The sequence below is a fragment of the Onychomys torridus genome, chromosome 1, assembly GCF_903995425.1.
Source record: "Onychomys torridus chromosome 1, mOncTor1.1, whole genome shotgun sequence".
Taxonomy (NCBI): Eukaryota; Metazoa; Chordata; class Mammalia; order Rodentia; family Cricetidae; genus Onychomys; species Onychomys torridus.
The window spans coordinates 142,241,118-142,363,013 of NC_050443.1; the positions used below are offsets into that span (position 1 = coordinate 142,241,118).

Consider the following 121,896-nt stretch of genomic DNA (forward strand, 5'->3'; position numbering starts at 1 on the left):
AATTCTTAGGGTCTTTCCAATTTGGGTCATTTAAAGTTTATAGCCATGGTTCTCAACTTTCCTAATGCTGCAACCCTCTTTTTTTTTTTTTTTTTTTTTTGGTTTTTCAAGACAGGGTTTCTCTGTGTAGCTTTTGCACCTTTCCTGGAACTCGCTTTGGAGACCAGGCTGGCCTCGAACTCACAGAGATCTGTCTGCCTCTGCCTCCGGAGTGCTGGGATTAAAGGTGTGTGCCACCACCGCCCGGCTGTGACCCTTTTAATATAGTTCCTCATGTTGTGATGACCCACAACCATAAAATTATTTTCGTTACTTCTTCATAACTGTAATTTTGCTGCTGTTATGAATTGTAATAAAAATATCTGTGTTTTTCCCTGGTCTTAGGAGACCACTGTGAAAGGGTCATTTGATCCCTTAAAGAGGTCATTACCCATAGGCTAAGAACCATTGGTTTATAAGATAAGATAGACTTGAGAGCCATGTGAAAAAGTTCCAATTTGGCCGAGGGCTGCCAAGGGCCAGAGCAAAGCTTAGCAGAAGGCTTTGTGTGTTGTCTGATTTCTGTTTCTGTTCAAGAAAAACATTTCTTTCCAAATAAATAAACTAAATTGTGTAAATAGCCTAGTATAGTGATAGCAAGCACTAAGTAATTGTTTTTCTACAGTGTTCCTGTCTGTCAATACCATTTTGTTAGACTGGTTTTTAACTTTGATGTTTGTTTGTTTTTAATCGGTATTATAAAAGAACACTGTCATATATTTAAGTACGGAATTAAAATTTCTATTTGGGGGATTGAAGAGATGACTCAGCTGTTAAGGACACTGGCTGCTCTTCCAGAGGACCTGAGTTAGGTTCCAAGCTCCCACATGGCAGCTCATGATTATCTGTAACTCCAGTCCCAGGGCGTCTGATGCCCTCGTCCAACCTCCATAGACACTGCAAACACATGATACACATAAAAATAATAATAAGACAAATAATTTTTAAATTTCTATTTAGACAGATTTGGTTTGTTTTCTTCAAACAGACTAAGCATACTATTTGCAAATATACATACATATATGTGGATATGTGTGTTTGTCATCCTTATATAGATAGTTAACCTTTTGATTAGAGCAGAAATACAAGTAGAATCAGTAAAAATTAGTGTTTTGAAAGTACTGATAATATTTACAATAAAGAGTATAATCTTGCTGTGATTGAAATCTAATGTTTGATTTGATTTATAGGGACCAGCTAACTCCTCTTAAGTGTATATGGAAACTGTCCTCTGTATTTGGAGTGCAGCAAATAATTACAACTGATGCTTCTTGGGGAAAATAATGAATAATCTAACTTAGGAAAACGATCACCTTCCCTCACTTCTCTGTTAGATATCACATAGCAGAAATGATTGCTAAAGTAACCACAAGTCACCTATACCCCCGTCTCACAGACCCATAAATAGTACATTATAGGATGGGCAGAGCCACTGTAGCCCCAAATCAACCCCTATCAAGGCTCCAGTGAGGCTGTGAGGCTGTGGCAGATGATGATCTTTATTAGGTGGTCTTTGATGAGGTGGAGTGATCTGTTCTACTGCCCATCTGAAATTACTGCTTCTCTCAGGCCCTCAGCACCCAGGTCACATTGTATAGAATGGTGACATCAGCCTTACCGTAATATTGCTATTTTCCCTGAAACCACGGAGCCAAGGAACCTCACATCCAGCCAATGTGTCCTTTGTTATGGGCCTGCAGGAAGTCACACCCTCACAGAAGCCCACCACTGCAGAATACACTCTTTAGTGTGGTCCCTCATCTCCAGGCACTGAATCACACAGTAAAACAAGACCCTGCCTCACTGTGCATGTCTTGATATCTTAATTTTCTCCCTGACTTTAAGTGATTTCTCTAACCCTGAGGAAATCAAGACAAGAGGGTGGTCTTTGGTTGAGTAGAATTTGAAAAGAATTACTTTACAGAGAGTAGTTCCTCTTTCTTCACTCACCATGGTCTGAAAATAAGATGCAGTTCACTGAGGAATTAGCCTGTTTAGAGATAAAGAGAGATTTCATTTATATACATTACAGTACATTATTATAGGTCCATTTCATTATTAGTTATTGATAACCTCTAACTGTGTCTAATTGATAAGGCACACATTATCATAGTTTTTATGTGTAGAGGAAATAATAATATATATAATGCCATTGTCCAAAGTTTCAGGCATCCACTGCAGACTTATACAGTATCCCTGCATACAAGGGTTTGCCATTGTATCCAATGTATACAGAGTCTTTACTATTTTATTTAGTTATTCAATTTTATTCCTTTTCATGAAATACATCTTCCTTTGTGTCTGGAATATCAACTTATGCATTATCTGCTTCCTGGGTAGGCAAATTAACTAAATGAATTCACATGTTTAATAATATTAATGATTGAGGAGGTCTTACTGAGTGCCACCTCCTTTATATGCAGCCACATACTTTGTCTCTACAATAGTGCTCTAAAGTAAGAATTTTTATTATCTTTCTCTTGATGATGAGGAAACAAAGACTTGGAGATCTGGTATAAAATAGATAGTGGGAGGTAATGGGGCTGTCTGGAAATCAACAGTACTCTGACTACCCTCATTAAAATGCAACTTGCTTAGGACATAGAAATAACTGTTTAAAAAACAACCAGCTTTTTGCTGGGTCCAAGTCAAAGGTGTGAGTAGTACACTCGGTTTCCTGGGCATCATTGAGCCCTGACCACCAGTTACACAGATTATGCAATATTAGATCCAGCTCATTAGAAAGAGGTGGCACTCAGGCAGTGGTGGCATACACCTTTAATCCTAGCACTTGGGAGGCAGAGGTAGACAGATCTCTGTGAGTTCAAGGCCAGCCTGGACTACAGAGGGAGTTCCAGGACAGCCAGGGCAACATAAAGAAGCCTTGTCTTCAAAACAAAACAAAACAGCAGGCAGTTGCTCAAGTTGGCTGTGGTAGTAATGACCCAGGTTTAAGTCTCTACCTATGAAACCTGACTGTCAATCACTCACAATTCTATAGGTGTAAGGCAGAAAAGTAAGGGAAAAATGCCATTTCTAGCAGCATGGAAGCAAAGTCCATGCAGAGTTGTAAAAATTGGTTAAACCTTTTTTATTTATGTATTATTTTTAGTGTATGATAATTGAGATCAAAAGAAAGAAAAAGAAGGGCTGGAGAGAGGTTAAGAGCATTGACTGTTCTTGCAGAGGACTCAGGTTTGATTCCCAACACCCACACAGCAGCTCAAAACCATCTGCAATTCCAGTTCCAGGGCATTACCTGATGCCCTCTTCTGGTGATGCCCAAGAGTACCAGGCATGTACATGGTGCATAGACACGTATGCAGTCAAAACACCCATACATATAAAATATATTTTTAATAAAAAAGAAAGAAACCCATCAGGTAGGAGAAAGGAAGTGAAAATTCAGAGGATCCAGACAAGTAGTGGTGCTGGGGCTGCTAGCCCCAGAGATAGATGCCCACCTTAGTTCCCATGCCTACAAGGGGTGGAGATTAAGACTTGACCCATACATGCAAAGAGCCAACACACAATATAAACCCTATAGGCTGAAGAAGAAGAATGAAATCTCTCTCCATCACATTCTTCTATGAACTGGTACTCTGTGGGAGTCCACATCTTACCTCCTGGTCTGAGATGTCTGAGGTAGCTTCTGAACGAAAGGGTCATAAGGCCATAGACTGCTTTGACATTGACTTCTACCAATTCTTTAAGTATTTCCAAAAGAAAATTGGCACCACGATGTAACATGGAATTTTAGAACACGAAAGATGAAGGAAGCATTCAAGCCTAGAGGAGAGAGAATAAATAGCGACAGGAAATGGTCCTCAAAGGAAGAGCAGTTGCATCAGCAGGATAAAGCTTTTTGGCAATAACGAAGACTGAAAACCATTGGAATAATCTTTTCAAAATATGGGAAAATAATTATTGACCCAGAATTCTATACCCTCTTAAACTATCACTTCAGGGTGATAATGACATGGGATACACTGTGAGGAAGAAGAAAAAATTATAAACACAGCAATCTTCAAAAACATTGTTGAGTTCAAAAACGGTGTTGAGTGAAAGGGCCAGAAACAAGAGTGATTACTGTGTGATTCTATTTATATGAAATTTAAAATAGGAAAAAACTAATGGCTAGGAATAGCTGTCTGAGTGGCAGAGATGGGAACTGACAGGCAGGGGTATGAGAGCGCCATCTGGTGGAATGAAATGTTTTAATTGATCTGGGTGGTATTTGCATGGTTGTGTGCATACCCAAAGTTCATTGTCCTGAACAGCTTTTGCTCACATTCATATGCCACACCTCCCTAGTGTGTATCTCAAGCCTCCTCTACAAAAGAATATTGTTTACAATGAAGGAGTGTATAAGAAAAAAGATTTTTTTTTTTAAGTACTAAATAACTACAGAAGACACATTTCCTGAAAAATGAGATAGAGCTCAGAAGTCTGGAGTGGGTTTTAATAATGAACAATGAAGGGGATCAGTAGCAAATAAGTGTTTTCATTTAGGCAAACATTGACTAACAACAATATGAGTTTGATGGGAAGGCACTTTAAGCAAGATAAAATTGACACGCTAATAACCGCGGGAGGCGGAAGGTGGGAATTGGAGCCAGAAAAGTCAAAGATCCTTGTTTCACTCTAGAGAAAGCAGGGTGCTATTTAACTTTGAGATGATGTTAAAAACATTTTTAAAGTAGTCACAAAAACAGTAGCAACAGAATATCTGATTTTCGTGGACTGATGAGGCGAGAACTAAGAAGTCATTAATAAAATAGTAAATCTCTTTATCAATATAGTAAAGATCAGGAGAGGAGAAAATACAAGAAAGGAATAGGTAGTCAAGAGTAGAAAAGAGAGCCAGTTAAATTAATATTCATAAGACAGAGTAATTTATTAATGTATATAACACACATGTATGCATGCACACAAACATGTGCTCACATATACTCCACATACACCAAAAGGGTGGAGGGTGGGGAACACTTTCACACAGAAGCAGTGTCTTAGCAATCAATCACTAGGGAAGTATAGAAGTCCTGAGCCTGAATCCTCTAAATAAATGTGGCAAGGAGAAATCAGCAATTTTACAGTAACTTGGAAATAGTAATGTTATAGTAAACAGATGTGCAAGCATACATCCCTCACAAGAACATAATATCTCAGACAGAAGATAATCAGAGAATAATTCAAACAACACCTGAATATGAACTTGACTGTGTCAAGTTCAGGCACTGATATGGCTTGGGCATAAGACCACAAAAGAAGCATCTAGGAAGGGTAAGCCAGGTGTCTTCTTAAGGCAAAAGCCAGCTGGAGCAAAAGCAGCATGAGGCTTCTATTTTGAAACATCACAGTGAAGACGCATCATCTGCCGCTGTTACCATCCCACCTCATCACACTCTCTGATAGACTCCTAACTAGTTTTCTTCAAAGGAGTAATGGCATTGTCCATGGATATACCTCCCAACCAGTCATTTCCATGTTACAAACATTTCCTATTTGAAGAGGTGGAGGAAATCAGGAGACAGAGTATATATATATATATGTGTGTGTGTGTGTGTGTGTGTGTGTGTGTGTGTGTGTGTGTAATAAGTCCCTTGTCTAAAGTTTTATATATATATATTCTGTGATGGATTTGGATTTCTTTCTTTCTGGTCCTCAGAAGTTCTCTTGGAGAGGTTGGATGAAGTCTTTCTCTGAAAACATGAAAGAACAGATTAAATATCTTTCTTCTTGCGGTTACATTGTATTTACATCTAGTAAGAGCCCACACTGTTGGACTATAGATTCCCTGTGTGGAGTTGAATAAGCACATGGTTTACCATGGTAATTATGCAAATTCTACTTAACATTTATTCATCTCAGCTTTTTTCATGATGTGTGAATAACATTGTTCATTATCACAGCTGCAGTATTCAAGACTTAGGCACTCCTAATTTGTAAGCCTAGAGTATCTTTAACCACTTACAAAGGATGCAGGCTAGCCCCTCACTTTGTTAGGCTTCAGTGTCTCTCTTCTGCATCTCTTGTTGACCTCAGAATTCCACAGACCATTCCAGTTTTAGGCTGATGGAATGCAGTGATCTCAAAATAGCCCAGCAGTCTCCCACAGGTAGCTTTCTTCAAGTTTGAAATGATTCCATTTACTGCCATGGATCCCTGCCCCTGAGAATATTTAGTTGAATGTTCCCTGATTCCCCTCCTGTGCTCTGCATTTGCAAACTAGATATCTGACTGCATTCTGGAGTCTTTCCTAACCTCCTTCAGTTCAGGCTTTGATCACCAAATTGTGTGTCCCGTGTGGGTGTTTTGGTTGACACAGAAGGAATAAAACAATCTGTCAACATTTATTTTACACTATAATTGAAGAACTAAAGCAACTATTGAGGGCAAGCTCATCCACTCACTAGAGATTAAATACGGTGCACAGATCTGTGCTTTTCAAAACAAATGTCATTGGTTCCATCACAGAGCAATGCAACATAATTGCACTGGGTCACACATTCAGCCTGGGCATCAGAATTCTTCATCTGGTAGAAGCTGCCTCTTGTAGCATTTGTATAAACACTGACGGGTATCCATCTTAGTGGCTGTGTCCAGTATGTCCCTGATTTCCTATATCCGGCCCAAGATGTCAGACTTCAATATGTGAACAAAATAACTATTTGGCAGGCTGTGGCTCATTCTTAATGAGGAGAGGAAACTTCATTTTACTTCACATACAGGTATATTTGTATTGATTTCATATTTTCCACTTGATATACATTTGGAGACACATCATGATAGCGGCAAATCTGGGAGTTACGTTGAATAATTGCTGACTTTTCAGGCTTCCTATGAAAGACTCAGTTCACTGCACCGGAGTCCCGAGCTGAAGAATTAGCTTATGCTTTTCTCCAGTAGTAATTCATGTCATGTTATGAATACAAGAGTGGACTGTTCTGTTGTTGTTTTCTCTGTTCATGCCACATAGACTGTTTCTTTACTAAGTTCAACTTTAGCTTAGATTAATCAGGTGTCTAAATCATATACAAAATTTTACAGTTAAGTGGACAATAGCCTCATTATTTAACCAGATTTTATAATTTTTATGACTAACATCAAGGTCACACCACACAAGTGAGCAGAGAACTTGACAATTCCCTCAAGAGAAAATCAGATAGTTGGGGTGCATTGAGAAGCTGCCCAATCCACCAGAAACCACCCAAATGGAATTCAAGCAAGCATGATGCATCCTCTCTCATCTTTAGGTTACTTATTTCTAAAACTTCTGATAAAACCTGGGGAGTGACTCAATGGATAAGGTGCTTACTGTACAGGGATGGGGGCCTGTGTTCGGATCCTTAGTACTCAGACAAGACCCAGAATGTCTGTATAACACTAGTACTGGGAGTCGGGGAGTAGAGAGCCACGGATCCTTGGCTCATTGGCTGACCAGCCTAGCTGGAAAGGACAAGTTGAAAGTTCAGTGAGAAATCCTGTCTCAAAATAAGATGGAGAGCCAGTGAGATGGCCCAGTGGGTAAAGGCACACTTGTTAACATGCCTGACAGTCAAATTCTATCTCTAGAAAGCACATGGTAGAAGTGTAGAACCATTTCCCACAAGTAACCCCCTAACCTCCATTAAGGATTTTTGTAGTGTGGGTGCCCATGAATACATCACACATCACACACACACACACACACACACAGACACATGTGATGATGATGATGATGATGATGATGATGATGATGAAAAGGCATTCAATTTTTGAGATGTCTTATTAAAATGATAAATTTTCATGATTTGCTAAAAATTTGCTGAATTTATATCTATAGCAATTTATATTGCTAATTGTTCTACTATTTATACTTCCCAAGGATGTCAGTATTTGATGACAGATTCCTATATCTCTACATCTTTGTCTACATTAAGGTGATCATATTCTTGTTGTTAAAGCTTTTTTCTAGATTTTTAAATTTTTATTTTTTGGGTGCAGGTGCTTTCCTGCGTGTATATCTGTATACCAGTCACACAGTGCCCAGGGAGGCCAGAAGAGGGCGTCATATCCCTCAAAGCTGGTGTTCCAGATGGTTGTGAGCTGCCATCTGGGTGCTGGGAATAAAACCAGGGTCCTCTGGAAGAGCAACCTGTGCTTTTAACCACCGCGTCATCTCTTCAACCCTGAGGTGATAGTTTTTAAGTGTTGATAGTGAGTGAGCCAATTGTTGCACAACCATCAAATTTTTAAGGATCAAACATCCATGTATGGAGACGTTTCATAACTCAGAAAACATGCGTATGGAAAAGACAAACGCTATTTAGGTAGCCCCAGTCTCCACTGCTCACTTCTTCAGACAGGTGATTAGGAGGTATGTGGTGTCCCGCTCAGGGTGGACAGACATCCTTTAGTCCTCCCTTCACACAGCCTAAGGCAGCGGTTCTCAGCCTTTGACTGCTGACACCTTTGAACACAGTTCTTCGTGTTGTGGTGATCCCCCAACCATAAAATTATTTTGTTGCTACTTCATAACTATAATTTTGCTACTGTTATGAATCATAATGTAAATATCTGATATGAGATCCAAGGGGGATTGCAACCCACAGGTTGAGAAACATTGGTCTAAGTCCTGTTTCAATGCTGAGTGAACAATTCAGTGCTATGGCTTGGTTCCTCTCTGCACTGGAAAACAGTTATACAAATGTCATTAAAATTGGTCTCCATCGTTACATCATCCACTACTGTTTAGAAGAAACATAGACTGTCTCCAAGCAGAATGATTGTCCAGTGACAGAGTGTTCATGGCTGCTGTTGCCTTGTTTAGTTCTAAATACTTAAATTATGTAAATGGCACCTTCTCAGGGCATGTTCCAAACATTGGAAACACCAGCAGCTCTCTCAGCTGATTCTCCACACTATCACCTGCTGACATATGCAGTACATGCTGAAGATACATCATCTTATAAAGGGAGCTGATTTCTCCACAGATGTTCTTACTACAGAACCAGGATGAATCGAGAAAGCTCATATACAAAGGCTTGTCACTGGGATCTGATGTTGCCACTACATATGTTTTCAACCTAAAAACATCTGCCATTCCAAGCTATTTTTAAAGTATATGTCCCATTTGAAAGGCAATGACAAAAACCTCACAATCCAAATCATTCTATTTTAATGTAGCAAAGACAAAAAGATGTAATGTTTTGACTGGAGTGGCACAGAGCACTTTTGGTGTCTGTCCCTCTCAGTACATCAGACACATCTTTGTTGTCTATTTAAGCTTCCTGAAAGGGCTGTGTGCTGGTCTTTTGGAATAGAGATATTTGAGGCCTTCAACACCATGGGAGAGTCAGGTGCATTTACATGTCTTCTACAAGTGGGAACCATGTGATACCAACTTACTGGGGTCTTAGGGTAAAGCATGACTAGGTGTTGGGGTATGGCAATCTCAGTTCAAAGTCTGGCTTCACTAGATACTAAGAATATGACTTAGTTTACCTGAAGTCCCCAGTCCGATTCTTGCCCTGCAATGTGGGGAAATGTGCACTGATTTGGCAAAGTTAGGATTTAGGAAGACCTTTGTGATGTATAAGAATCAATATGTGGTTATTACTAGGTCATCGGCACAGGTGAATTGCATAGATCAAAGATAATCCATGTGACAGTCAAGAGTCAACATGTGGTAATATTTGAATATCATCTTGGCTAACAGTGCACACAGGAGGCCTTTGAATAACTCCACTCTTGAGTGACTTTAAAGCTGCACATTGTGAATGATGTTCATTGGTTAAATTTCTTGTCTGAACGAGGAGTTTTCATGGGTTACCCACACTTCCTCCATAGCTTTCTGCTCATTAGTGTGTCCTGGTGAGAAGGCTTGGAGGTCACTGTTCTTTTCAGAGACCAGGAGAGAAGCCTTTTTAGCAGACAAGCCAGCAAGCCCCTGAGGGACTCTATCCACACTTGGGCACTCATTAGCGTGGTGCTGAGCCAAATAGATTGAACTGGATACGTAATAATTCTGATTCAGACACTTTATAGAATGTAACAAAGATGTGTTCTATTTCTGCCAGAAATTTGCAATAAAGCATCTACAACAATTTGTAAAAATATCTGTGCTGATAACTTAGAATTCTCAGCTCATTTCTCTTTTTAAACTTTTTAAATAAGTTTTTGAGAATTTCCATACATGAATACACTGTATTTATATCACTTTTACCTTTCTTTCTCCGCTCTCCAACTCCTCCCCCCCCATTTCCTTCTCAGATTCATGACTTCTTCTTCTATAATTATTATATCTATATGTGTCCATATATATCTATAAATTGTGGAATATATATATATATATATATATCCTCCTGAGTACATTAAGTGTCTCTTACATACACTGATGCAACAATATAGGAAAATCTTTGAAATTACTTGTTGAGCTAATAGAGCCAGATACAAAAAAATACTTGCTGCAAGATTCCATTGTTATGACATTCAGGACTAAGTCAGTCTACAGTGGTAGGGATAGGAATGGGGACCACATGCAGGCTAAAGAGGGGGTATTGGCTGGAAAAGGACAACAAGGTTTCTGGGGTGATGGCAGCATCCCGTTAGTTATAGATAGAAGGATGCCAATCATGCACACACAAACTCACCAAACTCCATAGTCTCAGTCTGTGCATAGACAGTATGTAACACACACCTCCATTTACAACAGTGCCCACATAGGGAAGAACGCATGTGGTGATGGCAGGAGATCAGCTTCTAAAGGAGCCCCCCTGGTCTGGAGAGAGGCCCAGTGGTCAAGAGCACTGGTGCTCTTCTAGAGGACCTGGGATGGATCCCAGCATCCACATAGTGGCTTACAGCCATCTCTAACTCCAGTTCTAGGGGACCCAGTGCCCTCTTTTGGCCTCCTTGGACACTGCACACATGGGTGCACAGACGTGCATGCAGGCAAATCACTCATACACATAAAAACATTAAATTAAAAGTAAAAGACTACTCCTTACAAGGTTTGCATTTTTATAAATGCCAATACTGTAAAATGTGTTCTCTATTTTCCAGTTTATATTCCATAAATTCTATTATATTGATAGATTCTATAAAATTCTGTTATATTTATAGAATATAAACGCTGTAAAAATGGAAGCACCATTGAACCCTGGTCATAAAACCTGACAAGGTAGCTTCTACAGTATGAATAAATTATTTCATTAAATTTTAAAGTTTTTGCTCTGAAATAAGATGCAATATAATCAATACTCACTTTGACAGCTAGAGGGCGTATCTGCTTTCAATTCCAAAGTGACACTGATTTTTAAATGTCTCTTTGGATGCATTACTATTTTCGTCTGGAGAAAAAAACAGGTTATTTTGTAAATTCATCTTTGCAACTTGGGCTTGTTAAACTCTTCCCTGGGAGAAGTGGGAGGGATACATTGCCTAGAGCAGAACGGAAGTGTGTGTTTGAACTCCATGTAAATTGCTTTCATGCAGGACATCTTTGCTTTGTGTGTAAGAATGAGCCATCAACTGATTGCTCTCATTTGTTCTGTGGTGTGTATTTGCTGAAATTTGAAGAGAAAAGCATAATGTACCAGGCAGAGTGGAGGTGACATGTCAGTTAAGTGTAGACACACTCATCACCCAACTTATGAGGACCACCTGGAAGGGGGACGCTAATACTTTTCATTCGCTTTTCTCTTCAAAACCTTCATGATGGTTAAAAAGATCCATAGACCATTGCTGGAGTAACCAAAGTCATTGGTGCTGTCTTCTTCAAGCAATCATTCTAGCTCTGTCCCTCATCTGCAGGAACCTCGGCCCCCAACTCTTTGTGCACCTTGGGCCATGTGACAGGTCCTTAACCCCTCAGAAATAGTCCATTCAGCCTCTTGGTAGTGACAGTCATTTCTGCCCCCTGCCATGTGTCTCTACCTCTCTGCTGTAAGCCCAAACCCCACATCTCCAGCAGAGCAGCCACTGAGGCACCCACCTGAGGAAAACAGAGAGCCCACATCTGTCTCTACAGCAGATTCTTTTTCAAACTGAAGGGTTTCCAATTTGCCATTTCATGGTACACAGGATTTTGCACCGAAAGATTGCATGGAACCTCTCAGCCTTCAAAACTTCATAACACAGAGTAATTAGGATGTTTGTTCCAACAGCAACAACGAAAGGTCACTCAGACGCTTTCTGAGACCAATAAAAATGGTGGTAAAATAAGAAAGGAAGACACCGATTCTGCAAATATGAAAATGGGAAGGCAGAGACATCGCATTGTTAGCTCTGAATATAGAGATTAAGCTCTGAAGCCCCATATCGTCCCGTGAGCCCCAACTTGATGACGGCAATACAGAGCAGCCAGGACACATATCCGAAATCTGTCACTGAGACCTGGCAGCTGGTTAGAGGTGCTGATGTGTCTGTAAGCAGTTCATTATCTGGACGTTTAACACACCAACACTGATTTCTCCATGTTACTTTTGATAAGGTGTATTTATATACATTATTTCTTGTTGATATATACTACTTGTCCATATATATTTATACATACCATCAATACAGCATATACAAATGTCTGTGAGATGACATTAAATTGTAGATAATGGTAAACTGATAATCTTCTGTGAGTCTACCTCAGGACCTTTCACCTTTGAACTTGCTTTCCCTTCTATCTGGATGCTTCGATATTCATTCTTCCCTCTCCCACATCTCCACCTTGCTCAGTCCCTTCACAGCCCTCTTTTAGAACTCCAAGTATATATTTGTATTTTAAATTTCTCAGTCTATAGTCCATACAGGTAAAGACCTTGCCTGTTTTATTCAGCCCATGCTCCTAGTGTTTACCATGACGACATACATATCATAGAAACTCAATAAATGTATGCAAAATGGAAGACGCAGTGGATGGTTTAAAGGCTATCTGATCCTGTGCACTGTAATATATCAGTCATCATTCCCAGTAAAAACCTGCACACGTGAGCTAACTAGTTGGCACTCACAAGACAATAAGAAAATAAACTGAGGACAGAGGAGATTGGCGCGGAGGGTGGGGGGGTGGGGGGGTGGGCACGCAGATGATCCAAGTTGAGCTGAGAAAAAGGAAACTTTCCGAAGGCATTTTAGGAGGGTTGGAAGAAGGAGACATGGCTCTGACCACTGGTGAAGTGTGTCATGAACCAAACATTCAAGGTCCAACCCAGGCAACACTGTGTGTTGTAGTAGGAATCTTAAAAGTCTTATCAATAAAAACAAACCTGAGGCCAGTTATTGGGGTGACTGCTGGAAGATCAGAGAGACAGAACAAACCACAGCCACCTCACCTCGCCAGTTCCTCAGCTGGTCTTGTTTCCTCAGACTGAAAGCTTGAGTCTTCATCCAGAATGAATCTCAGCTGAACTGTGTTGTTCCAAAGCCTAAAAGCTTAACCAGCCAAAATGCTAAACCAGTCAAATGCTTCTAGTTTCTGGTCTTCAGGCCTTATATATCTTTCTGCTTTCTACCATCACTCCCTGGGATTAAAGGCTGGATTTCTGGGATTAAAGACGTGTGTTACCATGCCTAGCTGTTTCTAAAGTGGCCTTGAACTCAGAGACCCGGCTAGCTCTGCCTCCCAAGTGCTGGGATTAAAGGTGTGCACTACCACCACCCAACTTCTGCTATGGCTTGCTCGACCCATTTTCTAGCCACCATTTTTGGCTTTGTTCTAGTGGCTGTCTGTTCTCTGACCTCAGATAAATTTATTAGGGTGCACAATATTGTGGGGGACACAATACCACCACAGTGTGTACCTGGTCTCGTATGAAGGAACCTCCTGACAGAGAGCTAAGTGTGATATGGTATGCAGTCCCATTTCTCAGGTGCACAGACTGAGTCTGAGACTTTAAATGTGAAGGCCAATGCATACATCTTTCAGGTGTTCGGTTCTAGAGCTGATGCCTAGTCTTTGGAATCTGATACCTGAGATGCAACAAGATTTTTTTGCAACAATCCTGAGTTTTTAAAGCAATTGGAAAATTATTCCTTCTCTGCCTTAATATAGGCCTCAGTTCCAGGTTTATATTCATCCCACAATTCCTTTTTTCTTGTTTGGTGTTTTGTAATTTTGTTTTTACAAGTTTATTTTAGAAGCTGTCTTCCCTTTTTCTGTTTGGATACTGGCTTAACAGGAATCACATTCAACTTGAGGTTCTTCACTATGCAATTACACATGCTCACCACAAGAGGTCACTCACAACTCAGTGAGGGCAAAACCTTGGCACCTCTGAGGAGAGAACTTGAGAGTTAAAATGTATAGACCCCACCATGTGTCCTGACAGGATGTGAAGTGATGACTCACTGGATCCAAGCGGTGGGAAGTGAGATTTGTAGCTTTGAGGAGGACTTCGAGTGGAAGCGGATTGGGATTCAAGAAAACAAAAAGGCCTGAGACTCTTTGTTACCACTGTCCCTGCTGCTGTCTGGGGCACCTGCAGGGTTGCAGGTGGTGTGCTGAGGGAGTGAGAGCCGGGGGTGACTGACCTCCCCCAACCAGCCTCTCAGGGCACTGGCAGGCTGCTGAGACCCATACCCTGTCTTGCTTTAAGAACAATTGCAGACTGGGGGCAGCTGTGCAGAGGTGACTCCCTTTTCTTTCTACCTGCTTAGCCCCATGGACTTTTGAGGTTGTCCGTGGGGCTTCCCGTGGGCTACCTTTCACCTTGCCCTCCATGAAGGAAGACAAGCTTGTCTGTTTCTCTGCTCTTCCTTTAGGAGGCTTTGTGCCCACAGCCCCAGGCCTTTCGAGGCGTCCACAGCCTTTCTGTCTCACTAGCTGCTTCTGCAGCAAGCACTCATTCTTCTCCAGATAGAGCTGAAGTGGATGACCTTGTCTCCCTCAAAGGACTTTGTGGGGAAGAAGGGGCCCCGGGGATGAGCAGGATGTTCACACTGGGGCATCTCTGCATGGCAGGCCCTGTGGGCATCTGGGTCCAAATATCATTGGAATGAGGCAGCCTCCAACATCGTGAGGCCATGGCCTCTCTCCTGCAGTTTTGGTTCTCACCCGCCTCTTCCCCCTCCCCCCACCGCCCCGTGTGCACCTTGGGATACCTTCCCATGCTTCTCCCCTTTGCCCCCCATATTATCTCCTGGTTTCCTGTTCCCCCTGGTGGCTCCAGCAGAAATGAAGGGTGATCCTGCAGCTTCATTCAGCCTTTCGTTGGAACTGTTTGCTTTAACTCAAATTGTCTTGAAGGAAGAGCTTTGGGCATGTTGTTTTCTTTGGTCCCCACATGTAAGCCATCACAATCCCCCACTGGGTTCCTTTGAGTCTCTTGCCTGCCTAGGCCTGATACCCTTGTGACCCCAGAGGTTAGTTATTCAATGAACAGATATGTGTGGTGCTGATCTTATTCTGAAGACATGGCAGGCAGGAAATGCACTCAGCTGTTCTGGACACCCTACTTCCTGTTGTCTTGAGCACCCTACCTCCTGGTACCCTTTAAAAGCTTTCACCCCCATTAGCTTGTTCTGTGTTTCCTTAGCCCCTTGCCTTAAAACAGGAAAAGCTGCTTCTGTCTGCCCATGTGTATTCGTTTCTGATTGCTGCTGTAACAAATGACTCCATTCTTAAGGCTGAATGGGACAACTGTTTCAACTTACAGACCCAAACCCCAGAACCCGACCCAGGCTCCTCTGAATTGGAACTGGGAACTCTGCTCTTGCTGGAGGCTTCGGAAAGGATCCATTTCTTTGCTCATTCTGGACGTTCCTTGTGGGTTGTAGGGTTGGTGTCCCCATTTCCTAGTGTCTGCAGGCATAGGGCAATTCTCAACTTCTTACATTGTTTGACTTGAAATCTTTCTTCCATTATCCCCAAAGTCACCCGTGGGTCAAGCTGGCCTCAGCCACCAAGCTTCTGCTCTTTCTTTGATCTCTCACACTGACTCAGGTGGAAAACTTCTCCCTTGAAGGGCTCCTTGGTAGGTTGGGTCCAACCTGATAATCCAGGATAATCTCTTCGCGGCATCTCCTCCCGTCCCCCAAACTGCAGGATCCCTGCGTGATGCAGGGCGGCATGTGCTTGAGCCCCTGGTTTGGATGTGGACATCTGTGGTCGCTGTCATCCTGCCTAGCTCAGCACTTCATAGCCCTTTCCTTGGAAGGACTCCCACATGGTGTTTGTAGCTGAAAACGCACGTTGTGCATTTGTAATGCATATACAGGAGACGGGGAAGCCTGTCTTCAAACCTTGCATCTGTGAGCCTGGCCAAGACTATGTGGGCTCTGTTGTTTTAGGTCTGGATTTGAGGTATAATAAAGAAATTGAAAGTTTATCTTTTAAAAAAACAAGCTAGGCATGGTGGCTTACACCTGTGATTCCAGCGCATGCAAGCTTGTGCAGGAGGCTTGCTGCAAGTTCAAGATCAGACTAGGTTACAACTTGAAATCCTAGAGTGTGGGGGAGAAAGAGTTAATAAAATCTATTAACATTCTGTTTCTGACATTCATTCAACATCCGTTCTTCTTTCCAATTTCCCTTCTTTGGTAAAATAATCTCGGTTTTATTTGGGCTCAAGCCAGCTCAAAGAAGGAGGTCATGTTCAGGGGGAGCCTCCCATGGACATCTAGGCCATTAAGAGAGAGGCTCATGCACTCTGCCATCCCAAGTCTCCAACTCTAATTAAACCACAGCAGCCTGGGCGGAACGCCTCGCCTCGTGGGGCAATTCCTCAGGGAACGGAACTGTGGCCAGGAAAGGCGGCCTAGAGCATGAGTCAGGCCATTATGTCACAGCAGAGCGAATGGATGATCTGGTCAGAAAGGTTTCAGTTTTTCCAAGTCTCATGGATTTGTCTGAAAGGCAAAACACTGATTTTTATGATGATCAGATAGAATATAGGCCAAACAGTAACGTGATACCCCCAAATAGAAGTGACACTCTCTTATTGCTGAACTGAAGAATTCTCAGTTGAAACTGTGAACTTCTGAAGTAAATTTATCTCAGGGTTGGGATTTATCTCAGTGCTAGAGAGGTACTTAGCAAATTCGAGCAAGGCCCTGAGTTCTGTTTTCGGCACTGGGGGATGTGTGGGGAGAGTAAATTTGTCTTTATAATTTCAAAATTCATTATACATTAGAAAATGCATGTCACAGAAGAATAAAGACATTGTTTCCGCCGTGAAAGCTGAGATAACTCTCCACATGTTCCTTATTTCCACCGAAGAAGCGACTTCCACCTGGATCTTCCCTGACATTTAAAAGCCAATTTGTTGAAGGTCACCCAGCGGTAAGCTAATTGGCTTAAGCATCCTGTTTTCAAACTCTCTTTCTAGTATCTAAAAGTCATTTAAGGGATGAGCCCAAAACAGTGAGAGTCCGGAGGCTGGAGAATGATCACTGTGAATGTGAGCTTAGAGAGGTTACAAACTCCAGCAGGGGCTGGTCCCTGCCATCGCTGTGTTCTCTAAGTGGAGAGCCTAATCCAAGACAAAGATCGAGAAGGAGGAGATGCGAGAACGCTTTGTGTCTGACATCGTCTTTCAGGGCATCGGCGGCAGTTTCCCATGAGCCAAGACCCTGCGTTGTTCCTGTTTCTATTGCTTAGAATTATTGTTTGCAAACAATAGAGACCAGTTTAAAAAGGCAGCTTGGGGAAAGCAGCCGGCTGAGAGGAGATGTCTGAAGGGTAGGCACGTGTCTTATGGGGCCCAAGAGGCGAGTTGCAGCCTGGCCACCGGAGGAGCTGGACGAGACAGTTTGAGATTGGGGTTCAGATTTGGGATTGGTTTTGTTTTGCCACAGTTCCTCTCATCTCGCCTCTCTCTCTTTCCGTTTCTCTGCGCCTAGTAGCTCGCCCACCAAGCCCATTTTGTCTAATCTGGATAAGGTACAGCTCCTCATAGGTTTTGTTCTGCTCAGAAACTCAGCCCCCATGAGACTTGAATCTTAGTTCCCCTGCTAAATCTGGACATAAAGAACCATGACTTGCCATTGGTCAGGGACCCACCATGGATCAGTTGGCTAAGCCTAGTGGAATGAGTAAGGCAGGCAGGCAGGTGCCAGTCTTTAGAGACCTTGGGACGGCAGGGAGACAGCTCTAGAGAGAAGAGACTTGCATTAAGCTGTGGAGCCCCAAAGGGTGTCTTGGAGTCTGACTGAAGAATCTCACGTTGGTTTCTAGGCTGCGAACCCAGGCCTGAGTGAGAATGGACAGATGGGAAGATGGGCACTCATATTCACCATGAATCTTTTACTGTAGCAGCTACATGGGTACCATTCTCTGAAGACTGGGTCAGTACTATACCCTGAGAAGATGAGGACAGAAGCTTTCTAGATACGTATTGATGCTGGTGAATTCAGGCAGCTCAAATTCCTGTTCCAAAGTTAATTGTATCTTGTAGTCGTAATATACCTTTTCAATCACTAGGGTCTGAGCATAGGGCCGTTCTTATGGAGGAAGTCCTGCCATGCACAATATTTAAGGGTCAGTGTGTAAGGTGAGGCATAGGCCAGAACTCTGTGGACCTATGTTAGCTGATAGGAAGTTCTCGGTCGTGTGAATTTTGTTTTTATTTGTCCCCTCTTTGCTTGTGTTATTATGAACTTGCTATGTGGAAGCATATTAGCTGCATATGTATAACAAAGTGGTGGAATGTTCATTCTGAATCTTAGAGAATGTTTAAATCGACTACTTCTGTATTATTTTCAGCCACACTGAGTAGCAGGAACTCAGCCAACAAGCAGCTGATACGCAGAGAGCCTTTGCAGCCTGCCATAAGGAATATTTAGGCATGACTTGCAATTTGTATGGAGGTGGTTGAAATGTGAGCAAATGCTTTCAAAGTATTTCAAAAATATCCCTTAAAGGCCCCATAAGACCTAGAAGCACTGATGTCACTGTTTTACAAACTCTTTTCATAGATGTTGCAAGAGGGAACGGCCCAGTGCAGCTTAAAAACCAAAATCAAGGGACAGTGGGAGAAGCTCTGGCATCGGCACATGGTTTCTTGATACAGGGTGTTGACTCCTTAGAAACCTCTTTGTTTTATTCTTGGGACAGACATGGACACTATGTCTGTTTTATCCAGAAGGAAATTGAGTTTAAGATGCATGAAATTTATGTCAGATTATTTGGAGCTAAAATAATGTGCTTTACTGATGTTTGTAAAATACTCCTTTGGGTGAAAACTGTAATGAGAAAGATATCCAATTAGCACACTGGACTAAATAGGAAAGATGGAGACATTGTTGAGATGGCAGAGAAGCATATGGCTTCAGTATTCAGGAGCAAGCCAGACTATCCAAGTTCAAATCCCAGTCTCATCACTCAGCTGCTGTGTGTCTGGGAGTCAGTCAACCTACCTGTTTCTCAGTTTGCTCCTATTAAAGTCAAAGATGGGCAATAGCCACTTTATAGAGTTGCTGTAAGGATGACTATTATTTAAACATACAGTATGGCCCCTGGAACACAGGAAAGGACCCTCAGAGTCTGGAATATGTGTACATGTCAGCACAGCTGCAGAGAGTGTTAACCACAGTGGCCAGGCTGGGAAGGATGGAGGACACAAGATCATGCTTTTCCCATGTGTAATAAACTCTCCATTTCCTGATGTTTCTGGACTTCCTACCCCACCCCCGTGTGTTACACCTGCAGAAAGGGAGGCCAGCGAAATGGGGTAGGAAGGCAAAGGGGCCAGCAGCCTGCAGCTCTGCGTATGCTCACAACTGCCAGGTTCTCTGTGTTCATCAGATATCAGTCCCCACCCCAGGGCTACTATGGGCTGCTTAAAACCCACGGGGTGCCATTCATAGATGCCAAGGAAACGCTGATAATTGGGCACTAAAGGGAGAACTTGGGCCTTGAGAAAAGGTGAACACAATGTAGTTTGAGGCAATCGGCCTGCAGCCTGAGGTGCAATTGGCTGGCTGAGTGTTCCTGGAAAGAATGAGGCTCACTTGCCCTCTCTCTCCTCCCTAGTCATCCTCAGAAGACTAATTGCTATCCATGATTCATTTTGACTTGTCTCAAAGAAATACAACCACAGAAACACTGAAGTGAAATACTGAATTTCTGCAATCCGTGAGAAATTCCCTATCTTAAATACAGTGATGGTCTGACATAACACCTAAATTTGGATAGTTCTGAGACCCCAAGGAAGCACTCAACATAACTAAAACTAGGTGACTTTCCTTGGAAGATGGTTTGGCAGCTTCTGAGCAAAGCTAAAAATAGGCTTACTGTACATAGGATCCATCATTTAACCACTCGGTACTTGCCCAAATGTGTTGAAAGGAGTTTCCATAGAAATCACACAGAGAGATGCTTACAGCAGCATTGATCATAATTGACAAAACGTATCTGCAGCCAAGATGTCCTTCAGTTGGTACATGAATTTTAAAATTAGCATTCTGCACTAAAAAGAAATGAGCTGTCAAGGCACAAAAAGACATGGAAGACTCTCCAGTGTGTATTACTATGCAAAAGAAGCCATTCTGAAAACTCACATAGTTATTGGTCAGTTACATGTGTTCCTCAACTTATAATGAGGTTCAGTCCCAATGAACTAATCATAACTTGAAAATATCATTAAATCCACAGTGCACTTACTGCTCCTAGTCTGTTAAACATCCTTCTTGGCAACAGTGCACACTTCGAAATACTAGGCTTTCCCCGCAGATCCCCTGGCTTCCTGGGAACTGTAGTTCATGGGTGCTGCCCCAGCATCTCCAAAAGGATGTACCTTCTGTCGCTAAGCTGGGAATTTCTACGTCGTATGTATTGCTTTCGCACAACCAGAAAGTCAAAAAAGCGTAAGTCAGCCATGATAAGTGGAGAGAATTGTCTGCATATGATGTTCTGGAAAAGGCAGATAAAAGTCAGTGGTTCCCTGGGTAAAGGGGTGGATAGGAGGGAAGAACAGAGAATTTGAAGGGCAGTGCATGTGCTCTGTATGATGTTATGACATGGTACACGCTCTAACATCTATCAAAACTCATAGGACACACACCAAGCCTAAATCCCAGTGTAAGCCATGCTGTTGTGGTTCACAGACAGTAGCAAATGTGCCACTCTGGTGGAGATGACAGTGGCTGGGAAGGCTGAACACAGGTGTGGAGAAGGGGTCTGCGTGGGTCGAAGCTTTTCTAGCTCGGGTTTCCTGTAAACCTAGACTGCTCTAAGCAGTCCTTAATTTTTAAAACTGTGCTGTTTGTACATATTTGTTACCTCTGCCATAAATTGCCACACTCTAAAGCAATTTTCAAAAATATTTTTATCAAAGTGGGGTTATTTTAAATTAGAGAGAAGGAACATATGTTCACCTTGCTTCTAAGCAAGATGTTCTTAATTGAAGCTAAGAAGAAAATAAATGTCAGTGTACTTATTAATTCAAGGGGAAGAAAATTGCTTTTCTGCAGTGCGTTTGCACTTTGAGTGGAACCTGTACCGAAGTCTTTCCTAGCTCAACTATAGGGATTTTTTCTGTAATTCCCAGTGTACTGGTGCTGACAAGTGCTTTTTAATATGTTGATTTAGTCGTTCTTAACTGGAGACTTGTTTATTTATTCACTCAAAAATGTTTATTGACCTATAACTCAAAATCAAGAAAACAACAATTAAAAAAAAAAAAAACCATGAGGGAAGCCTTTGAGTAGACACTTCTCAAAAGATGTGGTACAAATGGCCTGTAGGTACATAAAGGATGTCGGCATCACTGAAAAATGCCAATCAAAATCACAATGAGGTGCCAGCTGACACATTTTAGAATGGCCGCCCTAAAAGTAAAGAAGTGTGTTTTAAGTTTCATTTATTCTTTTATGGGCATTGGCATTTTGCTTGAATATGTGTCTCTGTGAGGGTGCCAGATCCCCTGAAACTGTTGTTACATGAGAGCTGCCATGTAGCTTCTGGAAATTGAACCCAGGTCCTCTGGAAGAGGGGCCAGTGCTCTTAATTGCTGAGCCACCTCTTCAGCCCAGAGAGATCATTATTTATTTTTTTTAATGTGATGGACATAGCTTATTACCCAGCAATCTCATTTCTAGGTATTTATTTAAAAGAATTGAAATGAAGATCTCACAGAGATAATCACACTCATGTTCTCTATAGCACTATCCACAGCAGTCAGGATGCAGAAACAGCTCAAATACCCATTGATGGAGAAATGGAAAAAGTTTATGCATGCAGTGGAATAGTATTCCTGCCATTTGCAGCAACACAGTTGACTCTGGAGAACATTCTGCTAAGTGAAATAAGCCAGTCACAGAAAAACAAATACTACATGGCTCGCTTACATGAAGAATCTAATATAGTCAACTGACAGAAGGAGAGGGTGGAATGGCAGCTGCCAGGGCCTGGGGAGGAGTGGAGAGAAGCTGCCATTCAATGGGTAGAAGTTTCAACTATACAAAGTGAGTAATGCCCAGAGCTTGACTCTACATATTACTTATAGTTAAGAACCCCATATTATACTGTTTAAATCTGCTATGGTGTGCCCCATGCCCTGTGTTATACTGTCATAATAATAAGTCAATTAGCACTGGTTAAGCATCACCCACTACTCCTCTAGGGACACAGTGTGTGGAATGTAATAAAATATATGAGGGGGGAGATAAACAAACGTGTAATGTGTCAGGTGACAAGTTAAAGTAGCTATGGTACTGGGGACTGTGATTCAGGGAGCTTCTCTTATATGGTGACATTTGAGCAGACCCATAACAAGTTGTATTCTTGTCTGGGAGACGGTAAGTTCAGGCAGAGGAACAGAATGCAGAGGAAATGCTGGCATTTCATGAAAGGACAAGGGGGTCCCCATTGCTCGGAGTGTGTGTAGAAGTTGAAGTCAAAGGTCAGTGGGAGTAGAATGAGACATCGTTACATCATTAGAAGAGATATATGATCTAACTTCATTGAGGCATGCTTGCTGAAGCCGAGAAATCAATTGGCCATCCCCTGGTAAGAGATGGTAGGGATTGTAATGGAGGAATAAAAACAGTTTGGTTCATTCTTGGTCAAGTTTGAAGGTAGAAAAGACATGAGTTTCTCACAGATTTGCTAGAGTATGAAGGAAAGAACTTAAGGATGATGCCACAGTGTTTAGCAGTTGGAGTAGTCATGGAAACAATAGTAGAAAGAATAGGTTGGGGGGGTAAAGTCAGAAGTCAGAAGTCTGCTCTTACATGTCTTCCTTGCAGGCACTGCCTCCTTATCCAGAGAAACATGTTAGGAAGGCAGATTGCATCTATAGGAGTTCAGGGGAGGGGTCTCCACTGTCACTGTTAACTGAGATTTGTCACTACAGACGACACTCAAGCCTGTAAGAGATTACCTGAATGATCCTGGGTAGCCAGTCAACTGAAAGGTCTAAGAACCAAGCCTAGGTCCTGCAGTGGAGAGAGGCCTGGAAGAAAAGAGGAAGCAGCCTATGAGACAGGGGAGGGGCAGCTATGGAAGCCAAAAAGAACAAAGTAGTGTGGAACCCAAAAGAGAAGTCTGCTCCTAGAAAGGGGGTGATTGACTGTGTCCAATTGCTACCCAGCTGTCAAGTGCAGAAGTGTCACCAACTGCAGTGTGGGTCATTGCATCTGAGGAGAAACTGATTCCATGGAGCAATGGAGAGGAGAGCCCAACTTCATCTTGTCTGGGAGACGGTAAGTTCAGGCAGAGGAACAGAGAACGCAGAGGAAATGCTGGCATTTCATGAAAGGACAAGGGGGTCCCCATTGCTCGGAGTGTGTGTAGAAGTTGAAGTCAAAGGTCAGTGGGAGTATAATGGAACATCGCTACATGAGTTCCCTGAGTTTGCAAGAGTTTAAGGCAGAACCGAGGGCAAGGAGAGACCCAGAGACAGTGGACGATCAAGGATCCCACTTAAGGAGTGTATCTTGCAAGTGACAAAGCTAGAATTTAAACTCACATGGTCTTACTCCAGAGCCCAGGTAGTATGCTACAATGGGGAGTGCCAGACCAGGAGTCAGAGCAGTGCTGACACTTGCTAGTCATGTGACCTTGAGTCGTACTACTCAGAACTTCCCGGACAAAGCCCTATAATATTCCAGTAGGTGAAGAGCAAAGAGGCCCTGGTCCTGGCTTGGGGTAGAGAATGAAGGTGAGGCTAGCCCTTAGAGGGGAGGAACAGGCCTGTTCCCCTTCTCATCATCCCTTAAGTGGGGAGTGTGGAGCAGGAAAACTCTAAAGGTCTTTCTTGTCCTTTGATCCCATGGGTTTGGGAAGAGAATCCTCTCCCATCAGATGGACTAGGGTGAATAGCACAGATGCACTCTCCAGAGTGTTTTAACGGTGTCAGGGCTTAATTAGAATTTTTAATTGGAAGAAAAGTGTTCAGGCGCTTTAGGGACAATTAGTGCAGGAGATTAAAATCATTTAAGTGGCCTCATTCACTTCCCAAACTGTTTCGATTGATCTTATAATTCGGCCTGCATAAATGGCCAGGTGTCACATGGATAACTAGACCGCTAGTAGGTTTTAATGAGGTTTCTGTTGTCAACCACAGGGAACAGGGAGAAATTGTTGCAGCATTGGCTTTTTACTGCACCTGTTGGGGAGGAAGCCTCTAAATCTTTCAATAAACTTCCAGAGGACCTCCAATAAGCTTAGGGTTTCATTCCCAGGATAATCCTCAATCTTCTCAGTGACATTACAAAATAAGTTTTTCTAGAGGAAAAGAGACAACAGAGGCAGTCAACAGAGGATGACACATTGGGAGAAAATATTTGCAACCAGGTGACAGATAAAAAGTTAGTATCTCTGATGTCCAAAGACCTCCTTCAAGTGGCTACAAATTGAAAAGTCAATCGAAAAATCAGACCATTTAAGGAAAAGGAAATATAACAGCCACTCAGCCCGAGAAACAGAGGCCTCCTTATTACCAAGGAAACTCGCCCCTCACCAGAATAGCTAAGATTGAGTCTGTTCATAACATCTGTTAAGGGAGCTCCATTTTCCTGAGTCTGGGTTCATTGTGGACTAGTTCTCTCCCAACCCCTCATCCCCAGAAGGACTTATTGGTTGTAAGTTTAGGGAAAGAGACAAGGGGGCTTGGTACCAACCAGGCCCTCTTTTCCCATGAGGATGCTTGTCATATATTCCTAACCCTGTTCAAGACTTCTCCAGGGGTTCTCTGCCTGCATGATGACACAGGATGCCCATCTAATGCAGAGATAGAGAATAAGACCCTGTGACAAAACTGAAGACAGACTTCCAACCCAGCTACTCAAGTGAAAATTGAAATCCCTCTTTCTGTGGCTCCTGGCTTAGAACTTAGGGAATAAAGGAATTTATCCTGCCTTTTTCCTACCAAGGAAACAAAAAAAGAAAAGAAAAACATGCCCATGGCTATGTGCGTAGAAAGAGTAAATTTTCAGAGTTATCAGGGAATTGCTAAGAATTGAGGGAGTCAGTTGTCAATATGTGTTACAACATAAATACGTAGCATGACATTGAGGATTATGTAAGAATAAGAATGCCTTTAATGCCACTTAATTGTACATTTAAATGTGGTTAAAATGCTAAATTTTATGTATGTTTTACTACAACACAAAGTGTGTATTAGGGCCACCAAGATGGTTCAGCAGTAAGGACATTTGTCAATAAGCCTCACAACAAGAGTTCCTTTCCAAGGGTCTACATAGTGGAAGGAGAAAATTGACTCCAATAAGTTGTCCTCCTAATTTTCTGTGTGCATTGTGGCATGCTCACACACACCCTACACACACACACACACACACACATCTAATACAATGTTTATTAAATCAGATGGAATTATTGGGTTTCTTGCATTTACTTCAATATAATCCAAGAGGGGGCTTCAAGTGAGGAGGAGTATGAATGGACCACAACTAGCCTTCATCCTGTCTTCAACCCTCACAATCAAAGTGAGGGGATAATAGCACTGTTCTCTGTAGTTTCCCACATTTGAATTTTTCCATAATATACGTTTACTATTCTTAACCACTTTAACCTCACTCTCTGGACATTCTCTCATAAGAATAACCACACCCACACATAATGACATGTGTCTATGAGAACATTTTTCCAAACACCATGTAGACAACTGTGAAAAAGCCTAATGATTGTGAGTGACTAGCTCAACAACAGTTAGGCATTACTAAATACATTGAGGATAACCTACACCCACCTGATCATTTATTTCTGCATGAACAGATACCACGAATGATGGGACACACGGGACAAAGTAACAGCATGATAGTAAAAGTCTAAAACGCCAACAAAAGGAAATGCAAGCCAGGAGGCTCAGATAAATGAGAGTTCTTGTCCATATGTTCAGAGGGCTCCAAGAGCTCATAATATCTGTACAAGAAGCAATGTAGAGCAGACAGCAGAGAAAGGTGCAGCTCTTAGAGAGTTAGTGAACGTAGGCTCCAAACTTCAATAATTGGTTTGGGAAAAACAAGATAGAAAGTCTAACAGGATGTAAAGGTGGGGAAGAAGGAGGAGCAAGCTGGAAACAGAAAAAAACTAAGAAAATTCGAGGATCTCAGAGGCACTGATGTCTGGCCAGAAATGTAATCAGAACATTCTCAAAGCCCAGGAAAGACACGCTCTTCAGGTTGTAATGGCCTCTGCTGTACAGACAGCAGTCAAGGCCTAGACTCATTCTCTCGAGATTTCCAAACACTGAGAACAAGAGAAACATGTTAAAATATTCCAGAGGTGGGGGACTACCAAGGCATGTGCTAGTCTTGTCCAAGATGTCTTATCAGAACCATGGCATCCTGACATCTCATTGCTCAGCAGAGGATCTTCATCTGCAGGCTGACAAGACCAGACCCACGGGCAAAGCCTGCAGTGTACAGAGATCCCTGGGGGGTGTCCTTGTAAGCAAGTTGGAACAAAGCTGAGTGATGACGTCAAGCTATAAGGAAGTGGGGATATGACCTTGTAGTTATATGCTCCGTGTTCAGCTGGACATAAGGATGTGATCAAAGCCCTTTGAGACATTCATGAACTCAGAGCTTCATAGGAAGTTTGAGATGTACTCTAGAAAAAGGAAGGGACAGAGAGAGAGAGAGAGAGAGAGAGAGAGAGAGAGAGAGAGAGAGAGAGAGAGAAAGAAAGAAAGAAAGAAAGAAAAAGAAAGAAAGGTTGACAAGGAAACTGACTAGTGGCTGTGAGCTGACTCAGAGAGGCAGGACATTGACCATTGACATAGTAGAGAAAAGAAAACCTCTGTTAAGATGGAGGAAGACCCATTACCCACTTCTTTTGACTGAGACACCAGTGAAGTTGACATCATGGTGACTTTTTCTTTTCTTTTGGCCAATAAGATGAAATATTAGAAGAACAACCAAGGGATTTAAGATAAAAATTATTCATGTTAACCATGGCCTAACTGTTAAGTAAACTACACCGTGGCATATTAAAGCAGTCAGTGAAAGTTAAGGGATTCCATTTGAACTTGGTGCTAGGAAACCTCTTCTGATTGACACAGGAGTCATGACATTAAAAAGACCAAACTGTAGTGACACCAGTCTCGGTGCCACACAGACAGATATGATTTGCATTGCCAAAGCTGTGCATTGGTTTCCAACATTTTGAGTCCCCCTCTGTGTTGTTAAAAATGGCAGGCAAAAGCAGACAGACACACCATGCAACAGGGCTCATAGAGAGGGTTGAGGAGAGAAGAGAGAGGGAGGGAGGGAGGGAGGATTGGAAAGGAGATGCAGAGGCCTGCCTGCTTGCCTGCCTCTTGGAGGAGTGGTGGGAAAGAGAGCAAGGAATGGGTGGAGCTTGCCTTTAAAGGGGATCCTGACGCATGCACACAGAGGCTTACGTGGCCAGGAAGCTCATGCACATGGATTATGTGACATATGGCGGTAAGACCCTGGGCGCTGGGTAGGCAGTGACCTGAAATGCTAACACTCTGCACTTAAGTACAGAAGATTTGATTGTGGCTGCAGGGCAGAAGTGTTAGGCTGACAAGTACAAAGTATAAAATGATGATTGGTAGCAGATAGGAGGTCAGACAGTAAAAATAAAGCGGAAAGATGGGAGGATGTGTCAGCAAAAGAAGCCAAAACGCTAATTACGAAATATTTGAAGATTTCAAAGTAGCCAATAAAATATAATTATTAGGCATTAGGGGACAGAAGGAAAAAGAGGACTGGAACTAACGGTTCATCTTTCATGGCAGGAATTCAGGAGATAATGCCATATGTCTATGTATGTATCATGTATGTATAAGATATATATTATATGTATAATTATGTACTATATAGTATATACACATATATGGCAGGGATTCAGCAAATAGTGATGTGTGTATGTATTCATTCTAGGGCTGTGGAGATAGCACCTAGAAACAATAAAAGGGGCACTACATAAAATCAAGTTAGAAGCAATATAAAAGAGTTAGTTTTCTAAATATTTACGCTAGTCAGCTTTTCTTTGCTGTGGCAAAATACATGAGCAAACTCCACTTAAAGGAATGAAGGTTTATTTTGACCCACAGTTTTCCAGGTTATACTCCATGGGCACTCGCTCCTTTTGTTTCTGAGCTGTGGGTGAGGCAGAGCATCGTGGTAGGGAGTATATGGTAGAGTGAAGTGGTTCGCCACACGGTGGAGAGAAGCAGAAGGAAGTGAGGACAAGATATACCCTTCAAAGACGCACCCTTCGTGACCTACTTCCTCCAGCTGGACCCTACTTCCTAACCGTCCCCTTCAGTGCTGAACCACCCACTGTTAAGCTTAGCACGCTCACGAGTGAACCCCAAGTCCTCACCTCTGAACATGTTCTCCTAGGGACCAAGCCTTCACGGCTGAGCCTTTGGGGACACTTCATGCCCAATAATTTTCATTTCCTTTTTTTAAAACTGAGAGATAATGACTTCTTTCCTGGCCTCACTGAAATGTTCCTTGCAGTGATTTATTAGGCCAATATATAATACCTTCACATTTGTATTACTGTTGCACACTAAAAGTTAATTTCCTAACAGTGGCGTGATATCATTTTCTCCATATGGCTTATTAAGGATCCAGGGCTATTCCTCCTTGCAGTTCCACTATCTCTCAGGTCCCTGGGTCTTCTGCATTCGGCAAATGGGGAAAGAATATATAAAAAAAGGAAGTCCCTGCATAAATACATTGGCCCAGAAATGACATGCCAATTCTGCTCTCCTTCCTTTGATGAGAGCTAGTCATGGCCCATTCAGATGTAAAGAGAGCTTGTGTAGCAAGAATCTTAAGAGTCTTATTAATAAAATCAATCCTGAGGCCAGTTATTGGGGTGAATGCTGGAAGATCAGAGAAGCAGAACAAGCCACAGCTATCTCACCTTGCTAGTTCCTCAGGTGATCCTGTTTCCTCAGGCTGGAAGCTTCTGAGTCCTCATCCCAATGGTTCTCAGCTGAACTGTGCTGCTCCAAAGCCTGAATATTAAACCAGCCAAATGCTTAACTAGCTAAATGCTTAACTAACTCTGATGCCTGGTTTTCACACCTTATATATCTTTCTCTTTCTGCCCCCACTCCTTGGAATTAAAGGCTGGATTTCTGGGATTAAAGGCCTGTGTCACCAGGCCTAGCTGTTTCTAAAGTGGCATGGAACACACAGAGATCCACCTGGCTCTGCTTCCCAAGTGCTGGGATTAAAGGCGTGCACCACCACTGCCCAACTTCTGCTATGGCTTACTCTTCCCATTTTCTAGCCACCATTTGTGGCTCTGTATCTAGTGGCTGTCTGTTCTCTGACCCCAGATATGTTTATTTCGGGGAACACACAATATTTTGGGGGAACACAATACCACAAGTTTGCAATGTAGTTTTTTTTTATGACAGTTTTACATTTTGAAGTGGCTTATTCTGTTTTCTGCTACTATAACAGAGTACCTGAGACTGGGTGATTTCTAAAGAATAGAGGCTGATTTATTATGGTTCTGGAGTCTGGAAAGACCAACATGGTGGTAGCATCTGGTGCATGCTTCCTGCTGACTGGTATATGGCAAAAGGTACCCCATGGTGAAGAAGCATGCATAGAAGGCAGGAAGAAAAGTTAGCCTGAGCATCCTTGTATCAGGGCCTATCCCTGAGATACCTAACCCAATCCTGCAGAAACAAGGTTTAACAGATATGTGTGGGCGGAGCCCTCGCATCCTAATCACCTCTTAGAGACCCAGCTTCTTTTCCCTTTCCTTGCGTTATTGTTATTATTGTTGCTTTGTTTTGTTTTGTATGGGGGCTCACAGAGGCTCTCTAGTGAGACCTTACTCTCAGGGTCAGAGAATCTGAGTTTTCTTTACCCAGCAGGGCTGCAAAATGGGATGATTTGGCCATGGGAATGGTTACCAGGTGTTTTGAAGGGTCTACACTTGGCTATACATAGTGCTTTGATCTTGAAAGGGGGAGGTCTTTTGCTTCTCCCCTTGGCAGTGTATAAAAAGCCCTTTGGAATAAACCTCGAGGCGGCTGGATATTGACCCAGGGTCCTCTGGAAGCTATTCTGTGACTCTGTCTTTTCTCTCCCTCTCTGTTTATATTTCTATCTAATACTTCCTCATTCCTTTCTCCTCCCCCCAGGAACCCTTCAACAGGTTGGAGCTGGTCCTCTGACAGACTCCCAGAGTTTTGTTCTGTGTTGTTTTGTTTGAGACAGGATCTCCCAAAGGCTGGCTTTGAACTCATAATCCTCTCATCTTGGCCTGCTATGGCAATCACATTTCAACATGCTCATTAAAGGAGACATTCAAATCACAGACATGGGGATGAATTCAAGATTTTGGTGAGCAATAAGTCAGTCAGTTTCCAAATACCCATGTACAACTAGCATGTGTGTGCACCCTGGAAAGGTCAGGATTCTGGATATGGGAAGGATAAACTGCTTTGAGTTATGTACATGTTTTTAATTCCTGGTCCTGATACCTTTTATGATCACTTAGTAGGTCTGCCTCTTACTGAAAACATGCCCCGCTTTGTGGGTGACCACTTTGGCACTACGGTGAAAGAGGGGAAGAAAGTTCGGGAAGAGATCAAGCAACCAGCTGCTGCTTTCCAATAATCACGACTATGAACAACCTTTCCATTCCTGGGCTCATTGTTTATAAAATGAGATTCTTGTTGCCTTGGTAATACTTTCAATTCTACCACTTTATAGTTATGTCTGAGTGAATAGATAACATGTTTCTGGAGAGCAAACATGAATGATCCCAGCCTAGGCTGGAAATCTCCATCAATGTAGAACTTTTGAAGCCGTTTTTCCCAACCGCGCACTACCATCACCCCATAATCCGTCCACCGAGATCTTACTTTTGAACAGTGAGGCTCAAAGAAAAACAGATGTTGAATGCTAGAATGGCATTGAGAAGCCAGACAGATGGTGAGGAGGTTCAAAGCATAACAGAAAGTTTATAGGGATGCAGCCCTGCCTCAGCACCTTCCTAAATGGAGGAGGACACGCTCTTTACATTGAAAACAATAATGGCCATCCTTACAGGGCAGGCAGGATTTTCACTATGTATTGGGATTTTAAAATTGGTCCACTGTTCCAACATCAGGGAGTACTTATGCATGAGGACCTGCCCACTTCTCATTCTTGCCTCTGCACCCCAAAGGAAGCTACTGGCATTCCTTTCCCCATTCTGCTGTGGGGGAGGGGCATGCACTTGCATGCACTCACACACATGCACACACTTATAGCACTCATGGACCAATACAGAAGTGCCTCTTATCCCTGGTCTCAGTTATCACCAAGTCAGTCAGTCAACCAAGGTCCCCAAACACACTACAGTACAATAAGATCATTAGAGGGAGACCATATTCATGTGACTTTCATTATAGTATGCTGTTGCAATTATTCTATTTTATTATGGGTTATTGTTGATAACCTCATATTATACCTAGTTTATGACCCTCAGAGTTCATTACCATCCACAGTTTCCCACATCCCCGGTGAGGTTCCTGAAGCCCTTTGCCGAGGATAAGAAGAGGTGGCTGCATCCATTACATACTCTTCTGCCCTTGCTTTTAACTTAATGGGTTGGAAAGTTCCTTCTGTGTCTTTTGTTTATCTCTTCTGTCCCATGGGCAATCCATTATTACATGTGTGTGTCACCAATTTTCTCATGGCGGACACTGCTGTTGTTTCCCATATTTTGTGAGCAGAACTACAAATCGCTTGGTACTTGAGTCATTTCATACCCCTGTGAGTACATATGTAAATTCCTCCAAACGGTGATTTCAACAGACACTTTCAAGCTAATAGTCTTCCTCATCTCTTTGTAGATGAGGAAAGGTAAGAATAAGTGGCTGTGAATCAAGAGCTGGAGACAGTTAGCTTGCCAGGGGTAGGGTTTTTCTGATTTGGACATGGACAAGTGTCGTAAGGTAGACGAAGCTTGGTGTGTAAGCATGAGTGGAGCCACCCAGCGCTTCACTGAGGCGCAGGCTGGAATAATGAGACTTGGCTGCAGCAAGCTGGAAAGTCACAGTGGCAGCTGTGAGCAGACACTTTGTGAGCTGCAGTGTGGAGACCAGCTTGGTAGGAGGCTTCCAGAAATAGCAGACACATGGTGTGCAGGCATCTACACATATGCCCGCACGTGCACGTGCACGTGCACACACACACACCCTAGGACAAATGTTTGAGCCAGGCAGAGAAAGAGAACCCTTGGCCCAGGCAGGTTCCTGACACCCACATCCATACCCATCAGGCCTTAGAATCAGGACAGTGACAGACAATGACAGATAAGCTTCAATGTAAGGTAGCTTTGTTTCACACACATATGCATAGACATACCTTAATATAAATATACAGAGGTATGTTTATATACATGTTTAAGAGCAGATTAGGTTTGTGGCAACATTTAATGGGAAGTAGTGAGTCCTCATATACACATACACACAATCTCCCCTTCAATGAACATTCCAGAACATAGGTTACAATTGCAGAAGTATTGGCACATCCTCATCACCCAAAATCGTATTAGGGTTTACTCTTGGCGCTGAACAGTCTGTGAGTTGGCAAATGCATTTTTTTTCTTGTTCTTAGTTAGTGCTGCATTTACTCAGCTGATCTTTACAACATCTACTGGGAAGGGGCCTGTTGTCACTCCCACTTGGAAGAGGACACAAAGGAATAGGAAGGCTAAATGACTTGCCCAAGGTCGTGAGCCTAGCTTGCATTGAATACAAGTAGTTAAACTTGGACTTTTTCTCTATGCAGCTTTTGGAGCCTATCCTGGAACTCACTCTGTAGTCCAGGCTGGCCTCCAACTCACAGAGATCCGCCTGCCTCTGCCTCCTGAGTGCTGGGATTAAAGGCATGCGCCACCACCACCTAGCCTGAACTTGGACTTCTTAACTGTCCTCTATCCTGCCTCTGCCTTCATTCCCAGGCCCTGAAGTTTCTTTCCCTGTCCTTACCTACCATGACTGCAGGTAGATGTCCCTGCTTCTCGGGCCTCCCCAAAGTCTCACTGCAGCTTTGGAGAATCCTTGAGCAACTTGTTCTGCTGGTTTCTGCAGTGGAGCCTTGAGCCCTGAAAGGCGGGCACAGTGGGTTAGCTGTGACACCACTGAGGATTACCTTCTGAAGGTACACAGAACAGAAAGGGAGGGGACTCTGGGAGAGATGAAGGAAAGGGGAGAGTGGCAGCCACTGGATGAGAGGGCCCAAGGAGCTGAATTTAGCAGACAGCAGTGCAGAGTGAAGGAGGCAGCGTGGACCAGCCTCACTGAGAGACTGATGGCTGCTTATAGAATACTTGGTCCTGACACACAATGACAGCTGGACTTCACCCACTCATGTGCATTCCCAATCTTCTGTTACTTAGGAGGGAAAAGTCTGAGCTTTTGTTTGGAGAACAGGGTAATGGCCCTATAATCACAAAGTTATTTCCTAAGCCAATTCTTTTCCCAGTTCACGTTGTATGTTAAATATTGGTATGGATTAAGTTTGTTCTTTGACAGTTTCAGACATGTATTTAATGCATTCGGTTTACTCTCACCTCCTACCCTCTCTGATTCCGCCACCTCCGTCACCTTCTCTACAAATCATTTTTCCTACGGTCACGACTTCGGTTTGGTCTTGTGACCCTCCGAGTCTAACCAGGACCGTCTGTGTGACCGTGGGTTTGGACCTATCCACCGGAGCCTGGCGGGCTCACCAGTGGCTGTGAAACTGAAAACAATGACCCTACGTCTCCCAGAAGTCATCATCAGCCAGTAGTTGAGCAGGGAGCGGCGGGGCCCCACGAGCCCACTCCCATTCATACCTGACTCTCGACATGGCCAGTGTCGTCCAGACCCAAGGCACATTACTCAGTCGCTTTGAGCTCATGTGTGTGATACCTTTGCCATGCACAGAGGATGGCACTTCATAGCCCTTCTCTTTATCACCTGGCTCTTAGATTATTTCTATACCCCTTCTGTGTTGGTCCCTGAGCATTTAAGGAGGTGCTATACACGTCTTATTTAGGGCTGAACAGTCAATAGTCACTTATTCTTAGCCACAGTGAACAGCCATGAATTTCTGCATTCACCATTCACCACTGTTCCCAACAAAAGAGAGATTTTTTTTTTTCCATTAAGGCCAAGAATAGCATTTATCTATGGGATATTTAGATATTTAGAAGGCAACTTGATGCTATGTCAATATAGCTAAATAATACTAGTAACTTCCCCACTAGGGCCTATGACTTCCCCAGCCATACATATACATATACATATATACATGTACATGTTTATGTGTATATAAATATATACATACACACACACACACACACACACACACACACACACATATGCTGGTTTTACATTCTCAGGAATCTTGAACAAGTCTCAGATCCAATCAGAGAGCAGTTGGTTGCCACCATACTATCCATGGCACTGTTGTGCACATAAGCTCATCTTATGTAGTAGACTGCTATTGTACTTCTCACAGCTGGGTAAGAACATCTATGTCTTTTCTCTCATAGCAATTTCCATAGCACCTTCTGGTGCTATAATGCTAGCCAGTAGGGCAGAACTTTCTAACTCCACTTAAGCTTGATTTCTCTATATTTTGCAATCAAGATGTGTGGCGTCTTCAGCAATAAGATCATATCATCTAGTTCCAGTTGGAAGACAAGAAGAGTGTAAAAAGCTTGCAGTGTTTTAGGATCTCTGGAGACGCCCGTCAACAAGAGCTCATGTAGCGGTTTCACACACCTGGCACTGGAAGTTTTGTTTAGTAGCCCATGCCTTCTAAAACCAGCATTGCCCAACCATGTTGAGTACCTCCCTTCTAACTATTTTTTAAATTTCATTTTTGAAAACTTTAAAAAAAATTTAATTAGCTTACAAAGTATGGGTTTCCTTGTAGTATTTTCTAATATACAAAATTTGGTTTCCCTTCCCCACGCAACCCCTTTTCCCGTGTCCCTACCTTCCTCCCCTCTGACCCCCAGAGTCCCTCTCTTACTTTCACACCACACGTTCCATTGCCCCCCACTCCTCCCCCAGCTTCCGTTTCCCTGCGTACAGCCTCTTTCTGGTCCCCTGCCCTTCACTCACCACTTCTCTCACATGAATGCACACCTCTGAAAATGAGAAGCTTCGTCTGCATATGGAAGAGAAGATGAGGATAATTGTCTTTCTGAGCCTAAATTAACTCAGTGTGGCATTTTCTGGTTCCATCCCTTTTCCTATAAATGCCATAATTTCTCTTTCTTACAGCTGAATAAAAGTCCATTGTGTGTATACATGGCACTTTCCTAACCCATTCTTCTGTTGAAGGGGATCCAGGCTAGCTTCATTTCTTTGATATTGTGAGCAGAGCAGCAGTAACACATGGATGAGCAAGTATCTCTGAAGTAGGATATCGAGCCCTTTGGGTATATGCCAAGGGATGATGTATCTGGATCATATGATAGTTATTTTTTAAGCTTTGTGAGAAACTTGCACATTGATTTCCAAAGTGACTGCACCAATTGACATTCCCACCAGTCTGAATATGGGTCTTCTTGCCCACGACCCCATCAGCATCTCTGTCATTTGTTTTCTTGATGAGGTGAGGTGGACTCTCACAGGAGTTGTAATTTTACATTTCTCTGATGGCTAAGGGTGTTGAACATTTTATAGAGCTTTTACTGACCATTTGTATTTCTTCTTTTGAGAACTCAGTTCAGTAGACAATTTTAACTGGGCTGTTTGATTTCTTTTTTGTTTTTTAGTTATTTGTATATTCTAGACATTAATCATATATATCTATATCTATATATCTATATCTATATCTATATCTATATCTATATCTATATCTATATCTATATCCTTGGCAAAGATTTTTGCCCAGTCTGTAGGTATCTTCTCATTCAGTTAACTGAAAGAAGGTTTTTAAGGACCAGGGAGATGGCTCAGTGGGTAAAGGTATGAGCCATACAAGCCCAATGACTTGAATTCAACACCCAGGACCCACATGAGAAGTTCTCAGGCCAGTGGCCTGGAGTGTAGCATGACAGACACAAGAGGCCCTGACAGAGGGAGAAGGAGGAGAAGTGGCCCCGTTTCCACAATGTTGGCCATGTTTCCTGAGCAACCATAGTCTTATTCAGAAAGTCCTTCCTTCCCATGCCTATTATTCTGAAGTGATTTCTCTGCTTTATCCTCTAAGAGTTTCAGGTTATGTTAAGGTCTGTGATCCACTTGGAGTTGATTTTTGTGCAGAGTGGTAGATAAAGCTCTAGCTTCATTCTTCTACCTGTTTCCCAGTAATATTCCTATTTGGGGCATCTAAGACCTACTCCCTTTAATCAACATGGTCATTGAATTCTGATGGGTTTCCAGATTACCCATGAATCATTTGGAAGGGAAAGCAGTCTTCCACCTTTCTCTCTTGGTTTCCTTTCCTATAAACTTTTCACTAACACAATGAAACACAGCCGAACTGCCTTGGGAAACTGACTCAATATGGGATTTCTGGATCATCAAATTCAAATTCAAGTCATTCCCATTGTTGCTACATAGTAATTGCTTAATGGATTTTGTTGTTAGGATTGTGCGTGAGGACTTTGCTGCATGCAAGTGTTTCAGATCACCAAGGTTAGTCCGTGCTTCCCAGACTTGAGGATTAAGTGAAGATATTGTTTGTGTATAATTGACAGTGGACCTTCTGCTGACCCGTTCCTGAGCCGTGGACAAAAAAGAAGTCCAGAAACAAGAATTCCATTTGAGTCTTTGCAATTAGGGCCATGGCTGCCATTCTGGTTTCTGTTCGGGGGAAGGAAAATGATCAGTAAACTAGGAGGATTAGAGAAGCGCACGTTAACTGGCTTTCTAATGAGCCAAATAATTTGTAAAAGTAATAATAGCAGTAAATCTGAGGTGATGTGGTCTCAGAGGAAAGATTGCATTTTAATGAATTACTGTTCCATTTGTCCTTAGCTGGAAACTCCCCCATCTCCTTCGCCTCTCACAGTATAACTTAATGAGCCCCTGAAAAGCCACATAGCCGAACCAATTTCAGAGTCTTATTATCATCTGAAACTCTATGGTGGTGGTGATAGTGGGGGTTGGGGGATATTTCTGTACAAAAGAAATATCAGGAAAATGTTCTAGATGGGCTGTCACAGGTGACTTAATACTTCTGAACTGAGTGTAACCCAGCAGAAATCATAAATACCATAGGAGTTGGGAAGGAGGTTGGGACATACAAAAAGGAATTGTAACAGGAAAACCATATCATGCTCCTCTAGCCCTCTGTAAATTATGGATTATATAGATATGCTTGATTTTATACCGGAGGCATCTCAGAAATCTGGAGAAGCTTAATTGACTTTGATTTCCAGACAGTATCCCTTGAGTTTTCTGTAAAAATTGTAAAATCTCCCTTCTGACTTCCTGTGGTTGCCTGGAACTTATTGGAATCAGGATAATTTTTAAATGAGTGATTTGATCATTAAAGTGTGAGGCAAAGAGATAGAAAATAAGGAAATCTGAATAAATTTAGAAATGTCCTCTTAAAAGACTGAGCTATGATAGAGCTTTGTGGCTGGAATGACTAAATCCATCCTAGTGGGTAAATTAATCCTGCTGCTTTGGCTAGCATTCATACTGATTTCAAGGTGGGATGAAAGTGATGGACCTGAGTTTGCAGAAATGGCACAGGGGTCCATCCATCCAGTTATTTTCCACACCACTGTTTCTCCAGTGAGGATAAAGCCTCCTTATGAAAGATGGGCCACTGACCAAAAGCTATTCTTAAGGATACCCCTTTGAAGGAACTTCAGAAACTACCAGTCTTTAGTAATTGTGGCAGTTGTATGTCTTTATCTTAATAGATTTGCTATTTGCAAAACATCAGAAAATACCAGGAGACAAGAAAATTTAAATTTTAAAAACACTTAGAGCCAAATCTTCTGAGTGATAGATCTGGATGGTGCCTGTTAGGTTAAAAAAAAATAAAAAGGAAGAAAGAAAAATCAGATATAACTAATTATGACTACAGAACATTGCACATTATCCACTGGTGCTTTCAAAAACCCTTCAATTAACTTAGAAATCAATTCCAACATAAGAGTGCCCAGAGTGCTTTGAACAAAGGCAGTGCCCTCAGAACAGGTAAGTGGAGAGTCTGCCAAGGTCACCATTCTAAAAGCGATTACACCAATTTAAATGTTTGTTTAAGAAAAAAATCAATCACATTACTTTCTAGGCTCGGTGTAATATAACAGGAATAATGCAGCCGAGTGCCAGCAGCTCTGGTTCCAACCCTTGCTGCTCCCAGTGACCTTGGACTATTTATGTAAGCTGCCTGAACCTCTAGCTTCCCAATCAGCAGCTGGAGATACTGATTCCTACCGAGATGGCTGTGAGAATGAGTAATGGAGCATATGAAGCAGTGTGTACAGGTGGAGCATGTGGCTACATTGTTTAGTTTGGTGATTGGTTAATATCTGATGGGTTTATATACACCTAGCCTTACTTCTAGAGGGACTAAAAGAGCCCTAACTGTCTTCTGCCTGTTAGCCAGGAAAGTATAATATTAATAAATAGATCCTGTGCCCAATATTCATATTAATATTGTCTTAATTTTTGCTTTTTAAAATTCTGTATTGACCCCTTAAATACTAATTATGGTGTGTTCAGGAAATGCACCAATAGACATCTAATAGCAGTTAGGCTGAATCTGCTATTGTTCTCAGTACCATACAAAGAGGCATCATCTGTGTGATAACCCTATTCTGTAGGTACCATTATCATGACTGTTTTAGAAACTATAAAATGTGGCATTTACTGGAAGTTATTCAAAGTCAAAGCTGGTAAGTAATAAAACCAGAGTTGACCTTTTGTCTCCCAAGCCTGTCCTTTTGATCACTATAATACCATATTACATAGAGTAAATGATAGGATAATCTTCTAGTGGCTTGGTAGTTGAAGGCTGCCAAGCACCGTTGATTTTCAATACTTGTAAATAAGGTGATGGTACTTCCTTTGGGGTCAAAAACCAATTGCGGTTAAATATTACAATATTATAGCGAGACAACATTCTGGTAACTTCAGATCTTATAGATTAACTTTCAAAACTGCTCCCAAAAAGGAGTGTCCAAGGTCTTTCAACAAAAGCAATGCCCTTATATAAGTATAGAGTCTACCAGGCCTGGTTGCATAGGATCAGGCCTCACATACTCATACTGGGCAAACATTAGAAGACACATTCAGCTGCAGCTGTGGGTGGAAGGTCAGTCTAGCTGGCAGTCTACGTCTAAGGTACATGACAGTCATAGCACATTGCTACCCAAATTGTTGGCTTTCTGAGTAAAAAGGGGGAGATGCTAATGTTGGGACTGAATTATGAAATAGGCCAGTCATGGAGGGTCAAATGGCTCCTGCCAAGGTGAGAGGAGAAATGTGGAGGCTGAGACCCAGGCAGAAGAGATTGGAATAGCCCAGTGAATGAAGGGCAAATGACTTCTGCTCTGGTGCAAAGAAAGAGGGAGCCACTGAGACCCTGGAAAGCTCCTTATGCCCATTAGGCTTCCTGTGTGAATTTCCTGTGTCAATTTCTTGAAGGTACCTAACCTCTGGAGGGGCCATGTCATGAAACCAAAAAGAGAGAGTGGAGCCTGGTGCAGGACTTCTCATTAGAGTAGCACCTTCATAGTTTTGACTACAGAATAGTATCCTTGTTATTAAGTGGGCTACCTACTGTGACTAATTTTGCCATCTATTAATACTTATACATAACATTTGGGTACTGGTAGGAAGTAGACGGGTATTCAAATCAGGTAATGTACACAGACAAGAACTTAGTATCAGGACTACTTACAAAAGCATAGCCTGGACAGGATCTCAGCACCATTGTGGTCCACAAGACTAGAAGAGAGGGATGGGGCCTTCATGTCTTAGTAGCTGTGCCCTTCAGGGTGACATGATACTGTCAGAGATGACCTGAGAGAATGAATTCCCCAACCCCAGACTCTTTCATCTCATTGTTAGCTCACTCTTTGTTGGCCAAACTGCTGGAGTGTGCAGAGAAGCTGGCCTGGAAGCACAGAGACAGGCAAAGCAGCAGAGTGGTCCTGGCGGGGGAGGGAAGATGTACAGCCGCCTCTTCATCTGCAACCACACATTAGCTGACATCTAGCTCTCAGCAACATCTTTGTTCAGGCAGTCACCTGATTCAGAAATCATTGCAGGTACTACCTGCTTGGTCACGCTTCATGGTATCCTGCAAAGATATGGAGTGGAACAAAGTGTTTTGCTGGAGCAAGATAGTTCTATGTTGGAAGTGTTTCTCTGACCATGTGAGCTATCTAAGTGATTTTAGGAAAGAGAAATGCATTTACGGGTCCTTCTTCAGGCTTCCATTATTACTAAACTTAACTTCCAAATAATCGAAAGGGCTTTAATGAACCCTGAGCTTCTTCATTCTTGTCATTTATGTTAGAATTGTAAACAGACGCATTATATTTAAAGGAGCTGGCTATCCCAGGCTCTTGATAGCCTTTAAACTCCTTGTCAGATGTTTCACAATTATCTAACTCAGGAAGTGGGGAAGGTTTGTCAGGGACGGAATACATGTGTATTCTTACTTTCTCAGCCTTTGTGCACTATGAGAAACATTAGGAGCTGGGGAGAATACCCAGGGGGCGAAATACTTGCAAGGACATTAGTTTGATCTCCAAAACCTGTATTTTAAAGAGATCTGTGTGTTGGTGTGTGTGTGTGTGTGTGTGTGTGTGTGTGTGTGTGTGTTATTGTGAGCTCTTGCAATCCCAGCACTGGAGAAAGTAAAAACAGACAGATCACTGGGGCTCACTAGTGAGCTAGCCTAGCCTACTCGGTTAAGTAAGTTCCCAGTCAGTGAGAGACCCTGTCTTTAGGAAAAGAAAAAGACAGACTGCACCTGAGGAAAGCCCAAGGTTGTCCTCTGGCTTGTGTGTGCTTGCACACACATATATTCTTGCACACATATGCACTCATGAGTGTGAGCACACACATAAGAACCATTAATTTCAACATATACAGGATACACACATATACATGTGTTGAATCCAAGACATAATCTTGTTTAGCAACCACAATTATTTATTGCTATGGACATTAAGCTATCTCAGGGTTATATGCTGCCCTTGCCATAACTGACAGACATCATATTACTGAAATAGTATATTACATGTGGGTGTTAAGACAGACTTCAGTCTTAAGTGGAACTTGACTGTCAACTCCAGTGTGGAAAGATAAACAGCAGGCATTAAATGCTTTGGAGGTAGTTGTATAAATATGGAGTTTATCAAAGCTAACTCAATGGACCCAGCCACTTGTGCTGAGCAGGTACAAGAAGGTAAATTAAGCTTGAAAGGACAAAAGTTTAGTCTGGCCCTTTCCTAGAGGCACCTGGGCACAAAAAGGCATAAAAAGCTTAAATAAGCACACATATAAAGTCTCCTATATAATAGAATCAAATTTTCTTTTTCCATTTCAACACCCGACTCCACTTTTAACTTTTTCTATACATCTGTATGACTACCACCACCCTTGACAACACAGAGACAGACAGACAGACAGACAGACAGACACACACACACACACACACACACACACACAGTAACCTGGGTGTTACAACCCGACTTTTGTTCTTTTATACATTCTGTCTTGTCTGCAGCCACACCTTTCTTCTAAAGCTATTTTTGAATATCACAAAACAAAAAAACAGTCAATTGCCAATGTTTGGCAACAAGTTATGGAAACATGAATGAATGTAAACATACAGCCTTCCCATCTGTCAATCTCAAATTAATAAGAATCTTGGCCAACAATAACAAATACCTGGATTTGGCCTCCGAGTCATGAAATTCTGTATTCTAAACATTCTGCAGCAGTGGGATGCCTTCCTTTTGTTTATTTTCTCCAGACTATGGAACATTCCTGACCAGGGAACCGGAAGTGGTCTGTGTGTTCCCACTGGGACCCAGCAGGCTCTCTGGGTCCTGCCACACCCCTCCTCATGCAGTAGGTGCCCCCAAGGATGAGACTTTCCTGCCTACATCTTCCTGGTCCACAGCCCTTTTACAGCTAGAAGAAAGGAGTTTCCTTTCACCAGCTCCTCCTCCCTTTGCTCTGCCTCTTGAGGGCCTGGACCACTCTCAAGGTCCCAGTTGGGTGGTAATGTCTTTCTCCTAGTCCTGAGCTCTTGGATGCTGGTAAGCTCAGGAAATGCAGAACCACAGCACTTAATGGGACCAGAAGGTGACATGGCAGCCTCCATTATTTTCACTGTGGGCTCCTTCCATGTCTTGAACCTATTTCTATTTTGCATTCATCACCACATATTATAATTATTAAAGCTATCTGTCTTTGAAGGCCAGGATCTTATCTTAAAAATGTTTGAATCCCCTTTGCCCTATACAATGTCTGGCATGTGTCCAATAAAGGCCGATGAGGTTTACAGACTTAAATGTGGGAGAATGTTATATCACTAGTACTCTCTAATGGGAGGAAAATGTTGTTATGCTCAAACTACATGCTTCTAATAGTATTTCCACAAAGAACTTTCCTTGTCAGGATTTGGTATATGCACATGTACAAAAATTCCATTTTGGTTCAATCAATGTATCTGCTAGTCGGACACAATTTGACTCAGTGCTGTTTTCTTTGTAATACCTCTGTGAATAGAGAAGCCCATTTTCACAGAAAATGGGGCTTTATCAGTTCTGTACCTGGTATCAAGAACTGCTAGCCAGTCAGGTCATTGTGTTTCTAACACTGACCCCACACAGCCAGGATGCCTCACAGCGATAGCACCCAGGGAAGCCTGTTGTGTCCCTCTCAGTGGAAACTTGTCACGTGGTCATTAGAACTGGGTTGGTACACAGGTCAGTGCCCCGGTAATGCGTTGGTGTCTGTTGTCTGGATCTGAGCCCTGGTAAAGGAACCAGGGACAGTGACTTTGGAATGTGTTGGATATTTGTTTTGTGTTTTCCACAATCTGCTGGAGGCCTCTCAGCCAGGTGTGCCTCAGGACCCACATTCGCTTTTCCCTTCAGCTTCATTTACCTCTGTGCAAGCCTCAGTGATGGCTATTCTTATTTTGGGGAAACATTCTTGTATTCCGGCCCCAGTTACTGTTTTGGGGGTTTAATGACAAGAGTCTACGTTTTTTTTTTGTTTTTTTTTTTTTTTCAGAAGAGACTGATTCTGCTCTGGTACTCTTTTCAATTAGGGGACAGTAGGTTAGGATTGGTAAACCATCATCGTTTTCTAGTGAGACTCGGTGGGGGCGGATCCATCACAGTGGGGGCCAGGATGGGATACACTCTACTTGAAGGTAGATGTGGCAGTTCCAACACAGCCTCCTTTCCTGTTTGGTCTGTCAGGATGGAATTGCTGTGGCTGTGGGGAGGAACTGAGTGGAGCATAAGGAATGTTGATATTAAGAGTTGATTGGGTGCCCTTATCTTCCTGAGGCTGTTACATTTAAGAGTACATCCTGCCATGTGTTTGAAAGACAAGAAGACAATGAGGGAAATCCACACATGCTCTTGAACCCGTGCCCTGGTTAGCTTTCTGTTGCTGTGATAACCCATTCTGACCAAGATCAGTTTGAGGAGAGCAGGGTTTATTTCACCTTCCAGCTTCCAGTCATCACTTAGGGAAGTCAAGGCAGGAGCACATAGCAAACAAAGGAGCAGAAATCGCAGAGGAACACGTTTACTGGCTTGCTCAGCTAACTCTATTATACAGCCCAGCTCCACCTGCTTAGGGATGCCATGCCCACAGTGGGCTGGGCCCCCGGCATCAATTAGCAATCAAGAAAATGCCTCACAGACATGGCATCAGGCCAATCTGGTCTAGGCAACTCCTCCATTGGGGTTCTGTCTTCCCTGGTGACTGAGTTGTGTGACGTTGACATCTGGAGCTAACTGTGACAACTCTTTTACCATAGGTTTCTGGAAACCCAAAGAATCCTGTCTGGTTTCTTTGTTCATTATAGTCTTTGTGTCTGTTTCTATATACACTGTGTACAGGTTGGGTTTAAAAGCTAGTGTGTGTATGGTATGTGCACACATGGGGGTTGCACTCCAGTGCACACACATTTGGAGGCTAGAGGAGGATGTCGAACCTCCTCCCTCTTGGTTGTTCTCTACCATACTGTTTTAGACAGTGTCGCTATCTGACTATAAAGCTCTCCATTTTGGCTAGGCTAGCCAGCTGGCAAGCTCCCAGGATCCACCTGTCTCCATCCCCCAGTTTTGGAGTCACAGATACCTACAGCCATGTAGATGGCTTTTTTACATGCTGGGTATTTGAACTCGGGTCCTCCTGCTTTCATAGGGATTGCTATCACCCACTGGAGCCATCGGCCCTGTCCTTTAAAAGCTGCTTTTGTGAGGAGAATTGGTAACAGTTGGAATCAATCTTTCTAACTGCAAGTTTCCTCACAAACAGGTGGAGACCTACCCTACCCACACTTTCTAAAAATTAGCCATGGACTCTAGTTTCAGATATCATGGCATTCACAGAATTACAGAATTTTAGATCCAGGGCACATGGGGAAAGTCCTTGAAACTGCCTACTTTGTGTATTTGTCAATACTCTGGTTTCTAGAGGTAAAGTGTTTCTGGGTCAAATGAGTTAGAGAAACCCTAACATTTTGTAACTTCCTCCCCTTGGGTATTTACAGTGAAAAGTTACTTATCAGTCAGCTGGTCCCAAGGGTAGTTAACTAGAGATATTAACTAGAGATTCTTACATGTAGAAATTCATTCTACATGTAAGAAAAGAATCTCGTGTCTTTGTGGAGGTCTAGAAAGCTAAACCCTTGTTGGAGGTGAAAGAGCCAAGGATCTATTGGTGGGTACCAGCATCCCCAGAAAGGCTGCATCTTTACACTCTGAGCAAAGATGTCAAAAGATTCCAAGATGATATACTCCCCCTCCCCCCGCCACGAAATTCATTTGAAGAGTTGCTTCTAAAGTATCTAGGATCCTAGTTTACAGAGATTTATCCTTAAGTAGATGGGGAAATAAGCCAACTGGCCCATCCAATTGAGTAATACTCTATCCGTACGTAGACCTCAGAAAATGCAACCTGAATAGCATGAAGAGCAAAGTGCCCGCGAAGCTCTCAGTGTGGGGGCCTGGGAGGGAGGATGCAACAAGCAATTAAACAAGTAAATATGTAATTACAAATTACGATACGTGAGTGAAGAGAGTACTGTCACATTAAGCTTAAATTTGCAATCCTGTCTTAATTGACCCAGATACAGAAGGGATCAATAGCGGGTGTTTTATGTCTGTCTTGATGCTCCGCTCATAGTTACGTTTTGAATCACCCAGCAGCCTCTCTGCTTGTTTCTTTCAGCCCCCGTGGAGCAAAATGAGAGCGCAGTGAGCCAGCTCAGCCTCTCCCCAGCCATCCCCGCCCCCGACGCCCACCATGAACCACTTGGAGGGCTCCGCGGAGGTGGAGGTGCCCGACGAGGCGCCAGGAGGGGAGGTGAACGAGTCCGTGGAGGCCGACCTGGAGCACCCCGAGGTGGAGGAGGAGCAGCAGGCGCCCCCGCAGCCCGCAGGCCGCCACGGTGCCGGTGCCGCCGCCGTCGAGGACCCGCGAGCGCAGCTGCAGCAGCAGCAGGAGGAGGAGGAGCGCGGGGAGAGCCTGGCGCGCTCGGCCAGCACCGAGAGCGGCTTCCACAACCACACGGACACGGCCGAGGGCGACGTGCTCGCAGCGGCCCGCGACGGCTACGACGCGGAGCGCGCGCACGACCCCGAGGATGAGAGCGCCTACGCTGTGCAGTACCGGCCCGAGGCCGAGGAGTACACGGAGCAGGCGGAGGCCGAGCACGCCGAGGCGGCGCACCGGCGCGCGCTGCCCAACCACCTGCACTTCCACTCGCTGGAGCACGAGGAGGCCATGAACGCGGCCTACTCGGGCTACGTCTACACGCACCGGCTCTTCCACCGCGCCGAGGACGAGCCCTACGCCGAGCCCTACGCCGACTACGGCGGCCTCCAGGAGCACGTGTACGAGGAGATCGGGGACGCGCCCGAGCTGGACGCGCGCGACGGCCTGCGGCTCTACGAGCAGGAACACGACGAGGCGGCCGCCTACCGCCAAGAGGCCCTGGGCGCGCGGCTGCACCACTACGACGAGCGCTCGGACGGCGAGTCCGACAGCCCCGAGAAAGAGGCCGAGTTCGCGCCCTACCCGCGCATGGACAGTTACGAGCAGGAAGAGGACATCGACCAGATCGTGGCCGAAGTCAAGCAGAGCATGAGTTCGCAGAGCCTCGATAAGGCGGCCGAAGACATGCCCGAGGCAGAGCAGGACCTGGAGCGCGCCCCGACCCCAGGAGGAGGGCACCCCGACAGCCCCGGGCTGCCAGCACCTGCGGGGCAGCAGCGGGTCATGGGACCCCCGGGCAGCGGCGAGCCTGGGCAGCGGTACAGCAAGGAGAAGAGAGATGCCATCTCGCTGGCCATCAAGGACATCAAGGAGGCCATCGAAGAAGTGAAAACCAGGACCATCCGTTCGCCTTACACCCCCGACGAACCCAAAGAGCCCATCTGGGTCATGCGCCAGGACATTAGCCCCACGAGGGATTGTGACGACCAGAGGCCCATGGATGGAGATGTAAGTATATATAGGTTCGGGCTGGCTGGACTCCAGGTCCTTGGGAGGGGAGACTTGAAGCTCTATGGCCTTGTAGGTCTTTGAGAAATGACTTTATGGGTAGATGGCCTGTGGGGGCACTATGCACCTCCCCATGGTAGTTTCACCCAGTGCAGCACCAGCAGGAGGGTGTTAAGAGTGGATCCCACTTATCAGACCCATAAGGCATCCCTGTGCCTTCCAGATGGTACCTGGAGGGCTTGCTGAGAGTTACATTCTTGGGCCAATGCCCACCCCCACACTGCCCTCCTGGTGCTCATTGAGAAAGTCTGGACTGGGGTCCCAGAAATTGTATCAAGTCTGCATTAGTTGGAGGGGATTTTGCAAAAACACCATACATCCTGTAAGTACAAGATTTTCAAGGGTTCCTGAGATGAAGGATTAACCCGTGTGAGAAAAAGAACAAGGTGGGTGGAAATGGGATTGGAACGGTGGCCTAGCACAGGTGGGCATCTGAATCAAGTTTTAACGGGAGACCAGCCTGATCTCAGGTGTGTATGGGCACCCGGAAAAGGGGAATAACTCCACCAAAGTCAAGTCTGTGGGCTTTTTTTTTTCTTCTGATTAATCAGCAGTTCAACTAACCACACTTAAAAGGCAAAGAATGGCACCGTGGAGGGTCTTTATATCAAGCCCTGTCATGAAAGAACAAGGCATTAGAGAGTCAAGACAAGGGTCTTTGCAGTAGGCCGAAGCATCAGTCAGAAGTGGTTCTGAGATTTCTCAGCGTTTTTATTTTCTAGGATGGCAGGGTCCAATGCCATTCCAACTAACAGGGTCCTGGGCCCCAATTCAAGAACCATTGCCATGACACCATATCCTAAAGATTTGGACGGCCACTGTGGCCTCTTTAATGGAAATCCCCCTGTGCTGCCAGGTGCTCTGCAACGTCCCCACCCTCCCCAACACACACCCACATACACTGTGACTCCCTGGAGCACCCAATAAACTTCTGTCACTTCACAGAAGGTATGTTTTCTATTTAAAAACCAAATATGCTTCTCTGTGAAGAGCTGCAGGCCAAGCTGTGGCCGCCTCTGTCCACAGCTTTATTTGCCATTTTTGAAATTGGAGAACGGTCAAGCTCAGGTGTCACAGTCTGTTGAAAATAAATCAAGAAGCCTAACCTTTGCCCCTCTACCTTGCTATAAAAGTGCTTTTTTCCTCTCACTCTTGCTTTCCTGTACTCTCCCATAATTTCTAAGCAATTTCATTTTAGAATGGAGCTTGAGGATGGAGAAGGGCCAGGAGGTTAAATTCAATTTCATTTTATCTGGTCCAGGTGCTGGCCTCCTCCATCAGCATCCTTAGCTGCATCAGCTCCTTGAAATGACCTACTAACCATTTGCCCCTGGGGCTTCACCCTGAGCCCCCAGGAGAGTGGCCGGGCCAGGAGAGCTTTTGTTCATTTGAACTAGGAGGATGCTTTAAGCCTCTTGTGTAATGTTTCACTTGAAACAAAATTTATTATAAAATCTTGAATGACACTTAGGACCCCGTACCATCAGAAATTTATCTTGATGCTAAGGAATCGATGAGTAGGGCTTATCGGGGTGTGAAGGGTTAACAAAAAGCAAAGCCCAAAACTTATGCCGTAAAATATGCCCCCATCATCCCTAAGCTGTTGGATCCGTGGGTCATATTTCATCTGCCGTGGTAAATGTATAGGGAAGATCTTCGTTTGCTTCCCCTTTGATGGCATTATTCCACCTCACCTCAGCTTCAGAAAAGTATTTACTGAAATCTCATTCCACGCATGCTGTCATAGAAAATGGAAAGGCACTGTTAAAAGTACCATGTCTGCAGTCTGCAACCATCTTAAGAATGCAGATCACTACCCTTCTTCTGAAAGCCAAGTGCCTGAGGCAGGGCCTGCTGGTCTGGTGTGTTTGTTTGTTTCATAAACTCTCCCTGGGATCTCAACTGTGTGAAAGATCGGGAACCTCTGATTCAAAGAGAGGGACCCATTTAAGAGCTGTAGACTTGAGACTTACTTCAGTGAAAGAGTGTACCACTGCGGTTATGGTCTGCAGAAACAGAGGGCCCTGAAATTCTTATTCCAAAGGCTACCGTGTGTTTAAAAAAAAAAAAAAGGTGAAATCAGAAAGTGCAAAGGAACAGGTGGAGGGTGAGCACAGCCATGTTACCAATCGGCAGAGGTGATTGCTAACAGTTAAGTTTGCTTTTGACAGGCCTCCCACTCCCCTGTAGCCCCAACATTGCACATGTAGAACAAGCAGGCATTGTTTGCTGGTGCAGTAGACAGGATGAGAAGTGGGGATTGGTTATTCACGACCACCTGTTCTCCTTACTGAAAGGACAGACGCACAGCACCAAGTGAAAACAATTATTTTCCAAAGACCTGAAAACCAGACACGTGCTTTTGGTCTAGTAAGGACTTTCAACACAGCCATTCAGGGACAAGTGTCTTGACATCAGCCAGCACAGTGCATGTGCATGCTAGGAGATTTGAGCCACTCTGAATGGTGGTGCAGACTGCTAGCTGCTCACCTCTACTCTCTCCTAAAACTTTATTAAAATGATAGTAAGGCGGGGTTGGGGATTTAGCTCAGTGGTAGAGCGCTTGCCTAGCAAGCACAAGGCCCTCGTTTCGGTCCTCAGCTCTGAAAATTAAAAAAAAAAAAAAAAAAAGAAAGGTAATAAAAAACAGGAAAGAAACAGCAAAAGATGAAGATAATAAACTGTTGTTGAATTCATTGGTAATGCTGGACATTTCATGCTAGGCCACATTTCCAGTTCCCTTTCAAGTTAGAGAGGCTTGAAAGGGAAATTCGTCATCCCTGGAAATTCCTGGGAGGCAAGGCCAGTGACGTGTGCATTGGGAAGTGTATGACTTCCAGGCAGGAGCAGCAGAAACCACTCTTCTTCCTTCAATTGCAGCAAACCCAGAAGCCAGATGGTGAGAGTGGTATGGCCCTGAGTACAGCAAGGATCTGCTTCCCCAGAGTGAGCAGGATTCCCTGGTGACCCCAGTGAGACATGGAGGCAACCTGATTGAGGCCACAGGAAATGGGGGGGTTGGTATGTTCCTACTGCATGGCCTAATCAGCACTGTGTAATTCACCGGGGAGGTTTCTGCTTCCTCCTTTCTACCAAGATTTCTGAGTATTTAAACATAGACACCCCAAAAAGGCTCATGAACTTGAAATACCCCATGCGTCAGATAACAGGAACATGAGGACATGGTTGGAAAAGAAGGGTTGGCCAACAGGTCGTCACAGGAGACATTAGACCTCTGGGTATCTCTAGTGTGTGCAGCCAAGTGAACCTTTCCTGCAGCTGTGTGGCTTCTGGAAGTAAGGGAGGCATGTCATTGTGTCCCTAAACAAAAACACAAATGGAAGGGGGGAGGGACTCTACCACAGGAAAAATAGGAGGGGACCCCTCAGGTGGATGAAGAAGAGGCACTGGATGGCTACTATGCAGAAAGCCAAGGCAGCCCCCAACCCAGAGCCTCTAGGATCCCAATGGGAAGCCTAGAAAGAAGATGGTAGAAATCCTGATGAGAAGAGATCCTGGCGGGCTTGCAGAAGCAGAGGTGATTTGAAAATGGTTTAGCATATGTTGTCAACCAACCTATAGAACACTAATCAAAAAAACCAATTCTAACAGTTCCGATTTCCTTTGGTTATTGGCCTTTCTGTAAACAGTTACGTGAGTCAGAAATGCAGACCATATACATGCAGCTGAGCTGGGAAGATCATAGGCGCAGTCTTCAGAATGCAAACACTGAACGTCAGTGAACCAGAAATGTGCAGTAGAAAGGGCGTAGACTTCAGTACTTGCAGTTGAATCCAAGAAGTAGTGTCTAAATCTGAAAATGAAAGTGAGGCCATATAAATACATTACCTCTGAACATGAAAGTAAATGTAGAAGAAAGTTGCAGAAGAATTGGAAATGGAGCCATCAAGTGAGGAGCTGCGTGAAAAAGAATTTGAGTGTTGCCCCAAGCTGTACAGTATGATGTGACTTTGAAAACTATTTGTGGATGTATATGGAAATGGTTCACTGAACAAAGAGATCATCTCATTGCCCTGTTTTCTTGAACAAAAATAGAGAAGGGCAAATGCTTCTGTGTGTTTTGTGTTCAATTTATAGGAAGGGAAGGACTTCCTTGCTGGCTGTTGACCTGTGGTAGATGGGTGCACTGTTTCAGGCAGTGTTTGCATTAAGCATGCACACTTCTATTTGGCTGGCATTACAAATACAAGAATAAGAACTACAACAGTTAGGTCAAGAGGAGGGATTGCTACCCATAGAACACTAGTGGACAATAAAGAACCTGGCGTGTTTAAAGCCATGGACCCCCAAGTGTGTTTAGAGATTGGAAGCCCCCAACACTGGTGGGGAAGGATGCAGTAAGAACAGTAACTACGGTGGGAGTGATGCATGCTGGGGCCAAGTGCAGTGCATTGGTTTCTCCAGGGACATGAATAATTACGGAAGTTCAGAGCCTTCGCTTTAAAGATGAAATGTTTTTGAGAGCTGCCTTTTACCAGGGTGAAAGCACCACAGTCGCAGCGTTTACCAGCCCATGCTGCACCTTCAGATGCACAGTGAAGTGTCACATCCCCTCATGGAGTGGTGCTCTGTGTAGCAAAACTCAGTTGTCAATAGCAACAGCAAAGAGGAGCCGTTTTCCTGTGAACTATGAGGACCCGATGTAACCAGGGTAATTTTCTTTAAAGATGTAATAGTCTTAACCGTTACATCTTCAAAATGAAAAGGCTTGACCTTAAACTCCCGTTTGGAGAGCAAATGATTCATTTCAACCATGAAAAGAACATAAGGGGCTGGAGAATGTTTGCTTTGTTCGTGTCTCATAGACTCGCTGTGTTACCTTCAATTATCTTAGCTCATCTCTAGAATCTCACCTGTCTGTTCAGTGCTGGGCAAGCCCTGGTGCCTGAAAGCAATCTGCCTACTGACCTCAAACCACCGCCATATTGGAATCGCTGGAGCAGGATCTGTCTGATGATGGTCCACCATAAGTCAAGTATTCTAGCTACTCCATGCTCCATGGAATTTTTTTTTTTTAGGTTATGGGGAAGATTGTTTTAAAAAACATAAAACTTAGACTTCAACTTCCCTTCACCTGACCCCACCCACAAGAGGAATCTTTCTCTGTGAATTGTCTCACCAGACAATATATATGTGAAACCCTGGGGGAAAACAATAAAACAGATGGCCAGTTTGGGCTGAGAAAATTTTGTCCCTGGAGTTAGCACACAGGGCCACAGTTCAGGAATGTGACAGGCTCACTTAGGAAGTAGGGGTTCAAGAAACTACCCAGGACTCTTTAGAATATGTGTGTCATCCTCTCCAACATTTCACCTTCAGTAGTACGTGTGATAAGTGTACTGGGAAGAAGGAGCCACTACAGGAGAAGAGTATGTGTACCCTGGTTAAATCCCAGGGCCATGCTGTCCTGCAAAATCATTAACATGAGTGGTTCATAAATGGGATCATTGAAATTTCCTCTTATTGTAAGCATAATTGGCGTTGTGCAAAAGGAGTTTCTCAGTAACTGTAAGATGTTTGCCAATGTCCAGCACTCTCTGGAAGTGTGCTGTAAGGATTGTGGGTATGGTGCGTTGGCTCCTTCTGGAAGTTAAGGCTCACTATTTAGGGTGAGTCACTGGCAAGCTGACTTAGTGAACTTGGCCTCAGTGCTTCCCCTCACCTTCTCTGCACCAGGGTTTCTATCTGCTGTCCCCCAACACGCAGAACCTCACCACGACACTTGTCCTGATCCCTCCCTTCAATGACCCTGGCTCCCAGCTTCTGCTTTAAGCAACAACCCACCAGCCTTTTTTAATCCAGGACTGTTCTAATTAAATCAAAGTAACCTGCTAGTCAGTGAAAACAGAACTTGCACTACCCCGTTCAGGTAACAATTATTTTATATTGACATCTTGTTCCCCTTCCAGAGACCAATGCACAAAACATTTCGAGGTAGGAGGTTGTTTCAGCATTAACTCTGCTTAGTCGGGGTCAGAAACCAGCCACCTTCTTGCCGAAAGGAGGCAGTACCAACGTTCTGGGAAGTAAAGGCCTAATGTTAGTGCCTGCCCTCATCATCCGGACTCCCGAGCCTACTTTAATTTTTCATTTCAGAAAGCTGACGCTGGGAAGCAGTGGAGAGTACCCTGGGTTCATCTGGGTCTGAAATTTCTTGATGTTACCCCGCTCCCTGCCCTGAATTCAGCATCTGGCCTTTAAGGATTTTGCTTTTTCTCTTAACTGTTGCTAGGAGACTGTCAGCCAAGGTCACCTACACATGCTAATTAATTAAGACTCATTAGCAGTGTTACCCTGTTGACCTTGCTGCTGTGCTGTCAAGCCCATGAGGACAAGTCAAAAGAACCGTACTGCTGCCACGGATTCTGTTTCTGTGCAGGACTCCTGTGAGGTGCTCAGAACTAAGGGCTTCCTTTTTTGGATCTTTGCCCGCCCATGATGCTCTGGCCAGCCACAGTATTTCCAGGATCAGATAGCAGGGCTGGATGGAGTTGAGATGGGGTCCAAAGTCAAGCAGACAGTTTAGGATGAAGATGTGTCCTGTCAGGGCTTGAGTTCCCCAAGGGGGTCAGTTCCCTGCTGGGATGTGCTGTGGTGTTCTTGGAGGAGGGGAAGAATGGCCTTGTGGAGGCTCCATTTCTCCTTACATTTGTATCTGAAGAGGGTTAAACCCCAAGTGAGCGTCCTTGGCTCAGGTCAGTCCACTGACTTGCTGTGAAAGAGTACATGTCCCAGCTCAGTCTTCGTTCTTGTCCAGGGTTCAGACTGTTTAGATAAAAAGGACAGACAGATCCTACAGCTCCAACACCCCCAAGGCTTGGACAGAGTGTAACCATGGAAGCAAAAGATCTGCCACAAAGATGGCAGAAATGGGTTCCGGTTTATTTGGAATCAAGCAGATCTCAGAAGAGGAAGGAAACCTGCCGCTTAGATAGCCATCTTGTATTTAATGGAATGCTGGACATATAGGATATTGCCTGCATAAGAAATATGGCCCAACCAAAGTGCTGCTCATTGCCTTTCCTTTTAAAAATCTTTTTATTTTTATCAGTTTTCAAATTCGCTGGTAATTTCATACACATATATGCACCATGTTTGGATGATTTTCACCCTCCCATTACCCTCTCTCATCTTTCTCTCTATCCCACTAAAAGACTTTTTCCCAAAATGCCCACTCTTACTTTGATATCTGTTTTTTTTTTTTTGGTTTTTTGGTGTTTTTTTTGGTTTTTACCCCCCGAGTTTAACTGTGGCTGCTTGTATGAGTATGAGCGAGGGAGTCATTTACCAGAACACAGGCACTTTATCAATGGCTACATTCCTGAAGACCCTGACTCCCTCCCCCAGCACCCATGAACTGCGCATAGGCCCTCAGAGAGCACAGGGACCTCGTGAGTCCTTCTCTCGTGCATGGTGAAATAGTGAAGGGCCCAGGGGTAAGCAGATCTCGTGCAGGTAACTACAGTTTTCGTGAGTTCCTGAGTCCAGTGACCGTGTCATACCCAGAAGCCAGTGTTCCACGGCACTTTTCCCTAACCTCTGGCTCTCACATTCTTTCTGCCCAGTCTTCTACGGTGTTCCTGAGCTTCAAAGGGGGTGTTATAGAGGTCTCATTCAGGGCCAAGCACTACACCGTCGCTTATGCTCCACCCCTTGAGTGGTTTTGAGTCTTTATGTTACCTGTCCGGTACCTCCATGTCTACTGTCAAAGGGCTCAGATGGCTCTGGCCTTCAGGCTTTGCTAACAGCAGCATGCTTCTTGGGCCATTCCACTCCCTGTCTGCAGCTCTTGATGGCAGATATCTCACGGCTCTGGCATCTCCAACATCGAGGAGTCTCCAGTGCAATCCAGGCTTCACTTTCCCAGATTCAAGTAATGGCCTCTCAGGGCTTCCATACAGGGACTCTGCGATCACATGCCTGGCCTCAGCAGCTCTCCTTAACCTCAGAGGAAGATTCCACGCCCCCTTTACTTAACTTCTGTCTCCTTCATGACTAAAGCCACAAGGATAACCCTGGGCGGTTTGGGGGACCACATAGAGTGGAGCCTGCCCCCCTGAATCACAATTGTAGCAGCTTTCCTTTGTTGTTCCTTTTCAGGGGTAGAAAATTCCTTGGGCTTTTCCTTTGATAAGTGGGAAGCTTGGGGTCCTGCCCTGAGGGCCCCCACTCTTTATTCCATTTTTGAACAGGTCTTTCTTTAATCACTTCATCTCTTTCTGCACAAGCCTTAGCTCCAACATTAAATTTCCTGGTGTTCTTTTCCATTTCAAACTGTACATTTCATGCTTCTTTTTGCCTTGCTTGCCTTTCTTCATTGTAGACCTGCAGAGGATTGATTTCTAGTAACCACAGAACCGAGTCAATATTAGGTTGTCCTGAAATCTCCTCCGCTGTGGAAATTAACCCAGTACTTTGCATTTTACCTCAGGTAGATTCTAAGGGTAGAACGCAGCCACCTTCTTTGCCAAAGTATCCTAAGAATGATCTCTCACTCAATTGTTGATATTGTTCCCCTTTGATTCCTCTTGAGCTGGGCCTCCATAGTCCACATTTCTCTCAGCACTGTTGTATTCCAAGCTCCTGTTTAGCCCCACTTAACAGCATTCAACTGCTTTCCTAGTCCAAAGTCCTAAAAAGGTCTTCCACATGCCTCTAAAAACAAAAACTAGACACCAGCATGGTCAGGCCTGACACAGTAACATCCCACTTTCTGATATCATCTCCTGTCTTAGTTACTTTTCTGTTGCTGTGGTAAAGAACCACACACAAGGCAACTTATAAAAGAAATGGTTTCTATGGGGCTTTGAGGTTTCAAAAGCCTCACACCATCCCCAGTTTCTTAGTCTTGACTTTGTGGTTGTGGATCAAGATGTAGGCTCTCAGCTGCTGCTCCAGTGTCACACCTGCCTGCCTGCCTGCCTGTTGCTGTGCTCCCGGCAATGATGGTCATGAACTCTAACCCTCTGAAATCATAAACCCAAATAAACTCTTTTATGAGTTGTCTTGGTCATGGTATCTTATCACAGCAGTAGAAAAGTAAGGCTAACTGAAGTCCATTACAAAAAGAAGTTTCTCTGATAAAAGGTTGAGTGTAGCATTGATCAATAGATATAAATATACATGTTTAGAAAGCAGTTTGACACCTTGTCCAGATACAAAACCATAGTAGTAGGTTCTTCCCTGAGCCTATGACCTCCCAGCCATAGTTCTTGACCAGGTTTATAGTGACAGTGATGAGTCTCTCCTATGGAGCAGGCCTCAGATCTAAGCAGAAGATTATTGGTTACCCCCATAATAGTCATGCCACTATCACACTTCTGGGTAATCTTGCCAGGGAGGTTGTTATTGTGACTTGTGGGGTCCATGGATAGATGATTTTGATTGATGAATTTTCTCCCAGAAGTTTACATAGAAGTTTGCATGCTGGCACTATGAATGCTACCCAGCAGTGAGAAAACTTCAAGCTCAGACTCAGTTTGATTTCTTAATGTCCTACACCCCAAGTGTGAAGTGTCTTCAGCAGTAGATCTTAGGGTCTAGTTCCGGTGTGCAAGGAAATGCATTTACAGTAGGCTCTAATGTTTTGGGAGCCTCTAGCTGAGTGGTTCTCGATCTTCCTAATGCTGTATCCCTTTAATACAGTTAGTTCCTCATGTTGTGGTGAACTCCAACCATAAAATTATTTTGTTGCTACTTCATAGTAATTCTGCTACTGTTATAAATTATACTATAAATATCTGACATGCAGGAAGTCTGATATGTGACCCCCAAAGGGGTCATGACCCACAAGTTGAGAACTGCTGCTACAGAGTCTCCCTGACCAATATCACATAGGGAGATAGCCCTCACTTGGGACCAAGATTTCTGATTAATAAGGTTAGGCTTCCAGAAAGAGCATTATCCACCCATGTAGGGTGTTTTTTTTTTTTAAACTATATTTACAAAACGGTAAGTTTCCACAGAGACTCTTCATAACATCTTTGTTTTGATTAAGCCCTTCCCTCCTCTCTCTCTTCCTCTCCTACTACCTCATTCCCACTTAACCCTTTCCACCACCATCCTTCTACCTACCCCCCCTACTGTCATACCACATGTGGTCTTCTAGCCTCCTGCCTTAGTTTGGTTTCAATTGCTGTGATAAACATCACAACCAAAAGTGTGTGTGTGTAGGGTGTGTGTGTGTGTGTGTGTGTGTGTGTGTGTGTGTGTGTGTGTCTTATACCTTATAGTCCATCATCACGGGAGGCCAGAGCAGGAGCCCAAGGGCAGGAACTGAAGCAGAGTCGTGGAAGAACACTGTCTGTTGGCTCGCTCTCCATGGAGCTCTCAGCTTGCTTTTTTGTCCTTGCCCAGAGGTGACACTGTCCTCATTAATCAAGAAAATGTCCCACAGACTTGCTTACAGGTCAGTCTGATGGAGACATTTTTCAGTTGCAGGGCCCTCTTCCCAAATGACTTTACTTTGTGGGTCACTTCATTCCTATCCAGTTTCATTTTTTTTTATTTCTTTATTTTATAATTTAATTTAATTTTACATATCAGCCACTGATTCCCCTGTCTTCTCCCCTCCACCCTCCCCACCTTCCTCCCAGCCCACCCCCCATTCCCATCTCCTCCAGGGCAAAGACTCCCCTGGGGATTCAGCTCAACCTGGTAGATTCAGTCCAGGCAGGTCCAGTCCCCTCCTCCCAGGCTGAGCAAAGTGTCCCTGTGTAAGCCCAAGGTTCCAAACAGCCAGCTCATGCACTAAGGACAGGTCCTAGTCCCACTGCCTGGGTGCCTCCCAAACAGTTCAAGCTAGTCAACTTTCTCACTTATCCAGAGGTCCTGATCCAGTTGGGGGCTCCACAGCTATTGGTTCATAGTTCATGTGTTTCCATTAGTTTGGCTATTTGTCCCTGTGCTTTTTCCAATCATGGTCTCAACAATTCTCACACATATAATCCCTCCTCTTTCTCGCCAATTGGACTCCTGGAGCTCCACCTGGGGCCTGGCTGAGGATCTCTGCATCCACTTCCATCAGTCATTGGATGAGATTTCTAGCACAACAGTTAGGGTGTTTGGCCATCCGGATCACCAGAGTAGGTCAGTTTGGGCTTTCTCTCAACCATTGCCAGTAGTCTGTTGTGGAGGTATCTTTGTGGATTTCTGGGGACCTCTTTAGCACTTTGCTTCTTCCTGTTCCCATGTGGTCTTCATTTATCATGGCCTCTTATTCCTTGTTCTCCCTCTCTGTTCTTGATCCAGCTGGTATCTCCCGCTCTCCTAAACTCTCTTTCCCTCTACCCTTGCCCTTCATTACCCTGACTCATGTCCAGTTTGCTCATGTAGTTCTCATCCATTTCTCTGTCATTTGGCGATCCCTGTGTCTTTCTTAGGGTACCGTTTTCTAGGTAGCCTCCCTGGAGTTGTGAGTAGCAGTCTAGTCATCTTTGTTTTTATATCTAGTATCCTCCTATGAGTGAGTACATGCCGTGTTTGTCCTTCTGAGTCTGGGTTACCTCACTCAGGATGATTTTTTTCTAGATCCATCCATTTGCCTGCAAACCTCATGATGTCATTGTTTTTCTCCACTGAGTAGTACTCCATTGTGTATATGTACCACATTTTCTTTATCCATTCTTCAGTTGAAGGGCATCTAGGTTGTTTCCAGGTTCTGGCTATTACAAACAATGCTCATAGTGGATCCTGCCTAGCTTCTCAGCCTGTTCAAACATGCTACTCTGGAAGTTCATAGCTAGAATCTGTGTGTGAAATAGAACATGTGCCACTTGTATCTCTGGGCCTGGGCTACCGTTATCAGCATAATTTTTTTCCCATTTCCATCCATTTTCCTATAATTCCATTTTCCTGGTAGAATCTTTGGTGTATTTTATGTATAGACTCATACCATCTGCAAACAGGGATGCTATGGTTTCCTCCTTCCCTGTTTGTATTTAGTTCCTTGTCTTATTGCCCTAGCTAATATTTCAAGTACTATATTAAATAAGGTGGAGAGAGTGAACACCCTTGTATTGTTCCTTACCTTACTGGAAATGCTTTGAATTTTCTCCATTTAGCATAATGTTGGCTATAGGTTTGTGTCTCAGTTAAGATTTTTGTTGCTGTGAAGAGACACCATGACCACACCAACTCTTATAAAGAAAACATTTAATTGGGGTGGCCCGCTTACAGTGTCAGAGGTTCAGTGTCAGAGGTTCAGTCCATTATCATGACGTGGTGGTGGTGGTGCTGGAGGAATAGCTCAGAGTGCTACATCTTGCAGACAATAGGATGGCGACTGACGGTCACACTGAGGGAAGCTTAAGCAAAAGGAACCTCAAAGCCCGCCCCCACAGTGACATACTTCCTCCAACAAGGTCACCCCTCCTAATAGTGCCATTCCCTCTGGGGGCCATATTCTTTCAAACCACCTCAGTTTATTATACATAATAAGCCTTTATTATGTAAAGACATGTTCCCTTTAACCCTAGCATCTATGGGGATTTTATGATGAAGGGATTTGGGATTTTTGTCAAAACCTTTCTTGGTCTACTGAGATAATCATGTGGTTTCTGTATTTGGATCAATTTATATGCTGAATTAAACGTATTGATTTATGTGTATTGAACCATTCCTGAATCTCTGAAATGAAGTCAACCTGATTATGACATATGATATTTTGAAGTGTTCTTGAATTCAGTTTGCATGTATTTATTAGGGGTTTTTTTAATGTCTTTGTTCATCAGGGAAACATCTATAATCTGGTCTGTAATCTTCTTTTTTTTTTTTGTCTTTATCTTCTTTGAGTATCAGGATAGCAATTGCTTCATAAAAATAATTTGGAAGCATCCTTTCATTCTCTGTTTTAACAAAATAATTTGAGACTTACTGTTTTTTGAAGGTCTGTTAGAATGATGAATCTCTCTGGACATGGGATTCTTTCAGTTGAAAAGATTCTTATGACTGCTTTAATTTCATTGTTTGTTATAGATCTGTTTAAGTTATTTATCTTATCTTGGTTTAACTTTGGTAAGCCTAGAAATTCATCCATTTCTTTCACATTTTTCAACTTAATCGAGTATATGTTTATAAGGTATTGATTTTCTGGATCTCATTTGTATCTATTGTAATGTCTCCTTTTAATCTCCAGTTTTATTTATCTCATGTATATGTCTACATGTGTGTGTGATGCATGTATATGTATTTGTCTGTGTTATATGCCCACATGTACATGTGTGTGCATAGTGATGCATATGCATGTAAAGGCCAGAGGATGATATCGGTGTCTTCCTTTACATTGCCCTCTAGCTTATGTTTAGGCAAAGCTGAATCTGAAGCTGTGTTTTAACCTCCCGACCTGGGATCCACCTGGGAACAACGCAGTGCTGAGGTTATAGGTACATGCAGCCATGCCTGGCTTTTCAATGAGTGATGGGGTTTAAAAGCAGATCTGCTTGCTTCCATAGCAAGTGCCTTTACCTATGAAGCCATTTCTCTTGTCCCCTCCAATTTTATTAATTTGGGTCTTCTCTCTTTTGGTTAATTTAGCTAAGGGTTTGTCAATATTATTTATCTTGTCAAAGAACCAACTCTTTGTTTTATTGATTCATTATATTGGTTTTTGGTTTGGGTTTGATTTTGTTTTGTTTACATTGGTTGCATTAGTTTCTGACCTGGTCTATTGCCACATAACAGATCATCCCAAAATTCAGCAGCATAAAGCATCCTGTTTCACACTGAGGAGCCTCTATGAGGCTGCAAACAGGCATCAGGGGGCTGTTACCATTGTAAAGCTTTCTTGGGAAAAGCTCTCCTCCCAAGCTCCCATGCTTTGGGTAGGATTCAGCTTTCAAAGCCAGCTGGCGAATAGCCTCAGTTTCCCATTGATCTTGGCTGGAGCATTCTCAGTTCTTTGTCCCAAAAGTCCCATTTCACCTTAAAGTATGCAAGACAAGAAGGCTGCAGAGCCTGATGGCAAGATGGCAGCCACAGTCCTTGGAAACCCAATCAGTGAGTGACATTGCACCACTGTCATTTTAGAGTTCACTGTTTAGGCCGACATCTGACCCACATGATCTTCCCAGGGAGAGGATTAAACAAGCGTTTGACTTTCAGGAGGGAGGGACCTTTGGAGGCATCTGAAAAGTCTCCCATTTTTGGTATCCATCATTATGTCAGCAAAGAGCAGCTGGCCTAAAAACCGAAGGGTGTCTTCTGCCTCTGCCCTTATCAGTTTTCAGTTCCTAGGTGGTGGTTCCACCTTGTGGCTGTGAGAACAAAAATATACAGGTCCCAAAGTGACTGGTGGAGGATAAAGCCAAAGTGTGTGAGAGCCAGCACAGAGGTGGAGCAGAATGAAGGGTGAAGGGGCACTGTAGAAATTTTAAAAGGTGTGTGTGGGGGGGGTCCCCTAAAGGACAAGCACATCCATGGCATGCTCTTAGGCTGAATGTATTTTCAATCTTAAGGAGCTGCCAGTGTCCAAAATGAGTTATGGCTAAGCATTCAGTCTCTGTGCTGGTGGTCTCCCTTAACTGTGGGAACAGAAGTACCTGCTCCACTAGGCTGTATCCTTCATCCCTGCTCAGCCCCACTTGACCCAATGTATTGTATGAAGATTGTTTCTCTCTGGGCCAAGATGCAGAGATGACTGGGGAGTGTGGAAATCAGGGGACTTGCTGGGGTTGGAAGAGGCCTGCAAAGTGGGAGGCCTACCTTGAGGGCAGCTGTTGTCCCCAGCACTGTGCTCCTACCAGCCAGTGTGATGTGTGGTTCCTGTTTCTATGCTCCCATCTCAGCATCATCTTGCTACTAGCGAAGTTTTCCATCACAGGTGTGATCCATAATTGATGTAGCCTGGAGAAGGTGGTGATGAATAATTAAGTAGGTTTCAGGTACAGAATGGACATTAAAGGGAGGGAAGAATGAAAACAGCCAGGGGAAGAGGTTCAAGTTCCATCGCACCAAAAGGATGCTGCGTGCAGATGCTTCCTACATCACGCAAGGCTTGGGTTTTGATTTTGAGTCTTCTGTTTGTCTGCTAACTTAATTCATGGGTGAGCTGGTCATCTCTGGCTAGTACCTAAGAAGGTGACAAGCTTCCTGTGGCAGTGGTGACTTCCATAGCCTTGTTCTGATGGCTTCAAAATCAAAACCAAAGTCGCTTCAGCAGTGGTCAGGGGAAAGTGGCTTCACCAAAAGAGAGAGTTAATCAACACCCAAAAATATCTCCCTTTAAAAGAAGTAATGGAGAGCAGGAAAAAAAAAGTGTGGGTAAATGTCTAACTCAGCCATTTAGGAACAAGCTGAGCACTGTCCTGCAAAAGGCTTTCCTTCTCGAATGTTGGCTAATAGCTGCAAGGATTGCAGGTGCTGACCCAGGCTATGGTGGGCACACTCTGGTTCCCAGCAAGACTCAGACTCACAAGAATGGTGGAGAGAGATGGGCAGGTCCAGGGATGTGGTCTCTGTGGTCCTGCCTCCCACTGGCCACAGAGCTTGGCCATACATAGGAAACTACCTGTCGGAATGGCAGGTTTTCCAGCTGTGGATTGCTTCCAAGCCTGTGTGTTTTGTTGTTCTGCTGTTTAACCCTGTCCACAGTCATTCACTAGACAGGTAGCCTCAGAGGGGCCCCTGCGAACAGGCCTGACAGAGGACTTGGTAAGTAGGAAACTGATGTTCCCGTAAGGGTAAGGGACTTTGTGCACACGGGTCCCTCCCCACCACCCTTGCTCCATCAACAGTGAGAGCATAAGAACTCGGGAGGCCTCCCATCTGCAGCCACCCCACTTCCCCAGCCTCCCTCTGTTCTCTCCAGCTCCAGTTTTGCCCAGCTGCATCGGGTCCTTACTCTTATTGGCTCTGGCCAGTAGATACAGTTGTTTTTGAGACCAATTTGGGATCATCTGTTGTTCTGGGCCAAACCATGCTGACCACGGGGCAGCTCTTTTCTGGTTTGTCAGATCCCCTTCTCACTTGCAGCACATAGGGAGGCTGTTAGAGCACAGGGACAGAGCATGCGGTTAGTGTGTGTGTGGGGGGGGGGGGCGGTGCTTCAGCAGCCTGTGCTATTGGGGCCCAGGCAGCAGCTGATAGGAGTTCCCTAATCTCTCCCCACGCACCCAGGTGTGTTCAGATCAAAGCCCAAGGGAACATTTTCAGTCACCTTCCTCCCCTTCCTCGCCAGAGCTGGATGATGCTTCACAGGTTCTATAAACATAGCAGTTTGGGGTGTGTGAAAGTCTCTGGTAGCACCTCTGTGCTGAGTTGATTTCCCCCAGAAATAGTAGGTGCCGCTGACAGCAAGGATGAGGCAGATTCTTCTCAGAAATATCAGCTGATGATGCTGGGCCAATGACTCAAGACAGTTCTGGCCACCCAGCACTGAAGGGTTAATGTGGAGGGTCAGACACTCTGGAGGTGGTCACATCTCCTATTACCAGTTGCATTATTGACAAGGGCACCTAACACCACCAAAACTGTCCACCAAGCGGCACCGAGATCAGGAGTTCACCTCAGCTCACAAGTGGATGCTCTTGGGCTGGACTCATTGCCCCAACAGGACTTGGAAGGATGGAGAACTTTTGGATGTACCAGTTTGAAGGTCACGAAGAAGAGGTATGTGCCCCTTGGGCTGCACCAGGGCTTGCTGCCTGGCTTCAGTCCTCTGCTCCTGGCCCAGTTAGACTGTAAGCTGTGGTCTGCCTTTCCCTTGATAAGTAGGGAATAGGTGTGGAGAGGGCATTACCCAGGGTAGAGGGAAATAGGCTTGCAAATTAACGGTGGCTTAGAGAGCAGAGGCCATTTTGCACTGAGCCAGGACTGGGAAAGGTGTGCTTGTTGCTGTGTCTCCTCATGAGTGCTGAATTGATGTCTGTGTTCTGACGGAGGAGTTGTCTGGCCCCTGCATCCAGCCCCATTCCAGGCTGGAGCACCTTTCACTGCTGAGGGGCGGCGCATATCAGTGGCCTTTAGTGACGTGCACAAGTAACTGGCTGCCTGGGAAAGTGAGAACTGTGTCCCCGCACGGTGCTGGGCACACAGTAGGCCCTTTGAACATGGCAGCTGTTGCATTTCCAGCAGATATTGTACGACTATAAATTGTGAGTGTAGCTGTATCTTCTGCTTTGTCTGTTCTGGTTTGAGGCAGGATTTTCTATACCTATACCTTCCAGGCCAGCCTTGAACTCACCATACAATCCAGGGCATTCTCAAACTCTTTGGCCTTCCTGTCTCAGCTTCTCAAGTGCCAAGATTACAAGTGTGTGCCACCACACCTGGCTTGGTTATGCTCAGTTCAGTTGCTTTTCTTAAGCTGAATTAAAAGTGCCTGGACTTGGCTCCCCAGGTGATTGGGAAGGCATGAGGGGGTCCATCAAGGAGTAAATGGACTGGAAAGGGAGGTGAACAAAAGGCTTTCTCATTTGTCCAGTTTAATGCATTTCAAATACATCAAATGAGGCTATTTGGAGCTAGCTACCCTGTCAGTACGTACAGCTTTATCAGGTGAGGGGTTGGTTTACACTTACACTGATGATTGCTTTATAATTAACTGGTTCATCTTTTGCCTTGAGAACCTGGCCCCAGAAGCTTAGAGCTCTTGTGATGGTGCCCCACCCCTACAAAAAACAAAAAATAACGGAATTTTTTGTGTTGCTCCCGTGGAATCACCCTCTGAGCTGAGCACTGCCAAGCACAGCTCCCTGGGGTCCTGGCAGCTTCCACACAGGTTATGAACTAAGGGATGGGAGCTGAAGTCGTCTTTGGGAAAGACAGAGTGGTTAGAGTAGGTTAACTAGCAGCTCTCCCCAGATTTCCACCAGCATTAATTGAATCCATTATGAATGTATATATAAAACACTTCATTAAGCCCAAGCTATTATCATCTTAATGGCATAATTATGTTCATTCACTGCCTCGACTGACTCTGCTACTTCACCACATTAAGGAAATACAAATGTGCACTGATAATATTGTTTGAATTATACTATAGAGTGGATAATTATGTACTTCTTAATCAGCTTCAAATTTCAGGAGCATGAACGTACATTGGAGAAACAAAATCTCATCATATATTTGGGTTTTTTTCAAAATAATTCTAAAGTGGAATAAGGTTAATATAAAGCAACTCAGACAAGTGGGGAAACTGATTTGGGGGAAGGAATAAATGCAGGTAAGCCAGTAAGCTAAGCATAAACGGGAGTGCCATCTGGGAACACCAAGAGTCAGAAGCCCCACACAGTCTCAAAACAACTTTGTCTGAAGAACTGGGGCTTGTGCCATGGCCCGCCCTGTGTACAGAGTACACCTTTGAAATCCCATGTAGAAAGCGAGAGGAAGCAGGATGTTGTTGGGGCTGGAAAGGGTTGCGTGACCAAGTGCTCCAGTACAGTGTGTGAAAGCACTTCTTGGAGTCGGGAGCCTAGTGTTGTGTCCACAGTACTATCCTCATCTTGAGTGGGTGCATGATATGCAAGCAAGGGTGACAGAGCCTCATCCAGAATGACTGGAGAGCCGTGGGTACTGATAACCACGTGTGTGCACAGAACTTACCCTCTTATATAAAACTCATTTTCATTTGATACACAATAGGTGTCTGTGTATCTTCTATTCATCACACATGCTGAAGTTCTGCTGTATATTTTATGAGGGCCTTTGTCTTAAGTACTTGGAGAAGAAGAAACATGTAAATTAATTATAAACCCTGTCTTTGTTGTACTTATTAAAATATTATGCCAGAGTGCTGTAGTTTTATAATATACAAGGGAAAAAGTCGAGCAGTACATGAATGTCACAGATAAAATGCATGCAAGACACTCAAGAGGGAATCCTCTTGCCTCAGAGGACTGGGAAGATGGTATAGGAGAGGTAATGTTTAGAATGGGCCTTTTGAGGCCCTTGCATGTGTAGAGACCAGGCGAGGGGCAGAAAGAGAATCACTGAGTGGAAACATGCAGAGAACAGGACATGGTTCTGCTTGGCTTAGTGAAAAAGAGAGCAAAATGTCAGTGCTGAGGGGAACAGAGCATTTAAAGCTGAATTTCAGGGTGCCTTGAAGACTGAGAGAGTCGGAACCTATCCCCCAAGCAAAGAAGGTAGGTTAAAGGCTTGAACTGAAGCTGGTTTGCCCAGAGCCTTTTATGAAAAGAGAAAATCGGTCCCTGGGGAAGAAGGCTTGTGTGCTGTCAGTACTATCTCATTTGCTATATTGGCTCCTTAGTCGTGGAGCGGAGAAGGACAGAAAGGAAACCCCAGATGTTTCTGTGAGTTGTTCTCTATAGGTGAAATTGCTAAGTAACTCAATCCCAGGGGGATTTGGCCAAACTATGTAAGTTTCCAATGTTTCTGCCTGCCCTTCATTGAGGTGAATTTCTGGCCCCGAGTTTCTTAGGAAGAGAGGCACTAGTAGTGTTCCCTGGAACTCCAGGCTAGCCAGAGCTAGCTGAAGTCTTTCAGAGGGCTAGGGCAGGTGGGCGTGTCTTTGCAGGTCAATCCCTCCAATAGTATCACTTTCAACTTTCAGATCCTCAAGAGCTTTCTTGCATGGAAAGCTGTGGATGTGCGGAAGTCATACCCGGCCGTTGTAGATCCCCTCCCCTGGCTATAGCCACTAAGGAGCTATTTTTACCAATATGCTGTTAAAAGTGTTGGAGCTTGTGAATTAATGGAGTCTTTGTGATGTGGTTTTATGGAGCCCTCTGCTTGCTTTTGCACTTTATCTATGAATGAAATTTTAATGTGGAAACCAAATGTGATGAAGGGAGCATCCTGTGGCCATGCTGGCCCTCTAAGCACTCTCTGAGAAAGAGAGAAAAAAATGTGAGATTGGAATTGTGAAAGGCTGCTGATAGTAGACAAATGTGGTATAGGTGCCCATCAGTGTGCACTCATGCCAGCCAGTCCTCCTGTCATCCTCAAGAGGTGGGTCACAACTGTCTTCTCCCTTTCTCAGTAAGGGTCAGACAGGACAGGCCACCTGCCCAGCCTCAGAGCTATGAGCAAGGAAGACTGAATTCAGGCACTAGTCTATTAGACAGCAGGGCTTGAGAATTTAACCACTTTACCATCCTAAAACACAAAATAGCTGGTTTGTGTTCAGCCATGATATAAATGAAAATAACCAAGTCATTTTCAAGGGGAAAATGTAAACTGTTGTTCCTATGATCACACTGCTTTATAAAATGGACTCTTGGTGTTGCAAAGCCCCATCTCAGTGGCTTTGGAGACTCAATCTAATGTCGTATGAGTTAACTGATGTATGCTTTAACTAACCACAGATTTGGGCATCCCCAGAACAGAGTTGGGGGTCCTGTGATGATAGGGAAGGAGCCTGTGCAGACTCTGCTTCCTCTCACAGGTGGGCTGACTTCATCACAGCTGTCATGTCACATCTGAAAATTCTTAGGGCATTGGTTTGAGTGGGTTGCAATTTAGTTTTTAAGAATAGCCGTTGAAGCACACAGTCAAATGGCCTTCTTTATTCACGTGTGACTTCAGCAGCCACATCAGAAAGGGTCTTTTAAACTATGGACATTTCACTGATAGCATTTTCTTTTCTTTTTGGTTTCAAGACAGGGTTTCTCTGTCTAATGGCCTTGGCTGTCCTGGAACTCACTCTGTAGACCAGGCTGGCCTCGAATTCACAGAGACCCACCTGCCTCTGCCTCCTAAGTGCTGGGATTAAAGGCATGCGCCACCACTGCCCTTGCTCAGTGACAGCATTTTCTAAGGGCCTCCCTCAGTCACGTGACACTCCTATCCTCTCAGGACCCTGCTATTATCATCATCCTCCTTCTACTTCTGGGTTTGTCTTAGTGTGCTGCTTAAAAAAAAAAAAAATCCCAGACTGGGGTTTCTGAAGAGTAGTTTATTTGCTTTGTAGTTCTGGAGGCTAAGTCCTAGAGCACAGTTCTGTCATCTGCCAAGGTCCTGCGTGCCATGTGAGAGTTGGTGGAAGGCAAGCATGCACAGAAGAAAAGAGTGGACTCTGTCCTGACTTGATTTCTGTCTCTATAATAAACACCACGATCAAAAGCAGCTTGGAGGATAAAGGGATTATTTTATCATACACTTCCAGGTCCCATTCCATCACTGAGGGAAGTCAGACCCAAAACAGGAACTGAAGACATAGAGGAATGCTGCTTTACTTCTGCTCAGCTGGCTTTCTTATACAACCCAGAGCCCTCTGTCCAGGGCTGCTACTATCCAAAGTGGAATGGACCCTCCTGCATCAATTAGCAATCAAGAAAGTGCCCCACAGGCCAATCTGATTGAGGCAGTCCCCAAGTTGATAGTCCCTCAGATGACTCTGGGATATGCAAGCTGACCGCGAGAGCTAACTAGGAAACCCTCTTTCATAATTAACTCATATCCAGGAGCAGCTGGGACATCTCAAAGAACTGGATCATCTCACAGAGGTCTCACCCTCAACACTGGGAAGTTAGGGTTTAAGTTGCTGACATATTAACGTATAGGGACACATTCAGATTGTCACTGGGTAACACAGGGTCCCTTTTGCAAGTTTTTCAACTTGTAGGTAGTTTTTAAAGGGCTGTTTGGCCTATTCAGGCTTATTACTAACTAGCTCTTACAACTTAAATTAACCCAATTCTATTAATCTATGTTTTGCCACGTTTCTCATGGCTTTACCTGTGTTTTCACACATCTTGCTTCTCCGATGGCTGCCTGTTGTCTCTTCTGACTCTGCCTTTCTTCTCCTTCTATCTCTGCTTGGATTTCCTGCCTGGCTCTAACCTGTCTTGCCATAGGCCAAAGCAGCTTCTTTATTAACCAATGGTAGCAACACATATTCATAGCATATACAAAGACCATTCCACAGCAAAGTGTAACGTTTTTCACTAAAAGAACCATCATGTAACAGAAAAGATTTTTTTAAGTTAAAGAAACCTATAAAACTGTCATTCTTTAGGGAGGCAATCTTGCCTGTAATGGCCTCAACAAAACCCTTCCCTTCTTTCATATGGTATTTTAAATCTTTAAGAGGGTGTCTTAGGGTCACTATTTCTGTGAAGACACACCATGACCACAGCAACTCTTAGAAAGAAAACATTTAATTGAGGCTGCAGCTTACAGGTTCAGAGGCTCAGTCCATTTTCATCATGATGGGGAGCATGGCAGCATGCAGGCAGACATGGTGCTGTCTACATCTTGACCAGAAGGCAGCAAGAAGTGAACTGACTGTCAGGGAAGCCTGAGCAAAGAGAGCTCAAAGCCCACCCCCACAGTGACACACTTCTTCCAACAAAGCCACACCTCCTAATAGTGCCACTCCCTTTGGAGGCCATTTTCTTTCAAACTACAGAAGGGCAATCTTGATACTCTCCCTCAAAATTAAGTGTTACAAGGACAAAGAAAATGGGCTTTAAGGGAAGAGTTCTCTCTTCAATGGCCTTCAAGTCTGCTAATTTCTAACTAGCTACCTAGCAAATCATAACATTTTTTTCCATTCTAAATTCAAGTGAGGGGTTGGGGATTTAGCTCAATGGTACAGTGCTTGCCTAGCAAGCACAAGGGCCTGGGTTCAGTCCTCAGCTCAGGAAAATAAAAATTTAAAAAAAATTAAAAATAAATTCAAGTTAAAAGTGTAGAGTAGAATTTTAGGAGTAACCAATCATATTCTTTAATTTTACAAAGATCTCCAAAGGAACATTGTTCATAGTCCTCCCCATCTGAGTAGTTAATTTTCCAAGCAAGGGATAGTGAGTGTCTTGGATGAGGCTGTTGTAGAACATTATTTTAAGGTGTGTTACTTTGTTTATGTTGTATTTGTTTAACTCTGTGAAGTGTGTTACTTTGCCTGTCTAAAACACCTGATGATTTAATAAAGAACTGAATGGCCAATAGCAAGCCAGGAGAAAGTATAGGCAGGGCTGGCAGGCAGAGAGAATACATAGAAGAAATCTGGGGGAGGAAAAAGAAAGATCAAGGGGCCAGAGAAGGAGGAGGACACCAGGGTCCAGCCACCCAGTCATCCACGGAGTAAGAGTGAAAGTAAGATTTATAGAAGTAAGAGAAAGGTAAAAGCCCAGAGGCAAAAGATAGATGGAACAATTTAAGAAAAGCTGACAAGAAACAAGTCAAGCTAAGGCCAGGCCTTTATAATTAAGAATAAGCCTCTGTGTGTGATTTATTTGGGACCCTCAAAAGAGCAAAAACAACCAATAACATGAGACTTTCTGTTCGATGGAACCATCTTCTTGGGATCATCAGTATCTTACTCTTGTGTATTTATAAACTTGTTGAACTTTTATATTTGTGAATCGTGGGTTACATTGTATTGATTTAATATATATACACTGTGTGAAAATCAAATTAGGGTAATAAGCATTTGCATCTCTTCAGCTATTAATCATTAAGTGTCCTATTCTATGCATTATAGACTGTGTTAACCCATAGTCACCTAACTCTAGAAAAGTCAGCAGTGCCCTTATTGAAAACTTCTTGTCACCCTTCCCCCCCCGTCCTTCTCAGTCTCTTGTGGCCAGAAACTCATTCTGTTATTCTTGAGATTAATGTCATTAATTTCCACAGATGAGTTAAGAAGATGTGATATTTATCTGTTTTACTTAACACAACGACCTCCAGTTCCATCCATGTTACATCCATGTTCTTTAGGTTCAATATTATCCTACTATATAAATATACCACATTTCCCTTATCCACTAAAGTACATCTGATTCGATCCTGTGTTATATGTGTATTTACAGTTTTTATGTTCTTGTAAATTGATCTTTTTATCAATATAGGATGACAGTATTTGTCTCTTTTTGCATTTTTCTTTGAATTCTGCTTTATCAAATATTGCTATAGTTTCTCCTGTCGTGTTCCCATGTGTGTGATGTGTTATTTTCGAAGACTGCAGTTTTAGTCTTGTGATTCTTTATTGGAGAAGGGAATTTACTGTAGTAAGTATGTAGTCTTTCCTTTTTAACCCGTTTACGCTTGTTTTGATTGGTGAATGGAATCAATCTACACTCAAGGTTGTTCCTGATAAGCATGAGCTTCCTGCCGTTTTGTTAATTGGACACTGCTCGGTTTGTTAATTTTGTTCACGTCATAATACCCTACTGTCCTGCTGAGGTTTAGTTCTGTGTGGTGCATCTGTCCTTCGAGTAAGCTCAGGTGTACTCAGGTGTCTCCATGGCAGTAACTACCCTTTTGTCTGGGCAGGAGAGTTCCTTCAGTACTTCTCTCCCTGGTCTACAGGCAGATCAGTTTATCTGGGTAATGTCTCTGGGTGCAGTTCTCGGGGCAAGGGGCAGTTTCTCATCCTGTTATTTTGGATGTATCAACCCATTCTCTGGTAAAGACAGTGAGGTTTCTTTGAGACAGCCTCTGTGAGTCTGAAGGACGTTCCCTTCCATATGAGTCCTCTCTTGCTATTTTAAGATTCTTTGTTGTGTGCTATTGTCATTGACTGTAATGTGCTTAGAGGGAAGATCTGTTTTGATTGACTCAATTGTCCCTTGTGCTTCCAGAATCTAGATGTCCATAAGTCTTTAAAGACCTGAGAGCATTGGGGGAATTGTCCCATGAAAAATACTTTTCAGTGTCTTTCCCGTTTTCTTTCTTCAGTTCTCCCAGAGCAAATGTGTTTTTGCTTAATGGTTTCCCACCATTTCCTAGAGGTTCTTCATTCTTTTACATTCTTTTTTAAAGCGACTTTTGAGAAGCGCTGTTCTCAAATTCTGAAATTTCTTCTTCTGGCTGGTATGGAAGCTTCCTTTGTATATTTCATGTCACCAGTTGAAGGTTTTACTTCCAAGCTTTCTTATTGGTTCGTGTGTGTGTGTGTGTGTGTGTGTGTGTGTGTGTGTGTGTGTGTGTGTGTGTATGATTTGTCTTTGGTGAACTTCTCATTAATACGCTGAGTTGTTTTCCTTATTTCTTCATACCGCTTATCTCTTTCATGTCTCTCTGGGCTTCCTTACGATTGTTGCTTGATTTCTTTTTCAGGCATTTCATTGGTTTCTTTCATGGAGACCTATTTCTGGATAGTTCTTTTTCTCCTTGCAGGTATCATGTTTCCATGTCTTGATGATCTCTGCACATCTGGTGTAACATTCTATTTCTTCAAATTTCATAAACTAGCTCTGTAGGAAAAGACATTTTTTGTTTAGATGAGGTATAGACACCAGCTGGATGGGTACTTTTGAGTTTGGCTAGAGTGGGTCCCAAAGCAATCTTGGTGGTTCCTTTGTCTTTGATTGATGTCAGCAGTGTCTGTGTAATATGGGTCCATGAGACAGGCTTCTGAATGTGTCCTGGGACTCTACAGAGATGGGCCCTGAATATATAGAGGCTGCAGTGGCAGCTTCCAAAGCTGTGGTGATATGAGATGTGGGGAGGAAAGGACCATCTTGAGGTCCTTGGGATGGATTGCAGCAGCAGCAGTAGCAGCCCTCCCTGTTTAGCCACACCACGTGAACGAGACTGTCTCCAGGTTCTCAGGATATGCGTGGGAGATGCTGGGCCTGAACCATAGGATGGGATTGGACCTTCCTTGACTCCACAGGATGAGCACATAGGTACTAGCATCTGCAGCACACACACAAGCAACTTTCTAGCATTCATTTTGTGAATTATCAAATCTGCATTTGCTTCCCAGCCTTGTTCTCATTTGCCTAAGATCGAATACCCATGCAGTACCAGAGGGGATGAGACTCTGACACAGGTGTGCTGTGACTGTGTTTCCTTTTGCCTCTCATGTGTCATTGGCCAGATTTTGCCTCTGATGTATTCCTTAAAAGTGAAAGCTATTATCTAATTTCTTTTTACTTTTCAAATTTCTTTTACCCAGGGAGAGGCATACCAGGCTTTCTCTTTTGGGTCGCCACCCAGCTCCCATATTATGACACAGAGACCTAATATTAGTTATGAATACTCAGCCTAGCTTAGGCTCCTTTCTGGCTAGCCCTTTTAACTTAACCTATTTCTCTTTATCTGCCTTTCACCTCGGGGCTTACCTTTCCTTCTGTATGTCCTGCCTTTCCTTCTGTATGTCCTTCCTGCCTTTCCTTCTGTATGTCCTGCCTTTCCTTCTGTATGTCCTTCCTGCCTCTCCTTCTGTATGTCCTGCCTCTCCTTCTGTATGTCCTGCCTCTCCTTCTGTGTGTCCTGCCTCTCCTTCTGTGTGTCCTGCCTTTCCTTCTGTGTGTCCTACTCTGTGTCTGCTAGCTGACGGATGCCTGGCTGGCCCCAGGCATCTCCCTTTCTTTCTCCCTCATTCTCTCCTCTTTTTCCTCTCATTCTTCTTCATCCTACATTTCTCCTCCTATTTATTCTCTTCCTGCCAGCCCTGCCTGTCCCTCTCCTGCCTAGCTAGTGGCTGTTCAGCTTATTAGAACAATCTGATGCCTTAGGCAGGCAAGATGAAACAAATACAACACATTTTTACATAATTAAACAAAGGCAGCAGAAACAAAAGTAACACACCTTTACACAGTTGAAGTAATATTCGCAGCATAAGCAAATGTAACACATCTTTGTCCAGTTAGTAATATTCCAAAAAAGGGAGTTTGAAGGTAACAAAAGATTTTGAAGCAGGCATTTAAATACTTTTGTTTCATTTTGGTAAGGGCTGGGTCTGTTTAAAGGTGTTTGTGCATGCTTGCCTTGGTCTGCAAGTGGAAATGTGTAGCTCTGTGTGTTAAAAGAACTTCACTAGGGCCCAAGTTAGAACCCTCACAGGAAAATAGATTTCTAGAGCTCAAGATGAGCCATGAATGTTCTACACAGCAAAGTAGAGGGACACTACATCAGAGGCTGCCTCACTTCTGACCACTAAAAGAAATCATCCCAAGGGGGCAGTGAGCAGTGTTACCACATACCTTCTTACAGTGCAGGTTGGAAGCGGTATAACCAGGGTACCACACTGAAGTCATCTGTCCATGCCTCCCTTTGATAAGCCCCTATCTACTTTGAAGACCTAAGCCAAGACACCTCTATGATAATGGATCCCTGTGCTTAAGAGTTCTTGGGGATGAGGCATACACATAAAGAAGTTTTAATACAAACCACAGCACACTCCATAGGTGAGATATGAGCTATGATTGGCATCTAGGCAATCCCAGTGACAGGTGTGCATCTCAACTGAACATTGAATGTGAAGCCAGGATAGGAAGGGAAGCTATGGATGTAGGAAATTCACCCAAGCCTGTGCATGGGCTGAAGGTCAATGTGGGGGCCGTAAAAGCTTTTATCAAGGGTGTGACCAGCAGACCCGTGTTCTCCTCTTGCCCAGTATTCCCTGTTGGGAACACAGCACTAATCACACCCATCTTACTATGGGTCTGGGTTCCATCTTCCACATCCCTGCCCACTATCCACATAGCCTGTCTTCCCACATCACTGAAGGACAGTCTGGTGCCCACAGGGTGGTAAGGAATCTACTTGTAGAATATTGGAGTGGAAAATAAAGAAATGGGAAATATGGGGCTGTCTCTCAGGTAGCTCCATCTGAAGATGTCCATGACCCTGAAAGCACGCAGTTCAAGAAAACCCAATTGCAGTGTCTTCTCTAAGGCTCAGAGGGAACCTTTGGGACAGAGACAATTACTTTGGGGGAAAAAAATCAAGCCACAAATATCAAAAGAAGCCTTTTCAATGTGAAAACCTGGGAAGATTTAAGGCATTAAATTCTCATCTTTTCCCACATTAGTTTTGAGTTGGCCAAGCAGTGCTAAATCTTATTGCACCCAGCAGCTCTCCTGGGCAATGACTGGAAAATGGTAGAAGCTTCCTTTGAAAGGCATGCAAAGCTGCTTTATTATGGCCAGGGGCCAGGGGGCCTGGGATACTTTGTATCTGCTGTCACCTTAGGCTTGCCCTCCTGCCTTGACTGTGGTGACATATGTCTCCACATCACCATGTTAAGGGGCTCATGGGCCCTCAACTCCCTGCTTAAAATCAAGTGATAATATGCCCGGAGACAGGGTCGCATAACTTCTTAGCTAAATAGCACATTTCACTGTGTCGTCTTTTGGTGTTCCCTGGATTTCTTGTAATTCAGACTTTTTGGGAAAAGTCCCCTCCTCCCCCCCAGTTTTCAGTAATGCCCACTGAAGTTCTCTTGTCTCTTAACATGCCCTGTTCCCCAGAACCACTTCACTGTTTGTGAAACATTCTCCTTACCTGTGCAAAAAGAGCCTCCTGATGCCTTGTGCCCTAACTTCCCCCAAAGGGGCCAGCTGCAAAACGTCAGGTTACATAGGTGTTCCTTTCCTTGGGTCAGGATTTCACCCTGGCTCTCATCCCCATACTGGGAGAATATGTCCTGCATGGTTTCTCTCATGTTGCACGTGGGCTCTCAGATCTATCACCCATAGCTGGGAAGCACCTCACCCTTGCACCCCAGTGTCATCACTACAGAATTGGTAACCATCTCTGAGGCCCACCCAAAGGTTTCCTCATCTCCCAAGATTTCAGGAGCACACCAAACTTTCTGGTATCATGTGGGAGTGTTTCTGGGCCTGTATTTGTCCCATTGCTTGCTTACTTGGTCATTCATTCAGCATGTACTTAGGGGGGGTACTTGCTGTGTTCTGTTAACAAACCAAGGTTTTGTGTTCATGGCTTAGCATCCGCCTGTGCCCACCCACCAAGGCACCAGCAAGCACACTAACACAGGGACCATGCTCCCCAAACCTGCTTTTCTAAACCTTATTTTCAACCCTGTCATTTGAAAAAGGATTTCTAAACTATGCTGACATGGTCCAAAACAGTATGGCTTGAATGTTGAAATGTCTCTGAATTTTCCATGGCCTATGAATTAAGAAAGACAACATGTAGACATCTGTGCTGACATGGAAAGTGCAATGGGCAGGTGTAGTTCTCTTTTCCATTCAGAGTGTCTTAGGCAGGTAACTTAAACATTGGCATTCTAAGTATTTGTAACTTTCACTAAGGAAAAAAAAACCATATTGTATAATACACCTTTACGTTTGATGCCTACCAAAAGTCCAAACTTCCTTAAAATGTCAGCTTAACAGAAGAAAAAGTCCCAAAGCTGTGGAACTCCTTTGTAGAGATGGGGTTGAAAGCTCACATGGCCAGGTCTGCTCAGTGCAGTGGGAGGAAGCGACTCCCACTGCAGCGCCCCCTCGGGGCAGTTCTGTCTTTATGCCACTTGGTATCCCGTCCCTGGGTCTCACTGTCTGTCCCTCTTGCTGTGTTCCAGTCTCCTTCTCCTGGCAGTTCCTCACCCCTGGGTGCTGAGTCCTCAAGCATAGCCCTTCATCCCGGTGACCCCACGGAAGCCTCCACAAATAAAGAGGTAGGGCCCCATCTTCCTCCCTGATGCCTGTTTTGCTTCACCCCAATAATGCTTTATGTTTTCACCTCCACCTACCCTGAGGAGATGTATTTCTTCTCCTTATGTGAAGATTGTCACTGAAAGCCAGGATTGATCTGTCCAGTTTGGTGGTCACTGGCCACAGGTGTCTGGTAGTTATTGAATATGAGAATTTGCATCCTGAGACATACCACTTGCATTCTAGGTGTTCAGTGCTGTCTGTAGTTGGTTACAGAACTTTTGTATCACAGGAAGTTCTACAGGACACTGGCCCTCAAAAACTATCTGCCAGCATCTTTTCCGGAGCTTTCTCTGATGAGGCAATGAGCCACCTCTGCATTGTCAGGGGTACTCACTAGCCCCAGATGCCCATAGAGATCTTGGAACATGGCCAGTAGGACTGGAGAACTAAAATTCTTATTTTCACTATAGGCTAGAAGCTACTCAACACAGAGGTTGTAAGGTGTCTCTTGGGGACAAGTTCTGTGTTTGCCTCACTCATGGGGGACACACTGAACTCTGACAGAGCTCTTAAGTCACAAGCTGTAGCTAAGATTTCTGGGGCCTGACAAGGGCAGGTGTTTTCCCTGAGTGGAGCCACTTCCTCCTTTAGCACCCACGTTCTCTTGTCCCAAGATGATGGGCTGCCTATTGGGTGTCCACACCACGTGACCATTTCCCCGCAGAGGGATTGTGTAGGTGCAAGATGCTCCTTCGTCGGCACAGAGATGTGGTGAAGAGGTACATCTCATGCTCCTCACTGTGCTGACAGGTTTATGTTAAATTCAATGAGGAAAAGAAAAGAAGCGTTTCACCTGAATAACAGATTGTTTCTACAATATATCCTATTTATGAGAGGGAGGTATAGTTTAGTAAACAAAGTTTTTCTAGAAATATCTTTTCTTCTCATCTGGTCTATTGTAAGTGACAGGACCATAGTTTCTGCTGGCCCCTTTTGCCATTACTTTTTACTTTTATTCAGAGCACATGATGGGTAAGAAGGAAAGAGTGATTGCTTACCAACAACAGTAACAGACATTATCATTTATTAAGCATTTGTGGTATTTCAGTCACCAGGCTGAGCAAGTCACAGACTGAATCTCATGGGAGCCTTTCAGTGGTTCTGGGGAGTGGATATCACTGCCCTCATGTGTTAATTCTGAAAGACAGAGCTTGGGTACCTTAGGCTACACAGCTCAGAAGTGGCCAGCCATGGTTTGAATCTGAAGTCCTGTCAGCCCAGGCTCTGAACTGCCAGGGTCTACTACACCTGATGTGGAAAGTGTGTGAGGTCACACTCCCAATTGTCATGCCTATGGACTCTGTACAGATTCATGTGACCCCTGACAAGCCTTGAAGTCTCAGCTTTAATTTCTCATGTTGCTGTGTAGCCCAGCCTGCCCTGACTTGAACGCACAATCCTCTTGCTTCTTCCTATCTAGTGCTGGAATGGCAGGTGTCCCCTCAACATCCAGCCTAGTCCTTAATGTCTTAAATGAAACTTTCTTAATTCTTGCTAAGGGTCAACTGATTTTCATTTGAGTCCATGTGTGAGAAGGCAAGTCTAATGGGGTATCTGAATATTAAGCTTTCAATTATGCATCAGCTGTCTAATAGGGGAGGTAGATATGTTAGTCTCCCAATCCCTGCAAGGCTTGGCACACAGCTCTGCATATCTTTAGAAATAATGATGAAAATCCTCATTGTATGCAATAGAGATTCTTTCATTTCACAAAAGTATTTTTAAAGTAATTATCCCAGAATGAAATCAATCTGATCATGAGTGAACAAATGGGGAGTAGTGAATGTTCCAATTGCCTACCATTGCTGCTCTAGAGTAATTCTTCTGTAGCTTCTGCTAACATGGGTTTTAGCATTCAGAGAAGTGTCCTACTAGCCCAAGAAACCTAATCAGCTCTTTAAAGGTACCTGGAGACTAAGCCATTTTGATGATGCTAAGTGACTTCTCATTATTGCTCCCATCCCACCCCCAAACACTGAGAATGAGGGCAGGGAGATGGGTGGGAAATGGTCTTTGGCCCCTGTGAAGAAGCTAGCTGATGCATAGCATGGGCTCTCCTAGCCATACCTTGCCTCATATGCTGTGCATTTTCCCACAATGCATTAGCAGCCAGGAGCTTCAGTTCTTAGTTACCCAAGAGACCCAATTTCTTTGACATAAGGTGTCATGTCATCCCAGTGAGCACATTTGCAGGGAACCTAAAGAAAGTTGCCATATGTGGTCTACCATGCAATTAGTGTGGAATTCCTGACACTGTCCTGAATGATGAGATGCACTGATTTTCAACATCAAACAATTCACATGCCAACATCAGAATCCTCTGCACGTTAACAGAGTGACACCTAATCCTCACCCACAGCCCGCTAATCTAGCCCATCACATACCCCAGGGCGTGATGTCATCTAACAGGTCGGTGTACTGAACAGATGTCCTTCTCCAAAAATCATGTTTAAATGGTCACATGCCCCCATGGTAAATTTTGGCCATGCAAACCCTACCTTTTGCCCATTTTAGGTGCTTACATTTGAACCCGAGGTGTCTTCTGATGCCCCACATATTTCACCTTATAAGTTCTGATACCATTTAAAGCAGACATGAATTCTCTGCTCATCTCTCATGGAGAGCCATTCCAGCATGTGTGCTTATGTAAAGAACCTATGGCAAGCTTTGCTAGCATATAAACTTGTGGCCAGAATCTAGAATGCATCCAGCTCACCCCATCCAGTACTGCTGTTGAGGCTGACACATAAAGAAATGCCTTCCATTCTCATTTTAAAGAAATATAAATTCATGATTTACAGAATGAAATTTTTCAGCTTAAGTGAATCAGTGAGAGATTAAAAGGTACAAGAGTTCGTTTTACTTTTAATAGATACCCTTGTGTCAAAGATCTAAAGGAAACTCTCTGGGAAATCTACTCTCAGAGCACACAGCCATGCTATTAGTACATTTAGTAATCAATAGTTTTTCACGTGGAATAAATTCTTAAAATGTACAGTCTAGACTTTATTGCTGATTATACTTTTTAAAAACTGACAAGTACTTCTCTGAAATGTAGGGGGACTTTGATCACTTCAAACTTTAGTGGGGAATTCTGGGTTTTAGGTAACCTTAACAGGAAATGCCTATATTTATCTACCTTCACTCTTTATAAAGAAAAATCATTGATAACTGGTTAACAAATGTCACTGATGATGTATTTCTTTTTTATGTTGCATGGACACTTGTGCTAATGCATATTTCATCATGCTCTGCCCTTTTTGAAACCTCTTTGTCTTAATTACAGTCAAGAAAAAGCTTGGCTTCATTCCCAACCTATGTTGAAGGTAAGTGCTAAAGAGAAACTACTGAGTACTGGGGTCACTCATGAATCTTTTAGTATTTGGAGACACTGGATGGAAAACAAATTAGGGGGAAAGATCACAAACCTGCTAACTCTGGGTATCTTAGACTGGAAGTATAATAACTGAATCCTTGGTTCTTGCTGTAGACCAAGGGTAGAGACTGGGGCTAGCCAAGCGGTAAAGCTATGCCCCAGGCATGTTGTGAAGGTCCTGACTGACTGCCCACTTCTGTGTTTTGACTTCAACCTTAGTTGTTGAAAGTGAGTAAGTTTGTACCCTGGCCATCAGCTTCTCATGGGGAGCAACTCAAGGTGAAGTAGACCATTAAAACAAAAATCACTTCAGATTAGCCCTACAAGAGGGAAAGTAAAGTGTTTCTACTTCAAGTTGTCTCATTTCTAGAACCTGAGGTTTCAGAGTAGGTTATATTTTAGTCTCCTCAGAACTGTCATTCAAGTCCAAGAAAATTCATATTTTACTTGCAATTAAAATGTCTGTCTTTAGTGAGCCTGTTGCATGTAACAGTCACAAACATGCTTTAATTTGGGGTGTGGATTATAGGTGATTGTGATTAGAATCAGACGTCCCTCTATTTAAAACAGAGATTTAATTTAGTGAGCTGGTGTGTGAGAACAGAAAAATCTGATTTTCCTTGGGATTTATCTCAGTGTGAAGCATCATGATCTGTCCATTGGCATGATTGGCAGCCTGGGACCATGGCTTTGCAGTGACATTATGAATTTGCAAAGTTGGAGTCTGATGCCATTATAGGAATGAAATATCCCATTTTCCTGATGTAGGAAATGTGACTCCTCCATCACAGACCAAACAGGGGAGGAAATTTTGAGTAGGTAGAAAGGAAATAGGCAGCATCAGGAAATGCTGTTTTCCATTACTGCAGCTCTCTGTTCCTCTAACCATTTATTTACCCAAGCAGACATACAGTTTATAGATACATATGCCAGGCATGAAAGTCAAAGATGAGTATGACATGGCCCTTGTGGCCAAAAGCTCATGCTGCAATCCCCAGGACTATGTTGTGGGTGGGGAATTGTTTCACTTAAGGTCTCACACATGCCAGACAAGTACCCCATAGGCAAGCTTTGAACAGACTGTCTTCCTGCCTCAGCCTCCCAAGCAACTTGGATTCCAGGCCTGGCTAAGAGACATTTTTTTTTTTTTTTTTTGCTGTTGGACTTTGATTCATATTCAAGTAAATCCATCATTTCGCATAGTAAATGACTCTAAGATGTCTTAGACTAGCAGGTCGACCACATATGTAACCAGTGAGCATGGGGATTAGCATGCAGCACCCAGGATGTGGTCCCCCCATGACATCATTCACTCTCCGTGGCTCTATGTTGTTGCAGTTCCTGGACCTTGTGACCCTGAAGACTTGATCGATGGAATTATTTTTGCTGCCAATTACCTTGGCTCCACTCAGCTGCTCTCAGACAAAACTCCTTCCAAAAATGTGCGCATGATGCAGGCCCAGGAAGCAGTAAGCCGCATCAAGGTGAGAGGTCTGCACGGGCTGAGGGGTGGTGGGTGGCTGGAGGCACCTGAGCAGTCAACAACCCACAGCTCAGAGAGCAGACTAAGATGCTGTAAGCCGGACTTATTCCTGCCTAGCTAAAAGCCTGAGCCTCTACATATAAACACTGTTCAGGCTGATCTTGAGAATAAACACATATGGCCGTGGACCTTGCTCTTTATGCCTCTAAGGTGAGATTCCAGTCCTGGCTTTCTGCTGACAGCTAGAGGCTCCTGATTGGAGCAGTCCTCTGTTAGACTCCATTAAAACTGTCTTGCTTCCAGTAAAATGAATGACCAAATCTTACTTGAGTAGTCTGAGGAAGTCAGCCTTAACCTATTTGAATTAGTTTTATCAAGACTTAAAAGGAAAACGTCAATTGGATACATCAAGAAACAATTTCATCTAGTTTCAATAATTCACAAGTAGATTGAGCCACTCAAAATCAGTCTGGAAATGTGGGACTCTAGAATCTCCACCATAATGCCACCTAGAATTATAGAAAAACCAGAGCAGCAGGGACACTAAGCATTCATTCGTGCTATCCAAATGCCCTTGTGCTGTCAGATGAAACACACTCAGGGAGCCAGCATCACTGCATCAACCTAGAACCAGAAAACTGAAACTCACCTATTTATTTTTCTAGTTTCAGCAACTTAAAACTGAATCTTCTCTGCCCCTCTCCTGTGGTTCCATACAACAGCCTGGTGCTGGTGTGGTTCCATAGTGTGAGCAAAGGACAAGAGAAGGCAGTGAGAGGCCTTTATCTGTTGAGAAAAGACAACCCTTGAGTACTCTTATGTAGGACTGTGGGAGAAGGTAACAGTTGAAGTGAGTCCCTTACCCCTAACCTCAATAGCTCAGAGGAAATCAACCAGCCAGTAGAGGCACCAGGTGTGTCAGGAAGAGGATGTCAGATGAGGAATACCACAGGAGTATCCTAGAGGCTGAAGGGAAGGGAGGTCCCTGACCTGAGAGAAATGATTTAAAAGGAATCAAGATTTACTGTGGCTCACGGTTGCAGGGGCCTTAGTCCATGGCTGGTTGGGTGTGGTTTCTGGGGCTGTAATGAAGCAGAATAATGAGGCCAAAGAGCATGGGGAGCAACATTGCTCACCTCATGGAGACGGACAGAACTGCATGCCGATCCTCTCCTCAAACACCCTCACCAGCACCCAGACGTATACTTACTACTTGGTGTCCCTCAGATCAATCAAGAATCAGGTTGACGAGTAACCATCATAAATTCATCTCTGCTCAACTCAACACCCTAAACACATCTTCTCAGGCCATAATTAATCTCCAAATGAAGAAAACAGTAAGATATAGCTGCTTAATAACTTTTCCAAATCTCCCCTGGCCCAAACAAACTCTCACCCATGAGCTCCTGTGAAAAGCAAGTTAAACATGCCCAACATATAATCATATAACTAACATCCTCAATCCAGCAGGGAAGAGTAAAAAAATGACAAGCCCAGCACTAACAGAATCGTGTCACATCTGAGGAATGTGGTGGCATAATATGAGCTTCCAAGGCCCTGGGCAGCCTCGCCAATTATAGCCCACATGGTTTGTCTCAGATGGCTGCATTCACTGCCTGGAGCTTCAGTGGCATATACTTCCTGTTCTTGCATCAGATTTACTGGGACCTCCATTTCATCTCTGTCTTTACCTTCACATTTTCATGTGCCAAGAGGGCTCCCCCGAAACCAGTATCACATGGAAAACACCAGTGTCTGGCACCAGCTCCAGCAGTAGGTAGACCTCCTCAGATCATGGCTGCAGGAACCTCTGAATATCTGGGCAACTGAGCAAGCAGAATGATTCCTATGATAATAACTTGTAGGCATCTGTATGCATGCGGGGCACCCGAGCAGCCTTCTCTTTCCAAGGAGAGTCTTTCAAGTCAGTTTACATTTTTATATCATGAAGCCTGCAGTAAGAAAGATCTTGCTGATTCCTGAGGTGATTTCAAGGCATCTTTCTGTCCTATACCAAAGTCCTTCTCTCTTTTTGGAGGGTACTTTTTAGAACCCATGCCTTCTGTAACCTCAACTTTTCATGGACTTTGAATCAAACTATAGGTTTTCACATCTTTCCACCCTGCTTCTGCTCCCTGTTCAAACTGTAAACCTGACCAAAAGCAACAGCAGTGTCCATGCAATAGCCTAAATGGTAGCTGTCTTAAAATCCCCTTCGCCAGATTTAAAGAGAACATAACACAAAGTCTCGGGATAGAGACAAAATGTAGACAAGTTATTTGTCAAAACACAACACGAATGGCCTCTAGTCCAACTCCAGATAAATTCCTCATTTCCATTCGAAACCCCATGAGCAGTTTTTACTCTCTGTGGTGTACTGATCTGAGCTCTAACCATCATCACCCCTGAAGGCCCTGGTGAGAGAATTCTGGGAACTCTAACACATGTTTCCAAACTTCTCTTCCCACAAACTGCTCATGAAGACTTCTGAGCCATGTAGTCAGGTAGTCCCAAAGACAGCACCTATCCTAGTACCAAATTTCTGTTCCTTTGTAAGTTGCCATGACAAGTACTTGAGATGCAAGATTGGTTTGGGTTCACAGCTGCAGAGGCCACTGTCAGCTAACTGTTGTTTCTGGGCTGGGGTAGAAAAGAGCATCATTGCAGAAGAGCAAAAAGGAGCCGAGCTGCTTGCCTCATGGCAGCTGGAAAGCAGACAGGCGGCAAGTGCTTGTCTATGCTGAAAGCCTAATCTGCTAGTTTCCACCCACATCAATCAAGACTGACCATTACAGCCAGTGTGCCAGCATGCACCTGCCGTTGCCATGCTCAGGAGGCTAAGACAGGGAGATTGTTAGTGTGAGGCCAGCCTGGGCTGTATCACAAGTCCTGTCTCTAAATAAAGATGAAGCCCTGGAGCAGATGCCCACTCACTCTGCATTTCCACGGGATGCTGTGATGCTCGCTCCTCTCATCATTAAGTAGCTCTCCATTGTACCTGCTGCTGGAGCTCCCATGTGTCAGTCACTCTTTTGACAACTTTGCTTGTAAAGCAAACGCTTCTCTCCTGAACTTGGAGCGAGCCTCTCCCTTAACTACCAAAAGTAAGCTGAGACTTTTAAGTCACCGTTGATATATTAGGAATTAAGGTGTGTGACCCCAAGGATAATTTTCAGCTGCCTCTAAAGTGAGTATTGTCACAATACTGATTGCAGTCTTGATTTTGAGTCTGGCTTAGCAGTTATTCCACATGTCAGGGATCCATTCAGCCACTTCATCTGGGACACAGACTCCTTGCCTGTGCCTTGAGACCCTTCCATGATGTACATATCTCATCTTCAAATGAGCTTCTCCAGGATAATGGAAAGCAGGAAGATCAGTTCTTTTAAGAGAAGCTCCTTCTCCTCACAGACATGCATCTTGCCCCAACTCCCATTGGGACAGTACCACAAAAGCTAAGCAGAAGTTTGACCTTCACTACTAAGTGATGCTATCGGTAGAACGTTGCCAGATCCTTTCTGAGCTGCCCAAGCGTAGTGGGTTAGTCAGCCTTCCACCACTGTGACAAATACCTAAGATAAACACAGGAAAAGGGGTTTATTTGGGGTCATACTTCTACAAGTGTTACCTCATAGTCACTAACCTGTGTTGCACGGGGCCAGTAGGTCCAGTACAACATTGGGAAGTTCATGGTAGAGGAGGCTGCTCACTTCATAGTGGCCAGGAAGCAACGAGAAAGGAGTTAGGGTCCCAATAACCTAACTCCCTTCCACTAGACCCATCTCCTAAAGGTCCCACCACCACCTCCCAAAAGTACCACAGGCTGATGACCAAAACTTTACATGGACCTTTAAAAGAACATTCCAGAGCCAAGTCACAGCAGTTGGCCCAATTCCTTTTGTTTGCTTCACCCAAAGAGATACATTAATGCCAAGAATTTCCCTGTGGCCTTTTCCCCCATAGTCTTCTCCATCTTAATTTAATACCTCCCCAGCACAGTTCTTGAGATAATGCACAAATCTCTTAAGAAAAACAAGCTAGTTTTCAAATGGAGTCTAGACTCTAAGGGGGACAAGTCTGCAAAGTACATAGCATTAAGTCCCTTGGGCGAGTGGTGCTATCCACTTCTGCCAGGCTAAACATACTCTGGAGACCTGCCACAGGCTGTCTGATGACTTCCTGACAGACAGGAACTAGCCCTGCAAGATGTGCCTGGGAGTGAGTAGAGACATCTCTTGCTATCACATAACACAGGTCCTTTCCAGAGCTGGAACCAGGTATGTTCCACACTCTGAAACCATCCAGAGCAAAGCTACACATGAGAATTGTATCAAAATACCAAGTTCTATGGCCAGGGCCACTTAGGTGATCTTTCTAGAACTAACCAGTCTGACTTTAAGGGTTACTGGAGACTTCCTGCAACAGAAAACTGAGCGTTGCCTCAAGGTTAGTTGCTTATAGATTGTAGCTAATCACGTCCCTTATTTGGGGTCCATTGTCTATTCACCCCCTGACAGCTTTGGATTCCCACATATGGGTATCTGTGTCTCTCCACTTCTCTTAGGGCACTTGAGAAGGGTCCAGATGGCTGGGGGAGGGGTGTGGCAGGCAATACATCCTCTGGACAGGAAGCAGCACCCATGGGGAACAGCAGCATCCCTTCAGCAGCTCCCCTGGCACCTGCTTTCTTGCCTACATAATGGGGGCTGACAGTGTGGTTTTTCCTTTCAGTCTAGCTCCCTCATGAAAAAGCAGACCCTTTACTCTGAAACTCCCAATCAGCCAGCACCCAAAAATCCCACAGCTCAGTTAAACCTAAAATTAGATGGCATTTTCAAAACATGCAAGTAGCCAACTGATAATAAATATGGTTCAAACCTGCCCAGAGCAGAGTGGGTATTTGAAAAACATGTATTTATCTTTTACAAGTAAATTGATGTAATGTTAGGAATTCACTATGAAGTGGTAAAATTAAATGGTTACATTTCACTTACAGCTTATAAGTATCATTTTACAATGTACTTCCGCAGGCTGGAAGGAACTGCTTGCCTGTCAATAAATCTTTTCTGGTTTGTGTTCCTCTTATATCCATCTAAATGCTTGTCAGAATGACACTGCACACAGCCAGAAGCCTTTTCTCATTTTAAGTAGAGATGATTGTGTAGTCCACCCCGCCTAGAAAGCAGCTGAGTTGGGAGCTGGCTCAGACTTCTGGCAGGCAGTGGAAAGTTGCATCCCCAGAAGTCCAGTGGGCTCCAGAGCACTGTCATGGAGCCTACCCATGCTTGGAGTCACACTGGGAATTTTGAAGGTTACAGTTTACCAAACATTCCTGTTCTGCTGGGTGATGTCTGTCACACAGCTGTGGGCCAGGCTTGGAGTCACACTGGGAATTTTGAAGGTTACACTTTTTCCCAAGACAAGGTTTTCTGTGGGTAGCCCTGACTGTAGCTGTTCTGGAACTTGCTCTGTAGACCAGGCTGGCCTGGAACTCACAAAGATCTGCCTGCCTCTGCCTCCCGAGTGCTGGGATTAAAGGCGTGTGCCACCACCCGGCAGTTACTTTTTCTTTAACAACAACATTTAAACAGATTTATTTGCCAAATGGAAAGAGAATTTAGATTTGTGTTTAACCAGATGTTCTCATAGATAGATTGAGACACACACAGACAGAGACAGAGAGAGTAAGAAAGAGAGAGATCTAAGACTTTGGTTTAAAAGGCTGTTTCTATGGAGACTTTTGTGATAGGCACTGTAGAAGTAAAATTTAACTCATACCAATCTTAAACCTTGAGAAACTGGCACTCCAGTAAATGCATCAAAAAAAAAAAATTTAGGTGATTCCACTGCATGGCAGATGGAAGATCTGAAGACAAAACCCTGTTCTGTCTATCAAGATACAAGGAGCAAAGCCAGTCTGAACAGCAGCAGCAGGATTAGAACTCCCTGCTGTCACTGTCCCCAACACTGGTTGGTGCCTTCAGGTGTCCTTCCTTTCTGCCTTTGCCACTCATCATCTGTTAGAAGAAAGGCTCTCCTTGCAGGAAGTGTGCATGCTGTGTAATATTTCCGTCTCAGAGACCCTAGACACATTCCACTGCCCTAGCTCAGTGTGTAGCTGCCTCAACGACCTAACTAAGCCCATCAGAGTAACTGACTTCAGCTAGATACTTTATCATGGTGCAGAGCAGACCCCTCAGGAGCAAGTCATCAACAAACATCCTCTGAGGCCATTTACCATGGTGACCTGTTTAAAGATTCATCCTGCACCAGAACTGAAGGTGATGCACACTCAGATGCCTGCTACCGACCGGACATGGTGATTGCCCTGCTGCCTTGCCCACCAGACTGTGCTGAGGTAGCCTTGAAGAGCTCTAGGACTCCAGATGTCACCAGGTGGGCAAGACTAAAGAGGTCTTAAGGGGACCTTGACCCTATTCCTGCCAGGACCTACTACTCCTCAATCACTGGAGTCCAGGGGTGGAAAAGAAAGGTAAAGCCTCAGCCATCATCCTGGTCCTGGACATGCAAGGCTAGGAGGGGCTGAGGCCCTACTCCAGGACAGGCTCTCAGAAGCCAGCAGAGGAGAGTGCCACAGCTGATGTCACCCCACCTATCTACTTCCTGATGTCCTCACACCTTATCTGATAGGAAGTGCTGGATATCATCATCTGATAAGTCAGGACTGGCTAGCATCACCATAGAGGTAGGCTGTGGTTCCATCATCCTCTCCCTGTACAGTGTTGAGCCAAAACAAAGACTTCAGGTCCCTTGTCACTACTAGGGCTGCGTGTACCTAAGGCCCTTAAGAGTAGCAGAGCTGACATCAGTAGCTGAAAACACACGGCTGAGAGGGTGGGCACCATGCCCTCCATGGGAAGATTGGCCACACAGCATCTCAGACACTCTACTGTTGACACTGTACTGCCTAAGCTGCTAATGCAGCCTCAACTTGCATAGCCCACAATACTCTGACTCTGACACAGCATGCACAGTGCCCAGTCATGAACTCTAGCCAACAAAGCTGCAGGCAGGCTACAGTACAGTGTCCAACCAGAAATAAAGCCAAATGCCTAACAACTGGACACACTTCAGAAGAAAACTACCTTGAAGACCTCTAAAAGTAGTAGTGATCTGATCCACTAGGTGCAGAAACCTCAGAATAGGGGCAAGTGTACCATGTCCAAAAGGATGTCACTCTGATCAACAAATTCCAAAGAAATAAAAATGGATGAAATGCCTGATAAAGAATTTTAAAATGCAGCTATAAAGAAGCTCAGGGAGATCCAAGAGAATATTGTAAAAGTATCAAATGAAATTCGGAATACAAAGCAGGACAAGAATGAGAACTTCACCAGAGATTTCTAAGAACAACCAGATAGAAACCTTGGAATGAGAGAGAATGCTTAACCAGAAAATACCAACAGACTAGATGAAGTGGAAGAATAGCATCTGAATTTGAATATCCAGTTCAGACCAGAAAAAACACAAATAAACAAACAGAATACCCACAGGAAGAAGGCAGAGGAGGGAGAAAGAGAGAAGAAAACCACACTTGGGGTCTTTGAAAGCCAGGGGGGATCATATATTCCTATAATCCCAGCATCCCTGTAATACTTGGGAGGCTAGTCAGGAGGACTGAGAATTGGAAGACAGCCTGGGCTACTTAGCAAGACTGTCTCATACAAACAAAAAGTGAACTAAATCTTTATAGCACTCTAAAGTGAATAAACATATCATTGATTAAGGACACAGGAAAATTATTTCACGAAATAATACCAGACTTCTCTAATCTTTGGAAAGATAGGATCATCTAGCTATAAGAGGTCTATGGAAAGTCTAATACACATAGCCAGAAAAGATATTCATCCTAGCATTATAGTCAAACTGTAAAAAGCCTGAGAAGTAATTTTACAATCTGCAGTGAAGGAAGGGGCTGGGGGGAACACCCTGCCACCTCAACCTTACACTCATTAAAACAGCAGCAGACACCTCAGCCAAAATCCTCTAGTCTGTGAAGGAATGGAATAGCACATTCCAAGTCCTGAAACAAAAGTCAACCAGAATTACTCTACCAAGCAAGACTACTCTTCAGAAATGGAGAAAAATTAAGACCTTCCAAGACAGGCAGAACTGGTTTATGACAACCAGCCCACCTAAGGGAAACCTGCACACACAGAAGTGAAAGAAAGATAATTACCATCACTGAAGCCTGTGAAAATATGAATCCCCTTGCTCAGACTGGAGTAGACACACAGAAGACAGCAGAGAAGAAGCAAGCATTAGTCAGCCCAACTGACTAATGCTTCCACCACAGTCAGCCCAACAGTAAGACAGGAAGAAAACAAAAATATCCCCACAATGAAAGGAAAAGCGTCAGGGCCTGTAGAGATGCCTCACTGGGGAAAACACTCACCACATAGTATGAAGACCAGAGTTCGGATGCTGAGCACCCATGTAATTGTTTGTCTGTATCCTAGCACCAGGGAAGTAGAAACACGCTCCCCGGGGCAAGCAGGCTAGCTAGACTAGCTGAATCAGTGTGCTGGGTTCAGTTGAGACACCCTGCCTCAGTATATAAGGCGCCTAAGGAAGATGCCCAGTGTCGCCCTCCACCCTCACAACTACATAAATATGTGTGTGCATGCGCCTATCACATACCCATGAGAACATCAAAGTCCATGCCTAACAATGACAGCTCTGATGTAAATGGACTAAATCCTCCAGTTAAATCATAAGGGGCTTGTTTAATGGATTGAAAAAGGTAAGAGCCACCAGTAGCTGCCTGCTAGTAACCCACTTTACAAGGACTGACTGACAGAAACTGAAGGGAAAGATGCAAAATGGTACTCCAGGTGAAGGAAACCTGAAGTAAGCAGCAGTAACTACATATAGGAATAGACACCAAGGCAGTGACCGCGTGATAATGAAGGGTCAAGTCAACAGTAAGATGTAGGTTAATATGCACCCAACGCTAAAGCATCCAGTTTCATACAGAAATATTATGACACATGGAGAGAGGCTCGAATACAGAAATAGTGTGGAATTTCAACACTCTACTTCCGTTAATTAACAGGTCATCCAAACCTCCTCCTAAAGTCAAATTAATACCAGAGTTAAGTTATAATTTAAATCATATGACTTCCCAGACACTTATAGAATAATCCATCCAGTGGCTACAGAACACATTTTCATTCCTCAGTTTAGGATTTCTCTGGAACAGATTATGTATTATGTCACAAATTTAAGAACACTTAAATCATATGCTAGATCCTTTCTGATCACAATGATTGATGAAACTAAAAACCATTAAGAAGTGAAGCTGTCGATGGAGCGTAAGGTGGAGTAACACAGCAGAGGATCACCGAGGAGTTGAGAGCTGAGCTACTGCTTTTCTCACCTTGGCAGTTGATAGCTGCTAGAGGAGGGAAATCAGTCTGGGGGGGGGGTGTATTAGTTATTCTTCTATTGCTGCAACAAAACACTGTGACCAAGGCAACTTACAGAGGGAACATTTCGTTGATTACAGTTACAGAGAGTGTAGAGTCCATGACAGTAAAAGGAAGGCATGGTAGCACAACCAGCTGAGAGCTCCCGTCTCAAACCCTGAGCAGGAGGCAGAGAGCACACTGAATGCCGTGAGTCCTTTGAAACCTCAGAGACTGCACTCAGTGGCACACCTCCTAGTCCTTCCCAAACAGGTCCACCAACTGGTGACCGAGTCTTCAAACATGAGCCTGTTGGGGCCATTTTTATTCAACCCACCCAGGGAGTTTTCCCATGCTCTGTGGATGGCCCCACACTAGTGCATATATGGGCAGCAGTAGTTAGACTTAGTAAGTTAAAAAAAAAAAAATCCACAACCAAAGACATGCAGTTAGGAAGGGAAGCTATTGGGGAAAAGGGGACATTGATTACATTTTCACTGTGCACATAGGTGGACATCTCAACAAATAAAAAAAATATGTAATAGAAATACAACACAACTGTGAGATGCAGTGGACATCTTAGGTTACATTTATGAGTGCCTACATAAAAAACAGAAACTTTGCAAATACCCTGTTGAGGTATCTGGAAGGTTTATAAAAAAATAAAAACTAAACTAAGCCCCAAATAAGAAAGATCAGAAATAAAACAATGTGAAAGGACAGTGAAGCCAAGAGTTGGCTGTTTGTAAAGATAAAGATGGAAACATAAGTGATTCAACAGAAAGTTAATGTATTAATAGGGATGATTTTTAAAAATTGTTGACAAGTTAGAAAACCCCTGAGGACATAAACCATGTGACTAGAATAATAAGTGATGGTCAGAATTCCTACCAGACATCAATGCCCTTCATATTATATAAACAGTAGCTCCCATAATCACTCAAGCAAGACCTGTAAGGATCATGGTGTATTGCCTGCTAAAGTCTTTCAGGTAGTTCCTAGAGAGATCTGGGGGAGAGACCTCTGGAAAGGGATTTGTCCCCTGTCCTGATGCTCTGGAATGTCCCTCCCCACAGGGCTAGGGCACTGACTGGACCCTGTACTAGCTAGCTCCCTTCTCATCCTTTCTCGCTGGACTCTCTGTTTTCGACTCCACAGCCAGAGGCTAAAGTGTTCCTCTGAGGTGCAGAGGCCTTGGGAGTCCGTCCACACACAGGGTGACATCCTCATCTCCATCCTCTGGGAGGCACATGTAGAGACACCACAAATGCTGTTAAGGGTTGTGTGTTGCACACATTTTTTTGTTCAGATCATTCATTATCATTGTTTTTAATTTGTCTTGACTAGCCTGACCCAGGGTTCATATTTTTCCATTCTTTTGTGGCTTCTTTAAAATACCAAAAATTACAGTTTCGTTGTAGAATTAAATGTTCACTGACTGTTGCTTTGTCTGAGTCATGTCACTTCCAAGCTTCTTGAAGAGCTCAGTAGAGAGGATGCTGCTGGTGCCTACCAGGCCTTTGCATTTATTATTGCCGAATTCACTGCTCAGACTGGAGTGTAGGGAGTCTTGGGAGGTAGGTATTATTAGCCTCATTTTATGGGAAACTGAGACATTCCAGAAGAAAAGCTTTGCTAAGCCATACAAGAGAGGACAGACTGTCAGGCTAGACCGCCTGGGTCTGCGTCACTGTACCGCTGCCGCACAGCCTTGAGACACCTTGACATAGCTTCTCTATGCTCTGTTTTGCTCCGCCTCACGGGGTTGCTGCGAGCTTTGACAGTGACCCTGAAATGGCTAAAAGGGTCATGGCACAGGCCCATAACTCAATAGGTGCTAGCTGAGGAAAGAACAGATAGGCTAGCTGAGGCCCTCCTCACAGCAGGACAACCCTAGAAGGACTGTCATTGGTGCGTGCCTGGTATGCACTGAGCCTGAAGTGAGAGAGAGGGGACACAGGTCTTCCCAGGGTACCGCCATCCTTGGCCTTGCGAGGCTTCTATTAGCCTCTTCCAATCTCTCATTCAGGCACTGACTCGCTCATCTTTTCAGTGTTACATCTAAATGTTACAGTTTGTTGCAGAATACTTAGAAATCCAAGTGATTTCAAGATGGTATTGCTCTACCTGCATAAAATACTTTTAACTTTGTGAAAACCATGCTGAATACCTGTTGTGAAACTCGGTTTGTCTTCCTCGTCTTTCTGTAGTTCCAGAAAAGAAAAGAAAAGACTCTGGGTATTGTATTGATGATGAAGGCAGAGCTCAGTTCCCTAGAGTTGAAGAATTTTGTTGGGCTTTTGATACCGACAGGAATAGGAATTCCTGGGCCATTTTATGTCATTTCAAGAGAGGCAGAGGAAAGAAGCAAGAGGAGATGTTACCAGGCAGATGAAAACTGACTCAGGTCAGAACATCCAGGGAAGGCCTCTCATTCCACATGCATCCGAGTAGTACATAGCCACATCCACTTAGGGCCTTGTCGGGCAGAAATCCACCCACTGGCAGGTGTGCTGGTTAGTAAAACACCTCCATGAGTCTTCCAGAGCAGATTGCTCACCTCAAACTCATCACCACGGGGAGAATGGTGGGGGAGCTGTGTGGGAGTGGGTTCATCCTCTTTGCTGGGTGTACCAGCAATTAGCTATGTGCTGTCTGGATGGCTGACTCATCCAGTTTCCACAGTGGGATAATGCAGAAAACACAAATCACTAGTGAAACTGAGACAAACTGCTGAGAGCAAAGTTTTTCCACCAGGTAAGTACCAAAGAATTGAGAGAATAGCCTTACCCACCCACCCCATCACACAGCACAGCCTTACCCACCCTCTCCATCACAACAGCCAAGCCTTACCCACCCTCCCATCACAACAGCACAGCCTTACCCACCCTCTCCATCACAACAGCAAGCCTTACCCACCCACCCCATCACACAGCACAGCCTTACCCACCCACCCCATCACACAGCACAGCCTTACCCACCCTCCCCATCACAACAGCCAAGCCTTACCCACCCTCCCCATCACAACAGCCAAGCCTTACCCACCCACCCACCTCATCACAACAGCCAAGCCTTACCCACCCACCCTCCTCATCACAACAGCACAGCCTTACCCACCCTCCCTCCTCATCACAACAGCCAAGCCTTACCCACCCACCTCATCACAACAGCACAGCCTTACCCACCCTCCCTCCTCATCACAACAGCACAGCCTTACCCACCCACCACATCACAACAGCACAGCCTTACCCACCCACCCATCACAACAGCCAAGCCTTACCCACCCTCATCACAACAGCACAGCCTTACCCACCCACCCCATCACAACAGCACAGCCTTACCCACCCACCCCATCACAACAGCACAGCCTTACCCACCCACCTCATCACAACAGCCAAGCCTTACCCACCCTCTCCATCACAACAGCCAAGCCTTACCCACTGTCACTGTAACTATCACAACAGCCCAGCTTCACCCCCTACACCCATCACAACAGTATAGCCCCACACACCCTCCAGTCCATCACAATAGTCCAGCCTTACCCAGCCATAGCAATGATGCAGCTTTACCCACCCCACAGCCATAACACCTTCCACAGTTTGGCCACTGACTCACATTCACATGAAATATGTAATACATGCAACTGAAGAACTGCATCCCACAAGTGTAAATTTTAATTGTACATAGCAGACGCAGACATAATGCTCAGTGCTCTGTTCAGAGTTTTTCATACGTTCATTTTATCTGTTAAAAGAGCCCTATGAGGTAGATACTATTTTAATCCCTATTTTACATAGAGAAACTGAGGCATAGAAACGTTAAGTGGCTTGCTCAAAATCACGCAAATAGTAGGGAGCAGAGCAGAGGTTTGGATTTGGAAAGTCCAGCTCAGCTTTTATTAACTATACTATCTTTTAATTAATAAGTACAAGGAGAAATATGTCCATTTTAGTTAGGTACAAATTCTATCCATCTTATGAAATGTAAGAGAAAATTATTGCTGCAGATAAAGAGAGAGATGATAGGATTTGCTCAACAGGAAGGCATACCATTCTAAATGCAGACGCACTCTCTGGTACAGCGGCAAAACAGAACGAAGATCAGTGGAACAAAGAAATACTAAGCCAAGGCCCCAGTGACTGCTGGCGAGCTGAACACACCTTTGTCAATAGTGGTAGAACAAGCAAGGCACACCCCACACGAGAGTCATCTTGTTGACAGCTGAGAGTGGTTTCTTTGCAGTGCATAGGATATGTTCACCAAAGCCAACCATGTGCTGGATCAGAACCCCTAAGACTCGGCCACTTTCAAAAAGACTGAAGTCACACATCACACATTCTCGGGCCACAGTAAAACTGACCCTATCATAACTGATGCCAAAAGGAGAGCTAGAACCTCCAAATGTCTTTACCTTAGTAACACAACTCTAATTCAGGGTTCAAAGAAGTCACAGCTGAAGAGTTGTAATGTGTCAGTAAAGAAATCGCAGTGCACAAAACTGCAATACAGCTAAAGCCAGACTTGAGAGGAAGCCAAAGCTTTAGGAGAAGAAAAAAGTTTGGACAGCTGTAGCTTTTTATCAGAAGCTGAGGGGAAAGTCAGCAAGTCACTCCCAGAGAAAGTAGATGGAAATAACAATGTAAGCTGAAATCAGTGAAATAACAAATCAGGCATGCAATAAAAACAGAACCAAAATGGGTTCTTTAAAAAGGCAAATTACAACGAAGCAGAAGTTTCTTCGCGCCCTTGTCCCAGCACTTACATTGAGACTATTTCCCCTTCAAGTGGGGTGTTTAAGCCCGTCTTCCTCCCACACGCGATTTAGGCCCCTCAGCAGTGTGAGTGTGTCAGTTCCTCTTTCTAACTATTCTCCTGTCTCTGTTTGTTCCATGCTAAGCAGACGGCCCAGAAATTAGCCAAAAGCAGGAAGAAGGTGCAGTACAAACAACTTCATCACTTGGTGTTACGCCTTGTCCTTTTCTTTTCTGTTTGACCTTTTTATGATTTCGTGTTTTTGTTTTCTGCATCCAGCAAGTTTTTGTTCTGATTTCGTTTTTGAATCGCTCCATAAGCCAGCCTTTCTCCAAACTTAGTTGCCTCAAGTGGCCATTTTCTGTTGCTCATTTGGTCATTTCACTGCAGAGGAACAACAGGGAGCAGATTGGAGATGCTAAATGAATCCTCTAGTGTGGAAGCGGCAGCCATTCAGGAGCAATAATGTGGCAGGGACCTGGGACGACTCAATTGCAGTGCATTGAATTTGAGGATTTCTCAGATTGCTGGATGCAAAAAAAGAAAACTTGCTAATAACCACACATGTGCAGGGTTCAGCCCTAAATGAGGCAGGCTGCACTTTGGGGATTGTAGAGCTTCTAGGTGTTTGTAAATTACTCTGAGGATGTGAGGCATGGGGGGCTCTTTTGTAATGGGGTGGCCGCAGGAGCAGGCAGCTGCTCCTGTGTTGCTGTGGTGATGTGTGAACATGAAGACCCTCTTACCAGAACTGCATCCAGTGGCTTCATTTGCACCTACTACGGACATTGCCCTCCATCAGCTCTGGCAGGGTAAACTGAGTGACTGTTCCAAGTCCTCACTGTGAATTAGCTTACCCTCAGCCTCCAAACCCCTTGCAGAAAGGGTCACTTGCCATCATGTCCAGAGTTAATCTGCTGCAGTGACTGCTGTTGTAGGGGAAGCAGCAGAGAGGACTCTACATTTCCCCTGTAGCATAGAGATGCTAACTCGTGCCCATGTGTCCATCCTCTCTGTACTACCTTCAACTTTGGCAATTTAACCTTTGAGTCTGTGTTGCCGTTCTGGTGAGTGTGTCTTGGTAACCCAGTGTGTGAGCTAACCTTTTCATCTACCTCTGGGTTAAGGTAATAGAATAAAATCTCTTTTGATGCACTTTCTTCTTAGGCTCCTGAAGGTGAATCTCAGCCAATGACTGAGGTGGATCTCTTCATTTCGACCCAGAGGATCAAAGTATTGAATGCAGATACGCAGGTACCAGCTTGCTCCCACCACTCAGGGGCCACGCAGTAGCATTCTCACATAGACTCCCAATGCTTGTAAAGTGGCTATCCCCCGGTGTTGGGCTGATGCGACTTGTGTGCTGATCCTAGAAACCTGACTGGGATGAAGAGGGAATGAAGCAAGGACACACACACACATCCACAACGGCTGGGCTTGCTGGGCCACTTGCTCTGATGGGGACCAGCAGCAGAGCCTGGAAACTTTTTTTTGTTTTGTTTTTTGTTTTTTTGGACACAGGGTTTCTCTGTGTGGTTTTGGTTCCTGTCCTGGATCTCGCTCTGTAGACCAGGCTGGCCCTGAATTCACAGAGATCCGCCTGGCTCTGCCTCCCAAGTGCTGGGATTAAAGGCGTACTCCACTACTGCCCATCTGGAAACTCTTTTAGAGTGTTTATTTTATACTTCTGAACAAGGAGGCAGGTGTAGTTGATCTCAGTAGGAGGTCCCTTTAGGGGAGAAGTCTCCCTCAGGCTGTGAACACTGAGGTGGGGGGAAAGCTGGGTTCTACATTTTCTCCCCATATTTTGTCAACATCTCCACCTGGACCAGGGAGGGGAAGGCTTTTCATCCCCATGGATCTGAAACATGAGAATCCTTGATGTAGCTGTGCACACGTCAGCGATACAGATATTCACTCAGGACTTTCATCCAATCCCCACATTGGACCCCAGTCAAGCTCAAAGAACTTTGTTCAAAAATGGCTGATGCTAGGTAGGACTGTGACTGATTTTTCAAGGCACAAAGGAAAACTTTGTGTGTTGTCTGTCACTCAAATGAGTTCTCTGGGAGGGAAGGACTCATTAGCTTTAAGGAATTCTATTTAAAAGTGCATAGCACATGCGAGACACACACACACACACACACACACACACACACACACACACACACACACTGTGACATTTAGATATTATCTTTTCAGCTTCACCACCCAAGAGTCTACACAGTGTAAAATGTGTGGTATTTCTTGTTTTTCTCCTATACATATCTCCTGTTGTTCATTAACCAAGGAAATTGCCTTGGGCAGACCTGGGGATTGGGATTCAGAGGTCTAGCCGTGAGAGCTTTGCCCTGCTCCATCTCAGCTAGGTTCCATCCTCAGCCTGAGTAAGGGAAGAAGATACCACCTCCTAAGTTCTTGGGTCCTACATGCTACTCACCTGCCTGTCCTTCACCTCTAGGAGCCTATGATGGATCACCCCTTGAGGACCATTTCCTACATCGCAGACATTGGAAACATTGTCGTGCTGATGGCCCGCAGACGGATGCCCCGCTCCAACTCCCAGGAGAATGTGGAGGCCTCGCACCCATCCCAGGATGGAAAAAGACAGTACAAGATGATCTGCCATGTCTTTGAGTCTGAGGACGTAAGGCTGGCTTCCTCATCCTCCCTCTGGGTGACCTGGATAGCCACTACATTAAACCTATTTACTGAGCACCTACCATGTGTCAGGCACCGTTCTAGAACTGCAGGAGTAGAGCTGAATAAAGTACATGAGTTACTCTTTGTGCAGGCTGAAGGGGGTAGAAAATAAAGAGCTAAATCAACTTAATAAATTAGACATCGAGAGTGCTTTGCTGAGATAGAAAATGGGGTCAGTGCACAGAAGTACAGGACTAGTTCAAGTAGGGTGAATGGCATGGTATGTTTTTTTCAAGGAGGTGACAGTTGAGCAGAGACTTGAATAAAATGAGAATCGGAAATAGCAAGTGCAAAGGCCCTGAGGCAGGGGAGTGTTGACTTTACTTGGGAAGGAAGAGCCATCAGGCTTTGAAAGAGAATGACCCAGATCGCCTGTCTAAGTAGGTCTTCATGGCACCAGGGTGTTTGCAGAGAAAAGGCTGGAGCTGTACAGCACTGCCCCGCTGTCACAGTTACTGTCCCTGTCCCTCCCAGTCCAGTGACAGGAACATCACCTCCTAGGCCCAGGCCTCATGAAAATGTTCCCTGCTCCGTACCAAGCCAGGATTCCTGACCCCATTCTAGCAGGAAGTGAGGTCAAATGAAGGAAGATGCATTCATGGCAGAGGTGCTCTTGCACACAGTGGCTCTGCTCTGCATTAGCACCCGACCTCCCCAGGCACCTTCCCTCCTGCAATAAATTGCTCTCTGCAAGAAATAAGGGGGCAAGGCAGTCCCTCCCTTCGAAGGGAACCAGAGCTGCCATGGCTGTGGCTGCCACCAGGAGATACTGACATTGATCTTCAAATCTTAAGCAACAATGCCTCTTCCTGTCTCCATCTGCACTGTGCTTTAAGGCTGAGGCCAGGATGCCGAACAAGAGAAATAAACAGTACCAGAAAAGCTCATGAGTAAAACTGTAGAATCTAAAGATTCCTGGCTCCTGCAGGCTAGAGAAGGCTCAGCAGCCTGGAAGACCCTGGCAGGACCCCTGCTACCTCCATCTGGCATGGAGTTCATAAGGAGGGGTTTCTTCCTCTATTTTTTAGCTCCACAAGGGAAGAACAGAAAGACCCCTGTGGCTTTGTTTCCACTATAACCTGGAGCAAGAGTACTGTCCTGTAGCTGAGGGCTAAGGTGGGCTGGGCCAGACTGGCCTGGGCCAGGCCCCCACCCACAAACAAGCAGGTAACCGGTCTCTGTATATGTACAAAGACCAAAAGAGGGTGTTGGGTAGCCTCCTCTATCACCTTTCCACCTGTCCTCTGAGGCAGGTCTCTCCCTCAGTCGGGGGCTCACATTTTCTCACAGCAGGCTCGCTGCCTCTGCTACCCTCTGGAAGCTGGGATGATAGACATGTACAGGTCGCCCAGCTTGTCACATGGATGTTGGGATTTTAGTCCAGTCCTCATGGCTATTCAGCAAGCACTCTTAACCACTGAGCCATCTCTCCAGTTCCCTTTTCTTTCTACAAAATAATTTATAGTCATCAGTATGATGAAAAGGGGAAAGAGGATAAAATAAAATCATGATACTATAAATGCTTGGGCTCAGCCATTCCAAAAAAACATCATGAAGCAGCCAGATGTTGACACCTGCTTATTTAAGTTTGGCTGTGAGAACAGAATTGTATTCGATGCAATACTGTAGATACTTTCTACCTGATACTCTGAATGGAGGGCGAAGAATCTGTATCTATAAAGGCAGAATCTCCATGCCCCACAGTGAATGCACAGGCTCATAGGGATGTGATCATTTGACAGCTTATGCCATGACCACAAATGATATGGATGATTTTGAAAGACATGAAACTTATAAAATCTCACAGGACCATCTTCCTTCACTTTGTATAGTATTCTTCTTTAAATGTGCAGTGTAGCCAGGACCACCCAATGAGTCTCTGTATTTAAATAGAAACTAGAATCTAGTTATGGATATAGTGATTAGAAAAAGGTGCTACATACAATGACTGTCCAGTGGGACATCCAAAAATTATACAGGATGTAGAATGACTTGTCATTGTGTATGGCTGTCCTTTGTACAGTAGAGTGTCCAGCATCTCTCACTCCTGTCTACTGAGTGCCAATGACTCCCTTGTGAGCACAGTCATAATAAGAAGCATACTGATTTTTCTGGTAGGCACTGGTACGCTGATAGAGAATGGCTGAGTGTCCTGCTGTTTAAAACCCTCAAATGCCACAAGGATTTACCCAGGGGTGCATGTGCCAAGGAGTCCCCCATTCACCACCATCTTCCCTGCTGCTGCTACAGGCCCAGCTGATCGCACAGTCCATAGGGCAGGCATTCAGCGTGGCGTACCAGGAATTCCTCAGGGCCAATGGGATTAACCCGGAAGACCTCAGTCAGAAGGAGTACAGTGACCTGCTCAACACCCAGGACATGTACAACGATGACCTGATCCACTTCTCCAAGTCGGAAAACTGCAAAGATGTAGGTACTTCCCCAAACTTGTTCCCAGGCTGAGCCAGCAGGCTGGGGCCCTAGAGGGTGGGGCCGCCTTGCTGGGGAAGTCAAGGCTGAAAACAGTGGTATTGGCAGGACGTTCTGTGGCTCTCACGCCTATCTCTGGTTTCCTCCCAGGAGACCCTGTCATTAAGTACTGTCAAAAACAAGGACACATCCTCTGCCCCTTGAGGGAATGCTATAGTTACAGATACAGGACCTGACCTCTGACCTTACCAAGCCCTCTGGGAAAGGGCACTGAAAATGGTCAGTGACATGCCAGCTCAAGTTCTGATGACAGACAGCTGCACGAGGCAAAACAGATCATGTGATCATACAATAGGGGCTTCACTGAGGGATGTTTCACAGTGAGCTCAGCAGGAGTGTCTGGAGGGAGACAGGGCCATCCGAGCTGGTCTGGACTTGTCGGTCACTGGGATGTTCAGGGGCAGCGGACAGTGGAAGGGTAAGGAAGAGCTAACAGAAAACCTGAAGGTTAGAATGCTGGGCCGTCAGGAAGGAGGTAATGCAGCTGCAGCAGGAAGTAAACACAGGAGCGACAGGAAAGACAATGTGCCAACTTGAAAATCCAGCCAAAAGGTTTAGATTTTGTCCCCCAGTTCACTTCGAATAAGAATGTGAGTTTTGGATCCATGAGGTGTCTTGAATCGGGCTCCTTATACCCCAACCTAGAAGAGAATTCTTATTCAGGAGGTTTAATGGAAGCCTGCTGCACTCAGAGCAAAAGGGGAGTTGGGGAGGTCCTGAGAAGGAGTATGGCCTTGCTGGGCATGACTTTCCTTCTGAACCACAGGGCAGGGGACCTAGAGGTAGCTGTACCCTCTGTCCCATATTGGTCTGGGATGGGCAGGGACATATTCATTGGCTAGGGCTGCCATAATAGATCCCACAGGCTAGGCAGCTCCAACAAACAGGAACTGCCTCTCATTTCCGGGCTGAAGAGCAAGTCAAACTGTTGGTAAGTTTGAGTCCTCAGGGCTAGGAAGAAAGGCTGTATTCACACCTCTGTCATTGGCTTGCAGATGGCCTTTTCTCCTCACGCCCTCTGCCATCTTCCACGTGTCCAAATCTCCTCTTAGAAGAGCATGGGTGCATTGGGTTGGTGTACACGCCAATGTCCTCAGTTTAGCTTGGTTGCCTATAAATACCTTCGCTCCGTGCTGAGGCACTGGAGGAGGTACTCAGATTAGAGCCGCAATGGGAGTGAGCCAGTGTGTAACGAGAGTATCTCCCACTGGGCTGTGGGAAATGTTCAGGGAAGGGCTGCTGCTGGTTGAGCTGCTGGGAGAAGTGGACAGCACCTGTGAAGGTGGCTTTGTTGGGTACCGGAACATATGTACGCAGACTGCTGGTCTGCACACCTCCATATACTACTGGTGTTCAGTACTAACTCTTGCTTCTGTACCAGCCACCAGAGGTCACACATGCATTATATATGTCCAAGACCTGTTCTTCCTGTGTGCAGCACAGCCTTTCGGTCACGGCAACTTCAGCATCACTTTTGCCTCACCCTCCTCCTCACAGAGGGTGTCTCGTGTATTTTTCACTCAGAAATCTTAAATACTGAAAATAATTTACAAAGTTCTGTGGAATGAGAAAACCTGTGCATCGACGACTCCAAAAGCCACTGTGGATTAGGGTGTTAACAGGCCACCAAAGCTCTCACTACAAAGGACAACTGATGTTTTCAAGGAAAACAGAAAAGCCTGGTGCCACCTGTATTTGTGTGTGAGGCCAGGTGGTCATTTGAAATGAATTCCAAGGTCTAGATGGGTTTGTGTGAAGTGGTTTCTTACAGACCACAGATGCCATGGAACATAGAAAAGATAGGAACTTACCTGGACTGGCATCTGCAAAGAACGATCTTTCTCTTCCCCCCATGCAGGCAGGGGACCAGCTCTGATACCTATCCCATGTAGCTGCTGACACGTACTTTCTATGTATTTTTCTTTCAGGTTTTCATAGAGAAACAGAAAGGAGAAATCCTGGGAGTTGTGATTGTCGAGTCTGGCTGGGGATCCATTCTACCGACTGTGATCATTGCCAACATGATGCATGGAGGCCCCGCAGAGAAATCAGGAAAGCTGAACATCGGGGACCAGATCATGTCCATCAACGGCACCAGCCTGGTGGGCCTGCCTCTGTCCACCTGCCAGAGCATTATCAAGGTACCTAGGCATGAGAAAACCTTTTCAGTAGCAGACCTGAAATGATGTGAAATGTGACTGCCATCCAGTCCTTGATGTTTGTGAACATGCTTAAGCTCAGGCTCTGAGGACGACCCAGATGTAAACGGTATGGACTTGCACTCAAGGCAGCTAACTCTCAAGTTACTATTGTAAGTTTCTCCAGAGGTCAGGGTCACAGTACTATCTGAGGCTTACCTAACACCTGCATCTAGTCCAATGCCTGTCATAGGCAAAGCTCACCAGTTAGCTCACTTCCTCCCACGTAACCCAGACACAGCCCCGGCTGGATTTTCATCAGCCCTATAACCCAAACAGTCCTTTACAGCCAGCCAGAGAGATGCGAGGTGATTCACCACCCCTTGGAAGCTCATGGGAATGCTTCAGCTCTGCAGAGAACACTGGTATGGGTCAACCTGCCTCTTCCCAAGCTGAACGTCATAGGGAGGAAACCTGCTCTAGTCCACATGTACATTTTTGTTCCACCCACGCTGATGTCATCACTAAAGAAAAGAGTTAAAGAGAAAATGAATGTGACTACTTGAGGGGCATCTGTATACATAGCCTTTAGAGGACACTGATCCTTGCTGCTTGTGTAGCCAATATGACACTATAGCATGTTTGGCCCCAGAACCCCACACCCAATGAGTAGGCAGCCTGGGTGCTCAGCTTTCCTTGGTCCTGAGGGTTTCAAAGAGAACACCACTCTGGGGGAAGTCAACACATCTGTAAAATAGCCATTCTGTGCCCAAGAAAACCCTCAAAAGCTAACACCCTCATTTGAGGAGCTGGGGCAAGGCTGCAGGTGAGCATAGAGGGCAGGATGATGTATCATCCCTGAGGTAGACTTGTTGCTTAGTATACAGCCGTGTGTGGAGAAATAAGTTCTGAGAGATGTGTCATTAGGCAATTTTTTTCTTTTGTTGTTGTTGTTTAGACATTCCAACCAAAGTTTCCCCTCTCCCCCTTCTTCCCATTCTCCTCCCCCACCTCCCCTCTACCCCACCCTCATCTCCTCCTCCTCCACTGTTTCTCTTCAGATATAGGCAGGCCTCCCAAGGATATCAGCCAGCCAAGGTATATCAAGTTGCAGCAAGACTAGGCTCCTCCTCTTCTATTAAGGCTGGATGAGGTAATCCAGTATGGGGGAATGAGTCCCAAAAACAGGCATCAGAGTCAGAGACAGCCCCTGCTCTCTCTGTTAGGAGTCCCACAGGAAGACCACGTTACACAACTGTAACACAGATGCAAAGTGCCTAGGTCAGTCCCATGCAGGCTCCCTGGTTGTCTCTTCAGTCTCTGGGCCTAGATTGGTTGGTTATGTGGGGTTTTGGTGGTGTTTTTGACCCCTCTGGCTTCTACAACCCTTTCTCCCCTTCTTCCATAGGATTCTCCAAGCTCCACCTAATATTTGACTATGGGTCTGCATCCATTCCCATCAGTTGCTGGGTGTGATAGTTTGAGTGTAATTGGCCCCATAATCTCATAAGGAGTGTCACTATTAGAAAGTGTGGCTTTATTGGAGAGGGTATGGCCTTGTTGGAGGAAGTGTGGCACTGTTGGGGTGAGCTTTGAGGTTTCCTATGCTCAGGATACCACCCAGTGTCAGTCAACTTCCTGTGGCCTGCATATCAAGATGTAGCCAGCACATCTGCCTGCACACTACCATGCTTCCCACCATAACAACAATGGACTGAACCTCTGAAACCTCAATTAAATATTTTCCTTTTAAGAGTTACCATGGTCATGGTGTTTCTTCACAGCAATAGAAACCCTAATTAAGACTCTGGGTTAAGCCTCTCTGATGATGACTGGACAAGGCACCAATCTATGAGAACAGCAGAGTATCATTAGAAATTATTTCATTGTTTTTTTTTGGGGGGGGCGGTATTTGGTTTTTTTGTTTTGGTTTGGGTTTTTTTGCCAGTTGTGCTTAGTTCTATCCTAGGTCTCTGGGGTATCCCCCCTCTGGTCCTGGCCCTCAGGGCTGAGCTTGCTCTCAAGGTATAGGTCTCCAGCTGGGCCAGTCATTGGTTGGTCACTCCCACAATTCCTGTGCCATCTTTACCCCCAGCACATCTTGTAGGCAGGACGAATTGTAGGACAAAGGGTTTGTGACTGGATTGATGTCCCACTACAAGTCTTGCCTGGTGACAGGAGATGGCTGGTTCAGGCTCCATATCCTCCATTGCTAGGAGTCTCAGCTAGGGTTATCCTCATAGATATTCCTGGGAATTTCCATTGCACTAGGTTTCTAGCTCATCCCAAAGATGCCCCCAGATTCCAGTTGTCTCTCCCAATACTCTCTCCCTCCATCCTCCTTCCCACCTGATCTCTTCTCCCATCCCCATTCCCCCTTTCAGGACCCTCTCCCTGCCCACTGGCAATATTTATTCTATTTCCCCTTCACAATGAGATTCACGAATCTCCCACCCACCCCCCACTTGTGCCCTCCTTGTTACTTAGCTTCTCTGGGTCTGTGAGTTGTAGACGATTATCCTTTGCTTTACAACTACTATCCACTTATGAGTGAGTACATACCATGTTTGTCCCTCTGAATCTGGATTACCTCACACAGGATGATCTTTTCTAGTTCCATCCATTTGCCTTCAAATTTCCTAATGTCATTGTTTTTAACAGCTGAATAAAACTCCATTATATAAATGTATCATAATTTCTTTATCCACTCTTCAGTTGAGGGACATCTATGTTGTTTCCAGTTTCTGAGTATTACAAATAAGCTGCTGTGAACACAGTTGTGCAAGCATTGGCACAGAAGACAACTTCCTGAACAGAACATCAATAGTACAGGCTCTAAGATCAATAATTAGCAAAATGGGACTTCCTGAAACTGAAAGGCTTCTATAAGGCAAAGGACACTGTCAAAAGGACAAAATGACAGCCTACAGAATGGGAAAAGATCCTTGCCAACCCCCCATCTGACAGAGAACTAATATCCAAAATATATAAGGAACTCAACTGGACATTTAAAAAAAAACAAATAATCTAATCAAAAACATGGGGCACAGATCTAAACAGAGAATTCTCAACAGAGGAATCTCAAATAGCTGAGAATCATGTAAAGAAATGTTCAACATCCTTAGCCATCAGGGAAATGCAAATCACTAAGCAATTTTGTTATTTTCCAAACATCACAGAGTATTTAAACAATTTAGGTCAGTCACCTGATGTGGCCTCTTGGTAAAACCAAGAGAGACAGTAATTGTAGGACCCATGAGGGGGCTGCCAGCTTAACACAGCATACTATCTTATGGTTAATGTTGTGTTTTAATGAGTAGGAGTGCACCCTAAGATAATGATACCAATACAGCATAATACATATATATATAAGCTAGTAACATAGCCTTTATTAAGTATTTTGTACATACATGCATCAAAGTTGGCAATGCAGTGAGTTTACCTAGATGTCACCCCAGACATAAGGAGTTAATTGTACTGTGGTGTTCAGATGCCTATGGAGTCCCCAGGTGTCTTAGGGTTTCTGCTGCTGGGAAGAGACACCATGACCATGGCAACTCTTATAAAAGAAAACATTTAATTGGAGCTGGCTTACAGTTTCAGAGGTTTAGTCCATTGTTACCAAGGTGAGGCATGGTGGTGTGCAGGCAGATGTGGTGCTGGAGAAGGAGCTGAGAGTTCTACATCTTGATCCACAGGCAGCAGAAGGAAATGATACTGGATTTAGTTTGAGCATTTATAAGACCTCAAAGCTCACTCCCACAGTAGCATACTTCCTCCAACAAAGTCACACCTCCTAATAGTGCCATTCCCTATGGGCCAAGAATTCAAACACGTGATTATGGTGGTCATTCCTATTCAAACCACCACATTCCACACCCTGGCTCCCATAGGCTTGTAGCCATAACATATTTCAAAATGCATGTTGTCCAACTTCAAAAGTCCCCATAGTCTATCTCAACAATGTTTAAAAGTCCAAAATTTAAAGTCTCTTCTGAGATTCATGCACTCTCTTAACTGTAATCATCTATAAAATCAATATCAGAAAGCAGATCACATACTTCCAACATATAATGGCACAGGATATACATTACCATTCTAAAGTGTAGGGAAGGGAGCATAGTAAGGAAATACTGGACCAAAGCAAGACCAAAAGCCAGCTGAGCAAACTCCACAAACTCTGCATCTCATGTCAGATGTCAAAATGCTCTTCAGATCTCCAATTCCTTTCAGCTTGGTTGACTGCAACCCACTTCTTTCTCTTGAGCTGGTTCCACTCCCTGTCAGCAGCTCTCCTCGGCAGGTATCCCACAGTTCTGGCATCTCTAACATCTTGGGTCTCCAAGACAATCCAGGCTCCACTTTCACAGCTTCACACAATGGCCTCTCTAAGCCTCCATGTAGGGACACCCCTGCCATATACCTGGCCTCAGTGGCTTTCCTTAGTCACAGAGGGAGACTCTATCCTTAACTAGCCAGAACCACATGGCCAAAGCTGCCAACTTCTGCTGCTTCCTGGGTCTGGGACATGGCCCCCTCATCCAAGCACATCTTCACCAGCTTTCTGTTTTTGAAGGTTACCTTCATTGCCTAAGCTTGGCTGTCCTGGAATTCACTCTGTAGACCAGACTGACCTCAAACTCAGAGATCTGCCAGCCTCTGCATTCCAACTGCTGGGATTAAAGGCATGCACCGCCACACCCACCCAGCTCTAAGGTTTTCCTTAATTCCTTTTCATAAGTTCGAAATTAGCTGGGTGGTGTCTTGCCCTGAGGTCACCACTTCTTTATTCTATTTCTTAATCTGTTTATCTCCTTGATCACAGAATTTAGCTGTATTCCACTTCCTGGTGCCTCTTTTCTTCTAAAATTGTACATTTTGTATTTTTCCTTGCTCAGCTTGCTCCTTTTCATTATAAATCTTTGTAAGAGTGAACACTAATAACCATACGAAAAAGTTAATACTAGGCTGTTTTGAGATTTCCTCAGCCAACAGAATTAATCCAAAACTCTTCAATTGGGGCTCAGGCAGACTCTTTGGACAAGGGCAAAAGCAGCTACATACTTCACCAAATATCATAAGAATGATTTATAGGAAACAAACTAAAATTCTTCTCCTCTGAAACCTCTTGGGCCAGGCCTCCCATAGTTCAAATCACCCTCAACACCACTGTCTTACACTTTCCTACTAGTATGGCCCATTAAGCCCCACTTAAACCATTTAACTGCTTTTCTAATCCAAAGTCCCAAAGTTCACATTCCTCCAAACAAAATCATGGTCAGGCCTATTACAGTAATACTCCAGTCCCTGGTGTTAGCTTCTGTCTTGGTTAGGGTTTCTATTGCTATGAAGAGACACCATTACCATGGCAACTTTTATAAAAGAAAATATTTAATTGGAGAGGCTTACAGTTTCAGAGGTTTAGTCTATTATCATCATAGCAGGATATGGCAGCATGCTAGCAAATATGGTGCTGGAGAAGGAGCTGAGAGTTCTGCATTTTGACCCTCAGACCACAGGAAGCGAATTGTCACATTAGGTGTAGCTTGAGTATATATGAGACCTCAAAGCCCACCTCCACAGTGACATACTTCCTCCAACAAGACCACACCTACTCCAACAAGGCCACACCTCCTAATAGTGCCACTCCCTAGGGGCCAAGTGTTCAAACACATGCGTCTATGAAGGGCCTACCTATTCAAACCACCACACCAGGAAATGGGAATTTTTCAGTTCTACTGTTGTCTTACAAGACTGCTATGATATATGTGGTCTAGTTGACTAAGAAAACTGTGCAGCACATGACTATACAGTAATGATGAGATCAGAAAATTTGCTTAATGCAGAGATTCATTCAGATATGTTTAATTGGACCTTTGTTAGGTGCTGAGCCATGGAGAAGCCATGCATGTCCAAGAGAATGACATTGCTGGAAGGTTGTGTAGCAACAGAGGGGAAAGGCTGCAGGAGTTTAGGAGAGGGAACGTTTGACTTTGAAGGAGTTAGAACCTAGGTTTGTGTCAGAAAGGACAGTGGTGTTTAAAAGTATCTGCTTGAATTGACGGACAATAGGCTGGCATTGATTCAAGGGGAAGAACTCAGCCTGACCTGCGGGGGTTGATCTGGTGTTGTCATAGTGACCTCTACTGAAAGGCAGGACCACTGCCCTCTCCCTTCTCTCCTGTGAACAAATTACTTGTGTGGGCATGTGAGAAATGCAAGGAGCTGTGTGGCCCAGACAGTGGGTAGCTCCTCACCCAGGAGCTAGGCCCCCCACACTTACAGAAGCCAGTGAGCTAATCTGCACTCAGCACTGAACAGAGGATGGTTGCAGATTAGCTCACCGAACTCATGGCTTCTGGTTGCTCATAACTTCTATCAGCGGGTACTGTTGTCTATTCATTGCACAAGTAGGAAACTGAGGCATAGAACAGCAGTCACACAGCTGACTCTTGGTGGAGACAGATCACTCAGGCAGTGAAGAGACACCCCCAAGACCATCCCCCACTGTCCAGGGAGGGTGTCTATGCAAATGGACATCCTCATGCCCCAGAAGCCTGGAGACTGCCTTGATTCTCTCACTGTGAAGACAGTACTATGGGCAGAGCCTGCAGTGCATAGGACAGGCCCCTCCACAGCCAAGACCTACCCAGCCCCCACTTGTTGGTCATGCCAGCCTTCAGGAGCTGTGTGTGGAGTGCAGAGTTCAGAGTTCAGAGTTCAGATGTGAAGGAGAGAAATTGGTGAGTGAAGCTGGGGAGGGTGACTTTATAGGGAGTTAATCTGAGTCTGGGAAGAATATGGGGTGGGGAGAGGAGTACCCCTTTAAAATAAATGTTGAGACCTTAATCCCAATGGCTATTGTAGGGGGGGGTTAGGTCTTAAGGGTGGTGCTCTCATGAATTCGATCAGTGCCTTTATAGAAGGGACCCTACAGGGCTCTCTGCTTCTCTTCCTCCATGTAAAAGCAACTGGAAGCCGGCAGTCCGCAGTGCACAGGAGGAGCGTATCATCTGACTGCCAGCACCCTAACCTCAGACGTCAGGCCTGCCTAACTATTAGAAGTGACTCTCATTGAGAGAGAGAAGGGGGGGATAGGCCTGGCTTTAAGAAGCAGGAATCTCTGATAACTCCCGACCTTATGTCAGGGCCTGGCCTTCCCATAGCCAGCCTTTTCCTGAAACCCCAAAGGCTCGGGGTCCCCAGCTGGCCATCCATTAGACCCCAACTCTCTTCTCACCCACCTGCATTGCCCTCTAAATGACAGACAAGATGAGGGACCATGGTGTCTGTGAGGTCAGCCCGACCACCTTGACTGCTGCCTGGGGACTCAGCTCTGTCCACCTATCACCACCTTGAGGTGGAAACAAAACTTACTCAAAGATGAACGGAGAGGCCCTGGAGCTTCCTGAGGGGAAGGCTGTTTGAAGAGCTGAACTTTGAGGTCTGTAAACGGAATCTCCATGGACTGGGAAGATGAAAAGCCCACGTGATGATGAAAGAGAGCTGCTGAAGAGGGCCTGAGAACGCCGCTGCCTCGCTGGCCTCCCTCAGCAGAGAGGTGCAAGGACGACAGTCCAGTTAGAAACTGCTGAGCACTCCCAAGTGTCCGAAGGTCCTCGGCCTTGTCAGGCTGAAAAACCAGATAGCCTGCCTGTGGCTTGTCCTAGCTGAGGAACCCCCAACACCAGATGAAGACTGAACTCCGTGGATCCCGTGCCATTTTTCACAGTTCTCCAGACATCACCCCACTTGGTGCCTGGACCTCGACAAATGCTCACACTGCTCCATGCCCAACCCCTTAGCTACTGCAGGGGAACGCCTGGGCTTCAGAGCTTCTCTGTAACGCTGTTCATATCAGCAGGTCCCGGTCCACATTACCCTACCCAGCATCCTAATCAGTCATTGCTTCTCACACTCACACGAGCCACGGGGGTCCTGTTAAAGGCTTACTTCTGTTCCAACCAGTCTTAAGTGGGACTCTGCTTTTCAGAAAACTCCTGGGGAAGGTGGCATTGCCAGCCTTGTGGCCGGCACCTTGAGGAACAGGAGTCTAAAGTGACATGTTCTGTGTCTTCCTACTTCAATGCTCAGTGGTCTTTCTCCCCCCACCCCCAACTACAGGATGCAGAATATGTTTCTAGTTACAGAAACCCTCTGAATTCTTTTTTGCCTAGTTCTTACCTTTCCAGTTGTAATTCATTCCTAAAGCATAGTTGTTGGTAGATGAAGCATGCTGGTATCTCTCTGCTCATGCCTTTGCCTCCAAGTCCTGCCCTCTAGACCTCTTTTCCTTTCCAACCTAGTGCCTGGCTTCCCTTTCCCTCTCAAGAGTATCGTGAGTTTGCTCTTGTTGCCATAGATACCACTCTGGCTTCTTCCCTTCCCTCCATATTTCTTAATTTGCTGCATCATTCACTGTTGTCATGGGGACGAAATGACCGTTTATTTAATTGGCACCTCCAACAAAATGGCAGGTCAGAAATCTAAGTTAATGAGACCCAACTTGAAACACTGATTAGGGATAGCAGAGCAAATCGTGCCCTGGTTATTTCCAGTTGCCATTTCTGAAGCCTTATGTTGAAGCACATTTTATCCAGTCTTAAAAATTATTTTGCTGGGGGACCCAACAGGCATCTTAAATCAGTTCACCAGAGCAATGTGAATCTGTAGTTAACGGAGAATTGTTTCATTCTCATGCATTTTGGTATATTCTACAAGGTCTCCCGGGTTGCCTGGGCGGTTAACAGGTGTAAGCATTTAAGAGAGTGGCTTGTGTGAAGAACCATAGTTCCTACAGCAGATCCTGTCACTTTCAGTTCATTTCCCACAAATTCCTGGTATTAGGTTGTGTGGTCTCCAAGGGGTGTGGTGGGGTGGATGTAGTGGGACTCAAGCTGCCTCCGCTCCCCCATTTTAGTTCTGGCACACACTCTGTGTTCTTATCCTTTCATGGCCCCCAGTTCCAAGAGACCTAGAGAATCTTATTCCTACTAGTGTCCAGTGCCTACCCCATTTTTTGGTATAGAAGTGATTCTTAAGTGAGCAAAAAGGAGGAGGCACTTAGGAAACTGTAATATGTACATAGCCGAGGTCCAGCCCGCCTCGCTTCCCAATACCTGCTTTGATGCTGGGACTGAGTCTGACTTTTGAAGGTCAATGGCCGAGTTTCAATGTCATAGGTTGAGGCATTTAGGAAGATGGATATAAAAACTGGATTTGGCAGAGACCCCAGTGGGTGTCACTAGGTAGAAAAAAGTGGAGAAATTCAGAGAGAGCAAAATGCCTAAGAGCCGCCTGCTTATGGTAGCAGAAACATGGCTGAACTCAGGTCTAGGAACACCAGCACTGTCCTCCTCACCTGGCTATGCTTGTCCCACTGCTCAGAGGAGAAAGCCAGATCTTCTGTCTTGTTGACATGGGGATTGGACGTGCTGTCAACAGAAAGTCCAAAGCCATCACTAGAATCTTATGCAGGAGAAGCACTCTGTCATCCCACTGCACTGAAAATACTGTTCGCTTCACCAAGGCCTTCCCTAGCCTGTTTCACTGGGGACACTGGTGATGCCAATGTGACTATGAGCATCAGGTCACATGGATGCTATCTCTAAGGGATATCTTGGACCTGGATAAAAGGTAGCTTTTCTTCCAAATTCCTGGCCCCCTCAAATTGCTGCTTCCTCTCTCTCTGTGGAGAACATTCTCATCCACCTCAAGACCCTTTTACCCTTGCTCCCTTGGAGGAAGGTCTAAGCTGACCTTAAGCCATTTCTTAGTCGGCTGGTCTTGCAGATAGGAGTGCAGACAGGCAGGCATTTCCTGAGTGCTCTATAACCTGGCCTCAGCTGTAGCAGCAGGGCCTCCAGCCACCCCAGTGTGGTCTGTTTGCTCCAAGATGGAAAAAAAAAAAAATGCCTTTTTCTCTGCACAGTGCCTCTTGAATTGGGATGTGGAACATCTTCTCGGAGCCTTTCCGTGCTGAAGAGCCCATGCAGGGAAAGGCACGGAGAGCTCTGAGCATGCTCTCCTCAGAGCATCTGCTCTGGCAAGCAGGAGGCAACCCAGTCAGAACAGGCCTTCCTCAGAGCCAGCAGCACTGGAGGGGGCATGTTTATTTTTGGGCTGGCTTCTTCCTGGTTCCCACTTCTCAGCGTGTAGCTGATGAGGTGGTAGGTGGGCCTGCCTGAGGGAGGGATGGTTTGGCTAGTGTGTAGGAAGTTCCAAACAGGCTCCTAATTAAAGGCCAGATTTTCTTCTTCCACCCATTCTGGACTAACAGAAGGGCAGACGGCCAAGGACAAGCCCATGTACGGTCTTCATGTTTCATGTGTTCTTCATAATCCATCACACCCTGAGGAGGCAAATACTCACTGGAGCTCCGGGTGTAGTGGGAATACCCATGAGCTAGCTCTCTCCAGACAGTGAGTGGGGAAGAAGAGTTCAGAGACTAGAGAGAACTGACTCTGGGAATGAGCTGCTGCTCTGAGGTGTATGGCCTTTGTTAGGAGTCACTGCTGGAGTCGGCCTTGTGGAGGAAAAAGCCCATGTCCCATGTGACTTTCCACCAACAGTGTGCGTCCTCATCTGTCAATCACCTGTGACTCTTTTCCTTATCATTGCGCTTTTGCCAGGCCCCTTGACACAGTCCACTTTCCAGCCATCCGCAGGACACCCATCTCCCACAGACGGAATGGGTTCCTGGGAGGCCTCATGGGATTGGCACCAGCTCAGGCACGCACAGCCTTCGGAAGGTGTCCGGCCATGTCTGCTTTTATTTACTCTGCCTGACTCAGTGGTCACCATCTCCACTGTTCTTTATTCATGTTTAAGGGCTTAAAGAACCAGTCCCGAGTAAAGCTGAACATTGTGAGGTGCCCTCCCGTGACCACAGTGCTAATAAGGAGGCCGGACCTTCGCTACCAGCTGGGATTCAGTGTCCAGAACGGAATTGTAAGTACACGGCACGCCACACCCTTTTCCAAGATACTGACAAATGGAAATGGAGGTATATTGAATTTTTTCCCAGCTGGTCCATTCCCCTCATCCTTTCATTCAGTAAACAGATTTGGGGTTTTTAGTTGTAATTTGACTAGCTTCTTGAGATTTCATTTGTTTGGGGATGGAATGTACTAGGCATTCAGCCAAGGAACCACAGCCCTAGCCCTAGACCCTTAGTCTTACCTCCAGTGTGGAAATCAGCCTTGGAACATTTGACCTGAGAGCAGCTTAGAACCGGAAGGACCCACTCACTGCAGACTCACTAAGCTCCCTTGCTGAAGGTCCTGTCTTTTTGTAGAAAAATGCATGGTCTGAGGTGTAAAGTCAACTTTAGCGAGTTCACAGGCACTCTTGTTTAGTGTGTAAGGTGTAGGCACCCCAACCTGCAGCACTGGGGGGGTTCATTCCCCGGTGGTCACAGCCTAACCATATGCAGTAGCTGGCTGTGCCATTGATCCCATCCCTGTAAGAAGCGAGTTTGGCAAAGACCACTAAATCGAGAAGAACAACAGGTACCTTGTTCCTCCAGCCACACCATGGAACACAGTAGGCTTCCAGTGCCTCTTCGGGTCACGTAGTAGTGATCCTCAAATACATGCCTCTGGCAACAAACAGTTCCATGGGTAAGCCTGCTTGAGACTATGGAAGGCTGACTGAAACCCCGGCCGCCAACAGATAGGCCCCACAAGGATGGAAAGTGGTCAGAGTTCAGCATACTAGTAAGTTCATTCACACCTGTCATGCCCCTGTGCAGTTTGTACACATGCAGGCTGGTGGACCTACAGAACCTACTTTTGCTGCTGCTGCTGCATATGCTGCTAAGGATCAGACACGGGATTGTGTGCATGCTAGTTAAACATTCCATCACTGAGCTCCCTACCAAGCCACAGAACCCACTGTTCATAAAAAGAACCTGAGAGATTTAAATGGCCCAAGCCTCGCCAAGTCAGCTAGAGCACCAGGGCTCCAGGGAAGACAGTCTTCCACCCCCACGTGGTTCGAGCATGTGGCACTGCCCACTAGGTGTAACCTGGTGTTTGCCTCCGACAGATCTGCAGCCTCATGAGAGGGGGAATAGCTGAGAGAGGAGGGGTCCGCGTGGGACATCGGATCATTGAGATCAATGGCCAGAGTGTCGTAGCCACACCACATGAGAAGATCGTCCACATCCTCTCCAATGCTGTTGGGGAGGTAGGAAGGATGTCTGGGGTTGAACAGGGTTGAGGTACTGTGTGTGCCCCTGGCCTTGCTGGGAACCTTCCAGAGCCTCCTTTCCCTCCCTAGATGCTCCTCTGAGCAGGCCATCTGCCTCAGATGTGGGTGAAGTAAGCTCACCTGCCTTCTCTTCAGCGCTCATTCTGTGTTGCTACTGTCTGTGGCTCCCCAAATTCTCTCATTTTCCCCCATTAACTCCACCAAATGAGATTGGAAGACACAAATTAGATTCAAGACTCATAAAGCCAGAAGCCACAGCATTGACTCACATCCTGTCCTAACTACATCTCTGGGGCTTCTGTCCTGCTTGAGTAGCAGAGCCTTTTTAGATGGGCTGGCGCTCCCACACTGCCCAGACAGGAGAGAGCAGCAGCCAGCCGCACAGAGCCCTCCTTCCCATGTAGCTGACTCCCCCCCCCCCCCCCCCCCCCCCCCCCCCCCCCCCCCCCCCCCCCCTCCCCGGCAAAGGGTTGTGAAAACAGGAGCCATTAACTGGAAAACTAAGCCTTTCCCAGATTTTCTCATTTACAGTCACCCCCAAACTTTGCAGAACGCCTGTGGGCTTCACTCTTCCTAGACTAAACCTGGCGGTTAGGGACGGGCTATCTTAGAAACTGCAGAGTGAGTGAGAGGTAACTATTTCTGTGACTCCAGCCCCAGCTCACATGGCTTTCTGCCCTCAGATCCACATGAAGACGATGCCAGCAGCCATGTACAGACTGCTGACAGCCCAGGAGCAGCCTGTTTACATCTGAGCCGCACCTCCACGGCGGCATGCATGGAGGACTCTCCTCACCGTGGATGTGTTTCTCGTGCTGCATCGTGTGTCCACTGAGACATTCCCTCTCGTGCCCAGCATTTGGTCTTACACAGGAAGAGAAGAGTTGGCAAGGGCCTCTTGGCTCTCTGTCTCTCTCCAGTTTGCTTTTTTCTGTTCCTTCCTTCATACCAGGGAAGCTTTGTGTGTGCCCCATTGAGGGTGGAGAACAGCTAATATCTACCTGGGATCATTGTGGAGGGCCTTTGGGGGTGCTAAGGGATTGTCATTGCCCAAGGGGGGCATCATCCCTGCCCAAGAGGCACGTACTTCCCTGAAGGAGCTCACAGAGGAAGTGAAGGAGCTGACTGAGCTGTGCCTACCACTCAGTTGCTGATCTCCTCCTCTCCCTGCCTCACTTGATGGGAAGATAGTGGTGCCGGGACAGCCCACACCTTCAAGGATGTTCACTGCCTGCTGTGGAGTTCGGGCGTCATACGTCATTTCAGCAAATTTCAGCCCAGAATCTCTGAGCCAGCTTTAAATCTCTTCCATAGTTCCTTTTAGTTTCAATGTGTGTGCTAATCCAGGCCTAACTGCAGAGAAAAGAAAATGTGACATCCTAGACAAGGCTGCTGTGGTACTGTAGAGATCCTGAGAAGTCACAGGGCCTCTCAGGCTTCCAAGATTGGCCCATGGTTACCAATCAGAGAATAACTCAAGGTTACCCAATTGAAGGATGATCACAGGCATGTACTATTTTCCTGTATTCTTGCACAGGCACTTACTACATGTGTACGAGACACACACACACACACACACACACACACACACACACACACACACCCTGCACAGTGTCTTGTTTACTCTCTACCTGCATTGAGGTAGGCTGAAAATCTAGCACACAGTCTGGGGAACCCCCAGCACCCCTCTGGAAGATCCCTAGCAGAAGGTTGAAACATGCAGAAAAAGGCCAGCCTTATCCTGAGAAAGAGGCCCTCTTGGCTCAGGCCTGGCCCTCCAGATCCCAATTGGCTCAGCATGCCCTCTAAGACTCCCCAACCACACATGCACACTGGAGGTTCTTGAGGGACATGCTGAGATATGGGTAACCTAGTGTCCTGCTTCCTGCCCCAAAGCTAAGCCAGCCTGGACTCTATCACAGCCACTTATGAGGATGTGATATTTCAAAGGCTAGACTAGATTAAGTCATAAAATCCAGCAGACTAAACGCTTGGTGTTGGCCCTAGGAATCCCCAAATGTGTTCCAGAAACAACATCTACTGTCTTCTAGGTCTGGGAGTTTGTAGCTGGTGTGGAAGGCTTGATGTTTCCATCAGGTGCCTCATATTTTGAATTCTGTCTCAGTCTAGTACATGTGTTTTAATATTATTCTGAGCCAGTTTCCACTTATTCTTGGTCCAAAGAGCAGTTTGTTTTCATGTGGGATGTGGCTAGCTTTTGTTTTTGTTTTGTTTCAGTGATGACCTCAGTAGAGACAGGGGAAGAAAATCTAATATATTTTGTAATATGAACATAGCTCCTGTTCTCTGCATCTGGGATATTTACATTGTGTCTGTGGACATGGCAGTTCAGGAAGCAGTGTTAGGGAGGATGGATTTCAGAGAGGAGGGTGGGGTCTGGGGGAGGAAGAGAGAAGAATCTAACAAGATGAAGAACAAGAGGCTCCGGCTAGGGAGGGAAACAGTCATCCCCCTGGGGTCTCTGACCCCGTGAGTCGGGTGGGTAGGATCAGGAGAGCCTGGTGCTCACAGGGTCTGCGCTGGAGTCTTCGGTTTTACTTTAGTACGAAAGTTCCAGTGATGTGCGGCCACCAGCTGTCCAGATAGCTGCCTAAGAAGTGGCGGGGCTGCTGCTGTAGAACAGTGTGGAATTGGGACCACAGGAGCCAGGCTATCTGAACTTGTTTCTAAGGGTGTCCAACAGAATGCTCCTGCGTGACCAACCCCAAGGTCAAACCCCAGCGAATATGAAGACCAGGAACTATGGCCTGGATTTTCTTCACCCCTCCTGAAATAACTAATCTGTCGGGTATCTAATAAAATTGCACACTGAAGAGTGCAGGCTATCTCTCCTCTGCCAAAGAGTGATGGATCGGACAGAAGGAGACATTATTGCTGCCATTTCAGGCATTGGGAACCTTGGAAAGTCACTTGAGAGGCTTATGCTTGTTAGACCCAGGGTGGCCACCGTAGTATGTCCATGCCCAAGCGCCTGTACAGGAAGGCAGGGGGACAACAGAGGCTGGCCTGGGACTGGTTAGGGACAGGCTCCACACACACACATCACTCCCAGTATAACCCCCCAAATAATCACAGTGAAGTGTCTTCACCCAGGGAAAGAGGAAAGAGAAAATACTTTCCGTTCTTGTTGCACAAGAACCCTGGAAGCTTTAAGAGGGGTTCAAGAGCTTTCCTGTGAGCTCCTCTAAAAACTAATGGTTTAGCATGATTGTAAGATTATCAGTCTTCTGTGTTAAAGTGGTTCCTCCCACCCAAAGGGAAAGCAGTTGGAGCCCGATCCAGGCCCCTGGCTGGAGCATGCTCTTCCTCTGTTGGCGTCAGGCTGAGTGGTTAACTTTGGGTCAGGTCTTGTCTGGCATCCTCACATACACAGTTACATATGTAAATATCTCATCACCCCCAGTTATGGGGCCGACTGTGTACAGAGCAGCCTTCCCCAGACTGCTAGGCACAGAGCCACTCTGCCCACTCAGTTGGGACATGACAGTGACTCAGCTTCGGGGACAGGCTCCCAGATTTGGCACCACCCCCAGTCCAATGAGGTTGCACCACCAGCCACTCTGCCTTCTCCAACAGGAGCCCTTCAGGGAGCCACCATGAGCCTTGAGTTCACCGAGAGGAAGGAAGCCCCACAGATGGATGACTGGAGCCCACTGTCTGAGCGATACCATCCCCCCCGCACCACAGCAGGCTCCTGGGGGTAGAGCGCACACAGCAGGCCGCCACCTCCCTGCACACGAGTTTGCTGTCTGAACATTGCCCATCAACATCGGCCTTCAGGGAGTCCAGAGTAACCTACTACCTCCCCCACTGTCCACCTCCCCTCCCCCTGCAGCCCCATCCACACCTATGCTCCCTACCGCACACTGACGAAAACCCATCCACAGAGCCCTGCTCGGGTCTCTCCACCCAATGGGGTAGCTGTCACCAATGTTTACAACCAAGGGCCACCTCTCGCTGATGTTTCAACTCACTGTCACAAGGCTCACCTGTTGGTTTGCGTTGCCTCTCTGTCTGCTCCTCCTTCCCTGGTTAGGGTTCACTTGAGCACACAGCTCCGATTTTATTTTCCTTCCATCAAGACAGTGTGTGATGACCATGTGGGAATGAAATCTCTTGTACATACTTAGCACCTGGGGTATGCCCTAGCACCTCTCTTCTGTACCGGGGTGTGTTAGCGCTTACTGAAAAACATCGGGAGAAGTATAGTATTGTATTTGTAATGATATCGTTCTTTGTATACACGAAACTCAATGATCTCTATATATAAATATAAATATATATAAATAAGATATATCTACATGTGAGCCTGGAATGTGAACACTGCACACCCACTGAATGTATTTCCTCTGACAGTCTGGTCACCAGTCTTGGCCCACCCTCCCCTTCTCTGTGCCGTGGCCGCGGTTGTCTGGTTTGGGGTTGTGATGTATTTAATGTGCTATCTCCTTATTTAACTGAACGCTAACGTCTGTATAAGAATTGCTGCAACAATAAACAAGGACTTTGCCTCTTAGCCCTGGCTGAGTGAGTGCCCTGCTGTCGAGGGGGGATTGGACCTCTGTGCAGAGAGGTTTTGTCTTCCTTCCTAGGCTCTAAGGGTTATGCGGACTGGTGGCTACCCAGGTATTTATCTTGTGAAACTAGCTCAGTGGCCTGTCACCACAATGTTCTCAGCCTCCCTGTAGCACACTAAAAGGAAGCTGCAGCCCTTTGGGTGTCATGGGAGAAAGGTGTCACACTTTGTATTATCACTGAGGGAAGAGAAACAGAAATTAATTCTTCCCTCCACAATTAAAAAAGAAGAAAAATAACAGAAGCGGTCGATCTTCACCGAGGGCTGGGACCAAAGTGGAAAGCAGTGCCTCAGGGGACCAACCTGAAGATTCTGTGACAGTGTCCCAGAAGCCTTTTACCTAATGCTCTTTGCAAATCCACTTTTCAAAGTTTGGTAACATGATTTTCCTACTGCCAGGGGCATGAGTGGACCCCCGCTCCCAGGAGAGAAGGCCTGGTGCCTCTACAGTGCTCTAGTTCATTAAAACATTGTCTTCCTTGTCCTTCCTGAAAAACCAGTTGCAATCCTATAGGGATCTGGAAGCCCTGGGACCTGTTGTTTTGTTTTTTACTTTTTTCTTATTGAATTTTTTTTCATTTATTCTACATACTTACCACAGTTTCCCCTCTCCTGTTCCCTCCCCACCTCCTTTCAACCCCCCCCCCAATCCACTCCTCCTCCATCTCCATTCAGAAAGGGGCAGGCCTCCCATGGCCATCAAACAAAGCATCAAGTGAAGGCAGGACCAAGCTTCTTTCCCTGCATCAAGGTTGGGCAAGGCAACCCAGCTTGGGGATTGAGTTCTCAAAAGCCCACTCAAGTGCCAGAGACAGGTCCTGGGAGTTGTAAAAGCCTGTGGCAGCATACTATGCTCCAGCATCACTGGGTCTTTGTTAGCATGCTTTATATCTCTGTAGCAAATACTTGAGGTTGAAAAGCTTAAAAAGATGGTAGTAGACTAAGACCCACCCCCACACACACTTGTCTCCCCACAGAAGCATCTTAAATAGCTCTATTCACAACTAAAACCATTGTCACAAGAGCTAACAAAGACAAATGAGAGAACACAGGACCTAGTTTTAGTATGATGAAAAAACAGATTGACAGGAAAGAGTCTCAATCCAGAAGCACTAGCCTGGGGACAGGGTCATTAGGATCTGCTAATGCTCCTGGATGGAGTCTCCGGACCACCCTGTGTAGCTGAATTTTTCCTGTCCCACACGTTCTGCAGCTGCTCAGACCCAAGTAAACACACAAACGCTTATATTAATTACGAACTGTATGGCCATTAGCTCAAGCTTATTACTGACTAGCTCTTATACTTAAATTAACCCATAATTCTTATCTATGTTTAGCCACGTAGCTTGGTACCTTTTCTCAATTCTGCCTTCACATATTGCTTCCTCTGTGTCTGGCTGGTGACTCCTGACTCAGCCTTCCTCTTCCCAGAATTCTCCTCTCTGCTTGCCCTGCCTATACTTCCTGCTGGCTACTGGCCAATCAGCATTTTACTTATCAACCAATCAGAGCAACACATATTCACAGCATACAGAAAGACATCCACAGCAACCCAGGCTCCAGGAAGTGAACTAAGGCTCCAGTGAAATAGATTTGTAGCCTAACCTACATCAACTCCAGCTGCAATCTCCTGCCACTGGTACACCACGCTGTACCATTTTGGGTTTGGTCCTGTCCCTCCTTACTGCACCAACAGATGGATGAAAACCTGAGTCAACTGTGTGCTGTTTACAAGAAATTCACTTCTCAAGATATATGATAGACTAAAAGTTGGGGGTGGGGAATGATGGTTAATTTTCATTGTGCACTTAACTGGATTTAGAATCACACAGGAGGTTGGAAAGACACGCATGAGGGCGTATCTATGAGGGTGTTTCCAGACTAACTGAGGTGGGAGAGACCTAGCCTGACCGTGAATGTCAGTGCCCATGGGGCAGAGGCCTGGATGCAATGAAAAAGAGAAAGAAGCTGAGCAGTAGTGGTGTATGCCTTTAGTCCCAGCACTCGGGAGGCAGAGGCAGGCAGATCTCTGTGAGTTCGAGGCCAGCCTGATCTACAGTGCAAGATCCAGGACAAGCCTACACAAAGCTACACAGAGAAACCCTGTCTTGAAAAAACAAAAACAAAAAACAAAAGAGAGAGAGACAGAGAGAGACAGGGAGAGAGACAGAGAGACAGAGACAAAGAGAGAGACAGAGAGAGAGACAGGGAGAGAGAAAGA

At 44.9% G+C, this 121,896-nt stretch overlaps 1 protein-coding gene across 2 annotated transcripts; it reads left to right on the top strand.

Moving 5' to 3' along the window:
• Positions 1-45,818: 45,818 nt before the first annotated feature.
• Apba1 (amyloid beta precursor protein binding family A member 1) lies at positions 45,819-119,615 on the top strand. 2 transcript variants are annotated; one of them, XM_036208018.1, is made up of 12 exons: positions 45,819-47,093; positions 76,360-76,455; positions 79,782-79,821; positions 81,210-81,355; positions 95,683-95,715; positions 96,702-96,788; positions 97,996-98,181; positions 100,488-100,667; positions 102,656-102,868; positions 113,696-113,815; positions 114,914-115,054; positions 115,762-119,615. In XM_036208018.1, the coding sequence occupies exons 1-12, from the start codon at positions 45,894-45,896 to the stop codon at positions 115,831-115,833; spliced, it is 2,514 nt and encodes an 837-aa protein (XP_036063911.1). In that variant the 5' UTR covers positions 45,819-45,893; the 3' UTR covers positions 115,834-119,615. The 2 variants fall into 2 exon arrangements, with proteins under 2 accessions (XP_036063911.1, XP_036063921.1); XM_036208028.1 differs by lacking the exon at positions 95,683-95,715.
• Positions 119,616-121,896: the final 2,281 nt, after the last annotated feature.

Coding starts and splice junctions, on each gene's coding strand:
- Apba1 (XM_036208018.1), top strand. CDS start 45,894: ATGAACCACTTGGAGGGCTCCGCGGAGGTGGAGGTGCCCGACGAGGCG. Junction 102,869..113,695: donor CCTGCCAGAGCATTATCAAG/GTACCTAGGCAT, acceptor TTCATGTTTAAG/GGCTTAAAGAACCAGTCCCG. Junction 115,055..115,761: donor TCTCCAATGCTGTTGGGGAG/GTAGGAAGGATG, acceptor TTCTGCCCTCAG/ATCCACATGAAGACGATGCC.